This window comes from Halichoeres trimaculatus, unplaced genomic scaffold (assembly GCF_033239565.1).
Source record: "Halichoeres trimaculatus isolate MK-OKI-2021-1 unplaced genomic scaffold, fHalTri1.1 fHalTri1_scaffold_4, whole genome shotgun sequence".
NCBI lineage: Eukaryota > Metazoa > Chordata > Actinopteri > Labriformes > Labridae > Halichoeres > Halichoeres trimaculatus.
The window spans coordinates 25,439,911-25,584,089 of NW_027437182.1; the positions used below are offsets into that span (position 1 = coordinate 25,439,911).

The following is a 144,179-nucleotide window of genomic DNA, read 5'->3' on the forward strand; positions in this document are numbered from 1 at the left end:
GATCCATACATACTTTGACATTGATGGATTGCTGACCTGGATTGACGTCAGCGAGCAGCAAGAAGTTTTATGGAGAAGTTTCGTGAGGAACATTTTATGAGTTAGTGTGAGGGAGTTGGGGTTTCTTAGCCTCCAGCTGAGGAGCAAAGATGAGAGAGGGGTCAAAGTCCAGAGGCTCTGGTAAAATGAAACTCCACAGACTTGCCTATCAGTTACTTACTGTTGGAAAAAAGTTGTTGGACAAAAAGTTATAAATGAAAGCCTGATAGAAAATACTGGACTGAAACACTGGATAATTTCCTTTGCAGACGGTGGAAGAGAGGCGAATTAGATTTCTTTAGGAGGCTGTTTCTTAAGAATCTAAAAGCCATTCTCAGTCTGGAGCTGTTAATTTCATATGTTAATCACTTAAAGAATGTGTTATTTACATTTGGGTAGCATATCAGTTCAATTGGAACAAGAGGAATCTGAAATTTATGAATAATAAAGGCGGAGGCTGGAGGCTTTGACCTCCTCTAGAGAGAAGTAGCTTTTCTCATTACACTCGTGGCCTGATGTGACACATGTCAATTAATCTTTAACTTCGAGCAGAGGCATCACATGGACTGCTGGCGCCACGTCAAACGCTTTTATCTGAAAAACAAGGAGCGAGCTCCTCTTATCCATCGGAGTGTAAATGTTGCGCACTCTGCAGTGGATTGCTGGTCTTTGTTTTATCTCAAAGTCTAATGCAATCTTTTTGGGGAATTTGCGGTTCAGTGTTCAATATGAGCAACCCATGACATAGGGGCCAGTGACGTCAGATTGGCCCCAGACAGTGTGCGCGAGTGCGAGGATAGACCACGGGGGCGCGCACATGCGCACAGGCTCGGTCTCATTCTAACATGAGCGCGGGCACGTCAATATACACACAGAGAGCAGAGAAGCGCTTTGGGTATAGTAGAAGGTGCTCCACAGCGAGAGAAATCCAGGCAGGCTGCACCTTCACACGCCGAGCAGAGGTTTGTGGCGGCCAGGACCCGATCTTTTAAAACCATGCTGGATTGACTGCAGAGAGGCTACTACAATCAATGGCTTGGCTTTGAATCGTTGAAAATTTATTGGAAAGGAGTGTGAGACAGAGCGACAGTGAGAGAGGGAGAGCAGCGAGGGAGAGAGCGAGAGAGTGGTGAGAGGGGTGGAAATAAAGATCCTTTCAACGATGGAGCTTACAATGGAAAACATTGGAAATCTGCACGGTGTTTCTCACTCCCACCAAACGAGCGACTTAATGAACTCCCCGCACGCGCGCCAGTCGTCGGCGTCGCATCGGAACTTGGTGTCGCACGGGCGCTCAGCCATGGTGTCCAGCATGGCCTCGATACTGGAGGGAGCGGGGGACTACCGTACAGACCACGCGCTGTCTGGACCCCTGCATCCGGCCATGACCATGTCGTGCGACTCCGGGATGAGCCTGAGCAGCACCTACACCACGCTGACGCCGCTGCAGCACCTGCCCCCCATATCCACCGTGTCGGAGAAATTTCACCATCCGCACCCCCATGCTCACCATCATCCGGCGCACCAGCGACTCGCAGCCGGGAACGTCAGCGGCAGCTTCACCCTGATGAGGGACGACCGGAGTCTCGCCTCCATGGGTAACCTCTACGGCCACTACCCAAAAGACATGTCCGGCATGGGGCAGCCTCTGTCCCCCCTCTCCAACGGGCTGGGCTCTTTGCACAGCTCCCAGCAGACTCTCAGCGCCTATGGCCCCGGTGCTCACCTCTCCAACGACAAGATGATCTCCTCGGGGGGCTTTGAGTCCCATGCGGCAATGCTGTCCCGGGGCGAGGATCACTTGGCCCGGGGTCTCGGGGGCCATGGGGCCGGGCTCATGACCTCCTTGAACGGCATCCACCATCACAGCCATCCGCACTCTCAGGCAAACGGGTCCATGCTGTCTGAGCGGGACAGGCAGACGGTGGTGGGAGGCGGGCAGGGCGGCGGGTCGGGACAGGTAGAGGAAATAAACACCAAAGAGGTGGCACAGCGAATAACGGCAGAGCTCAAGCGCTACAGCATCCCACAGGCCATCTTTGCTCAGAGGATCTTGTGCCGGTCCCAGGGAACTCTGTCTGACCTGCTGAGGAATCCTAAACCGTGGAGTAAACTCAAGTCAGGCCGGGAGACGTTCAGAAGGATGTGGAAGTGGCTCCAGGAGCCCGAGTTCCAGCGGATGTCGGCGCTTCGGCTTGCAGGTGAGTGAGGAGACAGCTCCCAACCTGAGTGATGTGGAGGGATCAATTAGAAGTCAATGTGGCGAGACTGTCAATAGCTGCTCAAACAGACATTACTAGAAGTTATTAGTCGATTGTATCGAGTAAAACTTCATCATGACAGTTGGGGTGTTAAATGTTGGGGGAAATCTATATTTTGATTGATGCTACAATCCATGAGAGTATAAACAGACTCTGTACAACACTGAAGGTGTTGAAAACAAAGGAGAGGAAGTGACTTTTAAAAGCAGACAAGGTGTAAACTCAGTCTGCACAGACGTGTTTGCATTTTACGCACAGTTTACGCATGGACAGAACACAGGAACACACAGGCCTCTCTGTCTTTTACTCTGTCAGTCTCTCTCTGTGTCACACACACACACACACACACACACACACACACACACACACACACACACACACACACAGACACACACACACACACACACACACACACAGGAGACCAAACAAAGGAAATCAAAGCAGGATGTGACCAAAATTGATTGCATCTTTCTGCAATTACTTTAAAGGTAAAACAAATCTCCCCCCTGAGATCAGAGCAAACACCAAGTTTTACTTTGGACTCGTTGTATCACACACACACTTGATGTAATACTCGTCCTGTCAAATAAGGCGCAAACAAGAATCGTCTGAGGCCTGGCCAAAGAGTCTGGGAAGCATGACCTCCTATGGATCAATATTCCAGGTCCAGGCGTCCCCTTTCAGAGCAGCGCACTGATAAATGATCGATTTGGATGTGAAAGACAGAGACACAAACAGATGCGTCGTTCTCTGACCCAGGATGTGTCCTCTGCCCCCTCCAAAGTAAAATTGGAGCCTGTTTGGGGATTATGTTTATTGTATTTTGTAAAGGTACATGTGTGGCATTAAACATGCCAACAGATGACTGGGGTTCGTGAGGTCCAAATTGTGACACGAATCCTCACTTCCTCCCCATTTTGTTACCTGAAAGACACGTCTCTTCCATCCATCACTGTGAATTTTATTGTGTAAAGATCCCCACATTAACGGGGGATTTTAACCTACCCCTAAACCCTCTCACACCTGATTAACAGGACGCAAATGAAAACAGTAGACGCCACGGAGGGGTTAAAACAAAGATGTGAGTGAGAGGTCCCCTCTCATCGATGTTTGTGTAAAGGCCCCGTTTAGATGTGCAGCGCCTCCAAACGTCAATCAGCTCCTCTGTGTCGTATTTCAGAGAACAGTTCAATTAAGCAGATATAGTGGCATATTTTAGTTCCAGTCAATGCCCTATTGAAAAGCACTTAATGGCATGTAAATTGTTCCTTTGCGCATTTAGTGGGGTTCTGGTAAATAAAGATTTAAACACTCCACAATTGTCTCTTTAAGTGCCACTGCTGTTAAAGCTAATTGGGCTGTGGGGTTTTATATCTTCCGCACTCGGCACCAGGATAAACCCCCCAATACAATTGACATGTTGGAGTGGCACAGTCCTGTGCAGCGCACACCTTCTGCATATCCTGCGGTCAGGCCCAGGGCAGCCATGGCACTATGATTTGTGGTTGTAGTGTGGATATTAGAGCTTCACACGTGTGCGTTTTTTTTTATTTTGTCTATTTTGATCCAGTGGTTATAGATCATCTTTTTTATCATTCATATGAAAATCTACTAAATATGTTTTTTTTAATTAACAGATTTGCAGCGCCTTTTGTGCATTAACCTGCTGCCACAATGGGTCTGACAGAAAAATCACATTGGCTAAATGGCAAATGACTCGTATGCAAATGCACTGAGCTACATTTTACTTATTGCATTCAAAATCACCATTTTCCTCGGTGCGCATGTGGGCTGGGAGTGGGAGTTGGGGAGGGGGGGTGCTGAAAGTGAGGCTGGGCCATACTCGCTCGGCCACATCAATCAATAAATTCAAATTACTATTCCAAATTCATCACAGTCACACAAATCAATGCAGCTGCCCTGCTTAGCTAATGTGAAAATGCCAGTGTCTGCACACACACACACACACACACACACACACACACACACACACACACACACACACACACACACACACACACACACACACACACACACACACACACACACACACACACACACACACACACACGACAATCCAGCCCTGAAACGAAAAACAGAACAGAGATAGGCCCATTTAAGGGGGAGAGAGTGTGTGTGTATGTGTGTGTCCTTCACGCTCAACATCTCCCGATGCAACGAGGGCAAAGACCCACAGGCTTCCCCACCTATTGTGTTCTTCATATGCAGAGCCAGGCCCATGCAGCTAAAAGCTTTAACCTTTGAGTGCCTTTCTGAGCATCTTAAAGCACACGTACACAAACACCACTGTATAAATAAACAGGCAGCTTCATTGTAAAGCTGCACGAGTGAGACAGAGGCGCGCAAAGTGAGCTTTGCAAGGCATTTAAAGATCGCATTAACGATGAAAACAATTCGTCTTTGCATCTGTGTTGAATTCCACACTCCATCTCAATGTATTTGGTCGGGTCAATACGGCCCGGATCGATAAGGATAGCCAGTGCATCTATCAATTATCCCGCCTCAGCACTCTCTCCCATTGGTCTCTCCCCCGGAGCGGAGGGGGAGGCGGGGGCCGGAAAAGGGGGGAAATGGGACAGCTGTTATGAAAAAAAAAACCCTGCTATTGCAACACCTTTTTTTCTGTAATCATGTTCCATTGGTTGTATGTAATATACCCTCAATCACTTCCCCCGTGGGGATTGGACTACACAGAAATTTGGGCAATATCTATGAAAACACCAGGAAAAAATCTAACTTTATCTCCACCGCACCCTAAATTCCTAGTCTTTATTTTGCATCGACTAATATCTCTTAGATATGCCCCTGTTTACGCTTCGTTTCTTTCTAGTGACAGTGATGAGGTGCCATGGCATCCCTCACTAAAAAAAGCGCAGTTGGTTTATTACCATTTGAATAGCTGGAGCACGTGCCAGGGGGCGCAGGTCAGGACCCACAGGACACGCAGGGAAAACATTGTTCGGAATGAGAGTAAGAGGCCTCTATTCATGTTTCAATGGACTACACGCAGTTTACACAGGCCTAATCCCGGAGCAATACTCCTCCCAGCCCCGCCATCCACCATCACGCCCCATCTCTGCGCGTGCACTACTGCAATACCTTTAACGTCCCCCCATAGTACAGTTTTTTACTAATGTGACCAGTGCCTTCCTGATGGATAATCTCTATTTTTTAGACTGGTCTTGATTCGAAAGAATAAGTTTAAGGCTTTTATCCGTTTATCACATTGGGCTTGTTATAAGAAGAAAACATTTTAAGTTATGCAATACGTTTATCTGCACACGACCCACATTATATTTAAAAACCTGCTACCTACAGGGTGTTCAACCTGCTGTTTCAAGCATGCAAGTGCGTCAAAGCGCTGTCCAGGGTGCTGAAACGTTCTTGCATCCACATACCTCTGCAGCACCTTCTCTCAGTTTGGAGGACAGTTCAAGGTGGTGAACTGGAGTTTTACCAATACATAGTTAATAGCGTTCTTGTAGGCCCTAAACACCATTATTTCATCCTACAGCTCCCACCCATCGATCAATATTACAATCCACAGTCGCGTCAATCACACCACCCAGCACCCTACTTTCAAGTCCAACAGTGGTTTCCATTTAAATCTCATCTCACTCCCTCTGTTGGTTGCAGAAACACATGCTAGAGGTACTTTTTCTTATTTTAGGATGTTTTAAGAAATATCCAACTGCAACTAAAATAGTCCGGGGTGGCGCTCCTTTTGGGTCATGTGAGTCAGGGTAATGGGTTTAATTGGATGGGGCATTACTTTGTGATTGATGCAGGTTAATCTAAAACAGTTTTTTTTCTCATGAAGATGTGGCTTGATGTTAGCCTGCGAAATGATCGATTGGGACTTTAATAATTGATGTGTGAGGGGAAGATAGGGGGGGTAAACAGTGCAGCTGCGGTTTCAGAGGCTCGTTGTTCGTTAAGCACAGCATCGTGTGCTGTAAGTAGTGAGACACGCATGTACAAGCATCGCCTTTGAAATCCTCTGGTGGGAGAGCAACAGTCATTTTCTGGAGGTTATACCTCCAGGCTATTTAGGTTTAATCCCGGGTTCAGTGCGGCTCAGACCAGAAGAAATGACATCTCACGCCTTGCATCATTATCTGCAACCACGCAATAGGATGCTGTCTGTATGTTGGAGGGTAGCTGATTAATTCGGCGTGCAATTTGCATAAATCTTCTCCTTGCAGGCTGGTGGACACTCATGGAGTGCATCATGTAAGTTACATAAGGCTGTAGACTTTGGAGAAAACACACGTTCGCCATTACATATGATATTTACAGCCTCCTATGAGATTCTCGTTCACCACTGCATAACACGGGGGCATATCACAGCCTGCATACGTGTCGCCTCCCCTCTTCTTCTCTCCTGTGTGTATGTGATCGGGGTGTAGAGTGCGTCTGCGCCACATTGTTAAGGCCGATCTGGCGAGCCCTGAATCTGTATCGATTTCCATTCCCCGGCCTCTGCTTTCCATCTCTGGAGCTGCGCCATGCAGCCATGCAGCCCCCTCCATCTCCACCATGCAACACCATTTCTCCCATTAACAGCTCACCCTTCAAAACACACAACGTTGTGACTAATAAACTTAGCATGCTCCCCGGCTGTACTGCTGCACACATCGCCGCATGCCCTCTTCTCCAAACGGTCAAATGCTGACTTTTGAGATTTAAAGAGGTTTTGAGGCTGATCTCCATTTCTGTGATAACAGAGGATTAGAAGCACGAGGCGGCTTACAGTTCACAGACAGTTAACCTCGTTCTGCTCATTATACATCCCACCCACACGGTTCCGTCCTGCACGCACTCCTCTGACCAGCCGACCTTATTATTCCAAATAATGTAATTTTAATAGAAATCAGATCAGCGACAGAAGCGAGAGCCTGCACTGTCTCCTACATCTTCACCCATTTCTCTTTTTAGCAACGCACACACACCAACACACACCGTTTCCAATTCACACGGGGGGCGTGCTTAACAATTATAAATGCAGCAGAGGTCTGGACTCTGTACAGTCTCGAATACCGTCTCTTCTATTTTAGATGATCAATTCCTACGCTCCTCCGTCGCCCCCTCGCCAAACCGGATCGATAGGAGAGAATGACCTTTAAATCAAATTGCTGGCAGAGTCGACTGAATGCACGCGGCTAGCATCAAAGGGTTAACGGCGCTGCGTGCGTGCCCCATTTTAAGACAGGAACACAGAGGCCAAAAAAATTAACATCATCAAAATTAGACTTCATCATTCGTCCACACACTCTTTAGTAGATCAGCTAATTCAAGGAGTCTTTAATGCAAAATATGTGGTGAGCTCTCTGTCACTGTGTTGGCGTGTGAAGAAGCCTAAAAACAAATCATTCTGTGGCTTTTGACCCTCCACTATCTGCAGAGGTTTACACAAGTACAGAAGCAGGTGACGCGTCCAAAGAGCAGGCTTGTGCAATTAGAAGTGTTGACTAGAAAATATCAGCACTGCTGTTATGTAACATCGGGGTGCCCCTAAAAACTGGGGCTGATGCTTCAGGCGCCCTGCGTGCCTGAACGCATCACAAACATTCACCATTGTGTTCCTTGTAACTTAACTGTAAAAAGGAATTTAAGATAGCCTATATTATACTATCTTTTTTTTTTTTGTCAAACCGTTTTTAGCCACTTCATATGTCTTTACCTTACAGGGCATTACTTTCAGGCGTCAATCATTCATTTTTGAAACTAACGTCCCAGATGTTCTTCTTCCTCCAAAGTGAAGACTTTTACACCTTAACAAAAACAGTAAAAGATTACATTTTGGGGACACCGGTTATAAATCTGTGTGCTGCACACACGGGGTGCTTATCTGACGCCCTGACAGGCCATCGCTTATTAAAGGGCCGATAATGGCTTGTTTAATGCGAAGAAGGAGAACACAAAGCAAGGACAATGTCCGCGCAATTAAAGAGATGAGATGCACATGCGCAATTCAGCACTATCACGTCTTCTAATCTCGTGTTAGGTGTAAAACACCAGGTTCCTAAATGCTGGACACAAATAATTTCAAATATTTATAGACTTTTATTTATTTTTAAATGTTATCATTGTGCTCGAGGTGTGACAGTAAAGGTTAACTTGTTCCTCCCCAAAAAACGTTTGGAAATACACCTTTTTTTCTTTTTTTTTCTTTCTTTCCTTCTTTGTCTCTCTGTCTTTTTTTGTTGCAAATTTACTCAACCCTTAATATGATAAAGAATAGTTTCGAGAGATAATTTGGTATGAAACTATCCTTTTTTGTTCCGCAGTTGCAATGAAGTGTTGAAGTTCCTGTTTGGGTGAAATAGTCCGTTGAAAAAATAATGATGCACACACAAAAATGTTGGAACAAATCACGTCTCCACCTCTCCGGCCTTTTTGAAATGAGATCTTACAGATGGTTTGTACTGAACCTGTGCAAGTCTTTGTACTGGGTCGATCACAACAAAACCGCAATACACACACAGACACGCGCGCGCGCGCAACCCGAAACTCCGGTTGGGCAACCCCACACAGATCAACAAAGGAACAAAACGGCTGTGAAATCAATTGATGAATGAATCGATGGGAGCGCATACTGCCTGTACAAATCATGTTATTAAATATAACGAACTGGCTGCAGGTTACCCTCTTCAAATTATGAACATGTTTCTTTTGTTGCTTTACTGAGCCGATGTTTAAATTGCTGACGGTTGTAATCAGGATTTTTTAATTTTTAGAAAAACTCTGCGGGGTGTGCGAGTGTGTGTATCACAGTAATAATTGAGTATTTTAGTCCTTACAGTCAAATAATGCGTGTAGTGCGATTAAAAAGCATTTTTTTTACTTTCTATTTATATTTAATCTTATTATTTTTTTATTTATTTATTTCATTTTATAAATAATATGCCATCAATCTTCAGACCTGCTGGACAAAATTTTAATCAATAACATTGTTTAGGACTTTCTTATGTCAGTAATAGTTATGTATTATATGTACCTATAAAATAAAATGGCATAAATAAAACATCAGATAATTTTTCCCCCTTCCCTTTTTTATTTTCTGCGATTTTAATAAAAAATTAAAAATAGAGAAACATGTTACATACTTAACCTCCATTTAAATCACATCCTCAAATTAAAGAGACAAAGCTAATGAAAAATAAATTGTCCTCAATTTCACACTTGAATTCTTTGTTTAGTATTGGGGATATTCGAGCACATACCTGCAGTTAGACAGCGCAATGAAGGGCTAGTTGAGAAATATTTCTGTTGACTCCCTCCTCGTAATTGAGTGAGAACTGTATTGAACTGAATCTGTAAAATTCCTGCATATTGAAAAGCTGTCTGTCTCCCTGTGGAGGGTAAACAGAATCATCAGACTGCAGATCACTTTGATGATTCTCCCGCGACAAACAGCCTATGAAATGAGCAGAGCTATGACAGCGGGCATCTGATGAATGTTAAATCACTTTTGGTTATATTTGGTGCTACTTTTAAAACCTGTAGCCTGCTTCTACATTAAAGTAGACATATGGTAAGAAGGTAAGCAGTTAACTGACCTCTGACACTTGCTTCCTACTTTTAAGAGTGTGTTCTTCTAATCTTTGTTTCAGACTTCCTTTCTACAAATATTTCACTTTAAATTATAGGAGTATATGTCACTTACATCTGCCCGTTTTCTGTGTTTGATTTAGAAAAAAACTCGAGTGGGTCGTATCTCAATTACAGTAGAAAGAGAATGAGCTTAAAAGGGAGTTGACTCTCACATTCGCAGACGTGTTGGATTGTTTTGAGTTGTCATTTAAAGCAGTCATCACTGTATTTTGAACAATTTTACAGCTGACGTCGACGTATGTGCAAAATGAAACCCATTTTTTTTTATTAATTTCATTTCTTAATTTTGAGGTATAACTGGACACATAATAAATACGTATCTGCAAGAAAAATGTCGGCCCACACCTGTTGTTTTTCGGCCCTCCAGTCCTTTCAAAATAAAGCATCATGATCATTACCACCATCACGCATAACTGGTCAAAGCAATTATGAATGGAATCAATGATAATCGCAGATAAGAGTATCACTCCAACACTGGAGCCGCTTATTCAGATAAGTGGGACATGCATGAAGACCAAGGCTGCTATTAAACTGGCACCAAATGATGCAGGTTCAAATCCAGTCATTTCTACGCCTCTCTCAATGGCTCAGTGCGTTTAATTATCTAAAACCTCATAAGAAGCGTGATCATCACAGGCTACAGCCTTTGCTGGTCATTGATTTTTTTTTTTCACTTTGCAATTTCTTAGGTTTAACACTTGGTTGCTGAATAAAATTATAATCCCAAAATGCAGTTTGTGCATCTTAACTCGCAAACAGATAAATTCGTCTGATGTGCTTGTCAGAGCAACGCGTGAGATTCCACTGCATGATGCAGCGAATGTATGAGATAAAATTGAAATGTTTGCAGGCAGGCGAGCTGCAGAGGACTGAGGGTTTGATGTGGGCGAAGGTGTAACTGAGTTCAGGTTGAGTGTTATTGAAGTGCTGGAGAAGAAATGCCTCGCAGCCGAGTCGCAGGAGAAGGCAAACAAACAAATTGTGTCGCTTTATCAGTATATTAACACCAATTCTCACTCATTACATTAAGGAGTATTGAGCTGGAAGTGTTTTGGCCTCGTTCGAGGGAAGGAGGGGGAGAAAAGGGAGACTGGCATTGCCCTGCAGCCAAGTAGAAATAAATGCCACCGTGTACACACACACACACACACACACACACACACACACACACACACACACACACACACACACACACACACACACACACACACACACACACACAGCTATCAATCTTTAGGGCAACAGTCCATGTGAAGCAGCATAGACGTTACTTAATAAATAGAGTGGAGCTGAAACATCAAATTGCCCCATCATGCAACGGGAGAAGAGTGCAACTACAAGCTAACTGCATAGATTAGAACAGAAGACGGGATTGCTTTTTTAGTGTGTGTGTGTGTGTGTGTGTGTGTGTGTGTGTGTGTGTGTGTGTGTGTGTGTGTGTGTGTGTGTGTGTGTGTGTGTGTGTACGCACTGAACCGTGACCGGTAAACATGTTTATTGGTAAATTAATTAAATCAGCAGACGGTGACCTCTTGTGCTTTACAAACAGGGCTGTAGGAGTGGGAGGAAAGATTGGAACAAAACCGAAAGTTAAAAGAAGGAGCTTTAGGGACGAGTCCAGATGCGCAATGTTTAGGCCTAATCATGGTTTCATAAAACACTGCAGGCACAATATTAGGTCTTTTGACTATCTCATTATGAGCAGGAAGGGCAGCTATGATCAATAAATGATTAATGCTCAAGGTGGACGCACATCTTCAGGGACAGGGGAGGCCGGAGACAGCTGTGAGCGGGCGCTCACCTCACACACACTCACACACACACACGCCTCCAAACAGGTGATGATCAGATGCTTTTTCCCCTCCTCAATGATTTTTTTTAAAGTCCGCTAAGAAAACCCGGATCATCAGGCTTCCTTCCTCTCCACCCCTTCATGAATCTCCTCTCCAGGCCTCCTGCACTCCCCCTTCTTCCTCCTCCTCATCCACCACCACCTCCTCCTCCTCCGAGGCATAATTAATTGGACGAACTGAATTTCACACACGAATTATTCACGAATCTATCGATCGATATTGAACACCCAGGGCCTTTCTCTTAACCTCGCTTGGTTTGTCGTGAAGCAAAGAATATTAATGTCATCAGCGGAAGAGAGGAGGCCCGAGCTATACCTCCTTTACAACAGAGCAGAAGGGAGAGACTGAAGCATCGGTCGTTAATGAATTTTCAGAATTTAAGAGGAAAGATTGTCTGACCTGGAAGTCGATTTCGGGGGGCTTTGGATTTACAAAAAACTAGATTTGAGGATTTTTTTTCTAAAGGGAAATGAAACATGGAATGAAGCTACAGTAAAACATTGCAACAACAATATTTAAAAGTCAGTTTTTGTAAAACCAGAGGGATAAATTTAAAGTAGGTCAGCTCTTGCTCTCAGCTCCACATTGAGAGAAACAGAAATCGCATTTCTGTCTGCATGTGCAGTACGATCAGCAGGGTGTACACCTCAAGAAAAAAAAACACTCAACACCGAACCAGGGTTTCTGCTCCTGTCCGGTGGCTCTTTGTGCATGAGTTTCTGTCCGTCTCTCTGCTCGGTGCCTACTGTAGCTCTAAAAGCTGCAATGATCGATTTTTTTTTCTTTTCTACGCTGAGCTTGGTTCAGTAATCAGGGCCCCCTTCCTCACCGATCGATCGATATTGATTACTAAATCCAGCGCCTGTAGCAAATGCAGCGCACTATGGCACCCCGTGCGGCCCAGGCCACGGCGAGAGCGACACCTGCCGACCGAGAAGGCACAGAGCACAGGGTGGGTGAGGGTGGGGGTGAAGGACGTGACTGTACGGAGGATGGAGTGGGACTGTCTAAGCTTGTTGTGGAGGCACACACTCCTCCTGTCCTCCTACTTTATCTGCTTCACATATGCTTATGTGGATACAATTCATACTTTGTTTTTAAACTTTAAACATTGAGCATTTAAGGAGAACACAAATTCATGACCTCAGTTTTAACCTCTCTCAGATTAGTCTCCAGATTTATTCATAGACTTTTAATGATCTGTTTACAACGACCAATCAGGTCCACGCTGAATTTCCTTTCTGTAAAATCATAGAATGAATGAGAGGCTATTTGTGATAAATACACTGTTCTGCAATTGGAATAAAAAGACTAGAGGAATTAAATCAAACATCATGAGACATTTGTTAAAGTCAAACCTATATTCACCCTAGGAATGAGTGTGATAACGCCTCATTGGGAGAGCATGCCAAAGATTCAACAATTTACATTATAAGAAAAATCACTTGTGGTGTGTCTATGTTCATGTACCTGTGGGAGGTAGGGATGGGTACCTTTCACATTTGAAACAATACGGTACCAATTCCCGGTACGTGGCAATTAGTATCGGTATTCAACGGTACCAATTTTCGGTACTTTTGTGTGTTTATGTAATAAAAAATATCAATTTATTTACAGATAAAATTTTAATTCTTTTCAAGTTAACATTTTTATTCTTCAATATATAACCTTCCAATGCTGTGTTCATGTCCAGCATGGAAAATCACCTATTCTTCCATTCTCTCACAGCCACAAGGATGCATTTAGGTACCTAAACATGGTACCTTTTGATTTTACATGAATTAGTACCCGGTACTTTTGACAGCATTCAGTCGATACCTATAAAAGTACCTTTCGGTACCCATCCCTAGTGAGAGGGCACAAATCTGGAGAGTAACGGTGATGAGGCTACAGGAAGATGTTTGAAATAAATAGAAAGGCAGAGTGGACTTCAACATTGATATTATAATAAATCTGTATTGATAATATTAAATGTACTGTTCCAGAAAGAAAAACAGGAAGTGTCTCAAAGTGCAATGTTGCTGCCTTAGACATAAGACAATCCAAAGCTATTTGCAGTTGTGGTTGATTTAATCTTATTAACTTAGAAAAGACTACATGCAGAATTTAAAAGAAGTACCCGTAGAGTAGGAAATTACCCCTGGTTTTGGATATCAAAGTGTTCTCATGTAGTGGTCAATGTCTGCTTGTCAGCGCTACTCACTGCTGTTTGGCAGTCTTCACAGGCCTCTTCAGAGCTTCTCTGCATGTCCAGGATCTCCGTCCTGCTGAGAAACGAATCCTCTTCATGTGAGTCAAAGCAGGAGAGGACTGTACATCTCTCCTGAGCGGTGGTCAAAGCTTCTCCTCAGTCAGTGGGGAGCTGATGCAGAGTACACACGTTCGTTAAATCTGGTAATCTAATGTCAGACCTGGGAGTGCAACTAAATCATTAAAACTGTAAAGTGTAAACAAAAATCTTCCCTCAGTCTGAAATGATGGCATCAACTGCAAACGGGTAAATGTCAGATTTGCTCCAACAGGGCTGCACATTCCCACCAATTACATGACGACTTAGACAAACTGGAATATGTTTTTGCTTGCTTGATTCTGTTCCTTAAAGCAGATGTGGCTTTATTTTTGAGAGGTTTCAGCTTAATGTATGGGCTGTTATTAAATCATGTGCAGATCGTATGGGTACAAGTATCAAATCTGCAAAGTTTGTTCATGTTTCTGGAAAGATTTTTTTAGCTTCAGTTGGGTCACAGTCATTTACAGGTAGGCTTCACTGAAAAGCTTAAAACATTAAAACTAGGAATGTACTAATCAGATCACATGACTGAAGTCGGGGCCGATCAAGTCGTTACAGACTTGATTGGAATCAGACATTACTTCCTGATCAGGATCGTGAATAGGTGTGTGTATATATATTTATAAATATTCTCATTATAACAATAATACAATTTCAAAGTAAATGGGAAAAATAACAGCTTAGTATTTACTACTGTTATGTGGTGGTACAGAGTCAGACTGTCTCAACTCTACACAAAAACAACACAGGGCCTGACATCACAACAGTGACACTATTGGTTAAATAGTGTAGCTTCAAGCTGGGACTGTGATGTATCCCAGTAGAAATATCAGATCAGGACTCGGTATCAGTAGATACTCAAAATCAAATGACTGACTCGGAGGCAAAAAACCTGATCAGGACATCCCTAATCAAAACACTTCAAACTGTACATTGGAGCACCAAATTAAATAGGTAGTTCAATAGTTTTTTTAGTCAAGAGGTAGACAGATTGAGATCAGCATGATAAACTTCTTGAAGTAAACTAAAGATGATCATACTATTTCAAACACGTCACTACACAAATTAATGACCTCCAAACTTTTTTTTTTGTCAAATTTTCATCGTTAGTCTCACTCAGAGTATAACAAGAGCAACTCCGCAAGCTCAAAAAATGTCATTAACAGATGCAAAAAGTATACTACCAGTGAATGTATAAATCATGTAAGTCAGAGATTATATTGTTTAAGCTTTATTGGTCTGTCATGCTCCTTGTGTAGCATTTAACCTTTTAAGAATGTGAATCATTTTGGCTAAAATCCAAATTATAGAAAGAATTAATCATCCTCTGCCTTCGCCTCGTGGATACGACTACTTTTAACTGTAATAAATCAAAGCAGTTCATATGATGATATACATACTGTACATACAAGCTTTCATTTAGACAAATTTGTGTGTAGCATACTAGTGCGTGTGTGTTTGTGTGATATGTTTATATAGATAGGGAGAGAAAGAGGGAGAGAGCTGCAGTGTTGATGTGAAATATGAATATGATGGATGGGCCTGTGTGCAGGTTAGACATCTGTAGTAAACAGATTTGACTGCAATGGCTGATCAATGGGCTCTGTTCCACTGTAATTAGACACACAGCGCCACTGCTTGGCTCCAGCCACTTCAGCATAATCACAACCTTCCCCCTGAACACACACACACACACACACACACACACACACACACACACACACACACACACACACACACACACACACACACACACACACACAAACAGAACACGAGAGAAAGAAAATCTGTTCTTAAATGCATCAAGATCCTCACACACACACACACACACACACACACTCATACACTCATGCACGCACACACACAGCGTGGGAGTGAGACATTATTGAAGGCGAGTATGAAAGTATCAGACAATACCAACGGCAGCAGGTTGAGACCCCACAGGGATGGCATCTCTCCTTTTCTCTCTGTCCAATTTGCTCTCGTTCTGTGGAGACAGTAGGGAGGCTGAGAGGGACACACAGTCCGTTCTGGCAGGATTCGATCCTCAGTCAGCAGGGGAACGTGTGGCTGCAGAGGTGGAGTCTTAACCTTCCACACACAACTTCTACACTCACACAGTTCACGTTATCTGTGGACAACGTTCAAGCCTCTTACACCAAACCTGTCTGCGGCTTTCCACTCATCTCCCACAAATACTTTGACTTACAGCACACTTACCCACAATACAACACTCTATTAACTATTAATTTCTGTGTTCACTGGCTACAACCCCTCTCCAACCTCAGACCCCCTCCCCAACCTAAAAGAGTGTGCTCGGTGTGTTTTCTTTTGAAAATTACTCCGCGTATGGGAAGGTGCATGTAGCAGCCAGTGCATGCACCTCTTGAGTGTTTGTGTTTGGGGAGGGGGTGGGTGGGTTGAGTGGGTTATAAATACCCTCTCAGAGCTCAATAGAGTGGGCTCCAGTGGGCTCCGTTTGAAGTAGCAGACTGTAGACCTGCTGGGGGGGATTCTGACCTCAGTCCCTACAGAGAACCCCCCAATTCCTACAGCAAAGTCGGTCAATATCTCTTTCTCCTGCACTTGCCGCCCCTCCCTCCCCTTCTCCTCGTCTCCTCGCTTTGGCTCTCTCCCTCTTTCACACACACACACACACACACACACACACACACACTTCTCCACCTTTTCTGTTCTTGTTTCTCCAACCTTTTCTTTCTCAGTGTCGGCCCCTCCTCTATCTCTCATTTCCACACACACACACACACTCACACAAAATGCTTACTTTTGTGCAACAGTCACTCAGTCCCCCATTGCGACTCAAACTGCATTAATATTGAATCAAACAGCAGTGTCTCCAGCTAGCAGGCAACAGCCAGTCCCACCCCTCCCTCCTCACCCCATCTTTCTCTCACCGCAGGCTGGCTCCCTGTCTGCACTCTGCAGGATGGAAGGAATATTCCCACTGGGCAGGAGGCATGGATTAGCTTTAAATCAACTTTAATATGGCGATAGAGATGGAGCTGTAGAATCTCTGCTGCTGTATAAACTTGTTTTATGTGTTTAAGTATTGGCTAATGATAATTTAAGAACTTTAATTCCCTCCACCTTCTGTCTTTGTTATTTAACCGTGAAAAAAAGCACTTTCGTATATTTACCTGGCTTTGTGTTCTTTTTCCCCTCTTTGCCTCCCACTCTCATCCCCATCCCTCCCACCGCTGCCATCCACACCAAGCCTGCAAGCGCAAAGAACAGGAGCAACACAAGGACCGCAACACAGCGCCCAAGAAACAGCGTCTGGTCTTCACCGACCTGCAGCGCCGCACACTCATCGCCATCTTCAAGGAGAACAAGCGTCCATCCAAGGAAATGCAGATCACCATCTCCCAGCAGCTTGGCCTGGAGCTTAGCACCGTCAGCAACTTCTTCATGAACGCACGCCGCCGCTGCGTGGACCGCTGGCATGACGACCACGGTGCCAGCCCCGGGCAGCCAGGCACATCCGCCACCACCTTCTCCAAGGCCTGAGAGAAGGAGGGGACCTTCAGAGGGTCAGGGGCCAGGTTGGAACAACAGGCACCTGTCTCTAACAGCCCTACCTGGTCCTGGACTGTCTGAATGCGTCCTCTGCCTGAAAAATCCTTTGTGCCATGCAATCATCTTTTTTGTCAGTCAGAATTTCAAGCTCTCACCTGAAACAGGCGTAATCTAAAAGGTGAAATGTGAAGTCAGGTTCACTCTGCATCACTCACACAAGGACAATCATTAATTCTGTCTTCTTTGAAAGAAAATCACTCTTATGGCATCTGAGAAAGTAAAGAGACACCAAAGATTTGATGTTTTGTTGGAAGGTACCAGACATGCACCGGTCTCATCCACTACCAAAGTAGCCACTGGTTCTGCTTCTTCTCCCAACTCACCTCCTTTGTGTCTGCCTCTCTCGTCTCCTTCTCTCATCCTCTCTGCACGCCGGCACACGGAAGCAACAAGGGCGAAAAGAACGGCAATAAATCTGACAACAGAACAGCACATAGCCTTATTATCCGAGCCCCATCCTGCACACACACACACATACACACCCACACACACACAAGGCCGCCATAAAGAAAACAAACGCAGCCTCTGAAAAAATAAACAAGGCTTCCTTATTCTCCGCCTCTACCTCCCCCCCTCTCCTGTAGTCTCCTTCATTCCTCGGCCAAAGGTATTCCCTGATGGCCAGCCATTTCAGAGAGCAGCTCAGCCTGATCATACGGCAAACTAATGAATTGAAAAATGAATCGATGCAGACAGAGAGAGAGCGAGGCCTTGACCCCTCCTGAAGGTGAAACTCAAGACGCTTGGCAGTAGATACTCAGGTCTTCCAGGCCCAGGTCTATATTTTTTGCACAGATGTTGGAGGCCTGCAGGGAGACGTGTCATTGTTACTCCAAGGAGCCAAGAGTCTGTGTTTCTCTGACCAACAGGAGAGGCAGGGCGAGATGTCTGGACATGCTCTTTGTTCTGCTGGGAGCTCTTCCTCTGATCAATAACTGAGAACCAAGCGACAACAACACGATCGGGCACCCAGCCAACTACATTACAGCTGCATATGAAAAGCAGAATGTAAGAGGAGCACATGGAACCCACTGGAGATGGGGACACAAAGGCCTCATAACAGCAGCAGAAGCAGCAGCACACCTCTCCCTCCCCTGGCAGAGCAACAGTGCCCCCTGCTGGTGAGAGCAGAGACCTGAACCCGGTGGAGAAATGGGGGCTTGGAGGGGAGAGCCACTAGATGCTGAGGAGAAGTCATGGCACAACACATTCGGGCCCTCGCAGCTCTTTGAAGGCAGATCAATAGCTAACCATTATCCTATTGTTGTTCCTCATCCAACCAGCACTGGTGAAGCTGGGGGAGGGGGGGATGGTCAAAGTCAGCGCTGAAAACGCAGGGATTTAGCAAAGGCAGGGATTTATTAAGCCAATCCAAATCTTAAAGAATCCACAAAACACAAGTACCGAGAATACTCAGAGAGAGGGGATAGTGCAGAGGAGAAGGTACCAGTGCTGACATGGACACATTCGAGGTGCAGTGGAGGTTTGATTTACATTGTCCCGGGAGGCTTCGTATTCTGTCTTTCTTTCTTCATCCTTCCATCTCATCTGTTTGCAAAAAAGGATTCTCAGCAGATGTTATTCAAACCAAATCTCCTGGTTATTTCCACACAAGGGTTATCAGTAGCTAACCCAAAGCTAACCACTACACTCAGCTGTCAAAATGCTACAATGATTAGTGCCAATGCTTACTGCCTTAATGCGAATCAAGAATATGGTACTAGGGTTCACACACAGATACAGTGCGCCCCACTGATGACGGGCGGTGTGTGCCATAGCTACCAACAATCAGCTTTTAACCGAATGAAAGTATACTTTTGTAGTAAAAAATGAAAAAGAATCAGATTTTAAGGCATACGATAACCAAACCTCAAATGACAAAGATACAACACAGAGAGAGAGACACACACACACACACTCACACTCCCAGTATGTGTTATAAATACAAGGAAAATGTCTCTTCACATAATGGACACATTCTGAAGCAGAAGAAAAAATCTGTCATTCTATCTTTGGTTCTCTACCTCCTCTGTCCCTCTTACCCCCATTGCCCCCTCCTCTCTCTTTCTCTCTTCCTCTCTATATTAATGCGGGTATTTAATTAGTACCATAGACACAAAGTTTCTATTTCTTGTTACTATTGTGCTCTGTTGTGCATAAGTAAGGCACCTTGTTGATAAATCAAAAACAAAAAAGGAAGGACTTTTTAAAAGAAAAAAAAGAGGGATGCAAGGACCGAGGCCAATGAAGGATGTATTTTTTCTTTCTTTTTTTTGCATTCTATGTGAATAAAGACTCAGATGAGACATTTACCATGTGCAAGAGAGGAAAAAAAGAAAAACAGGGAGCTGCTGAAGAGAAGAAGAAACGATGGATGGACGCTCTCTCTTTTTGGCATCTCATGTCAGAACTGTAGTACTCTCAGCCCCCTTTAAACCCAGCCCCAAAGAAACGGGGTAAAACGGAGGGGGACAAAACACGACTTCCAGACGTCCAGGCTGATTCAGTGTGTTTTGTTGGAGGGTGGGTGGGGTTAAAGCTTGGGACTCAATAATTATCTGTACGGTCTTAAAAATGCAACTGTAGCATTTCCAACAATGTAGTCAGATTAGCAGTGCAGATTAGATACGCGGTGGTCATTGTAGAGGAGTCGACTGAGAGGTACTGACTAACTTCACATTGCTGTAAGCAGTGGGTTAACGTCGCCAAAGGATGATGAGCTTAAAATTGATTTGTGGTATACAGTTCAGTGAGCAAAGGTGAATAGCTAGAATCAGCGCTAGGTATTAGGCTGACAAAATGACATTTGTTTGTAGTGAGAACCAGTGTGGCTACCTCACTAAGCTGAGTGGTTTGTGAAACCGCCACTAATACCAAAGATACTGCAGCCTACCGGTCCCAAACTGCCTAGGGGGACACACAAACCAAAAAAAGGAAAAGTAAAAATAAATAAAAAGACAAAAAAAGCCCCCCCCCCCCTTTGCCCAAAAACATTACACACACACACACTGACAATATTACACACACACGTTTGTACTAACAGCGCAGTCAGACTGCATCGTGCCACATTGGAGGAGGTGGCTACCTTGCAGACAGAGTTGAGTGCCTTTTCCCTTCAACCACGGGTGGGACTGCACTGGACACACACATACACACACACACTAACACACACAGCAGTGCGGGTGCATGCATACTGCTGCACGCCCGTTTACATACATGCACTCACATCCAGACAATGCAACCATAATTGGATGGACAGAAAGGGGGGCCAAAGAGAGGGACACAGAGTGGGGGCTGTGTCAGCATTTTCTCCCATATTGACTTTCCATCTTGATACACTAGAATACAAGCACTTTATCATGTAGAAAGTCTATAAAACATTTTCTATACACTATTTATTTGAAACAAAATTATATGTTACTCCTTAATCTGTCAGTCTTTGTTACTGTATCGTTGATCTTCTAGTAGCTCACAGCTTTTTGTGCTTATCCTTTTTTCTCTCTCTTCGCCCAGTGCGCTCAGACTCTCAGCCACTTCACCTCTCTCGCAACAGAGATATTTTTGTGAAACAGAGAAAGAGGGGGGTAAAGAGGCCAAGGCTCTCAGCGCTTTGAGGGCTGTTAATGTAAATCTTAATACTAAATGTCTCTCTCTTATTATTATTTTTTAATCTCCACTGCGTGCAAGCACAGAGGCTGCACTGGAAAAGTGTGGAAGACTCACTGACAGCTTATAGACACAATTTCTCTCCTCCCTCCACCTTGTCTGTCCAGTCAACCTCTCCCCCTGGCTAGTGCTAAGACTCGGTAGGCGTGTGTTGACAATTAATTCTGAAATACCTCAAAAACCTTTCATGTAAACTTTATGTAATTTAAACTGAAAATAATACTGCTAATGATAACAATGATTATGAAACTATGATACTATGATAGTTAGTTTTGGAACTTGTGACTTGAAGCTTTATACTGTTAAATTCCTTTTATTTGTTTGCTCATTTTTCTCGTACGTTTCTCTTGTTTGTTTTTGCTACGGCATGTACTTACTGTTTTCATAAAGGAAAAGACATTGTGAATGTTTCTGTGGAGGGTTACATGAGAAAAGAAGAGACAGAAGAGAAGGCTAGAGTAAAGAGACAGAGAGGCAGGAGCTACTCACCTCAGATGTTTAGTTCAAAGCTCTCTCCGAGGCGGGTTCACTTTGAGGAAAAACAAGAAAAAAAAAAGAAACGAAAATATGATTTGGGCTGTATTCTAAACCAAAAATTTGATGTTATACCAAAGGAGGAAAACCTTTTATTCATTGTTAGCTTTCTTCTGCCTTTAAGTTGTCTTTTCTCTAAAAAAAAAAAACAATTTCACAGTTACTTTTGAAGGTTCCTGGGTGTGTTCAAGTGCTCCTGATGTTCTTAGAATACTAAAGACCAGCACCTCCTATTGAAAAGAAGGTGCGCTTTTTTTTTGTGCATGGATATTGTATAACTGTATAGAAACCAACAGGAATGACCTGTGATTTTGTGGGGAGAGGAGGAGAATGGAAACACTTGGGAATGGGTGGAGAAGGGGAGGGGGATATTTTGGTTATCAAAAAATAAAAAGGGGTGGGAGGATTTGGGTTTTAGGCGTTGGATGGGTCCTTGTTTTTAGAATTTCCGTCACTGTTGGATTCACTGGTTGTGTGCATGTGTTGTTGCAACCCTTCCCCCTTCCCCATGTTTCTTTGATGTATATAAATCCAGACAGTAGGGGGCAGTGTGTTCTGGGGGAGGTCAAACTCCTCTCCTCCCAATCAATAGCATTCAATCTTCATTCCTCAGCTTGTGGTCCTCACTCGGGTCCTGAAATGTGTGTCTTGCTTTTCCAAAGACGGGCTGTTTACTTGGAGTTAATCAGAGGGACACACACAGGCGCGAGTGGCCTTGAATATACCTGTATGTTTGTCTACATGCTTTTCTTCTATCCGTGTGTATGTGTTCATTTGTACCTATGTGGAAGACAAAGTGTTTCCTTTTTGTTCCTTTACTATGGGTTGCAATATTTGTCATGCGAAAATTAGAAACCATTTCTTACTGACTGACCGACCAACAAACCACAGTACCACGCAGCAACTGAGAAACCCAAGCAGAAATGTCGTCAGCTTTTACTGTCAAACAGCAAATGTGTGTGACATTTCAGCGTGGGATCGAAGGTTGTCAGTGGGACTGATGTAGACACCCCCAGTCACACTGTGCTCTCCCTCTTCTGTTACCTGTTAATCAATCAGAACCAAGTGTCTTTGTGATGGTAGAAGACAATCAGTTTCAAAACAAGAAAAAAGGTAGAGAGAGGGCAGGCCAGTGGGGAGGAGAAAGGGGAGGATGGAGGAACAAAATCAAGGGAAAAGAGGCTCTCTGAATAATGCTGAGCTGTAGTGCCAGGCCGCCAAACGACTGCCCAGCTACCCCGCTACAATCCATCTACCAACCCATCGCAGGCAAATCACTCTCCATGTAACTCAGTAACACACACTCCAAACTCATTGTGACATGTTCAATTCATCTACCCCTCATCCCACCCGTCTCTTTTCACCCTCTCGTACTCCCACTGCCACAATGTAGTGCACTGCAGGAGTAGAAAATGCGACCTGTGGTGCAGAGATCATATTTCCCATCACTCACCACAATTTCCTGCTAATCTAATGATGATGTAACCAGCCGCGAGGAATAAAAAATGGCTCCGGTTGGTGGCTTTTGCACACAGAACTATGCAAACACCTGACCCCCCCAATCTTAATCGTTGCTGCTGGGTCAGAGTGTACAACTCTTAACCTCCCCCTTTTATCCCCCCTCCTGCCCCCTCAACATTCAGACATCTCCACTCATGGTTTGACCCTGTTCCCTTACCCCTCACCACCACCTTGAGCCCAAAGCGGGCGGAGGAGCCCCCCAGTCACTCTGTGTACGGTAGGGAGTGACTGAGGGAGCAAAGAGCACTACAGCACCCCATGTTTCACCAGACTGATGTCATACAAGCTTTACATGAATGCCCCAAACTGCCATTGACATCAAAATGGAGTCCATGACGATGTTTGCAAGCCAGTCCTCCCCGCTCATGGCTCCATTGCTCTACAATGTTGGACTGTCTTTGTCCCCCAGCGCCAAGGAAGGGCCACAATCAATGCAAAGACACCTACATTGTACTAACTTAAGTTTACAAAGTCGTCTGGAGATGGTGGCTTATATTGCACTCGGACAGACAGACACACACACAAACAGACACAGGCACATGCTGGAGAGGGTGAGTCTGCCTTTTGAGAGTGTTTGCTGAAAACCAAAGATGAAATCAGAGGTATGACAATCTGGCTACCAAACCTGGAAGACAATGTTCAGCTCTCTGGGCTGCTCTACGGGTCCTGTGATTTACCGGCCATGTGGACATTCCACCAATTGCACTTAGACACACACACACGTGCACACACTCTGGTGTAAACTCACATACATAAACACACATCAAGGGATAAACCCACTCACAACGTCTGGTCAGAAAGCCTCTTTTCCCTCCTCCCACTGCAGAAGCCGGAGAGCCTGTGGAGGACTTTTAGTTTCACTCTAGTTGAGACTTTTGAGAAGGAAAAAAATCTGAGTAATAACTGTTACAGAAAAATAAAAACTTAAAAGGATAATATGGGTAAAATTGCGTGTTTTGAAATAAATTAACAAATAAAACAATTGTAAAACAAAGCGTTGCTGTCAGTTTATTGTGTTTGGTTTGATCTTCAAAGGAAATCCCCTGTGACCGTAGGAGATGGAAATTTGATTTTTTACCACAACAGTGTGAAACAACAAAGATCAGAGATATGCCTGCAGAGGTAAACTGTCTATATACAGACCATGAAAAAGATTTATCATGCAAAATGTGAAGATGAGTGCAGACACTACATTGAACATGTTTGAAGTGCGGTCATAGGATGCATCTTGTAATCAATTCTACACCGCGGTAACAATCTATATCCTCACATGTCGGAGCCTGAAGTCTATCAGAAAGTGTTCATGAGTTATTACAGATTGTCCGTCATGTGAATTTGGCTGTGAGAGTGGGTGGGGTTTTCATTTGCAGCCACCTTCTCATCCACTGTTGGCACTGTGCTGCGGATGCAGGTCCCTGAGGTGATGAGGCGTCCGGGCCCTGCCCCCTGAGAGAGGGCGTAGGAAGAACGGCGCAGAGATGCTTCTCTTCTCAACTTTGACCTCAGCTGCACTGGCTGCTCTGAGACACTGTGGACCTGCAGCACAGCCAGGTAAGAGTTAGTAAACCACTAAATATGCTTTATTGTGCTTTTAACAGAAATGATCGAGCCTGATGGACCTGGAATATTTTTTGATTTTTTAAAAAAAGGTCTGGACGTCAACTTTCTGACAGCTCAGCCAGAACAAGTTATGAGTGCTGAGTAAATGTGCATTTCTTCCTGATCCTTATATTGACTTTTAATTAGTATAAAGCAGCCTGCAACATTTAGCTTTCAGAGCCAGATGGGAAGCACACAACTAGAGAAATAACAGAGACAAATAACAACAATTTTAGGTTTCTGGTGAAACTTTCTAGAAAACACCTGAGTGAGGAAGAGGATGGCTGTTCGAACACATTTTACAGCAAAGTAAAAATCTTCCAGAGTTAAATTAAAGGCTGAGCTTGATATAAAGGATCAGAGGCTCTGTATTCTTTGATGGCTCAACCATGCCCTTTTTAAACCTTTATTTTTTTTAAATAACTTAAATACATTAACATCTTTCAGTTTACCAATACTAAATTTATTTTTTTTCTCTCTTTTGAATGTCTCACCTTGTGTTTGTCATGGACAGTCAGGATAACATTGAGGGCCAGTGCGGTCACTGAGGGCAGAACAGCTGTCCAGGCAGTGAGCAGAGCTGTGAGCCATACGACTGGATCAGTGAAGGCCTTATCAGCCGCACCTGAAAACACAAAAGTATAGAAATCCAACCTGTTCACAGGGATGATGACTATCAAGAACAAAGAGTTGTAGAAATTGATTATTTCTCTGTTTTGTCAGCACCCGAAACCCTTTGTTTTAACTTAAATCTAACCCAGCAGTTCTTGCAGAAATGGCCGTAAAAAGGTCAAAGCCTGGATCAACATCAATCAAGTGACAGAGCTGAGGAAAAGAGAGAAGATAAGACGAGTAGAAGTGTACCGAGAAAGTAATAGTCACGGGGTGACTGCTCAAAGAGGCGGCTGCTGTGGGTGATTTTCGTGCAGATGAAGAAAAGTACAACAGAGACACAGACGGCTGTTACATTTAACTTCGTCCAGTATCTGGTCAGCAGCACAATCTGAGGGACACACAGAGACAGGGTAAAGAGAAGTTAATCTGGGCGTACAGTAGCCATCTGTGAGGTGGAAGATAAATGGTTACAAGAAATAAGATAAAAGGTAAAATTTAACCAGATGATTTTTTTCATAAAAGTGAAGATAACGCTTGATATTTCTATGTAAGAACTGAGAAGCCCCTTCAGTCTCTTAGTTCTGAAAATAAAAAAAAATTAAAAATGTGCTCATCAATTACCGATATCAGAAAACATTTTGGCGTGTGTAAGTACATCTAAAAATTGTGTTTTTCTATATTTGGAATTTACAGAAGTGACGCCTCCTTTGTATTCTTTTAAACATTATTTTCCATTCCAGTGTGAGCGGTGTAATCCTGACCTCGATGTTCGCTGTAAACATAGCTGCCATGGCCACAGTAACAGCCATCGTCTGAAAGTCGAAGGCTGTGTTATAGAAGACTCCAAACGGGATAAAGAAGAGGACAAGCGATGCGTACACAGCGTACAGGAGCGATAGGAAGAGTTTGAGAGGGCTGGAGAGCTCCTGTCTCTGCCCAGACTTGTAGAGCTCTGGCCATTTTAGGCTGCTTTCTGCACTCACATCCTGTAACAAAACAAGACAGGAAGAGGCACAGAATGTAAATGTTTTGTGAGTACAAATGTTAGAAAATTAAAAAAATACAAATTTTGCATTTTTTTCAATATCAAAGAGTCTTCTGAGTTTTTCTATTCAGCTCTTTTAAAGGATCCGTGTCAGACAAATGAGAGCCTTTGTTTTTATTTCCACTGAACAGATGTAATGCAAGTGATAAATGACACTAAGATCAACACAAAGTGACTGTTCCTCAGCAGTCCCACCTGTTCAAAGAAGGCCACGCACAGGACTGGGGTTGCTGTGTAGAAGACAGTGTAAAAAGCGATGAACCATGTCTCGTACAAATTCTGCGTAATAAAAATAAACAGAAGAAATTAAGATTGTTTACTCCATGTCAGGGTTACTTATGTTGTTTGAACTTCATATGTCACCTGATCTGACCTACGCGTGTCTAACCTGAGCACTGAAGCCATTGAAGCAACCAAACCATACGTGCACCAGAGCGAAGCTACAAGTCTTGAATAGGAAGTATCGCAAGAAGGAGGCGATGCGCCTGTAGGACCAGCGGCCATGGACCAGCAGCAGCCTTTGAAGGAATCTGAACTGGGATAAAGCAAAGTCTGCGTTCTGCACTGCCTGGCCTCCCTCCACTCCCTCTATTCCCACACCAACATGGGCCGCTGTTGTTAGCGAAGGAAGCAGTAAGACAAGAAAAGAAACAAAACACACAACAGTTTACTTCACAGAGTAAAGAAATTGGTTTTTACAGTTCAGGACTACATTTAAAAAAGCATTTATTAAACTTCTAACTTACTCTTGATCATGTTAACATCGTTGGCGCCGTCCCCAATGGACATGGTGATCGAGCTGGTGTGTTTCCTGACCAATGTGACAATGTCCGCTTTCTGTCCAGGTGTTACACGACAACATAACACCGATTGACACTGTTCAGCTAGCCTCATAAATGTGGTCCCCCAGTCTGGTCTCTGGTCAAACTCTGCCTGCAGAATGACACCATCAAACAGCTCAGAGACTCATAAAAATGAAATAAATCTTTACCTTTATTATACTGGGCTGAAAGCTTCAACAGGGAAAAGTTTGTTTTAAGGCATTTATGGTCCTGATAGTTCTCTCAAGGCTCTTGTGCTGTTGTTTTTTAACTCTAGCTTTAGTTCAGATGTGTAATGTGAAGTGGAGCAGTTATAAAAACAAACCCAATGAATGAATCCCCAAAGACTGCAGCTCCTCTCAAACAGTGTCTCACCTTTCTTCTTTGTTTTGATGGTTTAGTTACTCAGCTGTTATTATTATTGTTGATTCACATACAGCTGACAGCTGTGCATAAGCTAAAAACTCTGAAAAAAAACACCATTCACCACCTGCTCAGCATCAAACATATAAGATAAGCAGCTAGTTGTTGGACAAAGAGAGGAAAAGCCAAAGATATGAAACTTTTTTCATATCTTTCATATCTTTCTTCATATCAAAAAACCGTGCACGAAATTAACAAATAGCTGCAAATGTGGCTCTAGAATTGTATCTTTTATAATCAAATGACCATAAAACTTAATAACTAAACAAAAAAACTTTCTACATTCAAAATGTAACTAACTGTGTGAAAACACAATTACAACTTGAACAGTTGTCAAAACTTTCATTTCCACGGCTCTATCCCAAACTAAACATAAACAACACGGTGGATCATGTTACAGGATCATTAGGAAGCTGAACAATATCAGCCACTCAGCCATTTAAATCTATAACAGTGACTTATTTCCTGTATGCCCGATGTTTACCAGCTCAGGTCCGGTGAGGACCACAGCAGTCTTCCCTCCTGTCGTCTGCGTGTCGTCTACAGCCCACAGCTCTGTCTGTCTGGCCTTAAAGAAACTGACCCCGGGGTCTGGGGACTGAAGTATCTGTCTACAGGGACAAACACACAAAGATCAATGAGACGGTTTGAGCTCATGCGAGTGCATATCTTTGTGTATTTCTGTCATTGCTAACCTCAGCTCTTGCCATTCCAGTAATCTGGTATCAGGATCCAGGAGTTTGCAAGAGTATCCAATGTTAACTGCAGTCTCTATGAGGAGGACAGGGGGAGGAGGAGGAGGAGGTGGGAAATAAAGAGAGAGTGGAGAACATTTAGTATCACAGCGAAACCTGAAACTACAGCAAAATATACAAAAGATGTACCACCTGTGTATTATAATACCTTTTTTGTCTCCAGTCAGCACCCATACTTTAATCCCTCCCTGTTGTAACAGAGCTATTGTTTCAGGAACACCGTCCTGGAGCCGGTCCTCTATTGCTGTCACCCCAAGAAGCTACAAAAAAAGTTTAATTTTTTTAAAAATAATACCAGTATTTTATGAGTAGTAACAAGACTATATCATAATGACAGGCAAGAACATCAGAGATGTTTGCGTGAGAACATGAGCGTGAAAATCACAGAATTTACCAAATGCTGTTAAAAGCTCAGGTTCTGTAGCTCTGCACATTGTGAAAATGATCCGCCGTACCAAAAGGAGGACAGCGTTCATTTCTAAACCACATTTAGCAGGATCCTACCTGCAGCTCTCTCTCCATCTGATCATATAGCTTTTCCAGCAATGCATCACAGTCACAGGTTGTCATGGTAGCAGACTCAGCCAGGGTTTTACTCCACTGCTCCCATAATGCCTCAGGGACAGATCGAACTGCAACACACAAGGTCCTCAGACAGGCCTGGGCAAACAACTAGCAGAAGAAAAGTTAACACACTATTTGACAGGCTGTACATGTTTTAACTGAGTGATGGTTTACAATTTGACAAAGACATACACAAGATAAACACCTGAGATATGACAGGTATCTCATCTAGCTTTATGGGACAAGTACATGAATACCAGAGGATGTGACCTTGATGTTTCACTGCTGAATGTATGTAAGTTGACAAGTGCATCTTAGAGTGGAAAAAAAATCTATATGAAAACAAGTGTATGTCTTGGTGTTACAGGGTGACTGCCTCTGTATAACTAGTGTTAACTGTTCATAAGAGTGGTGGCCTGCAGGGAATAAACTATTGTGTCGGGTTGTTTGGACAAATACTTTTCTGTAGCGCCTACCAGAGGAGCAAAGTTTGAATAAGTTGGGTCTATGTGATGACGGGTCAGGACTAAAGTTCCTACTAGTTTCCTGACTTGGGTCATGTGTAAGTCATGAATAGGCGGATGGTTCAAGCAGGTTATCTACTCTTACAAAGTCTGTTGATTGTTGATGAAGAATTAGTTTATGAATACCCAGAACTTTGCTTGATTCAGTGTGCAAAAGTTTGGGTGATTAGATAAACCTGCATTTGAAGCCATCAATTTTTTGTTAAGTGAGTATGGGGTGATAATAACGAGGTGTCGGTTCATGAGTTCACCAATTTTATCCAACAAAAATATCTCAACAATTGATAGAAGGACTGCTGTCTGATCTTCTTTGTTAAGAAACCCTGTTAACCAAAGACACCTCTCTACTTTTAATCCAATGTGGGAGCAATATTTGTGCACACTGCTGGGCTCAGTTCTTCAGTTCTTCCTGTCTTAAAGGGTATTCCCCAAGGCTCAACATTAGGCCCGGTATTGTTCACCATCGATGCTAATGATCTGTGTCAGGATATATCAATTTGTTAATATCACTTGTATGCTGATGACACAATTCTCTTTTGTGCATCTCGTTCCCTGACGCAAACCTTTGACTTTCTACAGTCTGCTTTTAAAAGGTTTCAGTCATGTTTAACTGACTTGAAAATCGTGTTAAATGCAGGTAAATCTAAATTGTTGGTCTTTTCTGGTGGCAAAGCATTACCTGCCAACCTTCCCAAAATCACCACAGCTCAAGGGTCAGAAATCGAAATTGTGACCTCATACAAGTATTTGGGTATCACCATTGATAATAACCTGTCATTTCATGCTCACATTGACAGTCTTATATCTAAGTGTAAACTTAAATTGGGATTCTTCTTTAGAAATAAGTCCTGTTTTTCACATCAGGTCAGAGACTATTTAATCTCCACAACCTTCTTACTGTTGTTTGACTATGGTGATTTGTTATTTATGAATGCATCTGAAAAATACTTGAAAAAAATGGATTCAGTGTATCATTGTGCTCTACGTTTTATTACTGGCTGTGGATATGGTGTTCATCACTGTCTGCTGTATGCTGCTGCAAACCGGCCCTCCCTGTCTGTCCGTAAACACTCTCACTTGCTACTCTTCATCTAAAAATCTGTTCTTGGGCTGCTTCTATCTTATTTGACCGCATATTTGATCAGGTCTAGGAACCATCACAGACCGCGCTCCCAAGATCTTATAAAACAGTTTGTTCCTCGAATCAGAACAGAACTGGGTAAGACAGCCTTTAAATATGCTGCCTGCTCTGCATGGAAAACTTCCTCGATGGATGTTAGACTAACAGAACTGGTCACTGTTGGTGAATTTAAGACTTTCTTAAGGGACCGGGAGAGAGCTAGCCTTGGATAATGTGACTGTTTTAATTCTTGACCGCTTCTCAGTTTGTTTTGAATTGGTGTTTCCAGAACGGCTTGGTTTCCATGTGCTGATGTCTGAATGTATTTGTTATTCTTATTGTGTCACTGTCTGCTGCTGTCATGCCAGGTCCCTCTTGAAAAAGAGATTTCAAATCTCAATGAAGCTTTTAGCTGGTTAAATAAAGGAAATAACAATAATAATAATAATAATAATAATGATAGTTATAATAATAATAATAATAATAACAAAAACATCTGTATTTGGCAGGAGCACCAGTCCAGGAAACATTGTGATGGTTTCAGACAGAATCTGAAGGTGAAATGCCCTGCAGAGGTCGTGCTTTCTCTTTGATTCCCTAAGTTTAAAACTGTCACAGTCACATTCCCAGTACACCCAACTTTTTGTGTTACCTTAAAAGTTAGCAGTGAAACACAGACTGTTTAAGTCTTGTGACATCAGCCATTTGTTTCTGATATTGAGTTTTTGAAGCCAATCGTAGCTCAGTACCGAACTCAACTACGTCTAGCTTTGTTTGAGTTTGGATGAGGTGTAGAGGTGGCTTTTTGACTACTCACAGATATTTACTGCCCATTAGTTGAGTCAGCTCTGGCCTTAAATCGGCAAAATATGAAAGTTCATATTCAATAACTTCAAAAAAGAAGATGTTATGATAAATTCCCCCCTGTACAGAGTGTACTGTAAGATCTTCTTACCAAAAGTTTTTTTTTAGATGAAACTGTTAAAACATGTCTTTTAAAGATCATCTTTTTGGCTTAGTGTGTATGTGGTTGCCTGCGTTTCTGCAGCCAGCCTCAAGAGGAGGCTTGGTAAACAACAGATTTAACATTTCTGCTTCATTTTCTGTAGGGTGCCACTCCTTGTGAACATAAAGAGAAATACATTTTCTTGGTGTCACTGTTTGCATTGTTTCTTCTGGCATGTTAGTACGATTAGTTTATTGGCAGAAGCACTTGTGTCTGGATTTCTGAAGTATCAGATGATTCTCAAATGGGAATCCAAAATATACCAACAACAAGAGAGAGTAATAGCAGGCTCAGTAACAACACATTGATTGTTCAGTAGAGCAACCATTCACCTCTAAAGCTCTTTCGCATCTTTCCTGATATGGACAATCCTTCCGCAATCTCTCCAAGATGACAATGTCAGCCCCTTTACAGTAGAGCTTTAACCCACCCTCTGGCTCCCGCACTGAAAGAAAAAATCCAAAAGTTCACTTGGTACAACTTGTCATGAGTGAATCTGTTACAAGAGATCGAAACATAGGCAAAATGTTGTGAGTGTTTCGTGGGGCTGTGCTCACCCAGTACAGACATGCGTCTCCTCTTACTGGTAAAATCCAGCAGTGCCAGCAACTGATACTGGCGTCTGACACCCAGCTCTGAGACAACAATCAGATCTCTTGTCCTGCAGAGAAAGACCCAGCCCAGCTCTCTGGCGGCACCAACAAGAGCCTCCTCGTCTGGGGATGCAGCCTGGTAAACCGGAGCCTCTGGAAGAATGCAGTCAGCACAAAAGGGTGAGGATAACAAGTTGCTTTCCTAAAATGTGCACTGTGTCAGCAGCAACTTTTTATGTGATGTTATATTACATATATTATATTCAGACATGTGATACAGGGGGGAAAAGACACAAAATGTTACAAAGCTTATTCATCTTTAGTTAGTATAAGAAAACATGTGTCTAAAATTACACCTACAGGTTATTTGACCTTTAATTAAAGCACCACATTCAGGGTGATCAGTGCGATACAAAAACACACTGATGAGAACAGATCCCATTGATCGGATCCACAATACAAACTGACACACTTAAGCACAACCTTCTTCTTTCCACTCTGCCATGACGGTGTGACACAAAGACAGCGCTGTAAGAAACTGTCTACTGTGCGCACACTGCTGTCCTCTGAGCTTCTCCACCAGGTCAGGAGCCGACATGTACAGACCACCGCAGGAATACGGATTCCAGCTCAAATCCATGGGCTGGACATGCAAAGAAAAAATAAGTACACAGAGTACATGTGACTGCTTATTCACACGTGATCAGAGTTCAAATTTGATGTCAACAGGATTTATGAAACAAAAACATGCACACACAGATGGCAGAAGATTCACACTGAAAACTGAGGCAGAGACATTAAAGCTCAAAAGCTCAAAGATGCAGATTTGAAAGCGGTTACATGATACCTTTGTATCCTCTGCCCTGAGAGATATATCACCTGTGAAAGGAGCAAAATCATTTCACTAAATGATGTTCACAAGCACTGAAATGTAGGTGTGATACAAAAACAAGGCGAATAGAGAGATAAACAGATATGAGGTTAGCTAGAGCTAGGCTGATGTGACTAAAGTAAATGACAGTTTGTTTTCCGTGGCTAAATTTGTAGAGAAATATTCAGTGAATGGACAAGCATCTGTTGTGTATGTGTACTCAGAGGTCTCAAATTGTAAAGTAATTTTTATATTCATATTGGAACAAAATTAAAAAAAAAGATTTTTCCTAACCTTTACTTTATAATAAAAGAAGTCAAAAATGTATTTACTCTCAACTTAATAAGTAACATATCTACTTATTCCTGATGCGTCTGCTGAGATGAAAAATTGTTGATAAGATATGTTAAATTCTTAATTTTTTTTACATTTAAGTTTTTATTCAATGCAAAATTAAAATGTGTTTTGCAGCTAGAAAAAGTTACATTCATTTTTCAGAAATAAGGAAAACCAGTAAGACTAGTGTGACGTTATTTTGGACTATTGTTATAAAATGTGGTAGTAATAAAAAAAATAAAAATAAATATATAAACTTTTCTGAAAGCAATTTAAAAGAAAAATAAAATAAATAGATAAATAAATGAAAAAAAAACTTTTGTATCAAAAGTCAGGGATAGTAACACAATAAGAAAATTGCACTTACATTTACATGCATGTCTATGCCACTTCCGACACAAAATGAAAGAATGAAGAGTGCAAACAAGTCCAAACCAAATATGTTTCTGTGTAGACATATATCCAAGTTTGTGGGTATCATCAAGTATACTGAAAACTGATCAATTAAAGTATAATTTTGGTAGGGAAAAATGAATAAATAGTAAAGAATACATTAATAAAATAAAATAAAATAAGATCATGATATAAGTAAAACACACAACAGCACAACAAAAAAAACCTTATTGTACTTTGGACCGTAAAGAAATTAGAGAGTTCATAACAGAAGGGAAAACCTGGAGGGTTGGGTGTTTAAGCCCAGCTGTTTGCATGTTATTTGATCAGAAAGACTTGTATTGACAAGAATAAACTATTTACAATTGAGTAGCTCAAAAGTTAACAACAAAACAAAAACTAGCAAAGTCTCAAGGGGAAGAGGGTCACTGTGTCCATATTTTGGATATAAGTTTAATGGAGATGCGTAAGTAGTCCAAGATTTCCAATAATGTTTAAACTTCTGTTGTTCAAGCCTTAAAGTAAAAGTGAGTTTCTCCATCATGTAAATATTGTGGATTAAACCAACCCAGTTTTCTACTGTGGGGGCATGTGTTGACAACCATTTTCTAGTGAGTGCTTTTTTGCTTGATATTAGCAGAACATTTAATATATATCTTTGGGAAGAGCCCTTGATGTTGTCTGGATGTAGACCTAGGTAGAAGGTTTCAAAATTAAATGGGATTGGTTCTCCGAGCACCTTTTCCCTAATATTTTTAACTTGAGTCCAGTAATTCTGGAGCACTTAAATTCTTAATTTGATGTAAATTATATCCTGGAAAAGGAGATCAATAGCTCTTATAGAAGAAGTTCAGGTTGATCAAAAGTTCTACTTGGTTTTACTTATTTCTAGCAAACCTGCAGCTATTGGTAAGGAAATGTTTCTTCTTTAAAAAATTTATCACAGAGCCTTTGGTCACAACCTTAATGCCGCATGTGCACAATGCACTGCTTGTAGAAAACTGATTCACAAGATGAAAAAGTATTATTTCAGTTTTATTACCATATATTTCTCCAGCAATGCAGCATTGTCTGAAGAGGAGACGGTTCTGGGTGAGTGTCCCAGTTTTGTCGCTCAGCAGGTATCCCACTTGTCCAAGCTCCTCATTCAGGGAGGTGTTCCTTGCCTGGGCTGGCCTGTTCCCCTGCTGCCAATACATCTCCATATCCCATCCAATAAACTTACTGTGGACTGTGTGGATCAACTCAAAGCTGTGGAAACACACACATTAAAAACACATTCACACTTAACAAAGGCGTACTTTCACCTTTCTATTTGAAGTATTGTACATGGAACTGACGTGATGTAGAGGGCTATTGGCATGGCCGGACTGAGCAGGATAATATAGCTCCAGAAGATGAGGAACGCTGTGTAGACAGGATCTCCATTTACCACCAGAGCAGACAAAACTTCAGACTGGCTCAGGACCCGGCTGTTGAACACTCCGCTGCCAATCGCGAGGAGCAGAGCTGTCAGCAGGATGGACAGGACAATCTAGAGGTCCAGAAAAGAAACATGAAAATCTGTATCAACTGCACAAGTCGCCTTCTTCTCATCCCGCCTGCCCTTTACTCACTCACCCCTAACACAACTTTGTTAAAAACTTTTTCCAATCGAGTCGTCTTCACTCTCAGCTTCCCGCAGTTCCTCAGGATCTTGGTGTCCACGCCTGGTACAAAACAGACAAATGTTACGGTCTTTCGTTCCAGCAGCTTGGCAGGGCGAGTTTGGAAATCATCGTGCGATCATATTGTGAAAGTTCAAGCCCTTGTGTAAGTAAGTATCTTCTGACGTGCCCTTGAGCAAGATGCTGAATCTCCACCAGTTCCGGGGGTGTCTGACCCTGCTGCCAAGAGGTCAGAGGGAAGAGAGTACTTCCCTTGCAGGGATCAATAAAGTATCACATTATGTTTTCCAGGGATGGTGTCTCAGTCTCTCATAGACTGCTGATAGCTTCATGTGTGAAAATGACAAATACTGAGGATGTGCCTGTATCTTCACTCTGTCCTAGGATAAAAACTCAATCTTTCTACAAACACAGCAGCAGAATGTAAGCAGGCACAGTTCCAAGTAGGCTGTGAATTTGGGTCAGCATGGTAACAGTCACAGTCAGACTGAACCAGAGTCACACCAGCAGACATCTGTGCTGAGAGGTTAAAAAAAACCATCAGTGGGTGAATTTGATGTATTGATTGGTTTTACCAGAACTGAGGTTCAGAGCAGTGACACCACTGCCTGGTACAGTAATATTCGATCAATGATCACTTAAGAGACAGCAGGAGGCTTTAATCTGCCCAGCGTTAACAGACACATATTTAGGAGTTAAGCAATATTCATAATTGGCAGTAAAATGTATTCCATATAATAAAATGTGTCACTGAAACAACCGTGGGCTTCAGTAAAAGGTGAAATGAGGATAAGTGGTGGCAGTGGTTTTATCTTTGCGACTGATTTGCCTCAACAGATATTTATCAGACCTCTTTGATGATGGATGGTACACATTTTGCGCAATAGGCAAATCATCATACTCCTCATTATTATGATTCCCAAGAAATACATATCCATATCTTGTTTCCTGAACTGAATAAATTCCTCTACATGTACCAGTGTATATAGTCAAGCCATAGGCAAACTCTGTATTGCGTAGGACTGTTCCCCTCAGGAGGATGTGCTCGTTCTCCAGCAGAAGACACTCTCCTCGCCAGTGCAGCTGGCCTCTGAAGGTGTACAGGCGATTGTTGGGCTCCTCACAGAGCGCCACACCTGTGAAATAAAACGTTTCTTATTTGCTGTAACTTTGAAAAAGTGTTTCATTCAGAAGAGAAAGAGAACTTGATTATCATTTTATTACTTACTGAATGAACGTGTTTCAATGCATGTTCATAACAGAATAAATGTATTCACCATCAAAGGCAGCGAGCATCTCCTCGGAGGGGTGAGAGGTCAGCTCGTTGTGTGTTGCACTCAGCGCCTGACGAAACTTGAGGTTAGTTTCTCTGTGAAAAGAAAGACCACGAGAGTTGTATGAACACAGAGCAGTCGATCCATTTGTAGAGAAGATAAAGCTGTGTGCAGTGTGTTCATTCATAGAGTTACGCAGGGAATTATCACATCTGTAACTGATTCTCACTGATAATAAAATAATGATATAATCTGCACACAAACCGAGACTGTTCCTAGTCATGTTTGTCAAATGAATTAATACTTTTGAGATTTTACAGCCCACTTTCTGACGGCTGTACTGTATCTGGCAGAGAGTAAACCATCACTACTTGCATATGAAGACTGAAAGATGTTTTACAATAAAAGTAATCTTAAATCTATTTAAGAGATTATTTTTATGAAGTAGGATTGTACAGAAGTGTATTGCATTCACTTGAAGAAAAAAATCAACTCAGGTTTTTCAGTGTAATTTATTTTTCAGTTTGTTTTTTGTGATAATAAATTTTGCTTTTCTGATTAATATTTTTTCTATTGGTTTGTTTTTTTGTTATAACTATTTCTGTTTTTATGAATAATTTTTTTTTCTGTTTTCAAATTACTTTTTTGCTGTTTTTCAGAGTAACTTTTTCCTGAAGTATAGAGATACTTAGAAATCCCACAAGAACCTCAACCTGCTGTTTTTCGTGGTAATTTTTTCCTCCTGTTCTTAGGAGTAATTTTTTTTCCTGAAGTATGGAGCTACTTCAAAATCCCGCGAGAACCTCCAACCTGCAGACGACTCCCGTGAATGTGTGGTGGCTCCTGTGTCCCGCACAGACCAGAGATCCTGCTCGGCACATATATGCCTTATCCTTAACTTTCTACCGGCTTTCCAATGTAGAGGCAATGCATTTTTTAATGCCACATCTTTGCCTATTCCTTAAGTATTACATTGAACAATAGGCTTATATAAAATATAAGGATAAAGTCGAAAACATAACAAGGATATCATACCCTGTGTATGGCTAATACCTTACCTTTATTGACCCGGTACAGACCGGTAGAATGCTATGGATAAGGCATATATGTGCCGAACAGGATCTCTGATCCATGCGGGACACAGGAGCCACCACACATCCACGGTAGTCATCTGCAGGTTGGAGGTTCTTACGGGATTTCAAAGTAGCTCCATACTTCAGGAAAAAAAAATTACTCCCAAAAACAGGAGGAAAAAATTACTACGAAAAAACAGCAGGTTGAAGTTCTTACGGGATTTCTAAGTATCTTGATACTTCAGGAAAAAATTACTCAGAAAAACAGCAAAAAAGTAATCTGAAAACAGAAAAAAAATACTCATAAAAACAGAAAGAATTTTGATAAAAAACAAACCAATTAAAAAAATATTAATCAGAAAAACAAAATTAATAACCACAAAAAACGAACCGAAGAATAAATTACTCTGAAAAACCTTTGTTGGTTTTTTTTTTCTTCAAGTGAATGCAATACACTTCCGTAGGATTTTAAAAGCCCTTGATAATAGTTGGAGTACGGTATCAGCTGATCTGTGCACTGCAAGCAGGAACATACACAGTAAGTGTCACATCCTAGAAGAGCCCAAAGTTGGACGGGCTTTCTGACAGCAAACTGACTGAGGGAAATTTCCCAAGCAGAAAATCCACTTTCACTCTAGTGTTTGAGTTTCAATAAGTAAAATAAATCATGTGGAAAACATGGCCCCATATGCTGCGTTGGTTCTCAGGTCGCATTCTTAATAAAGAGACCAAGCTGACCAGCATTCCCTGTGGGTAACACACTTCTGATTGACATCATGCTGTCCCATTTAGAAAAAAATGAACTGTTCCTTTAAACAGAGGGAACTGACTGTTTTTCTTACCCATCGATATCTGCTGTTTCCACATAACACAGACTGTGAGGCTCCGAACTACAGAGGAGGAGAAGGTCGGCCTGAAAAAAAAAACAGAAGACAGAGGGCTGAATGGAAAGTGTCAAAAATCCAAAAAGACATCTTGGACAAACAGAATTATCTCGATGGCATGCTGCTTTGCTGAAATTTTCCATTCATGACAATACTTGTTACAACCACATTTAGTTTTGCTTTTCTTGCACTTCATGGATCAAACAGACACACTGATTTCTTTGTTGGTGTTTTTGCAAGTTGAAAACTCACAGGGATGACTTGGTCTTTTTTTATCCGCAGTATATGTCCCACACACACATCCTTCCACTGTGCTGTGCTAAACCTAAGGATACGAAGAGAGTGAGAGAATTAAAAAAGTAGCCTCTGGCTTTTATTTGTGCAAACCTCAACAACCTGATTGCAAATCTCTTATGCAAAATACACGGAAATAAAAGTTTCCTACAAAATTCAAATGTTTTTCTAAAGAGTGCCTTTTTACTGCACAGCTTCACGTCACTAGAGCTGCATCCAAAAACTTTTCACCAAGTTGTCATAGTTCTTGCTGTGGAAAATGTTCTGTGTGTGTGTGTTTGGCCTGCTCCAATGCACAAAGGGACCATCCAGAGATTCACTCATTCACACTTCATTAGAGCTTCATTAGAGGGTTGTTTCAACCTGGAACTGTGCTAAGTCCCGGGAGCATAACCCACTGTCTTTGTCCTCACCTCTGAGAGATGAGTACGTCACAGGGTCGAGAGTTCACCTCAGAGTCACTGCGTCTTCTTGCCTGAATCCAAGATGGGGAGAATGGGTATGCAGAAAAAGAGAGTGAAAGAGATGGATTTTGATGCAGGACAAGACTGTGGAAAAAGAGTGATGGACAGGCAGTGTGCGAGAGAGAGTGAGGCCGGCCGTGAAAGGTTGAACTGGGGAGAGGAGAAAGGAGAAACACCATTACAGGGCTCCGCAGTGACACCAGCTGAGAGATTTACACCCTCCACTAAATGATTAGTCAATAGAGAGGGGTCAAGCAAGCGTTTCACCCAGAGCTGTTAACGACCGTAACTCAGCGATGCACTTAACCAGAGAATACTCCATGCAAAACATCACGCCTGCATTTAAGAGGAAAAGCTTTAATGATGGGGGAGAAAATTAATGCTACTGGGATGACTGGTTCTGTCAGTGAGGAAAGGACAAGGAGTCAATGAGGACAATGAAGGGGAGAAAAGATAGCGGAGATGCTTAAGTGCCAGGTGTATAAATGCATCCTGAGCCGATCGTATATTCATGTTTAAGATCATGCATTTGTGTCTAAGCGGGTGTATCCAGTGATGAGGGAAAATGACCCTCCCCAAGAAAAAGAGGGTGGGGGGTGCATGGTGAGTGGTTGTCTCACCATGTCGTTGGCAAGGTCTTTCAGGCCCCTCACAGTGAGTACAGTGAGCAGTGGGATGATGGTGATGTACCAGGGGATGGAGGAGATGGCGGGGACACACTGGAGACATACACAGAGGGAAAAGTAGACACAGGAGCATGTCTTATTGGGACCAAATAAGCACAAGGTGTTAAAAAAAACTAAATTTATTGAAGAATTAAAAATCTTAACAGCCCAGAAAAGAATCTGGTTCTGGTCTTTACACCAGGATACTACATTCCTAAAAACTGTTTAGGGTAAACCCTATACTCATCAGTTTTGACTAAATCAATGAAATTATTTTATAATGTAACGCATACTGGTCGCTAATCTGGTTGCTTATTAGAACATTTATTTTATTTTGGGGAAAAAAAAAGAAAAAGAAAAAAAAAAAATATATATATATATATATATATATATATATATATATATATATATATATATATATATATATATATATATATATAATTTTTTTTTTTCCCCAAATAAAATAAATGATTTAACAAAATGTATGGATATGGTTGTCTCACAGAACTCGTGTTTTTGCAGTTACATCATTATGAGACAAAAGACGAAGACAAAGCCTGAACCTTCTTTTCTTCTACTTGGCGACCATCCCTTACGCAAAAAAAAGAAAAAAAAAAATCCTTTTTTATAGCCCTTATCTTACAGACTTTGTAGCCTATAATTTGGTTATAGATGGCACACCCTGACTTTAAATGTATCTTATTAAAATCAATGTGTCAGTAGGTCACAGAAACAAAGAGTATAAAAATACCAGACAGCCTTCTGACTGTCCGCATGTTTAAGGACACTCATAATTTATTCCAAATTCCTCATTATGTAATCATCTGTTTCTATTTCTAAAACACAATATTTTGTTGAAAGCTGAGCCTTTAAAGGAAAGAAGAACAAACGATAACCAGCTTCAAAGTGTGAGGAAAATATCAGAGACCAATCTAACCTGCAACACCATCATGAGGAGGAAGTAGAGATTAGCGACTCGCTGGAACTGCTCGAACAGCGTCAGGGGAAGAAAAGTCAGGGGGGAGTACTTGTGGCTGCGCAGCACATTGTCCTGGCAACCAGAGAAAGATAACCAACGAGAGATTAACACAGTGGAGACATGTATATCAACACAGTCACCTGTCCCTCTTTGCATCAGCATGCCAACAGGTGCTTGGTCTCCATGTGAAGGGGACGAATTACACGTGTGACTGACTCACCGCGTATCGTCCCCAGTGGAAGCACAGGAAAGATTTCTTCTGCTTGTGTTTGTGGTGGTGCTGACTGTTTGCCCTCACCTCCCATGTGAGACCTGTGAGAAACACATTAGCGCTTTAATAACAATTACGACAAATTATTTGATGAACTGTTGGCAGAAAGTAGATGATTTTTTTTAAGCCAGCATATGTAGTGTAGTGCTAATAACCGGATCATAAAGACTGCATAATTAGATGCAAAATGTTACAAGCATGACACTTAAAGTTCAAGTTTAGAATTAGGTTATGTTACGTTAAGTTTTGAAATAAAAACATTCAACTTGAAAGATAGTGAGTAAAAAAGGCAGTTTTCAAAGAAGAAGGAAGAAGATAAAGAGACATACCAGAGTCAACACTTTCCTTTGCCATGGTGCTGATGGGACTCAGACGGCGATAAACTCTGGTAATGCTTCAGGAGAGAGGTGACAAAGTGAACTGAGGTATCCTTATATATAACTCTCTTACACATTTATCCATCTAGTAACTCATTCACTATGTCTCCATGCTTACCATAACTATAGCACAACAGACACGGTTATAAATCACTGCTGCAGATCTAAAGAAACTCCTCCACTCATTTTAGCTACAATATCCTGTATTAATCACAGGAACACAAAGAACGGCTAATAGGAAGAACTGAAAGCTACACAGGGCTAATTAACTATGATAAATAAATGTATACTGTGACAAGGCAGAGAGAAATATACCAACTCTTCTGGCTGAAGCTCTGTTTGAAGCTGCTTGAGAAATCCTAGTGGGAGAGGCCGGACGTCAAAACATTTGCATCAACATGGCAGGAACAATATGCAGAGTGACTTGGATGAGTGGAAATAATGAAATACTAAACCTTAGCTACATGCTTTTAAGTGATCAGTACCAACACAGTTCAGCTGCAGTTAAATGTAGCTCTTTTTGTTGAAATCAGAACCAAGTAGCTATTACAAATAAGTCATTCAAGGAAAAGTATTAGACGTACTTGCACTGAGTCCCTGTGCTGTCCTCTGGCTGCGTGCAGCTCCTGCAGCCAGGCGACATAGCTGAGCCATCAATCATACAGCCCTACTGACCACACGCAGAGGTACACACGGTTGTTTTTATACCCAGTCTTTTGCTGCTTTTCATAACTCACGTTTCATCCATCACCACCTCGCTCCCTTTTGTTTGTTCCTGGTGAGACCTGTACCGGGCCCCGCCCAGGTTCTTCCCAGGTGAAGGCTCAGGTGTCGCAGATTGTACTCCCCATACAGCTTCCCTGAGGAAAACAAGGGAAGGGTAAAAAAAGGTCTGTGGAGTGTTTAATAAATGTTTCTTCTGACTCGTAAAAAACATTTGCAACATTTAACCAGCCTCAATAATCATGGTTAGATAAGGGCTTTATTACTCTTTGTTAATACTGGTCTTAACGCATGCAACAGTGAGACTATTTCACAGTTTTACTGCTTTCACAGGTCTGTGAGAACAGTATAACTTTGCATTGGGGACAGGAAAGAATAGACAAACCACACTCCAGCCTTTTACTAATGTCTTTTTTTCCCTCTCACACAATCTCTCTTTGTACCCTCCTTTTCTTTGACTTCAATACAACCATCTTTTATTATAATGATATATTTTGTGCATGACAGACATTAGTTTGTATTCACAGCTATAGTGCAATTTATAAAATTCGCACTAAGAGTTGAAGTGGTCTGGCTTCTTGGTTATATTCTGACAAAACTTCAAAACGTGTCTTCAAAACACTTTTTATTCAAGTAAATGTAATTTAAGGTTGAAAAATACCATATTCCAGTAACCAGATCACCAACCATTCACTACAAACTGAACTGATGCTCTGTTGCCATCCTTTTTCTTTGTATTTGCATAGATTCTGCATTTTCCAGATTAGAGTGCGCTGCATTACGGAATGCAAAGCATCAGTCAAATAAAAACTACAATTGAGAAAAAGAGGTTACCAAAATCAGCTTTTGAATCTTTCTTTAAACCACCCTTACAAACAGGCTTTGGTGCTGATCATATTTTACTCTCCAACAACAAAACGAAAATACTTCATTTAAGTCTGATTGATCTTTGATTGATCTCTAAATGGTTCATGTTTATCTCTGAAGAGTTTTGTGTTTAAGCTGCCAGTTGTATCATTGGCTTGGTTTAATCTGTTTCACTGTTGTTTTACAAAAAGCTTTGTGAGAACTTATTTTTTTGAGTAAAAGAGTTAAAGTAATCATAAATATTATAACATTTTATCATAATGTATGTTATCAGATTTTGTACAATTTATATTTATAAATTTGTTGAAAAAAAAATCGTATAAATTTAAAAAAGGAATCCATTCTTTATTGTGTCTTTGGTTGTCTATCCTGCCATCTTTAAGAATCTCATGCCACCTGGTGGAAGTAAGCATCCACTGCAGCCTAAACATCAAGTAAAGGTCATAATAAGGTGAGTTTGACAGCAGTAGTTTTTTAAAAATACTGCTCACTGTCTTTAAGTTCATTCCATGACAGTTAAATGTACTGTTTGTGGTTTCACATCTCTTTGTCTCCTTCCTAAGTTAGTGAGGTTAACCCCACAAATGCCACATATCAACAGCTGAAGGTGTGTGCATCTTATGTCTTACATGTGTGTGTGTGTGTGTGTGTGTGTGTGTGTGTGTGTGTGTGTGTGTGTGTGTGTGTGTGTGTGTGTGTGTGTGTGTGTGTGAGTTCCTGCACATATCTGGGGCAATCTTTCCTATCTATTTTTACAGCCGGCTGTGCAGCAGAGAGGTTAGGGTAAGGTGTTGCTGGTATGGTGTATGGCCTCAAACAAACAATGACAGTCAATAGGAAAGACTTTTCCACCACAGATTAACCGTTGCCTATCAGAGCTGCAAAACATCACAACCATCAACAGCACACTGACCTCTTTGAACTTTGGTTTTTGTCCAAGCTTGGCCTGTGGTTTGTATTTAGACATAAATACATTTTTAAAAGCTAAAACCATGATTCTATCATCAAGATGTAGAAACTAAATCCAGAATCACCTCTGAATTTTACAAGCCCAAATGAGCATGATTTATGAAAATGAAAAACTTCACAAACTTTGCTTTCAACAAATATTCAATACTACAGTCAAACTTAAAAAAGTCAATTTATCCTTTAAATAAAATCTTGTGCCAAGTATACATTACACAGCACCTTTTTAGGTGATTTAATATGCTTTGGCAACATTAACTACTAAAGTCTGTCACTTGTTGACCTACTATTACACCAGCTGGTGCTAAAGGCAGCAACAAAGGCTGATAATTTCCACTTCCTGTTGTTGTTTTTTTTTATCAAAACAAGAAATACGAGCGTGGTTTACAGTGAAAAAAAAAATCATTATTGTGTTCTGAAATAATCAAGGAAATATTCTAGGGCTGGAAACCGCACCTGTACCACAACATATGGACTGTTCATACAGGCTGCATTCAACAGGGAAATATGTAAGGCCTTAAACTCTACCACATGTATCAGGTCAACTCACAGTAACATCTGTGCTCACATAGTAACTATAATTTGGCGCATATCAAGCCAGGCAGGAGAATGCAGTTCAGAAAAAACACCAGCCTTGACATGACCAAATTAGACCTGGCCACAGTGACAGTTTAGTTACAACACACTGTGTACCTCAGAGGCTGTAGGGCCTAAAAATAATCTTTTTTGGGGGAAAGAAGAACCTGAGTATTTTTAAATGTAGACATACAGGCAATGGAAATTCTAAATCTTTTGCATGTGCTTCATCCGATTATCTGATTTTTCATATACAAACGATTTAGATATACTAGGGTTAGGGTTAGCACTGAGGTCAGAAACACAAAATAACGGGCTGTGTGCCTTCTGAAAATGTTAATGTTCCTAAAAAAAGAGGACAATATACACTCACCAGCCACTTTCTTAGGTACACATTAATAGTACCGGGTTGGACCCCCTTTTGCCTTCAGAACTGCCTTAATCCTTTGTGGCATAGATTTAACAAGGTACTGGAAACATTCCCCAGAGAGTTTGGTCCATGTTGACATGATAGCATCACACAGTTGCTGCAGATTTGTTGGCTGAACATCCATGATGAGAATCTCCTGTTCCACCACATCCCAAAGGAGCTCTATTGGATTGAGATCTGGGGACTGTGGAGGTCATTTGAGTACAGTGAACTCATTGTCATGATCAAGAAACCAGTCTGAGATGATTCCAGCTTTATGACACGGAGCGTTATCCTGCTGGAAGTAGCCATTAGAAGATGGGTACACTGTGGTCATAAAGGGATGGACATGGTCAGCAACAATACTCAGGTAGGCTGTGGCCTTTAAACCATGCTCAGTTGGTACTAAGGGGTCCAAAGTGAGCCAAGAAAATATCCCCCACACCATTACACCAGCAGCAGCCTGAACCGTTGATACAAGGCAGGATGGATCCATGCTTTCACATTGTTGATGCCAAATTCTGACCCTACCATCTGAATGTGGAGCAGAAATCCAGACTCATCAGACCAGACAACGTTTTCCCAATCTTCTACTGTCCAATTTTGGTGTTGCTGTGTGAATTGTAGCCTCAGTTTTCTGTTCTTAGCTGACAGGAGGGTCACCCAGTGTGGTCTTCTGCTGCTGTAGCCCATCTGCCTCAAGGTTTGACGTGTTGTGTGTTCAGAGATGCTCTTCTGCAGACCTCGGTTGTAACCAGTGGTTATTTGAGTTACTGTTGTCTTTCTATCAGCTCCAACCAGTCTGTCCATTCTCCTCTGACCTCTGGCATCAACAAGGCATTTTGGCCCACAGAACTGCTGCTCACTGGATATTTTCTCTTTTTGGGACCATCCTCTGTAAACCCTCGAGATGGTTGTTAGGGATGGGTACCGAATTAGGTACTTTTAAAGGTACCAACCGAATTCTGTCAAAAGTACCGTGTATCGATTCATGTAAAACCAAATGGTACCATGTTTAGGTACCTAAATGCATCCTTGTGACTGTGAGGGAGTGGAAGAGTCGGTGATTTTCCATGCTGGACATGAACACAGCATTGTAAGGTTATATATACTGAAGAATAAATTTGTCAAATTGATTTTTTAAAATGTTTTATTATTAAACAAATTGATATCTTTTAACCACATTAACACAAAAAAGTACCGAAACTTGGTACCGTTGAGTACCGGTACCGATTGCCAGGTACCAGGCATCGGTACCGTATTGTTTCAGATGTGAAAGGTACCCATCTCTAATGGTTGTGCGTGAAGATCACAGTAGATCAGCAGTTTCTGAAATACTCAGACCAGCCCGCTTGGCACCAACAACCATGCCACATTCAAAGTCCCTTAGTTGCTGCTATGTGATTGGCTGGTCAGAAATTTGCGTTAATGAGCAGTTGGACAGGTTTACCTATTAAAGTGGCCGGTGAGTGTAAGTGCACTGTACCTCTCAAACTGTTTGCTTCACCTGGTATTTATACACCTACATCCTGAAATTGTTTTTTTTTTATTTGAAAAGCTTAACTTACATATAAATGGAGTTAGCCAAGAACTCCACCAGCTGATTTCACTGATTAGTCCCTGCTCTCTGCTTGAAGGTGAGGTAATCAGTGAAATCAGCTGGTGGAGTTCTTGGTTGGAAAGAAAACCTGCAGCCTCTTGGCCCTCCATGGCACAAGTTTGAGATCCCTGGACTAAAGCATATGATTTTATATCTGTAAGTATGTAAACAAAATTAGCCTCTTGTATTTATGCAAAGAGTAGGTCCCTCTCAAGTTAGACTGCCATGTTGTACAGGAGCACACAACTAGCCTGATATATTTTTTGGACAAGATCTTGCTGTAGGATGAACCACTGACTAACTAGTTGTGTACAAGAAGATACTGCACAGAGCTGCAGAAAACTGTGGTAGCCATTTTGGTTAAGGCTGCCTCTCACTCTGCTCAAGTAACTGACCCTGGATTCAGCAGAACAGCTCCAGACCATCACAGTTCCTCCTCCACAATGGATCGATGATGTCACACACTGAGGACGCATCCTTTCACCTACTCAACAGCATACAAAACACCCTGTGTGATGAACTGAAGCTTTCAAATTTTGATTCATCAGCCTCTTTTTCTCATTTAAACATCTTAGTGATGGCTAACCTGTCAAACCTGCATCTCAAAGTCTTCTCTTCACAGTTAAAACAGAGGCTGCTTACTGCGATCATTACAAGCTGTTGTCCTGTGAGCCACCAATCACACATGCTGTTAACTCTCAGACTCGCCTTTTGATACTGTTGTGGCTTTGGGGTCTGCCAGACCTCTTCCTTTCAGAGTTTCCCCTAGTCTCTGAGTGATGCTGAAGGAAACTGTACTCACTGACAACTTGACTTCCTTTACAATTTCTCTGTAGGAGAGACTGACATCTCCTAGCATTACAATAATCAGTCTCTCTTCCATTGTTAATTGACTTTTCCTGCCATCCTATGGCAACAGCCTACTTTCTGCAGTAAAACACTGTCAAATTAATGCTCATGAGGGTATGGTTCCACTGTGTTTTGGTGCTCTATGTTACTATACTTTTAGGCAGACAGAAGGGGCTCTTACCTTATTATTCTATTATATATACTTATTTCTGATTTCTGATCATGCTTGAGAGCTGGGCGGGGATGGAGGGTATGTAGGGTGTTATGTATATCTCATGAAGAGCAGTTTGTATGGCCTGTCTGTCTTGTATGTTTTTATTTTATGTTGTGTACTGTCGCTGTTATGTTGAAATATCTGTTTTGTGTTGGGACCCCCTTGAAAACGAGATGCTGCATTTCAAGGGGCTATCCTACATAAATTCAAACTCAAAATTCAAATGTACGGACACCTGTTGGACTTGGTATCACCACCTTTTAAGGCTTGATCAATCTCAGTTTCTGCATCGAAGCTTTAAGTGTCAACCCATTTCTTGTTCCCTGAAAAAGGCCTTTTAAAAAAAAAAAATTCCAGGGTTTGCTTTATTCTTAAGTTTTTCTTTTTTTATGTTTACGTCTGGAATTATATTTGTTTTATTGCTTCTTTTGCACTGTTGTTAGTTTATCTTTGTTAATTTAATGCTCTGTGTGTGCCTTCGAATTGCTTTGGGGACAAATAAGGTTTTTTTAAGTGAATTGAATTACATACTTTTCCACCATTTCAAGTTATTTATCAGACATATGCTGCTTTATTTTCAATTTTTAAAAAAACTAGAAGAAATTGTGGTGTTCTTAAAATTTTGACAGTAGTGTGCCAAACTTCTCCATTATAGTGAACTTGGATTTATCTGCTTTATTACAGCAGTTGGTAAACTGCCAGCCTGTTCACAACGACCTCCTGTGGCTTACCTTTCTTAAGGAGGGCGCTGATGATGGACTTCTGGACGTTTGAACAGACAACAGTCTTCCCCATCATTGAAGCTGCATGTTCTGAGCTGGACCAAGAGACACAGAATTTATTTCAGTAATAATGTGCTCAAACTCTTGAATGAGGTATTCTACTGTCTTGAGATATCATTTGTTTATTACCTATAGAAATCAAAAGAATTAGAGACACATGTAAAATTTCAGTTAACAGTAAAGTTTAGAGTATAAAAAATGTTACTTTTCAAATAACTAATGAACATTTTTTTGTAGGTGTAAAACAAGTAGCATCCAGGACATTACTCCCCTAACTGCACTTCTCTGATCATTTTAAATAAATCCTAAACTAAACAATAGTCAAAAATGACCCTAAAACAGAGCATTTTACTCTTTCCACGTTGTTTATCAAAACACAAGGAAAGCTTTTTCTCAATGTAAAATGCGAGCCTCTTTGTGCTCGTACTCTGTGTGTCACAGGATCTAACAAGGGCATGACCCTGGGAGCACGCTGACTTCACTACAGTGAGTGTGAGAAAGCCCTCTGCTGTGGGAAGCTTCACATTGTTCTTACTACGCACAGACCCGTATCACCTCTTTGGGTTTTCATGTGGCAGAGTAAAAAAGTCACACTGCAACTTAGAATGTAAAGGCAAAAACCTCCATGCGTGCTGAGGCACAACTTCCTGTAGAAAGTGGTAAACTGCGGTGAGTTTAAGTGCAGGAATCAGGCCACCAGACACAAACATTCACACAATAGGCCTCCTTTAAATGTTTGCAAAAGGGTTTGACATGACATACAAAGAGCTGTTAAATAGGTTAACATAAAGCCAAAGCAAAGCCGTGTTTCTTTCCAGTGAAGAGGACACTGTTATTGTGCAGCTGCTCTGTGAAAGTAAAATGTGGTGGGGTTTGGGTGGGAGTGTTTGTGTGTGTGTGTGTGTGTGTGTGTGTGTGTGTGTGTGTGTGTGTGTGTGTGTGTGTGTGTGTGTGTGTGTGTGTGTGTGTGTGTGTGTGTGTGTGTGTGTGTGTGTGTGTGTGTGTGTGTGTGTGTGAGGGGTTGGGGTGTCATAACAATATCAAAGCTTACTGGAACAAAGTGACAAGACTAACACATACAGATGAGTCAGCCAGACTAAGTGGCTCTCATCTTAACTAAGTGGAGTCACTGCTGAGTGAGAGTGTAGGTGCACTGAGACATGCCAGAGATGATGAAGTTGTGGTTAAGATGGTACTGTTGAGACTGTGTGGTCCTGTGAGGATCAAAGCTACATGCAACAAGGTGATGATTACAGGAAGAAATATAATTGAATGACTCAGTTCCCTTCAATAAAAGTCTCTGATCTAACTGGTAATTCTTATTATGGGACCAACAGGACTTCTACAGCTTATAAATCAATCATCTGCATACAGACAAATAGTTTGCAGCATGCAGTCAGGAAGTGGTAGTTGCCACACAATGAGAAAGGGTTGCAGGTAACAATAATGTTGGCCCACCATGACATACCACAAAGCTTTCTGAGTTGTTAACTTGCAGAGTGAGTCATCCTCATTGGGGCAGACTGAGTCAGGATGGTTCAGCCAAACCAATCAAAGCTCAAATCCTTCCAAGAAACTATTTCTGTAATAATTCCACTGTTGGCGTGAAAACTCAGTAATGGAAAAATCTAGTTCATGCAAGTCTGTGCTGCTTCTCTGTGTGTTGTTGGTGTGACCATGCACTTCCGTGGGAATCAATACAATTCAATTTATTAGTTGCTGCAAAATTCTAAAAATCTGGAGACAAACTAGAGAAAGGCTGTTTCCCAAAGCCCAGGTACCTTGCCTTGCCTTGGTCTGATGTGGGCGTGGGCAGGCATCCACATCATCCGATGCTGCCTAAGTGCTGTTCCAATGTTCATGTCCTCCGGAGGCAAATGTCCTCCGTTTGGTTAGCATGTGGCTAATTGACCAAGGAAACACAGGTGTATCCTTCATAGCCTTGCCACGGCTATAAATACCCAACATACAACGCGTGAATCTACGAAAAAGGAAAAAATGGAAGGAAAAAATGCACCAGGGAGAGACGCTCCAGTGGAGGCGTGCGATAAATTCCAATGTAAATGTAAGCTACAAAATACACCTCTGAGAATAACAACTTATACCATGTCCAACACTTGACTCTTTTGTGTGTCACTCACGTAACCATGAGAAGCTGCACCTTCAGAGTGTCAATGATGTGACAATAAAAAAGCAAAAAGCGTACAAAAGTGGCAAGCCATGACAATATTTGTAGCTGCTTGAGCATACGGTCTACTCCCACGTTTGTATTTAACTTTCCAAGAACTGTCCACAGTGCAACACATGTTATGTAAGACAATGTAACTCCAATTCCACAAAAATTTGTGAAAGGAATCTGATGGTAAAAAATGTGCCTTTGTAGGCTGTTCCATTAGCATTTCCTTTTGAGCAGAGGCAGGACACTTGCCTTGGATTGGAAGGAAGTGGCTTCGAAGGCACTGCCTTCCAAGGCAAGGCAAGGTACCTGGGCTTTGGGAAACAGCCAAAGACTGAACTGACTGTTGAATCATGGCTGGCTGTGGCCTCTGTGGTTAGTGTGAGTCAGAAAGAAAAATCTGTTGGAGTTTTCAAGAACTGATCTGATGGCTCTGAGGACATCCCCCTCCTCATCTGGACATCCCCCTCATGCAGCAAACCACCACAGCTATAATGTGCAAAGAGGTGTGGTTATTCATTTCAGTGACATTGTTTACTGCGGTTATTCTGTTTGGAACAGGTGTTAACATTGCCTTACATCAGCTCTCAATACTATGAGTAATATAGAAAAAAATATTACAAAGATCAGACAACATATCAAGATAGAATGTGATTTAAAATCAAAAGTTGTATTCGATCACATGCACACAGTGAAGATGAACGGCAATTTGAGTGCATCAAATTTAGGTGTATGGTACTTGGAGCAGAGTCAGCAGAAGCAGCAAAGTAAAAAGCAACACATGTCTGTTTGTTGAGTTAAATACAATATTTCATAATGTAGTAGTCTTATGAGGACCTTATGTTCACTAAACACAAAATCAAATCTTATGATAATTGAAAAACCAAGACTCCCACAGCCAGGAGAAAAAACAATGTGGCACCCTTTAGGCAACATCCAGTTCAGACAAACGGATGTGGAAGTGCCAAAAGTTGCTGTTGATCAAGAGTCTGCTTGAGGCTGGCTGAAGAAAGACCAGAAACCACCACTTACCGTATTTTCCGCACTACAAGGCGCTTAGGAGTATAGGGCGCACCTTCAATGAATGGCCTATTTGAAAACTGTTTTCATATATAGGGCGCACCGCATTATAAGGCGCATAGAGTAGAAGCTACAGTAGTGGCTGGGGTTGCGTTATGCATCCACTAGATAGAGCTGCGCTAAAGGGAATGTTCACAAAACAGTCAATAAGTCAGTCAAACTCAGGCTACATCCACATGGAGCCGCACATTTTCCTATCCAACTATTTTTTGTGCTGTTTATACAAAAAAGTGCGCTGTAAAGACGAAGCTGTTTCTGCCGTCCACAAAAGCAGTTTCCAGAGATCAGTTCAAATGCCAGACCTTTGGGGGCGCTGTATTGCTCTAACAATAAACAAGAGAAGAAACCCGGGCCAGCCTGTGGGCTAATGTTAGCACTTAGCAGAACTCCTTACTGCTTACCGCTGTTACTCCGGTGACACCCCCGAACTATGGTAGCCATGATTAATATATCCATATATAAGGCGCATCGGATTATAAGGCGCACTGTCGGCTTTTGAGAAAACTGAAGGTGCGCCTTGTAGTGCGGAAAATACGGTACACACCAAGTCAAAACGAAAAAACAAAAATAAAAGCAAAAAAAGGGACTTTTATAGCATTAAAAACATAAACAACGCTAATCGTGCTTTCAGCACACACTCTACGGGGGTGAATTATTTTTATTCAGCTGTTTATGTCGGACATTAGGATCACAAGTTTGTCCAATCAGTGATGCAGCTCAGCTCACATGACTCAAGGGCGCCCTATAGATGTTAGGAAGTAAGCTCATAGCCCGCATCATATCCAACATGGCCCCCGCCAACGAACGGCTTCATTACAGTGCATCAGGGACAGACAGGAGCAGTGACTAAGTCCATATTTTACACAGCATATGGTTGCTTCATGTTACACCTCTCTTATTAAGCTGGTAATCATGCTAACTGAATACCAGTGCCAAACTTTTCTGCATTAATTAACAAGCAGGAAGGTTTAGTTCAGTGATTCAAGCAGACATCCCAGATACAGAGGTTGTAATCCTCAACCCAGAAGCTATTTACTTCACCCCTAGCTTTGGCTCTTTGCTGCACCCTCTTCTAACTTCCCCTCCACATTTTTTCTCTTTTTTTGTTGCATGCACCACAAAATGAAGACAAAATGGCCTGAAACTAACTTTCAAATGAGCATGTGTAACATTCCAACATTAACTTGCACCTGCTGGCGTTACTGTTAGTGTATGTGCTGCAGCCAGTGATTGTTGAGGGAACGGAATATTTTCATTTCAGCCTGTTTCAAGATGTGAAGTTAAATCACAATTATAAACTAATGAGCAACAAGTCTGTAACATGTCTCCGAAGGAATCCCAGTCCATTTTTCTTCTACAGATTTGATGGTCTCTGGCATCAACCCTGGTCTTCGGTTCACCCCACACATTTTCAAAAGGATTCAGGTCAGAGCTTAGTTTTTTAACCCTGGTACTTTAGTTTTCTGGAGGTAGTTCTTCACCAACAACATATGTTTAAGGTCATTGTCGTGTTGGAAGACAAAGCCACAACTCATACCCACTTTTGCAGCTGATTTTCTTTCAAAATCTTCAGCTTCTTCTTTCTCCATGATTCTTTTAACCTTGACAAGATTCCCAGTTTCAGACGCACTAAAGCATGATACTCCCACCATGTGCTCGGTTCTATGCCTCTCTTTTCTTTCTCTAAACATACGCAAGTCTCTGTGCCTAAAAAGCTCTAGATGGTCTCATCTGTTAAAACAGACATTCCAGTATGCATATATACTCTTTTTCCAGATTGTCCTTAGCATACTTCAATCTAGCTTGAAGGTGTCTCTCCTGTAAAAGTGGATTTTTTTTTTGGTCTTGCATCCCCAACAGTCCATTTTTGTGCAGCGCTCTAATGACTGTCTTCAACACAACAACTCTTGACTTGGTTAACTCGTGTAGATTGGTAGTTGCTACAGGGTTTGTAAAAACATCTCTCAGTAGTTTTCCTTCAAGGGTTATTGAAAACTTTGACGTCCTACCTCTGCCAGACTTGTTTGGTACTGTGTGACTCTCATTGAATTACTTGACGATACTTCTAACTCCACTTTTTAATGCCTGGAAACGCTGTGATAACTTTGTCAATCCTTCTCCTGCTTTGTAAGAAACAACATCTCTTTTTCAAGTCTAATCTGGTTTCTTTTGTTTTTAGTATGCTAACTCCACTAACAGCTCAAACCCTTATTGTGGTTTTTACACTGCGCGTAAAGACCCCCCCCCCATACACACACACACACACACACACACACACACACACACACACACACACACACACACACACACACACACACACACACACACACACACACACACACACACACACACACACAAACACTTTGAACTTTATTGATTATAAGGTTTGAGCATTACAGAGTTTAAGCACCTAATAGCACAACAGTGGTTTGTGTTTTGACCCAATAAAAAGGTCAGTTCTTATGGGGGGCTAAAAATTCTGACCCTCGTAATTTCTGTTTATTGTGAAATAACTTGGGTTCTGTGTGTAAAGTTAAATAGTACATAACACCAAAATAAAGCTAGGATGACTGAGAAAGTTTGTTAAAGATTTACTTGTGTGTTCAAATGCACTTTGGAAATTTGGGGAAAATAAATAAATAAACAAACAAACAAACTTATAAATAAATAATTTTTAGGAGGCTTATGATTTTGACCTCAGCTGTATTTGTTAAGCCCTCTTTTTATTTAGTCGTAATATTTAAAATGTCTGATGACCCACAAAAATATGTTTTCCTGTCATTCTGCACATTAATCATCACTTGCGTCTATTTCACACTTGGGTTAAGGTTTTAAGTCCGCTGCTGATCATCAGCGCATTCCTCTCTAGTCTGTGTTGACGATCACGCAGATCGCTGCGCAGTCAACTAACTCAAAATGCACAAGTAGGGCAGCTGATGACAGGTGATTCATTTCATTAACATCTGCCGGTTTCCTGGTGACCACGCTGTAATATTGGACTTCCGCTCTCCAAGTGAAGTCGCCCAAACAGTTTCCACAGCATCAAAGTATCACGAGTGAAGCGCGATTGGCTGCGTGCACACAGTGTTTCCGTGCGCCCCACCGATTTGCTCTCTTCAGCACCGCAGATAATGATTGACAAGCTCACAAACTCAGCAAATAACCAATTAAATCAAAAGCTGAACGCTGGGGTGTGTGGTGCAGAATTAAACTTGTCAAAGTTTATTTGCTCTTTTGAAGCCTTCAGCAGGTGCCATCTTTGTGCTCAGGTCAGTGCGTAAAGTTTAATAATGTTTCATGGTTCGATCACAAAAATTAAGGGGAAAACCACGAGTTATGTTAAATAAACCGCTCATTTGTTTGACTTTTTGTTTTGTTTTATCGAGTCTTTGGTGCACATATCAACTGCTGCCTTTGATGATACACGAACAAATAATGTTTTAATTAGTCAAGAGTGGAGCCGTTTTAACAATCCTTATACTCTGCGTTTCAGAGTAACTGTCCAAAGGTAGCATCACTTTGATTTGTACTGATGAAATATTATTCGTACTTCCCTGTCTGTAGCATGTCGCTTTATTTGTTTCGCACAGGGTGTAGTTATAATACTTTTTTTAGGTAAATAAAATTTCAATCTCTCCATGCAGTCAGCTCTGCATGAAGAAAAATCTGAACATTAATAGGAAAATGCTGGAACCAAAAGTGAAAGGTTTCTATAACTCAATTCTAAAAGTTGCCTTTTTGACGTATAAAAAGTTTTTGTTTTTTTTGACTGAAACTGCTGCGTAAATCCCTGCAGACGAACCATGTCGACCGTTAGAAGCCCCAAGGGTCCTGGGTCTGCTTCTCCAAGCCTGTCCTCCTCCTCCTCCTCCTCCTCCTCCTCATTGGGAAGCAGCGGCTACTCGGAGACCGAATCGGACCCTGGCCTCCTCTACCCAGCAACTCGGTACTCCCTGCTGACCAGACGTCTCCTGCGCTTACGGGCCTGCAGCAGCCCCATTACGCGCCGCAAAAGGGAGATGATTCCGGCTGATAAGAAGGACGCCACGTACTGGGACAAACGCCAAAGGAACAACGAGGCGGCCAAGCGGTCCAGGGAGAAGAAGAGGCTGCAGGACCTGATGATGGAGGGTCAGCTTTTGGCTCTGAGCGATGAGAACGCACAGTTGCGCTCTCAGGTGCTCAGCTTGCAGTATCACGGCAGCCTGAACGGGGAGAAAAGTAACCCCCATGCAGCGTGTGCAACACCAGACTGTGCGCTGTCCCTTCCACCTAGACCTCCCTACCCATACCCCGGACTTTTCCAGGCAGGACTCTGGAGCAACAGCAGGAACAACCAAGTCTCTACGCTGGGTGTGAAGCATCATGAAGCAGCGTTGCATCCGTTTGAGGCAAAGATCCCCTGTTTCAGCTCCACTTTAGAAACTTATCCCACTGGCGTACAGCCAGATATCCCCGGGCCGCGTTTCTTTCCTCCTACTGCAGTTTCTGGGGTTGGCAGGTCAGTGGAGGTCGAGATGGATCCAAAGCGTCAGGTATCCCACATCGCTGACATCCCTGGATCCAGCCATCCCCCTCCCTCTATCCGAGCATTTCCTGACAAATTTCCCCGAGCCTCGATCCAGACGTGGATGGTGCCCGGTGTCCATCACCCCGCAGGGCCAAATAGTTGTCTGCTGCCTTGGCGCTCCACTTACCTGTCCCCATCGTCGGTCTACCCCGGCTCGTATATGCAGGACAGAGCGGGACAGGGGCAGAGTCTGGAGGCAGACACTCAGAGAGGATTCAGGAGCCGGGTCAGCAGTACACCTGCAGGTCTAATCCAACCCGGGATGCACCTCAGCCCTTACAGACGCTAACTGACCACCTGACGCAGCGTTTGTTTCACACGCGTTATTAACAGTCACAGTAGTGGTTTTTTCCTAAAGCTGTTAAAAAAAGCTTTGAATTGTGTCTTGATACTACCTTCCATTTTATTATTTTGCTGTGCATATCTTTCCCAAAAAAAATCGATGTATCAGATTATCCCATACATCACTGACTCGGGTCACTGTCTTTTGAATGTTCACCTGCTGAAGCAAAGGGCGGGATGAAAATGAGCCCTGACTCTTTGGATCACTTAAAACGTCTCCAAAACAACAATGCATTTAACATCAAAGTCAGTTTTTTTATTGTTTTTATCTAGAAACAAACTAAAGAACTCAGGTGAAGTTTTTCTGTTCGTGTCTTTTTTTTTCCAAGGGAGTTGTGGTGGAAAAATATGCGCGGCCAAATTAGTAAATCTGGGTATTTGTTGGGTTGGTATTCCCCTCGATTCCCTCCCCTATGCGTAATTTCCCAGCACACACTGACTGCAGGACAGCCAGACGGTGAACTGTTAGTTTGTAAGCCTGCGGCTCGATGAGACATCATCCTCCACTCAAAACAGACAGTGGAGCTTAGTTCATAGACAGAAATATTAATACATCTACCAAAATTGTCCACAACCTCTCAAACAAAAAAGTGAAAAAGTCCTCACAGCTCTCTGATAAATGTTTCTGCTGCAACGTTGTGTAAAATAACATTGCTCTTATTCTGAAAAAAGTAAAATACATATTTTTTAAAAAGGGGTAGAAAGGGGAAAAAGTAGTCTTGCTATCCTTTGTATTCGGATGCTCGTACGGCAAAATCTATCAACGAGTGAAGCTAGAAAAACTTTAATTCTGCACCCGAGGTTTTTACAGTTTTATCTCCGTCGTTGTCAAATATATTTCAAATAGACAAGTCATCATGAAACCGCTCAAGAAGCTTTTTAGCATAGAAGTCTAGAGAAGGGTCCACACACCTTCTACCTGACTCTGCCAGCCCGTCCACTAAGGCCACCAGCAGAGGGCGCTGTGACACAGTAATCTTCCTTGTCTGGACGCTGTCAGCAATAACTCTTTAAGATTAATGTCCACTTCCCTCCTCCTCTTTCGTCTTAATCAATTATAATTTAAATATGGTCAATAATAATGAAAATAATAATAATAATAATAATAATAATAATAATAATAATAATAATAATAATAATAATAATAATAAAATTATAATAATAACCCAAAAATATATTGATAATATACGTCCAATTATATTACTGTTTTATCATGTGCTACATGCAATGTGATGCTTGATGTTTACATGGGATAAAAATGTAATTCATTTATCTGGCCCTGAAATAATATAACTATCCTTTCATAAAATGGATATACTAAAAAAACAAAATAATTTTTAAAAACCATATATTTAACTGCCCAATTATTTATCATAAACACACCTCTAATTGTCAACATGTCAAAGCATATTCAAAATTTACTCTTTGCCCTTAAAACTTAACAATAGGAATCAAGAATTGAAAAAATGGTTAATTTCCAGAATTAAATGAAATACGTAAATGTATGATTTGAAAGTTTTTTTCAACTGTTTAAATTTTGCATGATGCTTGGACAACAGTTTTTTTTGCACAGCAAAAGCACAGCTAGCAGTTAGCCTGAGGGAAACTCAAAACCAAAACTGATAAACTGCACTGAAAAAAAGTCTTGTGTACTTTTGGCTCAGACTCTGCTTCTTGGTTGTGTGACTACAACAAAGTGTTTTCTGTCACATTACAAGCTTTGTAGGAGCTAAACAGCAGGAAGCAAAATTACTTACCAGGTTACATGCGACTGTGTCTAAACATAGAAATGAGAGTAAAAGTTGATTTCACAAAAGTAAGCGATGTGATCCAGTATTGTTACTGAAAAAGTCTACTGTCCATTCAAATAACGCATGCCACTGAATAGCTCTAATTGCTCTAATGCGGCAGCAAAAAATAAAACAGCAAAAACAAAAGCACGGCACTGACAAACCAAATGGCATCAGTGCTTAAAACCATCGCAGTGGCAGTAATGATGTAACATTACCATGTACTCTGAAACGCTCAGCCTTGAGCATGAAACATGACAAACTTATCACTACGATATTGAGAGCTGCACCATACAGGAAAGACCCCTGCGTGGGTAAGCCCACAGATACCATAAACCCTGAACATCAGACACTTAATGTGACATCAGAGGTGGACATTAAAAGACACAAAAAGGAGGAGGGAGGTGAGAGGGTAGATAAAGCGACATGACACTTTAGCGCCGTAGTCTCAGAGGAGGGTGCTCATCTCATAGTTGTTTATTTGTGCCGTGTGGGGGCAAGATATCTGTGATTAAGGTTGTTGGCACTGGACTTTCCGCACACAGCAGTTGAAGGTAAGGCGTCGCACTCATTTTAGATTTTAAATGTTTTAAATGACGTTTGCAGCAGCATTTGTATTCAGGGGGGTGAAACACTTCAGGTGTTAAAAGCCAAAGGCCTGGACAGTTTTTTAGAATACACCACCACATGCTTGATCTCATCACCGAACAAAGGAATGATTTCTTAGCTGCAAAAAGAAAAAGAAAAAGAAAGAAAGAGAGGCTTAGTTTATATGAGGAATGGAGGTTTTCTGTTTTCTCTCTTTTTATGTTTCATTTATACCAAACTATACCAAAACAAAATCTGATATTCTGAATAAAGAACTTAAAAATTGTTTTCCTGTTATTTGTTTAAAATTGCTTGAAGAAAAGGAAGTGTTACGACCGTGTTATACGCATAAGATATAAAACATAATTTTTCTATCCTACAAATCTTACTGTTGAATAAAGATCATATTCAGGTCCACACTGGAATGGAATCAACAAAACAGTCTTTTAAAAAAAATTGAATCTACAGCTTTATTAAGTCTTTTATGGTACTAGAATAGAGATGCATGGAGTTTTTTTTTCTTTTAACACTGCAGGTTAAGTTATCATTCTGTCTTGTTGTCTTTTTCTCCATTTTTGATAAATTATGTATATTTCAAAGGTCAACTGAGACAGAGGCATTGCAAATTAACTCGAGCTGCAGTTGCTGTCGTTTGCAGCGGCAAACTCCATATCTCTACAAATACAAAGAATAAAAAAGCCCACACTTTGCTTGTTCTGAAATATTGCTGCCATTATTATTGTTATAATAATAATTATTATAGTTTTATGTTTTAGTGCTTGTTGGATCTGAAACTTAAAAATCTGTCCAAAGTCTACTAAAAGAGAGTGAGTGATGAAAAAAGCATCACCTGGGTTAGATTGATACAACATTGCAACACTCAGAGAAATAAAAGAACACCAACCTTCACCAAATCAACATTTTATCACGGAAAATTAACGCATCATGTCTTTTTGTTCTCTTTCATGTAGTCGATCTCTGCTTAAGGGGACTAAATAAAAGTTGCTCTATCCATTAAAAATAAGACATTACTGCTTCAACCCTTGCGAGACTGTAAGAATCGTACATTTATTTGCTCAATTTTTTAATGATGCTGTAAATACTTAGGTTGCAAAGTTAATTCCAAAGCAGTTGACTGGCACATAAATGTTTTTATGAAAGTCCTCTGTGAAGTACAGCAATCGTAGAGGAAAAAAAATCATGTAATAGTGCCACACTTCAAGGAATTCATGGGTTAACAGACAATTCAAGACAAGAATGGCGATAAATTCTTTTATTCCCCAGAGAGCATTTATTCACTTATTTTCATAACGGCAGTTAACAGGAGAATACCGAGGTAAAATGCCACTAAGAAAGGACTGACCGACTCTTTCTCCAATGGATGGTTATTTTAAAAGCAAAGAACTCTGCAACACAACAGCAGGTGGTAGAGTATAAGAAAACGGATAGACCCTAAAAGAAGAAGTTTGAGAGTTCCTTACTAAAAAGCAGCCTGGATATAAATAGTCGGTATGAAACAGGTGCAAATGTGCAGAGCAGTATGGTGAGCAGGCCTCAAGAGATTTCACTCAGGAACCCTTGCTTTTTATTTTCTCTCTCTGCCTCTCTGATTATTGTTTTCTCTCTTCCTGCTGCTTTTTTTCAAGGCTTGCTTTAGCGCAGTGTAAAACGCCTGGTCTTTGTGTGTCGCCTCACACAAGTCTGCAGGTGTGCATGTTAAGAAGGACACACACACACACACACACACACACACACACATTCACACACACACTCACATGCAGGGTGCAGGTCTACTCCCTTGCTGGGCACAGGCCTGAATATTTTTAACCTGTTGTGCTATCACCATCGTTCAGGATGCGAGGCGTCTTTGAACCTTTTGTTTTGAGGCTTGTGATTCAGTCTGGCTGGCACGTCAAAAATAAGACCATGTGAATGTAAGATGTTGCACCAAGTGTGGATAACAGAAATAAAAATGAGAACTTGCAGCTAAACGGGACACTGCATTATAATTTTTGAGGTTACAGACTGTTAAGTGGTTTGTGCATGAGAGAGTTCCTCTTGTGTGAAATCCAGACAGTTTCTTTCACAACTCTTTGAAAAGGTGTCACATGTAACATGTGACATGAACATGATATCCTATGTGTTGTTTGTAAAAAAAAAAGCAAAAAAAAGGTGTGAGGAAAGCATCAATGAGATAAAAGGCATAACTAATAGCTCAATGTGTGTGCGCGTGTGTGTTTCGGGGTATGGTTGCATGCAAAAGGAGGTGGCTGTGGTTTCAGCACAATGTTCATCCTCTCTGCACAGCTTCCCATGAAACTGCCCCAAACCCACACAAATGAAAGAGACTGTATCAACAGCTTTTTCTCTGACTAATTCTTTGAAACATTGCATTTACTTTCCAAAACAAATGGACAAACTCTCACAGGAGGACAGAAGGAAGTCAATAAAAGATACAGTGACAAGTGAAGCCCTGTTGATCAGATAGACCAGACTCTGGATTATGAAGCAAGCTTCTGGCCACAGAAAACCTTCCTCTATTAAATTATCATATATCTTTTGTAAAGTGATACTCATGGATGGAACAAGTTGGGTCCTATCACAAGGTTTAGGGCAGAAATTACTCCTACAGCAGTGTTTTAGTGCAGCAGAAGCCCAGGGCGCTCGCACCAAACACCCCCTCCCTGCTCGTCAGCCAGTTTCCTCTGCACTCAGACGGGGCCATTTTTACTTGACCAAAAACACAAATAAACAGACTATCACCGAAAAATATGATATCGGCCTGCACTCACACTTTATTTAGAGAATTTTCAGTGCGTTACTTTCACACAAAAACACCGCTAAATAAGGCTCTAGATCTCATCGTGTCTCTTCGTCCTGGCAGACTACCTGCGTTTGTTTATATCTGGCACGCCTTGCGCGCGGACTGATACACTAAGCAGCGAGCGCCTCGTAGCCAGCTGTGGCTCTGCAGCGGAGGTAGCGCCGTTTTATGACACGATGAGAACTAGAGCCTTATTTAGCAGTGTTTTTGTGTGAAAGTAACGCGCTGAAAATTCTCTAAATAAAGCGTAAATGCAGACTGATATCAGATTTCTTCGGCTGGAGTCCGTTTATTTGTGTTTTTGGTCAAGTAAAAATTGGCCCCGTCTGAGCAGGGAGGGGGTGTTTGGTGTGAGCGCTCTGGGCTTCTGCTGCACAAAAACACTGCTGTAGGGGTAATTTCTGCCCTAAACCTTGTGATAGGACCCAACTTGTTCCATCCTGGAGTATAAATTTAAGTGCTAATTTTCACTATGTTAAGGAATTGCACTGTTTTGTCAGGGAGCTGGTTGGCCTGACAGATTATGGCAACTAATCCCGACATTACCAACCTCAGTTCAGCGGTCTTATCTAACAAAGACAGAAATGCCACAAAAATAGCATAAGAAAAAAAACAGGTTACACTGCTCTTCTTTATTTTAGTTATGTATAAAGAGAAGTGCAGGTCAAATTGATTATTATAATCTGAAGAGGATGTGTTACTGAAGTGCAAGAGATAATCTTTGTTGTTCCTTATTTCAGGTTTTGTTGTTTCTCATTTCCATCCACCATGGAGCTTCTGTCATTGTCTTTACATGGAGGCCATGACAGCCATGTTTTACATGCAGACAGTGAGCTGGTGCGCAAAGGGCCCCGTCGCAAACGAGAGTTCATACCTGAGGAGAAGAAGGACGACCTCTACTGGGAGAAGCGTCGCAAGAACAACGAGGCAGCCAAGCGATCCAGAGAGAAGCGGAGGAGGAATGACTACGTGATGGAGGCTCATCTCATGGCCCTGAAAGAAGAAAATACAAGACTCAGTGCTGAATTATTGGCAATGAAGCTGCACTATGGCCTGGTCCATCCTGCAGTCTACACCGGCCACCAAAGTAACCAACTGCAACACGATGTTCACCGCAGCAACGAGCCGATCATTAACACGCACCACCCACCCCTACACAGAGACTTCTACAGGGTTGGCAGAGACTCTTCTGTTATCACCAGCCACCAGTCACCACCGCCTTTTTTCTTTCCTTCATACACTCTCCAAACACTGAGAGGCTTTCCATATTTAAACCCATCTGGTACAGCTGGCTCTGGTCTCCTTGCTCCCTTTGTCCTTCCTCAAAATGTTCTTCCCACCTACTCATCCTGTCCTGCACCCCCTCTACTGAAGCCCATTCCTACCAGAGGAGCCTCAGATGAGGAGAAGGAGCAGCAGGTCCCGGGGTTGCTGTCCCTGTGCCGCTCTACTCCACCTCGCAAAGTTTCATCTCGTGGAAACAGACACAACTCCCCACCAAGACATTTCATGTCCCACTAATGGTCAACCATTCAGGTTGTTTTAATGTGAGTTATCTTTGTACAATGCCAAAACCCCAGCACACACAATGACTTTGCTGTTAAAATAAGTCAGTGAGCATTTGAATAGAATCCCCTTATGTACAAATACACAATACACGGTGCTCAGTCATAAATAGAGCACTGAGGCGACTTTAGCCTCTCTCTGTGTGAACCTGTTTCAGCCGTTAAAGCGCAGTAAAGGTTCAATTGTGCATATTTTCATTTTACAGGTCAACTGTGACAGAAATAGAAACATCCATGTCTGTGTTATGTTGATGGATGGAAATAACTTGTGTCTCTACTTTTATACAGTAGGTACAACAAATACAAGAAGGTTTATCCTTTATTGAGTAAAAAAGAACCCAGCAGATTATGAAAAAAGCCTCATGATGCTTGACATCGCTCTTGGCAATAGTCTCTCACTGACAACAAAAACACTGAAGTATAACAATGTCAATTTCTTTTTATTGTTGTTTTTCTGTACGTTTTAATAAATGACCTTGTAATTGTCTAAAAATATTAAAGCAGTCAAATTGGAGGAATGTGAACAAGTTATAGAATTGTTGTGTTTCTCATTTTTTTTATATTAATGTGAAAAAATTACAGTCCTATTCTACATAATCCTGAAACTGATGACTGAACCATTAAGCTGCTGACTTTCTTAACATTGATGTGGGCTTATTCAGAGACTAAAGCCTAGAATTGAACCCTTTGGGCAACTGTTTACAAAGTAAAAGCAATCTTAATCATAGACCAAAGCTAATTTTTTGCTTTTTTTTAGGTCACAGACAGAGTAGCTAACAACTCCTTTTTTTGTGCTAGCGTTTGTTGTGTTTTACAGTGATTCAGTAGCAGGGCTCCAGACAACAGCAGGTTGTTGGCTCTTTGCCTGAAAGTACTGATGGCAACTTGGCAACATTGCTGCTGTCCAGGCAAACAGCCAGCCCTACTGGTTCAAAGGCAAACTCAAAGAAACAGCCAGTGCTTACTCAAGAACATGACAGCAGCTGACTGCTCACTTATGCCGCTTTCACACTGAAAAGCTTTTTAATATAACTTTTTATTCAGGCTGAGAAAAGCTTTAATCACAAGTAATATTTGTGACAATTAAACCTGACTATTTATGTTGTTAAAAGTTAAAGAAGTGCAAATGTTTCACTGCATCTGAGACAGAGTAATCATAAAAAGCCTACTTTTCATGAAACAGTGTTTTGGCCCAAACTGAACCTCATCCAATAACTTGGCTGTAAAAATACAGTTTCAGGGTCAGGCAATTTGAGAGATTAGCTGGTTGGGGGGAAAAACGTTTTGTTTTGTTCAATTTCTAATTTTTCAGCTTAAGGTACTCAATCAACAGGTTTATCACAAAACAAGACAAAAAAATGCGTTGATAATAAGGTTGCCTTCTTCCTTCTGGTAAGTAACCAAGCCGCAACCATGTTGGTTGATAGCTGTGAATCGTTTTGCTAACAGGTGCTGATTTATATACATTGAAAGCACGAAATAAGAATAACGTAGATGTTTCGTTCATTGTTTTTGCCCTATTTCAAACTTCAACCCTTCTTTTTCCCGAATGTTCAGTTAGAAAACTCAAAACTGGATTGCTGGTAAAACGGATAGCATTGAGTACTCCATGGTGCTAAGTGTTAGCTTGCTAACACTAAATCAGAGTGTGGCGTAGTTTATACAAAACCTGTTGTTAATGTAACGACGTTGAAGTGGGGTACTCACAACTTGAGGGACAGGGGTGATATAGTATCTGGACATGTCAGTCTCACTGTCCACGGTAAAAGGGGAAAATCCGGGTAGAGTGTGCCCTCTGAATGCTTTACCCTCTGGGCACTGAGCACTTAGGCGTCGTTGGCTTGTTCAGGCCTTTAGGCCTTGTTTTACCTGTATCACGTGACCTCGTTTTCGGCCGTTGTTCATAACGTTTTATACAGTCTATGAACGTCCCTCGCCGGTTTCCTGCACACCACACAACATTGGACTGTACACTAATAAAAATGAGTGAAATAGTACGACCACGAATAATTTAAAAAAAAAAACAGCCAGAGCGCATCTAACACAGCGTGTCTTCAAATTATACATTCATGGTTTAAAACAGAGAATAAGCAAATTCAAGTGTATTATTTCCCTGAAGAGTGGACCCAGCTGGGCATGCAATAAATGTAATTTGGAAGTGTGTACACATAGTTTAACAGGATATTGTTTTCACATACATAAACCCCAGAAAAAATTGATCAGTTAATTTTTAAAATACTATCTTCTCAGACATTATGTAACAAAATTGAGATAGCTCTTCACAACCTCAGCTATCACTCCACAAGAGGTACAATAACACCAAAAGCAATGAGCCTTTGGAATAATATTCTTTATTACATAGAATTACAATGGGACACAAGGCCCTTGATTCATTTTTCTTGTTACAAGAAAATAACATTCTAAGTGCTGACATAAATATTAGAAATCCTCTAAGGGTCCGCCTTAGCTAGAGCAGTACATAGCTGCAGCTGATGACTGCTTCTGATGCTAAATGATTACTTTTTACAAGCTGCGACAGATCTGAAATATTTGTTGAACTAATGAAATTCAGTGTTAATAACATTGTGATCTGAATGACAGTTTCATTACCTCTGACATGTTCAAGCGTTACAGCAAGAAAAATTAGTCTGGATACTAATTTTTTAATATTTGTTCTCCTCCTGTTATTGTATGTTTCATAATTTGTTTGCAATACCTCTATACAATTTGGTAAACCCAGAGATAACAAGCCAAAACATCACAGCTGATCACAAACAAAAAATTCAAAAACCAAAGCTAGATTACCACTCTGTTTTGCTAGACTGCAATAAATTATGTGACATACACATCATTTTGAAAGGGACACCTGGGGCCTCCTCTGGTATCAAGTTTCAGTTGATGTAACATTGACCTTTAAGTATAAAATGAGTCATATGAGGTAGAAGTTTTCATCACTGTAATCAAGAAGCAGATCAAAAATAAAACATAGACCATCTTTGTATGACATTATTGATGTATACAAAAAGGAAAAAAATGACCAAAGAGAATCTGCAGTCGATGAGCTGACCTGCGCACAGATCACATAGGAATGGAAACACCCTTCTAACGAGTCAGTTGTTCAGTAACTGCAAAAAACAATGGTGTGTAGACTACCGCCTAAAACTCCACTGTAACACTGAATTTGTAATTATACCCCATACACTGAAATCTTGAACACAGACAGAGGCTTGAGGCACACTCTATGTAACGTCACCTCTATCACCCATCCGTGTTTCCATTTTAGGGCTGGAAATAACTTGAAGGAGCAGAAGTTAAGTATCTCTGTGTTAAAGTGTATCCTGACATCATTTCCTGTCAGTGAGCATGATCAAGGGGCCGAAGAGAAATGGTTTTACATCCTCATGATACTAAGAAATCATCTTATACAACAACAAGGCATAGCTGCCTTAGTTGTGTACAGTAATTTAACAGCCTATTGTCAGTGTCTGATTCTTGGTCGATGACTCAATGTTCAGTGATGACATAAGTGAGGTTCTTGTCAGAGATCACACCACCCCAAGCGTGTGTGAAGAGGAAATGGTTTCAGGTGTTTAAATTTGCAATTGAACGACTGAAAATCTCATGACTCCAATTGATTGACATTTTTGAAAGATATCATCTTTGTTTTTAGTTTTTGCCTTTAAATTTGATGTTTCCATCATCTTGCAGATTTGTGCACAAGTCTACCACTCTCACATTATGGTTTTTGTACACTTATAGTATGATAGTGTTGTTCACAGTATGTTTTAACCTCTTAAGACCTGAGTCTTTGTCTGGTGTGTGATTTTTAATTCACCTTGCTGTTTTGGATAAGTAAGACCTAATGAGTATGAAAATTTAACTTGGTCATTGACTGGGAAGTTTGATTATTTGTGTTATGAGTTCTCTATTAGTTGTTTGTTAGTAGTGTTATTGTACTTGAATATGTTGTTGGTTTCACTAAAATGGGTGTAATGTTGTGATTTAACCAAAATATGGCATGGGCAGTGTCCTTAAATGTGCCTAATAGGTCAAAGTTTTATAAAATAAAGGGTCATGAATCTGAAAGGCAGAAATGCAATGTGCACATATGTGGATACTTGGTCTTAAGAGGTTAAATATTTAATTTTTTTATTGTTATATTTTCCTAAAACCATATTCTATATTTATTCCCTGACAGTAGTACACTAATTTATTGTTTACTCCACTTAACAAGGAAAAATAAGCTCATGTATATGTAAAATAACTTGAAGTAAACGGTTTCTTATGATTCTACATTTAATTAGATCTTGTTTAGATCTTAATCCAAGTCCAGTGTTAATACAAATTATAGGATAAAATACTAACATGATGCAATATGCACATAACTAGAGTTCTGTATACCTTCTAACAATTATATTGATGGTTTTTTGTTTGTTTGTTTTCTTAAAAGAACTTAGAGAAAATTAAAAATAACAACCTGCCTTAATCAAGCTTCTTAAATCATTGACCGTGATGAGTCATGACACTCCAGATGATGAGCTGAAACTTATTGCTATCAACAAAGGGGGGAAGAGCTTGGTTGCTTGATGAGGAGAATGATACTGATAGTAATTCAATTAGTTTGCTAACATCCTGCTAGCATGTTCACATTTTAAACAGACTTTGATGTTGGTTCAAATTGACAAAACTTAAAGTCAGATTGACACATTTGGCTAATTGGACATGCCAACAACTGCAGACACTCATTAGTAGTATGTGACATAGGTTTAAGACTCAGATGAGTCAGTTTTGACATGTGGGTGGGGGTGGGAGCGTGGTGAACACCTAGCAGTTAGCTCAGCTTAATCCACAGAGGAGGCCCTGTGACACTGGGGGTGGGGGGTGGGGGTGTTTCCTGGTATGGTCACTTTTTTGTGAGGGGGAGAGCAGAGTGTCTGAAAATCATTAGCAAGTCACACTGAGTCACTATCATCACAATCATACAATGAAACAACTCTGACCTGCTGAGAGTGGTCTGATTGAAGGTGATAACATCACCATGTAAGGACACAAGCTGTCGCTGAATGATGCTGTATGTCTCTCAAACTTTGGCCTTTGTAGAAACCAAAACTGAACCTTAAATGAAGATGTTGGATGAACTCAATAAACATTTATCACCCAAATTTGAATAAGGTGACTGCCCTGAAAAAGATTCTGAGTTTTGCTTGACGTACTCTAACGAAATCATGAGTAAAAGTTTGTGGATCTAGGTAACCTTCCATTCACCTTGGTGAAACAGAGAAACATTTCAAGCGTTGACTGGTCATGTTTAAAACTTTTTTCATGCTCCACTCAGACTTAATACTGTCAGATAGTTCAGCTTCATTGTTTTGGATTCTAAATTTGTGTTCATTTCACCTTGATTGGTACATCCAAAATGTAGATCGATAAATACCAGATGTCACCTCTTGCCATATCACTGAAAAGTTACCCACTTGAAAAATGACCCTAACATTACATATTTGATCATCATGATAGAGTTCTAATATCTCAAACTTTGACTTCAGGAAGAGCACAGGGAAACTTTCTTCTGCTATACCAAATTTCTGTTGTTATTGTGAAGAATATTAAAATCTCACTCTAACTACAGAAGAACTATACAACTTCTTCCTCCAACACAACACACACTAACACCCACACATACACACACTCCTCACTATGTTTGTCTGGTCACTGAAGTATATCAACAGCATGTTCCATTAAATCACTTCAAATCATACGGCAGAAAACACCATTTGTTTTCACTTTGGATTGTTAATGCAGCCAAGCCGTTTAAGGAAAGAGCTCACTGTTAACTACATAATAATGACATCAAACCTTGAACTACTGTCACCAGCAACTTTGGATTGAACAGGAACCATGCAAAAACACAGTAAAACCTCAGTGCATCAACTAAAAGGATATGAAAACAGTGCTCATCGTATTATTTGTGAAGGAGCAGCCTGAAAGTTCCTCTTTAGTAAACAAACTCTTAAGCATTGCTTCCATACCCTAGTCTAACAGAGGAGCTCGCATTGCCACATTATATCTTACTCTCACACATCACTAGGAAGCACAGCATTAACTGGTACCTCTGCAGATTAGAGTCTTTTTTAGGAGGCCCTAAGAGACACAAAGCTGATTACCTAAGTTAGCAAAGAAGTTCAAATATGCTGGAGTGAATAAAGAGAGTTCTGTGTGTGTGATTTTTTTTTTTTTTTTTTTTCACCATTATTATTGAAAGTGTTTCAGAGTGTCAGTATGTGAGGAGAGAAATGGCCTTGAGACACAGGATTCCATCTTTCTCATTCATCCATCTCAGCATGAGGGGTCCACTGAGAATTGAGTCTTTTAAAGGTAGATTTTTATTAACTTAAAACAACTTGGGATCTAACATCTTCCTCTCCACTTGATCCTCAAATCGTGAGCAAGTCAGGATAAAGATGGCCTAGGTTGGACAAATCACGTATGAAAGTGTAAACAAAGCTTATTTTCACCTTCCCACAAAACATGTATTTTTTGAGTATCTTGTGTTATAATGAATACAACAAAAAGGAACAAGATCAACACTCTTCTTAGTTTTTGTAGCACACATTGACATTGAAGTACCTAGATCTGAGTTGAAAAAACAATGAAGGAAACATTGTAAGAGGTCAAATTAAAAAAAAAAAAAAGCAACACAAAATTTCACAGTGACGGGGTCACAGGTTTATTGTAGACTTTTGATCAACTTCTCAGACTGCCACCGTCAAGCTCCAGTGACCAGATGACTGCTATAAAAAAATGGGACAAGAGACAACAAGACATCATCAGCAAAGATAATACAGCATGCTTTATAAACAGTGTGCTTCATTTTTTATAAAACAATACTATACAAAACATTCTAACCCAATTAATGGCTTTTATATTTACAGGATTGGATTTAGCAAAGTTCAAAGAAAACACCATCATCCGTTGGTTTGCATTTCTGAACTGAAGAAAGGGAGTTTCACTGATACACATCAGTCGGTTAACATATCTGCAGTTAAATATCAGAAACCTTTCATTGTTCATGGTTAATCAAATGTAAAAACTGTTGTGCAGTGTACATTTGGATGAGCATGAACACCACATTAGGTAATATGGGACTCATATTGACCCTGGGCATGGGAAGGCTGATAGACTGCAGCACCATCTGTAGCCAACAGAGGGCAGCAGAGTTATGCTTTTGGAGGAGCAGTGGTTGAAGTGAGACAGAAGTGGATAATTTTGAGCTGGTGTAGTTGGTTTTGAAAAGCTTCAGCCTACAAATTAAGGGACATAGATGAGAAACGTTAAATAATTTAATCTGTTTTAATGCTTCCTATTGTTTTGTTTAAAGTAATGAGAGAAACAGGTTTCTGGTTTTACTGAAACATGCTGCTCATGGCCCAAAACTGGCAATTTTGCGCTGTTTGCAGTGGCTGCAACTGCACATTAATTCTTAAGTTACAATATTTCATTACACTCCCTGTTGTAGAAGCTGTTTGCGTTAATACACAAAAAAATGTTTTTGCTTCTACATTAATGCTGTATGAAAATACCTCTTGCAATTTCTGAGCATGGCCTTTTTTCACATTTGACTTTATTCACATATGAAAGCCAAGTTTTTTAAATAAAAACCTGTAGTAAGCAGCTCTTTTAGAACTGTCACATAATTTTATACAGCTGTCTTGTGGGTCGTGTACAGTATGTTACTAAATTTTAGCCTCAGTGTCCCTCTATGATATATGGACTCCCTGTTCTCTGACTTGGTTTCATTCTGACCTTTGTTTCAGTGCGCAAGGTCTTTATCACATTAGCATTTCTCCCTGCGTGTGTCAAACACATCCATGTCCTGATAAGAACCCACTTAACTCCTTCCCCCTGCTGGTCAGCCAAACCTTCCCACTGTCACTCACAGCCAAAAATAGTCAAGTGAACTGAAACCTGACATAAATGCCTTTCATGATTTAGTATGTAAGCTCAGGGAGCAAGCAGACAGGTCTCAGTGCAATTTCTATCTGATGACATTTTGAGGTGAGTGAAAGACTCTGGGCTCTGCATCAAAAGGAAGAATTCAAGAGAAGTATAGAAGAACTCACATAACAGTTTTATAAACAACAACAAGGGTTTTCTGTCACTATTTACAAAATATATAACACATCTTATACATTTCAAGGATTATTTTTATATTATAAGCAGATCAAATTTGGAATGAATTCACCCTGAAAAAAATTTGATTGGGAATTTATACACATTAAAGCCACTATGTTCCTGTTTTATGATTCCACTTTTGAGATCCCAGACAAACAAAGATGAGATTTTGTTCATTATATACAAAGACAATGACAGAAAAAAAGGTGCTGCAAGAATCATACAAAAAGAGACACAGCACAACAGCTCTCCAAAAATGAAGCCAAAACACTTAAGAGTCAAATTTCAGTGACTTGTATCGCTCATAAAGCCTGCCTCCGCCATATGAACAGATGTGAGATTGGTCAAATCTTGAAATCAGAATACAGAGCAGAAAATCTGAGATATTAATTTTTATTGGTTATTGGATGCACTCAAAAGGGCGATGTAAGGCCATGACTGACAATGCTGTGTACACCCGATTAGCAGAATTGAGGTTGAACTACAAAAGGAAACACAACACACTAACACAAGTCATTGAACTTTGAACATTGGCAGCACTATGGTCCAAGAAACTGTTATGCTGTGTACTTTGCTGACCTGAGGGTTCAATTTGTGTCTGTGTGTTAGTTATCATGAGGGGCAGGTAAATACTACAGCTCCACGGGCTAATCCTTGCAGCCAAAACTCGGGCTCACACTGTAAAATGTGTCACAACAAATCTACACAAGGTTAATTTTGGCTTCACTTGTGTAGAATGGGAGGAGGTGGGGCCATGTTGTCTATCTTTATGTACAGTCAATGAGTCTGCCACTGCAGAGTGCATCCTGGGTAGCTTATCATGAAGAGTTCCCTATAGAGTTTTAAAAAATTTGACCATCTTGAGGTGGTTTCCTGTATGAATGGCATTGCATTGATATCACATGGTGCTTTTCAGTCAGATTGGCAGTGTTGCAGAGAGAAGACTCTTGGTATCTAATGTATTCTTTACAAATCTAGCATCAGCAAAAAAGCAGAGCCTCTTCAGTTATGTCATAGGAGTGCTTTAAGTCTTGACTGTGGTAAAGTCTAAATTGCAGTATACAGCTGGAACTATTCAAATACTTATTGGCAAGTCCTTGGCATTCACTGAGCACCACCCATGTATAATGTATTCATGAGTCTGGATACAGAGGGCTTGGATGGAGCAGAGAGGTGAAGACCTTTCAACATGGAGAGGACAGAGTTCCTTGTCTGGAGGGAGGACGGAGTTGGCAAGTGCTTTGTTGAGGTTAAAGACTTCTCGGACTCTGAGTGCTTTTGTTGATTGGTCCTTGAACAGTCTGTTCAACAGTTTACATCTTCAGCTATAATCCAGATTTCCTCTGCACAACATTACACACTCAACAAAGCAATATAAATATATCAAACCCATACAGACTTTCTTTTCTATATATATATATATATACACAGTAGATTTATAAACAAAAGGCAGTCCTCTTATAGTGTCCTAGAAATGGTTGTATGTAGTGTTTTGCATGAAAAAGTCTATTTCGTAGTCTTTTCCCTACATGCCCTGGCTTGAGTCTGCTTTAAAAAGCTTCAGGAACATACACTATTAAAACAAAAAAATCCTGATGATCAAATCATTTTCATGTTGAACTTGCGTGCCCCACCCTGTCCTCCGCTAGCAGCGGGCCCATCCACCTTCCTGAAGGAGTACTCCACAGAGAAATTGTTCTTGTGTTGCCCCCTTCCCCGACTCCACACAAACAGCAGGATGAAGCAGAAGAGCACCACCCCCAGGAACATGATACACCCCATGGCTGTGGATATGAGGATGGTTTTGAGGTCCAGAGTGAACTTCAAGAACACTCTGGTGTCATTTAGATTCGTGTCATTAAGGTCCCCAGCATAGTACGTGCGGTTGGCCATGAGGGCTGCATCTAACGGCAGCCCGCTGACTGTAAGTGTGGCAAAATATGTGTCATTTCCACCTGCATTGCTGGCTATGCATATGTAAGTTCCACTATCTGTCACTTGTGCATACCGTATTTCTAAAGTACCTTCTGGTAACACAGTCAGGCGGCCACTGCTCTTTGTGGTTATGCGGCGGCGTTGAGGAGAGATCCAGAATATCACTGGTGTTGGCTCACCTTCTGCTCTGCAAATAAACGACACCACCTGCCCTTCGCGTGCAGATATCTGCTGCAGCTTCCGGTTGCGGATTTTAGGCTTCTGGCAGGTAAAGTGATCAAAAAGAGCAGAGTCAGAAAAAGCATTAAGCGCCCGTCCCTGCACTTCCACGGGTGTTGTGCACACTGGGGCGGCACCATCAAAATTGAGGGTCTTCCTGCGTTGAAGGATCCACAGCAGGCGGCAGTCACAGGCCAGAGGGTTTGCGTCCAAACGCAGCGTTTCCAGTGTGTTCACAGACTGGAAGGCCCCCTCCTCCAGGGTTACCAGGCTGTTAGTGGAGAGATTCAGAAGGCGGATTTGCCTGAGACCACCCAGTGCGTATGGCTGCACCACTGCCAGGTTAGTATTGACAAGGAGCAGCTCTTTCAGTCTGACGAGGTCCCTCAGAGCCCAGGACTCCAGCACAGAAATGGGGTTGTGGGAAAGGTTGAGGCTAGTGAGGTGAGCAAGGCTGCGTAGGGCGGAGGTGGGCACAGAGGTGATGTTGGTGTGTGTGATAGACAGCCAGGATAAATTCAAACCCTGCAGGCTGTGAGGGGAAATGTACTCTAAAAAGGGCCAGTGATCAATCTCCAGGCCCCTCAGGTTTCCCAGCTTACGGAAGTTCTGGTCCTCTAAGGTGGAGATGCTGAGGTAGCGAAGCCGTAGGGTCACCAGGTTATGCAGGTAAGACAGAGACTGACTGGACACTGAAGTCAGGTTGCACCTCTCAATGGTCAGCTCCCTCAGTCCCACGAGACCCAAAAAAGCCTTGTAGGAAATATAAACCAAATCATTGTCTCCAACTTCCAGGTTTTTTAGACTTCTTAGGTCTTGGAAAGTAAAATCTAGAAGAATTACAATCTTATTCCCACTTAAGTCCAGAGAAGTTAGATTAGAGAGACGAGAGAAAGCCGCCATCGGGACGAGCTTCAGCTGGTTCCCCCTCAGGGAGAGCGTCTGCAGATTCTGGAGGCTTGAGAAAGCATTCGGCTCCAGTACACTGATCATGTTTTCACTCAAGTCCAGCTTTTCCAGACGCTGATATGGGAGCAAGTCACCATGCTCGACCCACCGAAGTTTGTTCCCGCTGAGGTCCAGGCTTTTGGTGTCCGGGGGGATGCCGTCTGGCATTGTAGACAAGCGTTTACCATTGCAGGACACAGTTTTGAGTTTTGTGGCGCACTCACAGCGCTGAGGACATCCCTGACCCTGTGTGGGTGATACAGTGATCATAAGCAGCCAGAACAGGGACTGCAGGAGCCAGCCTACATCCTGGCCGAGGTGCATTCCCATGGCCATTCTTCTTCCTTCTGCTTCGCCCTGTCTGGGGTTCAATCACTGGGCCATGCACCTGAGGAGAAGGATAGGAGGGAAACGCAGGGGAGAGAAGAGGAAAGAATGAAAGAGGGAAGAAAAGAGAAAGACAGTAAGACAAATTAATTAAGCTCAATTCCCCTTCAACAGCAGTGATTAAACACTCTAAATGAGTGAAATTACAATTACAAACTCTAATTGACCCAGGACAGCAGTGAAATTAGAGCCAGAGCTCAGCGATAATCCTCAAAGGACCGGGTCTGCATTCAGCTGAAACCGGTCGATTCACAATGGTCAGCGGTGCCTTGTAAGCAGTCTGCTTTTAAAATCATACACTTGTACGCACATAAATGCATCCCTAAAGAGCTATGAGTCAGTTTTATATCTGGTGATTGTTTTGCTCTCAAGCCATTTCATGCATTGTAAATGAAAACAGGAAAATTGAAAATCTTCCCCATTCATGAGACTTCATGTGAAACATCTTAAAATGCATGAAAAGAGAAAACAATTGCAGCCTCTCAACAGCCTTTGAGGCCAAAATGCCTCACAAAATGCACTTAAATGGTGCATTTATGCAGTCAGAGGAAGCAGAATACCAACAAATAAAATTACAGCACTGAAGAGAAAAATAGGCAAATTTAAACAGTCTGAGTATCCAGCCGATGGTGACTTATGTAAATATGGGACGAGTTCAGTCAGAATAGGAGAGGGCAACCACTCTGTGCATCACAATAACTCAGTCTGTCACACAGCGTGTCTCTGCATCATGACCTGCCTGTGGCTTTCATATGACACATACATTCACCTTTCTGGCCCCATCTCAAACCAGTCCCTCCTCACTTCTGCTACTAGAAGGAGCACGCTTTATTGAAGTGACACCCCGCATCACAGATGAAAGAAAATAATGCTATTCAGAAGACTGGAAACGATAATCAGATCCTGAACATAAAATAAACGTTTGGGTGTTTACACATTCACGGTTGAGCTATTCTTACCTTGATAAAAGCAGCTGAGGTCCGTTCTGGTTCACAATGCATAGCTTTGATTTATGGAGCGTCTACCGTGACAAACCATGAGCAGCTTTATCAGCAAGTCAGCATCAGAGCAGACTCGCTGTGGATCTCATGTCTCACTCCCACTCAGGGGTCTTGAATGGCTCTCAATTTGGCAGACACTCCATGAGAGGGAGAAGGGTGTAGTTACAGTTTTAGAAAGGCTCTCTCTTGCTCTTCCCCTTCTGTCTACAGGCGGATGTTTGGCAGCGGAGTGATAATCTCTCTCTAAATCCATAATGGAGTACCAACCAGTGGGATGGAAAGTAGCTCCAGCAGACATATTCCATGACAGCATGATAATTGAGTGGTGAGGGGGACTGACAGAGTGCTAAAACATACTGAAAGGTCACTGGTTCAAGGGGTCCCCAGCCCACCACATGTGCTTGTAATGTCACAAAAATAGCCTTGGCAGTTTTCTCTGAGAATAAAAAAATCTACTGCCCATCATTTTTAAGTTTTACAAAGATGCATTTGACTTATTTGAATGATTAACTAATGTACTAACATTGGATACTAGTTTTTAAAGTCAGGGGAAGACCGAAGTCACTGACGTAAAGGCTCCCATACATATATGTACCAAATCCCCCAAATCAATGGGACAAGACACAAGTCCTTCATTATTTGGAGGAGCTCTAGCTGTGTTGACAGAGTTTTAAATTCCCCCTTCCTGCCGCTGAAGACGATTTAATAACTCCTGTAATGTCTCTCACCTCTGCAAATGTTCTAATTTACATTTTTCTCTGGCCCACAGACGACTATTTCCATTAGCCAACCTGCCATTGAGTGAAATTAACAGTCCGGACGCGTGAACAGAACCGACTTCTAGCAGATGGGCCTAAAATGAACAGAACACTGTTAAAAATCACTCAGGACAAAAATCTAGACTTCTGAAAATCCATTAGCAGTCTGAAAAAAAAACAGATGCTTGAGTAGACAGCAATGCATGTTGTCAGCACTGCATTACGACTGGCAAACAAACAATAGTCAGAAATTTCAGACCTTCCTTTCAGAGTCCACGCTAATGTGCCACTCACAGGTCGAGTAAGATTCATCAGAAAGAGAAAGCACTCTTTCTGCTACAAAGGCAGAAAAAACCCAAATCCATTAATGAAGCATAAACCCATAAAAAAATAAAAAAAAATGAAAGAACTTATTGTTTATCCCAGGGGGTAACAAAATTCTTTTCAGTGAATCAGGGTGAAAGGTCACGGCCCGAAACTTAACATTCGTGTTGCGGTGTATGATACTGAATATGCCCATTACATAATTGTGCAAAATAAATACTCATACAAGTAATTTTAAAAATGAAAACATGTTTCTTTACATGTTTCACAGCATGAAACTAATGAACATCCATATGGCACAAATACTGGGCCTATATCTTCAGAGACATTTAGTGCAAAATAACCTAAAAAACATGGGACACAGCACGCTCCTTTAAAACCAAAATAGTGCATTTTCCATTCTTTTAAAATGAGGAATAGTAATAAAAATGAACACCTGCTTTAACTTATTGCCCTATAAATGACTACTGTATTTACATTAATTTACAAAGATTATACCCTTTTAAAACAGCGACTGTCTGCCTACATACTAGGCATACTGCTGTGGACTTAATTTCTGTGAAAAAGTACTCATGTTCCCAACTATTTTTTAACTTCCTCTTGTCAGAGTGCACACTCCATCCCAGCCATGACTCTGCATCCTTTTATTCTCTGGTCATAGACTTCTAGATTTGAGCTGACGGGACAATCACCACCCTACTCGCAATGTATCACAGCGTTAACTTGTGGTCAGGACAGGAAGTGCAACAATACGTAATGAATAATGAATGAGAAATTCAGGCGGTTTGCAGTGGGAAAATAATAATGATAAACAAAAAAATGTGAATATATACTTTAAAAACTCAAACATTGGCAGCGGGCTGGAAAAAAAAACTTTGGCCCACAGGCCCCAAACTGAACAGCCCTGGTCTATCCAGTTTGAACAAGTTTTAAAATCAGTGCTGCAGGATCTAAGAGTACAAACAGAGATCTAGCAGTTTGTTTGGAGATTAGGTTGTTAAGGTTATACTTGCATTAACAAGCACGCTGCTTGTTGTAATGTGGACGTGTCGTCAGCTTTCTTTGCAGACACTGTTTAAAAAAAAAAAAAATTGGCTCAAACTAACTTGCTCATCCACCATAGAGGAATTTCACTGCTTTCTGTCTACCCCAAAATCCATGTCATTCCTGTCTTAGAGATACTTTTCATCCACATTGACTTTTATCCCTTAACTGAACTAATATCTGCATGTGTGGATGTCTCACCCTCTCTTGGAAATCCAACCTGCTTCTGCAGAGTTTATCATTTTTTTATTTCAATGAACAGCTGATGCACAGAGACTGAAACAGAAAACCACGAGCGACCTCCCCCAACCCCCACCCCACATTTTAAGTGGCAGTCACATGATCAGTTGTCCAAAGTCGTATCTGGTAGCAGTCACTCTGTAACAGCCGAGGGGCCCCACAGGTCAACAGCAGGTGGACAGAGGGCCGTGTGCACTCTCCTGTGTACTGTATGATTCCTCCCTGTGGGCTCTGGCTGCACACAGAGCTGCTCTCTGACAGGCTACTATTACCTGCTCGTGAGCTAGAGTCCAAAATAACCATTGTAGTTTTTGTTTACACAGCAGAAGTACAGTACAGCTCTTCCCTGCTGACCTTCAACTGGGGCAAGTGACAGAAGGTAAAGTATAAAGCAGAGGCCACCAGTGCGGTGCCCATGGGCATGTTCCAAAAAAAGAGTACGGGTCACAATGGAGCAACTGCCAGAAATATTCCCTGCCATTACTGCTGTGTAAACCATTAATAAGAATTGTAGATAATTAACACTGACATGTGAGCAGTCTATCCACATAGTATTACTTCTACTACTATTATTATTGTTATAAAAAAGTGATCTGTGCAATTTTCTTCAGGAAGTTTGTTATCAGACAAGTAGCCCTTTGTAACACTCATTCCCTTTGAGGCAGCCCTCGGTCTCAAAAAGGTTAGTGACCCCTGGTATAAAGGCTGCTAAAGGAGCTGTTTGTCCCAGCACAGGACAGAATCACAAACACTATCGATCAGAGTTTCTCTTTTAGTGTCCCTGGTTTTAAAAAGGGAGGAAATCCTGCTTTTAAAACCCAACTGAAGTCATTTTGAACAAGAAATAATACAACCTGATACACAGATGGGAAAATGAGAATACTAAAACTGCCCCGACACTTCAAAACCATTACAGCAGCCTTTGTTTAAATATAAGAGTGCATAAATTAAACAAATGAATTATAGTTATATTTCCAGGCAGAGAAATATGCAGTGGAGCTGGGTTATGTTAAAACTGAAGTCAGAGTATGTGAGGAGGCATACTAAAGTACACCAGCTACAGATTGTCTCCCAGGCAGAATCCATATCCAGCTCTGCTATAAGCTGCAGTGCTCGAGTCTGCTCCCAAAGAACAATACAGTAGGAGTCTAATGTTGTCATGGAGACCCCCACTCCAAGCTCCCCTTTTAGTCTCATTTTCTTTTCCACACTCAGCTGAAACACATCTGTACCCTAGACACACTCAGTGAATTTCCATGCTCTTACTTTGATAATGCTTTTGCTCATGACAAAATATGTATTTATCTTAAAAATATTCAGTAAAAAAGTTCACATGTATGTTCCTTTTACTCCATTTGCAAATTTTTAATTATTATAAGCAAGTAAGCCTTACTTTTGGCTTATAATATCTTAAAAACATATATTTATCTGAGCTTCTGCCATACATTTTTTAATATGTCTATTGAGACATCTTCAATCAGAATAAGACAGTGGATGATTTTTATGAGCTACAAGCCACAATCTTTAAATCTTATACATAAACTGGCTTTAAACACTTCACTTCATATCTAGTTATATAGTTGAGAGGTTTCATCTTTGATAAGTTCTTTAGTGCTTAAAAAAGGTGTAACACCATAGTTGGCAACTCTGTTCACAAATGTAGCTCAAATGGGAAGGAGGTAGGGCTGAACGATTTTGGAAAATAATCCAATTGCAATTTTTTTAGACCAATATTGCAATTTCAATTTGCATACCATTTTTGGGTGGGGATGTTTATCTTCTGTATTGTTCATTTAACACAAGTTTTGAGTCATTTTATAGTATGAACAACACGAAAAAAGATACTGTTTCGCGTTTCAAACAAGTCTTTTTTGCGTTTCTTAATTGAAAAGAAAAAGGAACACTGAAACTTAACTGAACACCAGTTTTCAGTTAGAGTAACAAACCATACAGAATAAAGTGATCAAGGGGTATGGCTCTACGATCTACTGGATGGATCTTTGTAGCACACTGGGTTTTTTTGCCAGAAAAAAAAAATCTGCATTTTGACTTTTGCTGGTTTTAAGGGATAACAAGTAAAAGTTACTTTATTTTCCCCAGGTCTGTGATATGAAACTTTTTTTTTTTAATTGCAGCCTTTGCAATTTGAAAATTGCATTCTATTACATTGCCATGTTGGTTTAAAATCGATTAATTGTTCAGCCCTAGAAGGAGGTGAAGCTGACTGCACTGAATGTTCTAAGTAGAGAAGAAACAGACAAGAAAACCCGCCAAAAACATTATCTGAAGTCAGAACTTTCCACCAATGCAAGTCTTCTTCAGATTAAAACAAGACTCAGGTACACTTTGGTCTGTGTCAACCTGAGGATTGCTTGTTTTTATGTTTTGATGTCAACTGTGTGTGGTTGGATGGGGCAGGATATCAATATCATTCCACTCATTAATTCCTACCAGGTCAACTAGTTACAGTTGTTATCAACATTAAAATATGTCGGCATCTGTCATCGGGACTAAAACAAGAGGACCTGGAGATGAACCCTCCATCATGTATGATTCAGTTTTTTTTTACTTTACCCTTTTGGTCTCCAGGTAACATTGAATTAACCAGCACTTTATATCAGAGATAGTCTTTACAGCCAGAGGTGGTGTTCTATTCTGGAAATGCTTCAATATCAGTAAGAAGAGAGGTGATTTGAGGCATCTACTTTATGATTTCAGGAAAAACTGTTCAGCTGTTAGTAACAGCAGCTTTATGTTTGGGCTTCTCAGCTGTGAACAGACTGTAAAATGGTTTATGTAATGACTTTGTAGGGCCAAAGGGCTTAAAGAGACACCACCAGCATCATTAGTAAGTTTACTGTGGCCTTTAAATTCATGAGTTGAACAGATTTCCTACTTGAAAGGCTCAGAGTCAGACATATTGCGCATCAATAGGGGGAAAGTAGACCTTATTCACAGCAGACACTTTGCCTCAACTTGTAAGAAATGCTCATGAGTACATAAGAAACGGCTTCACCCCGATGAAGAGGGAGGCATATAATCTTAGGACTGAAAAACAGACGCAGCTAGATAAAATTCAGATCATTTAATCATGCGTTTGTATTACAAAGCCTTTTTGCAAAGGTGTTTTCCTTTATATATTCACTGCAAACCAATCAAAATGCTAAACTCTGAAGAGGGTGTCATCTGAAGAGAAGTGCACTGTGGTACGTTTGATCTGTTAGTTGCTAGACACTTAATTACACAGAATAGAAGAGCCAAAAACAAAATAACAACAGCCTGCTTGTGCATAGCCAACACATGGCAGGATATTAAAAACTCATTATGTGTTTTTTGTCCCCGTGGAGGTAAAATCCAACCAAAGTCCTTCACTCAGTACTACAGCAAGAGATTCAAGCTGTGCTGCTGTGACACTTAAAGACCAAATGAAAGCACAAATCAAAGACAAAGGCTTCACGCTGTTGTCTGCTGCTCTTGAGATGCTCAAAACTGCTGCTGACACTCACACTGTGACACAAATCCAACAAGTTTGCCAGAAGAAACACATTCTTTCTGCCTGAAGCATTGAAATACTAACAGAGAGATGTTTTTGGCATATCAAAGACAAAGCACAGATTACTCAAAGACTTCCCAAAAGTTTCCAAAAACATAAAGTGAAAACTAGCACATAATGAGGAACACTGAAAGAACATCAGAGATCATCTGGTTTCATAACTTTTTTTTTCTTCTGTGCAGATCAATCATCTTCAGTCTCATAAAACAGCCAGGATAAAATATTCAGCCCATGTAGGATAAATGACAGTTGCGTGCAGTGATTGCTATGGTTTCAATCGTCAGAGGTCTTTATTGAGGAGCTGAAGGAAACCACCAGGTGACAGACGTGATTAAACTTTCATTACAAAGACTTCAGAAGAAGAGCTGTTATTGACGCCTGTTTTCATCATGTGTTCAGCACACTGTTGATGCACACAGAAGTAACAGACTCCATCTTTATTGTTTCACATGTCTCAATTTTGGGATGATCTTGCCCTTGAATGTCCTGTGTTGTCTGGATTATAATGTATTAGATCCAAAAGTGAGAGCTCTGACACTGTGAGCATGTTAGCGTGCTGATGATTTGCCTTGAGCAATAATTTAAAAGCAACCCAGTTCCCAAATACAGCCTCAAAGAGCTACAAGAAAGGCTGCAAACTGAGCCTGCACGACAAGACAAACCTGCAGTGACATTGTTGTATGCAATGACGATACAAAGACTTATCTTAAAATCAAAATTTGAATTACTAGGCTTGACTGACATGTGGGTTCATTGGCCACACAACCAAAAGCCCATTTTAGCTCCACATTTTCCTGTTTCTCAGCTGTCATCGTTTCCATATGACGTCCACCATCATTCCAATTTAAAATATCTCTTACTAATGGGATGTCACAGAGCAGGGGTGCCCAAATTCTTTATTTCTTTATTTCTTAATTCTTTATTGGTCTCGGGCCAAAACTAAACATTCATGTTGCAGTGCATGATATTGAATATGCCTACAGCATAATTATACAAAATAAATATTCATGCAAGTAATTTTGAAAATGAAAACATGTTTCTCTACTGTAATCACCATAGACTGTATAAATAGAGTGGACAGTGTGGCTCCACCGTTCACCATTGTACCGTTTTGAAGCCAAAAATCCCCCGTCACAGGCGCAGCCATTGGCAGCAATTGCAGTCAGAGTCTGTGCAGTAGAGATGATGATGGATTCTGGGAGAATCTGAGTGGAGCCAGGTGACAGAAATAATATTTTTTTTTCTTTCGAGAGTCTAATCACTTCTTGACTCTACCTCCCAACATATTATACAATCCCGGAAAAAAATACAAGAGAATGGCAGCTATCAATCATCGTTAAACATAATGCAAAGCCTCATTTTTAACCTCGAATAACTAATGAAAATGAAACTTTTCAGAAAAAAAGAGGACTTGAATACAAGACAGCCAAATGCTATCTTCAAATCACCGCAACAATCGGACGTGAGAAACATTTCTACGAGGTGTATTACTTTTTTAAAGTTCAACCACAGCCCATCTGTAATGACTGGAGAGCTGGATTTTTTTAACCTGTACTGCAGCCAGCCACCAGGGGGAGCAGTTTTTGTGGAGACCTCACTTCGAGCTGAGCAAGATGACGTCCATTTTTTTTACAGTCTATGGTAATCACAGCATGAAATTACTGAACATCCATTTGGTACAAATACTGGGTCTATGTCTTCAGAGACATTTCGTGCAATACAACCTGAAAAACATGGGACACAGCATGCTCCTATAAAAACAAAAAAGTGCATTTTCTATCCTTTTAAAATAAGGAATAGTAATAAAAATGGACACCTGCTTTAACTTATTTCCCTATAAATGACTACTGTATTTGCATTAGTTTAAGAAGATTATACTCTTTTAAAACAGCAACTTTCTGCCTTCGTATTAGGCATACTGCTGTGGACTTAATTTCTGTGAAAAAGTGCTCATGTTCCCAACTATTTTAAAAATTTCTCTTGTCAGAGTGCCACTGCCTCATATGCTCCATCCCAGCCATGATCCTGCATCCCGAGTGTATTTATGTTTTACACAGTCTATGATATCAAAGTAAATTCATTAGCTTGATTAAAAGTTTTAAGTACTTTGTTTCCTGCTTTCAAGGCTTCATGTGATTGGCCAAAGGGTCTGAATGCAAGGTCGCATTATCCAGGAGTCGATCTGACTGGTTAGAGTTTGCATGCTGCTGGCATAAAAACGCTTTTCTATCGTCGTTATCCAGGAAGTCTGGTGTTTGATTCAGTGTATACAACAAATCTTCTTAACTTACTTGCTTTCAGTTCTTTGATTAATTTCTGACCATCTTAATTTAATTCTGCAGCCTCAGGGAAAACAAGCCCATCAGAGAGACAGTAAATTACTGTATTAGAGTCATTATATGTGACTTACATCTCTGCCAAAAGATAAGTCTTAGAGTCAATAAACAGCTCGCTGCTTCAATAACTGTTTTGCAACCTTTCCATTTATAAATGAAGAAGACATAACTTTCATAATTTTAAAACAGGATAAGCAGAGAGATAACTTTTCCTGCTTGTCAACTGGGGGTGCCAAAATCAACACAACCCAGAATAATCGTTATTGATGGTTTCAGTATTGATAATTAATCCTTTAAGAAAGACTCTTAAAACCATTACGGTCATCTTTCATCATTTCCCTCAGTTTGCCACGTGTCCCCTCTCTGCAGCTACAGTCAGCATGAGTCCTCCAAGTTCAGAGTCTGTAAAGTGCAGATGGTAGACGAGGTGACCCATAATTCATTTGCTCTCCGACTGCGGCCCAATTACCATCCATACACTCTGAGCACCTAGTGAGCCAGGGCGGGTGTAGAAGAAGTGTGGCTTTCAAGAGAGCGGAAAAAAAAAGCCAAGTGCAGGTTAGATAGCAACAGAGCCTGATTTAGACAGCAGAGTGGGCTGTGAAAGCTGCAGGGGCAGGGGGCTCGATGTGATGCTCTGCCACCTCTCACCACCTTTTCCTGCACACACAGTTACATCATTTATTTCGGAGACTATCTGAAAACCTGCCTCACCTCTTCTTCAGCCTCTTTTTGTATAAACAGAAGCCATCAGGGCTTGAAAGACACCAAATTAGGCTAATGACCCTTCTGCAAACGGCGTCCTTCTCCCGGCTTTCCAGAATAATTGATAGTGAGGCCTCCACATGTTTGAACATGAGCACATTAGGATGGGATCAGATAGAGGGCACGGCTGATGTCCGTCCCAAACTTAAACATAAAGCACGCACACAGCCCATTAATGTATGCATAATGCTCCTCTAATAAGCCAAAATGTGTGTGTGTGAAAAGAGAATTAATGCAGCCCGGCGGCTAGCAGACTGGGGATGTTTATGCAAATGCAAAGCCGCGTGCAAGTGTCTTAGATTGTATTTGCTAAGATGTGAAATGTTTATAGTTCATCTTGCTTTATAATTTAGTTATTTGAGAAAAAATCCCCCCCAAGAAACAAAATGTACTACACGCACTCAGTTTTGCCCTGTGTTTAGGTTTGTTGACACTCAGGTTTAAAATGTTGACTGTTAAAGCCATTTAAGGGATGTAAATTTAAACATATTCATTTTTATCAACGATTACCAGAGAAAGGAGCAGGAAGTGCACCTGTGGTGTCTTTTTCCGAACCATTGTGTGGCTTCAGGAAGCAGGATGTGTATGTGGGAAGTGCATGTATAAAAAATAGAGCTCTATGGAATAAAAAAGAGGGCCAAAGGCTTGAGGCACACACATATAGGTCTTGGTTGGTTTTTGCCGGATTTCATGACAAGAACAAATACATTAACGTCACCAGGCCTGTCCTTTAACACCAGGGAAAGCAGCTCTAACACTTCACTGTGATGTAGAGTTTGTTCCCAAGCATCTCCATCCCTGTGCAGCTCCGTCTAAGAGCCGTCAGATGGAAGCATGCACTGTATGTATCTAAATATATCCCAAGGAGATTGTACTCTATAGCTCTATAGCTGTACTCCGTAGAAAAAAAAAGTCTGCAAAACGAATCAACAGCAGTAGAACTAAGACTGCAAGAGCAATAATCATGCTGCAGGTGTAGCATACAGCTGACAAATGAGCAGGGAGAATGTTCAAGAGTGTGTGGGTGTAGCTGAGCGCTCTCCAGAAAGGCACACAGGCCGAGGCATAACATCCACAAAAAGCTCCTCAAATGGCTGCACTCATTGCTACCATGCCCACTCACTGTGTTTTACATAAGCACACACTCTGAGAGCGTGTGTGTCTGTATGTGTGGTATGTGTGCCCACCAGAGAAAACACATTGCTCATCCCCTCTCCGCCGAGGGAAGCCATCGTCACTGTCCATCAATCCGTGTAGAGAGACCCTGAAGCTGTCGGCAGTGCACGGTCCAGGAAACACACAAACACAGTCACACAGGCCATTACACACGCACACAGTCACTCTCACACACACACACACACACACACACACACACACACACACACACACACACACACACACACACACAGACACACACACACACACACTCACCTGGTGAGAGAGAAAGGCTGATACAGAGAAAGAATAGAGTTTTATGACCCTAGCTCCCACCTTCTGGTCCGGTGATGGATTGTTGGTGCGAGTTGGGCCATGATTCCCACAGCCAAGGACACCCAGACCCCGGAGAGGTACAGAAACCTTGGAGTACACACAGCTGCTATGTGTGTCTATGCAAGTGTGTCCATTGTGAGAAAAGACAGAAATTAGTGTGCATTTGCATGAGCACAGACGTGTTGGTACTGGACCACACAGCATCTGTAGACACTGCAGTGACAGCAGGAGTCAGCAAAAGATGGATGAGGGGCATCGTGTGCTAACAGTCCACCTTCTTAGTGTGGCACTGTCCTCTGGCCCTGCATAATAAAAACTGCCGCAGTGGGCTGATCAGATAAGAAGAAACTATCCATGACATCCCTATACTGTCTGCAGATTGATATGAAATACCAGTCACAGGGTGCCAAATGGGATTTTAATTATAATAATGGATTACAGCGAGATTCTTAAATTGCACTTGAGTCCTATGCAAAGCCTGAGCAGTGAAACCGAAGGACACAAAGGAGTGATTAAGAATGTGTCTTGCCATGTGCAATGAATCTTTAATAAGTGAGAACTGTTACTGGGCTTATGGATGTAAAGGCTTCAGCGAACAGGAGCTAAATTATTGACAAGGTAATACTGCATGGTCATGTCCCACTGACATGGAGACTTTGACCTTACCTGGAGCTGAATAGCCTCCTATTCAAAGGCATAGAGGAGCTAACACATGATACTTATTATACCCCAGCCAACAGCATAGCTAAACAACATGGACAGATATGTATGATGGCTGGGTTTCAACTTTGTTTGTCATTCTGTTACTGAGTTAGTCACTTTGCAAAGTTAGTGAAATGTTTCAGCCACAGCCTGAGAAATACAATCATTCTTCTCAAAGTGGATAAAAAGCTGGTCCCTACATTTGAAGGGACTAATTTATATTTTCATGTGAATTTTCAATATTCTACCTTTGAGATGCACAGTCTGAAAACAACATTCACTGTTTGGTTCAGTGGTCACATTTCAACAATGGTATGAAGTCTGCAAATAGCTGAAGATAAGCAAGAGTGTATTTGATGCAGTTCCCTCCATCTCTCTGCTGTTTCTCATGTTTTAAACTACACCTGTAACTGTAGCATGTCCATCCTGATTCCAGCACAAACCTAAGAAAACACTAAAGATCATTGACTGACAGTGGGGTTAAGCTGTGGCAAAGCATGTCTTTCATATCAGGGCTTCTACGTGTGTGCATAGAGAGAGAGGAAGTGTTTCACCAACATGTTTTGGGGTTCTCAGTTTAATGATAATCTCTCTCTGAGAGCGCAGATTGTTTTAATTCTGAGGGATTTGTGTGAAAAAGTATTATTTTTCCAAATTCAACATACAACAATAATAAATTGTACAAATGCAGCATAAGTTAGCGACTTACATGAAATCAAATACCCTCCTGTTAGCCAAACTGCCAGACATATGTAAGGTCCAAGTCACTACAGTTACATTGTATGATACGAATCAGGTGTACCTCTCATATTTTGTCAATCCATTATTTTAAAACTATTCAGGTCAAAAGCGTAGAAGTCTCCAGCTTCTTTTGTAAAGAATAAATAAATAAAATGAATAAAAACAACCCTGGTTGGTCCTTAAATAAATATGGGGTAGTCCTATTATGAAAAAAATATGTAATTCTTCCGTCATTGTGAAAGAAAAACTTAAGAGTCTTTGATGACAAAAAAAACATAAACTGGAACAAACAGGTTTGAACTCTGACATGAAGTTTGTCTTCATGGTATTGTTTTACCTTCAACATATCCTCTGACATTTAGGTTACCACCTCACCTACACCTGTTTCTTTATTTTATTTTCTCAATGTGCCACGTAAGTTTTCTTTGTGGGTAAATATTAGGGGTTCACCGATCTTTAAAAAGCCTGACCTGCCGATACCGATTTGGGCAGATACCGATTTTTACTTTTTATTTTTTGTAACTGACAGCATATGCCTTTGATGTTCCACTTTTATTTTATTAAAAATCATCGACCAATACCTGTGAAACAATAAAATTTTTATGTTTTAACTTGAACAACCAATAAAGTGTCCTGAGTTTTGGGTCTCAGAGCACAAAGCATTAGTGGCTGGCTGTCAGACCTTCCCCGAGGTAGATTATAAGATCATATGTACGGATGTGCCAATCACCAATCCCCCAAAATTAAGGAAATCGGCACAGATTGACTGGTGCATGTCTAGTAAATATCAATAAATAATACAAATTCATGTATGAACTAATTGCCTTTTCACACAAAAATATTCCTATTATTAGGGATAAATTCAGCCTTTTGCTGACATTTCCACCTTGCAGTTGTAACAGCTATAAAGACATGTTTTTGTTAAAGGCAACAATAATCTGAAAAAGTACCATTTTGGTAACCTCATAATCAGTGACTGGGTGAGACCCAAAGACTTAGTGCTGTTTGTCTTTGTTTCTTTCTTCAAATCTATTTTATCACATGGATTATCATAAGACTTTGTTTCATATAAAGGTTAAACACTCAGGAAATTGCTTCTGGCTCTTAACACCACAGACTAAATGAGATCTGTGATGTTTGATACCCATGCCATTTACAAAATATTAGTAAAGGTGCCACATCATATCAAGACAGATCATACACCAAATTACACAGTTTTTCAGGTTTTAGGTCCCCAGTGACTAAACAGACCATGTTGTTAAACCCAATACGAGGTACCAAGACCCTCAAACCACAATCATCTTTACAAAAAAGTGTGTTCTGACAAACAAGACCCTGACATCACATATGCTCTTTATTAATGACTTCACTGAAATCACTGATAATCAAAGAGCTGTATTATTCACTACTCCATAGGACAACTTTTTTTATCTACTGATCTGTGGCTTAAGAGCTAAAAGCTGAACAAAATATTTTGGGCTCGCATAATTAGTCTTCAAACCTCTGAATCAATCTATGCACAGTTACTTTGAGATGACACAAAGGGATCTGTGACCAAAAGAACACTAAGTCGATGCCAGTCTTTGAGTGGTCACAGGCTGTGACTGTAATGCAGGCTGACGTGTCTTCTTCATGTCACACATACACTCGTCTGTGACAGCCGGGGCTCAGAGTTCCCTCTGCTGTGTTGTCTTATCAACATACGAGTTAACACAATTTATTTTCATCATTATGCAACAGTAATTTATAACTGTGCACCATCAATTTAGGCCTATTACATGGATGGCTGACTTATCTATCCAGAGCTTATTTATTTCAAGGCCTTGTGAGACTGGAGCGCTCAGGATGAATAGACTGCTGATGATTTCAAAAATCCAATTACATTTTTTAACGGTTCACCTCAAATATTTGATGATTTAGGCATGAATACTTTTCATTAGGTCAACAATCCCCCCCTTCAAGACAAGAAGGGAAACATGCCTGAAAGAGTTTGGGAAATTGAGCACGTATTCATTAATCCACTTCATAAAAATGTAGTTTTTCACACAGCTAACTGTAAGCAATGGTTCGTACTGCTCCAGATGACTTTAATTGTACTCCCAAGCCAGTACAGTCAGTAAATATCAAGCCTTTGCCTTAAGATGCATCAAAAGACTTGATCTCTGTGAGATCTTAGATTTTCCTGAGACTGCTGTCACCATAAAACAAATGTAAAAACTAAACAGGTATTAATGTTTCCATTGTTAACAAGCTTACAGTTACCAAGCAAACAAACAGAAGACTTTTTATTTGAAGATAGACACAACATGAAGCTGTGCCACAGCCTCCAACTGTACAATGTCACCTCTCTTAAAGGGACGTACAGACAATCATTTTGTAAATTAATAAAACCAGTGCAATGTTGAAAACAAGTGGTGACAAAGGTAGACATCTTAGTATAACTCAACAGGATTACAGGTGCTGGTTGGTACTTTTTCCCCAGCTCCACGGTACAACACAGGCTAACTGTTTTCTGATGCTAGATCTGAACACTATGAGCGGACTGAAATCAATTTCCTCACTCTTGACAAGATCATAAGAAGTAAGCTGTGCTGCAGAACAAATGAAGCAAATTATTGCTATGTTAAGCAAGTTTTCAGACCCTCATGATTCCTTCTCAAAACACAAAGTGAGTTACAATGATTACACCAATCAGTTTTTTTTAAGTCAAATATGTTAAAATTTATGGATCTCGTAAAACTAAAAAATGTTCAGATTGTTTACAAAGCTAAATATAAATTACTACCTGGTAACTTAAATAAATGGTTCATGGAAAGGGAGGGAGGGTATGAATTAAGGGGGGGTACAATTTTAAGCAACCGATTGTCCGCTCTATGTGCATTTCTGTCTGTGGGGTGAAATTATGGGATGGTCTGGATGAACAAAATGAAATCAGTAAAAATGTCTTATTGAAAAGTACAGAATTATGGAAACAGAGTCAAGTAATTTTTAAAGGCTGTTGATTAATCCTTAAGTGAATGGCTCATTCTTTTCATGACTGTTAAATTATGCATAATATAGTCAAGTTTGTGTATTTGTGTATGTTTGTGTCTGTGTTAATGGGTATAATGTGTATGCTGACCTGTATATGTGCCAATGAATGTGGTTTGTTTTGGAAGTAGAACTTCTGGGAAGCAAGAAGTTCACCACACCTCTGAATGAATGGACGGGTGTGTGAGTGAGGGGGGGTTTGGAGTACAGAACAATTTGGGTTAATAATAAGGGAGAATAAGTGAGGGTAAGACATGAAAATCTTTTGCTTCTTCCTACTCCTTTTCAGACAAATTGAATGCTTTATTTAGTATTTATGAGCAATTGTGGTATGATGTACCCTTAAATTGACTATTTTTAACTTTCATAACTGTTTTCTTTGTCCGAAATGAACTGAACTGAACTGAAAGGAACTGAAAAAAAGCAGCCAGTATCAAATACAGCGACTTTTTCGGGAGTTTGGAGACTCTATTGTGAAAACGTGCTGCTGCGGGCCTCTCCCTCGTACAAACCATAGGAAGTCAAATCCTCCTTACTCGTGCAGCTGCACCTATATCATACACTATATGAGCAAGAGCAGGTGACTGCATGCAAAATGAATCGACTTGTCTCTTGGGTCACTTCCGGCAATCCCAAGCCCAGATAAAAAAGGAGGTTTGTTATTTTTATGTAAAAATAAAAAAACAAGAATCAACAGAATAAGGTTCATTTATAGTTTTAAACATATCAAAAGAGTTTTTTACTCACTTTTGTCTCTTCCATGACACTACTCCACTCCTCTACAGCATCCATGACAATCACATGCAAATTGCCAATTGTGCAAATTAGGTGATGGCGTCATTTAGTGTCTTTCAGCGACTTCTAACATAGCCAATAGCTACTTTCCCTACTGAGGAGTTGTCACCGCTGTCAGTAAGAGTATCCTCTCCAAAAATAATCACTAAAAAATAACTGCCTTTAGTCCTTGAATTTAATGACAGTGATTAAATACATTTTATGATTAGCATTTCCTTATTTCAAAAAGAGTCTTTTTTTTCAATGGTCTCCATGTCTTTTTGGCAAACATTTCAGTACTTAGAATCAATATGGATATTTCTGGAACACTTTTCTCATAAAAATGACGACGTGGGTGGAACACTGGAGAGACGACAGTGGTCAAACACCCGTCTGTCTTTTCAGAAAGCTCACCATGTGGACAGGCTGCCACTGGCAGGAAGCCTATCAAATGGCCATCCTCTCTTTAAGTTGTAGCGATCAGAGTGTGTCAGTCAGGCAGCAGCCCGTTCCCCCGACAGCCAACCCGACTAACACCACCTCTGAGGGGATGAGAAGTGACAGACCACCAGGAGAGAGGGCACATAAATGAGGAGAAGGAAACTACAAAGGGATTGTTTGTGCTTAGTGAAAATATCGAATGCTCTTTTCTTTTTCCAAATCTTTAGGGACAGTCTTTTTTAAAAGGAGGGTTACATAATAGAAATTCCTCACGAGGCTGATGTCTCGATTATGTCTGGCAATTTCTAAGTGGGTAGAATACACAATAAAGTTTAAAGGCATTGGGGGCCATTTACTTACATGATTTGTGTCCTTGAAGCACCCTGATCAAATATTAAAAGTAATGACACAGAGACATTCATTACTTTGTGACAATCGTAACTTTAGGAGAAATTGCTGGTTGTCAGCTCCTCTGCCACTATTATCTTTAGTATGCATGGCACCTGTTCAGCCTATAACTGTGTAATACTCTCTTTTATTTCCCTCATGCTGCTAAAATAGAGAGCTGGGAGCAATTCATTGCAGATGAATTCTTTTTTGTATTTTCTCCTTACCACTGGGATCAGACGCAGCAGACGCAGATGTTTGTAACTTTGTACAAATAAAAGGAGTATAATCCTGTCTTCTTGCCTATGATAAATAGGGATAGGAATTGATAAAATTTTGTCAATACAGATGCCCTTATCAATTCTGCTTATCGATCTGATTCTTTATAGATTCCCTTATCAATTCCTGTTGTGAAATTTCTTGGTACAAAAAGTAGCTTTACAGGTTTTCTGTGTCAACAACATTTAATTGAGTTTATACTGTAAGTGAATAAAATGTAATTGGTCCCTGAGTCTGGATATTTCTGGGCATAATTATACAGAAACAGGTAAAAATTGCACACAATGTGATGTTGATGTACTGTGTCGTAATATATTAATAATTCAAGTAGGCCATCTAGTGTCTCAAAGTGGTTATAGCAATGGTTTAAGTTGTTTGGAACCTTTCCGTAGTTATGAAGTCAGCCATGAGCCTTTCAACTGTCTGTTAGCTTTTGACATTTGAAATTCTCAGTATTTTTTACAAAGAGTTGATGTGATATGTTTCTGTGATGAAAGTTGAAATTCTATTCTGAAGCTGAAGTTATACTGATGTATGCTAACTGCTAGCATATCAATGCAGTTTCCCATAAACGTCAGCATCAAGCTGGCGCTATTTTCTAATTTTGGTAAATAAGGTGATTGTTTGTACTGAATATGAATCTCCTGAGAGAGAGTGATGTACATTTCTTCATGAATCAGGTCTTCAGTAAAACTTCAAGCTGAAAATCCTGAATCAGAGTTTTCTTGGGAAATGTTATCTAACTGCTAAGCTAAGATAGCTGCAGCAGACTAGGCGACGTAAGGCCCGGCGGCTGCAGCACAATGTAAAGAATTGATAAGGGAATCGTTAAGCACAAAGGCTGACAATATCGATGGATAAAAACATTTCTTATCGATTCTCAACAGGAACCGGTTTTTGATCCCCATCCCTAATGATAAAGTAGACATATACAGTGGGATGACTTCAAGAGCTTAAGATAAAGATTCTCTTAAAGAATGAATTATCATCTAAGCAGAAAATCAACCCTAAGCCAAAGGTTAATAAGATTTATTTCATAAATCTGAATGACCCTTTGCTTCTTTCATTTCCAACACACTGAATATTATAGCAAGAAAGACAAAGTCAACATGAGGTGGAGGTGAGTGCGATCAGTACATCTCCTGGAATCTATTTCCTGCCCAGCCAGCCCGTCTGCTGTGTCACCAGCCATCACTTCAGCTGGAGCTCTTTCCATGCCAGTTGGCTCGACTCTCCGTTGCTCTCACACTCCCTGCCATATCCAGGGAGGCAGAGTCGGGACATATTAGGCCAGCATCCACATCGCACGCCTCACATCATCACACACTCACCCACGCAGAGTTACATGTCCTAACTTACACAAGAAAACGCATGAATGCATCCAGATATACAGCTGATGGACCGTGTATTCCCACACAAGGAAATAAAAACACACTGTCCTCAGCCTGCAGATGAATGTATGTGAGTTGTATGGTAAAAGGTTATTGTCTTGAGATGTAACCTTCACTAAAGGTCTTTGTTTGCTGACAACTCCGAATGGAGTGCAGCTAAAGATCAAAGTGAAACAGAGGAGAAATCCCGCACAGTGTAAAAGATGTAAACCCTAGTTTTACATTCTGACCCCCGCTCTTTCCTTGTCCTTTTTCCGGCCCTCAAGGTTGATAGGCTGGTGGCTCTATCGTAAGCCTAAATCTGCTGGAGCCTGCTCTAATCCTTCTTGAAGCCTGCGGGCGCTCCGTGTCCTTCTCATTGGCTTCATTAAACTGATCCCTGTCCTCTCTACTTCCCTTTCACTGCCTGCTGCCTGCTCATCAACCAGGCCAATTACAACCAGTTATCTGCAGTCACACATGCCCTTCGCCTTCGTCTCTCTTCCCAAGGAAAGTGAGAAATGTTATCTACGGGTGAGGAGTAATGCCACTCATGTAGGAGTCAAATAGAGGGGCCGCAACTCGAGTACTTGTGTAACTGTATACAGTGCATTGTGCATCCATAGAGATTCATTCCTCAAACTTTTTACATGATTGGCAGGGGTTAGAGTTTCAGGCAGCAATCTAATACTGCCCTCAAAGTCCCTGGAGAAAGAAGTCTGACGAGCGGTGCGAGCCAGTGAGGGAGCAAGGGAAGCGGTGTGCAAATTGAAAGTAATCCTCAGGCCTGGCCAGCGGTGCTGCTGGAACCACATCTATTCATAATTCAACACTCGACAGCAGCGAGGTGGAGAAAGTTCTGTCCGAGTAATAAACCAGGAAGAGACATTTTCGAAAGGCACGAGCAGAATCAGGCAGATCAGCCTCTTTACCCCTGAAGGTCCCAGGTGAGAACAGCACTTGTTATAAGTAGAAAGACAGATGGAGCGGGAAGCTGGCAGTCTGTGTGTTTCACATCATATTAGCTCCTACAGCTGTCCATCCACGGTGTTCAAAGGAAGATTAGCTGACTGAGCCACTGTCAGGCCGCTCTGAACTGTCAGAGGTCAAATGGAGAGGCGTCCACGCATCACTGGCAAAGACTTCAGTGACTGACACACGTTTTTTCCTTCAAATTTTAGCCATTTAAGCTTTCACCCGAATGGCCACAAGAGAGTCCATCTGTCCAGAACCTCCAGCGAGTTCATTTATCAGACGACTGATGGACCCTGGGAGCCAGTGAAGCTTAAACTTCTGATAAATTGGGCCCTCGGCAGCAGTGGGAAAAAAGCTGTGGACACAAACTTAGCATACAAGATTATCACCTCTTAAGTTGACCTGGCTAACTTGTTGGTGAACAGATGCTTTTTTATTCCACATCGAGCAGACATGGAGTCATGTTAACACACTTTTCAAATCCCTGTAAAAAAAGGAACACTACATAGGGATTTCACTTCTATTCATCTTAATTGTAATTCAGGTAGTGTTTGGCTTGATGGAGCATCCAGCAGGGAGAGAAGTCTTCTATAAAAGTGACTTTAACTCCACAATCATTTAAACATGTATAAGTATATTTCTACCCCACAAATGCTACAGCTGAAAACATTATGCAGGCAACTAAGGGAAGGAGAGAATGACTATGGCTTTGAAGAAACTTTTATCTATGAGGGGCTGGCAGAAAAAAAGACATATTTGATTAAAGCTGAAAAAAAGATGTTTGATTAAAACTTGGGTCAACTGGTGCCGTTTTTGTGTTTTTTAACACCTCACCTGAACCAGGAGTCCGTTTTGCTCTGTTTTGTAAAAAATGCTACGAGTAGCTAAAAGACTCTTAAAAACTTGGTCACGCTGTGTGAAACTTAAGAGTCAGATAAAATTATTGAAGGCTTTTTTTAAAGTTATTGAATATAAACTATTTCATGATTTTACTGACAATTTTTCAAGCATGATCACAGCTCATGCTGAAAAAATGCCCCTTTAAGCTTTATTTATACTCTGCGTTGAATTTGCAGAGATTTATTTGAACAGTTTTTTTGCACAATTTCAGCAAACTTGCAGATATGCAAGTGCAACCAAAAGCCAGGAGAACAGTGTAGCCAATAGTTTAATATCTTCATTGTTATCATGTTATCATAGACTTCAGATTCTTCTTCTTTTTTTTTTGTAGTAACTTCTGACTCTGAGCAGTGCCCTTTATTGCTTGTGTTAATAAATTGTTTATAATAATAATAATTATTATTGTAATTATTATTATTATTGTTGTCATTTTTATTATTATTGTTGTCATTTTTATTATTATTATCTTTATTATATTTAGTATTATTTTTAGCACTATTGTTTTATTTTTTTCCCATTCTAATCCATTCCAGTGCAAATGCAACATGGAAAAATGAGGGTTGCAATGTTTTCACAGTTTTAAATGTATGGATCTGGATATGGAGAAGCTTCGGTGCGCCATAAACAAGCCCTTATATGGGATTCGTGCTTCAAGTGGGCAGGTACACTTCCAAGCTGAACCCCTTAGCTACTGGGACTTGGTTGGTTTGCCAGAATTTCTTTCAGATGACAGTATCCTTCATGTCCTTTCCATATTACGTTTCCTTTTGGGGATTCATGACAGCACTTAAAATACAGTACATAGTATGTAGCACTCACTTCCTTCCAGGAGTTACATGACACTCATGTGTCTGCTATGACTTGTGAATAATGTCAACAGGCACTGTCCTCCTCTTTCCATGCTTTGCTGTGAATAGAACGGTAGTGGAGTTTTTAATATTCAATATTTTCATGTGGTATTTTTTTAAGAAACAAGAAATTAAGATCATTTTAACTATGATTTAGATTTACACAGGCCACACCACGCATGCCAGCAAGGGAGTAGGAGGACTACTTTGTCCCACCAAAAGCTCTCCTTTCTCAAATTTGATTAGGATGACACCCACAGTCATTCAAGATAATTGATGCTAAGAGACAAGAGGAAAGAAAGGACAGCTTTCAGATCACACTCACAAAGCTCAGCTTGATTGACACAGACAGCATTATGAAAACAGCCTTGTCTGAAATTTAAAATAGATTCACACAAAAGCAGAAAAACTCACAGACCAAGAGAGGCCACGTTTCATTGTTTCATTAAGTCTTCAGTGTTGTTTCACCTTCTCAGAACATGTTCACAAGTCTGGGAGAATAAATGTCTGTGCAGAGACACTCACAGCTTGCCAAATGACAACACGAACACTGAACACTGTGGAGGTGACTTTGGTTGTCTGGGTTGTTGGCTCATCCTCAAACATATTGGCCTCACATAGTTATGACACCAGAGTGACCTGAAGGTGAGGAGGGAACTGTGAAGGTGAAGCAGGTGGAGGCAAGGGATGTACTAAAGAAAGAGACGAGAGAGGATTAAATAAGCTGTTACAGAGCACAGCACAAGTTAAGGTGGTGGAGATAAAAGAATAGCCTGCCAAACTGGTAAACATGAAGCCTCTACTACACAATCAAGGCTGACCTGGGAGAGGTGTTATCTAAATTGTGGAATCACTCCTAAAATGACCCCAAAAGTCAATCTTCATACAAAAATTTGAACTTACAGATTTTAGACTGTCACAGATGTGAAGGGAGTAATCCAATCAAAGTGTGAGACTCACTTTGATAAGAAACAAGATTAAATGTCTAGATGCCATATGTTGTCCCCAGAGAATACTCACTGCTATATCTGCCCCATAAATTCCTTATAGGGAGGCTGATTGCATCTGTTGTAACTGATTTGTGCATCTGAAAAAACATTGTGTGAAAAATGGCTTGAAAGCTCATTTGAAGGATCCTTTTGAAACTGGAAGCCTTCCATCCTGTGCTCCTCTGCTGTAACATGATGCCTGCTGGCATGTCTGACCTCTTCTTAGCCCCCCTCTCATCTTCATCTGTCTTCACTCATGGTAGATTGCACGGCTGATCGTTTTTACTGAGACGCAAAGCATCATCAGGCTTTTTTTGATTTTACCAAACATGTCATTTCCTGTAGTTAATCTCATTAAATTCTTCTGCATCATTTAAGGTCTGAAAAGACAGTCACTATCCATCTCTCAGATGTTCAAACCTAACAATTGCTTTAAAAAGGGTGTTTACAATCCATCAGGTTCACTCCAAACTGCACTTCAACCAAGTCCAGTTATGTTTGAATTCAGTCTTTCTGACATTGTTCAGTTATTCACTCCTTTAAAGGTCCCATATTAAGCTCCTTTTCTGCAGTTTAATATGGATCATTGATGTCTTCATGAAATGGTAGTAACATGTTTTGGTCTAAAAAGCCAATAAATCCAGCACAGCAGCATTGTTTCCAGGCTCTCATAGCCCCTCTGTTCAGAACGCTCTGATTTAGTGGGCGTGGCCTTCATACGTAAACGCTCTTCCGCGTCCCTGAGAGCGGCGCTGCGTGCTCCAAGTGCACAATGTTTAAAAAACAGCAAAGCTCTTTAACCATAACATTACAGACTGAAACAACAGGCTAACCGCAGCTAAAGTTAGCATCCTGAAGCTAACTCAGAGATAGGGGGGACACTGAGGAAAAGCTCTTACATCTGCTCCACAGCACACAGCATTTGAAATACTCACATGCACCTGGATTCAGGACCAGTCTATTCGTTTGCCCTCTGTTGTACTGTCCAAAGTTGGAAAAGCAGTCGACCGTGAAGTGACTAGCACACACGCACACAGTTTTACTGAGTGTAGCTGACACATTTCCTTGATAAATGAACTCTAGCCACTTAGTCTTGACTTCTTCAGAGATGGGAAGCTTGTGCATGGAACTATGTGGCTGTATACAGCCAAAAACAGAGCAGTGATGGCTGCTTGGAGCAGCAGCGGGGAGAGGAGTGGGCGGGAAGGGGGTTCGGGGGTATCTGCTCCGGTGGACCAATCAGGTCAAACTTGCTCCTGATTGGTCAAAAAAGGGAATCCCTGACATCAGCAAATCCCCAAAATCCAAACAGCTCATTTTAGGTCAGGATTTTACTTTCACAAGCACTACTAAGTACAGGTTTTGTCATTAAATATCACATTTTGTGGGCTGGGAGGAAAGCCAAAGACCGAAAAATTTCACTAAAAGACTTAATAAAGTGATTTTTGCATAATATGGGACCTTTAACTCAGATGTTTAGCTAAAACACCTCATCAAATTTTCTTTTCCATTGACAAACTTCACAAAATTGACAAAGTATCACACTAAACCCTCATTACCATAAAGAGCCGACCCTCTTTTGGCTTTCACTCAACTTTTTAACAAATACAAACATCAGAAACTGAAGTTAAAACTAGAATGTTTGGTGGCAACAGGTTTTATGTTTCTATTCTTGACTTGTTCTTTGCCTTTCTCATCTAAAATGGGAAAAGTAAAAACCAAACTGGGTTTTTTTTTGAAGCACAAATATTTCACAAAGCAATCCTGCCCCACAAAATTCAATACCAAATAAAAATCTAGGGCATGCCCGAGTCAAAGTTTTCTAATACAGCATCAAGGTGAAACAGTAATATCCACAAGTGTCCCTGAGCAATAACTCACCCTGTCTGACACACATGCAGCCGCCAGCATGGCCAGCCTGGGATTACAGCGTAATGACATGCTGATGAAATGCACTGGGCCATCCATTTCGGCCTGTGTTATGGTCTACTGTTCATGTTTTTAGCTCAGCCTGTTTGTATGGCCTACTTCATTGTACCGCCCTCTAATCCTGTGCCAGTGGGAGCTGCCACACTACCCTGTCCACTTCCAGTCTTCTCCCCATTCAACCCAAATCTTGAAGCGGTCAAGATCCTGAATCTGGGACGACTGATTGATGAAAAAACAACCATGTTTGTAATGTGACCCCATTTGTAGGTAAGGAAAAACCAGTCGGACAAACAGAAATATTGAAGTGAAATCTGTGTATTATGCGCAGAACTGCACACTTTAAATAAAAAGAGTAGTAAATAGTGGAGGATTGTGATGTATGCCCTGACAGACCATGTGTTTGCATGTTTTCCTTCCTGCCGCTCCAAGCCTAATAATGTGAGAATAGCAAGGTCTGGGATTCTGGCGTAATTAACCCAGAGTGTTAATTACAGGAAGAAATCAAGGCAATTATAAGATCTCAAGCAACAACACTGGCAATGAATCGGCTCTCACAGCACGGAGACACAGAGTCTCACGGCACATCACGCCTGCTAATTGTTGAATTATCTGCAAACATCACGATCACATTCGGGGGTTTGCATTCACAGAAACAGATGCACAGAATCTATAGTGATAATGGCTTATTTGTTTAACCTAAATTTCTTTGTTTCTTATTTTTCCTCCTTTGATGCAGGTGAACTGAGAAAGAGCGTTTGTGGTCTGTGAGCTAAATTAAAAGAAAATACGATCCAGTATCTGTGCCATGTCTTCTGAGAGATTAACAAATACAATGAGCTCCTTGTTAAATGGCAGCAAGAAGTCAAGCGTCGGAAGAAGAAAGAAAAGAAAACGTGGCTGAGAAGTAAAGCACATGAAGCTGCTGAGCCTGAGCGGGAGAAAAAAAAAACAAAAAGAGAAAAGAAAAAAGAGATAATGCCTCAAATCTCTATCACAAGCTCTGAAAACAGGTGACCATGCAAGAAGAAAATCAGAAATATGGATGATATAAAAGAAGACATGAAAAGAGTTTTATTTTTTTTACAAGATGACAGATGAAAACAGAAAGCGGAGATGTGAGCTGCACGGCTTAGGCAAGGTGATGAGGGATTATACATTTTGACAGAGCCACAGAAGAATGAGAGCCTTGGAAATGTTTTTGACAAAAGTGAGTCACTTTAGAGGAACACAGACTGTACCCATGCACGTGTGTAAGCCTGTGAGTGTGTGTGAGCGTGTGTGTGTGTCCTTAGATGGTTAGTTGACAGCCGCACTCTCTTTTCTTTCTGGCGTAAATCTCAACTCAAGAGAGATTTCATCAGCGACTCTGCTGCTGCTGTCCGATGTTACAGCTCTGACTAATAGGACGATATGAGCGCTGACAGTAAAAATCACAAGTATGCAGAGATAAATTCAACTAAAAATCCACATACACACTGTCAACTGAGGCTCTGCAGGGACTTAAAAAGTGAACCTTGGCAGGTGACACCAGGTTGTCAGCTCCTGTGACAAAGGCTTAGGGAGAGGAAACAGAAGGCAGGGGGAGAAGGAAGGAGGAGCAGGAGCACATCGAGGATGAAGACGAGGAGATGGTGACTCAGCTGCTCTCCCTGAAGGCCTCGGGGAGGGAAGGAAAAGAAGAGAGGGATAAAGTGGCATCATGCTCCCTGTGCTCTGAAGAAGTCATCCTAGATTCCCACTCTGAAATAAAAGACAGGAGACTTATAAAACTCTTCAGGGGAATTTACCCCGAGGAGAACAACAAACTCCAGAGTAAGAGATGAGCAATCAGTGTCCTTAAAGGGGATCACTGTGCCACGCCATCTCACCAACCGTGTCTGGGAGCGGTTACAACATCACCGTCTGTAATCTGGCATGCGAGGGGGGCTTTCTCAAGTCTCTAGGTACAGCTACAGGCATTGAGTAATTGGGCCTTGCCTTCACATTAAACATAGATCCGTCCTGACATCACACAGGAACTCAGCACTGGGTGTGCCGGGATAAAACAGAATACAAGATGGAGTTGGAAAAACACACTCTGCACCACACCACAAGAGAAAAAAATAGAAAGATAACGGAACTCGTCCATGCAAACAGAAACAACCGCAGCTACATCCTGACATAGAAATTATTCACAGGCTCTCTTGAATCTATTTACTTGCCATCCTCTCTACACCAGGAGATCCAATGAAAGTGGTTCTGATGAGAGAAGACAGAAGCAAGAAGGAGCAGGAGTGAAAAAAGAAAAATCTCCTCACGACAGTTATGGCCGTTCACAATGCGGGACGTAGTGAAAGAGGAGCACACAGGGTCGGCTTTGAAGGAGATGATTTGGTTTTTTGACAGGGTGCTGTCATGAAGAAGCCGATCCTCGATTCTGTGATCAATGTTTTTCTAAGAAAAAATAAAAAATGATGAATAATTCATCTCTAACCAATGACAGGCTTTTTGAAGACAGAGCGTCCTCTTCAGCGCCCTCTCCGCTCGCTGCCGGAGCCTTTGATGTTTCCATGACGTGCCCATGATGTCCAGAAGCGGGTTGGCCTCTTCACCTCAAAGTGTGCAATCAGCACAGATCAGGAACATGGGCTGTGCAAAGGACACAGACTTTGTTTGAACCAAAAATTTAGGTCATTGAAAGAATTTTCTTGCTAACAGTCTTCATCCAGTTGGGGGTGCCTCTACTTATTAACACAAAGGGAGTCTCTGAAGCCCCTTTTCCTACAAACAGTCTGGTTTGGATCAGTACAATTTGGTAAAGCCTGATCATGATTGTGTTTTCACAGCCAGCCGTGCCTCCTCTTGGAAGCAGCGCGTAAGCCGGATAGCTGCATCAGTTATGTAATAGCCTGATGCCATAGCAGCGCAACACAGCATACCATGCTAATAAATCCAACAAAGAAGAAAAACACTACACAGTAAACAATGAGCAATGATGGACGACATCCAGCAATTCTTCTTCTTTGTGATTTCCATGTGGCTCTTTGTTAGAAAATGTAATCAAGCTTTGTTTCAGAGAAGGTTGTGTGCTGCCAGGAGAAATACAGTTGTTGCACAGTAAGTGACGATTCTTTCGACCAATCAACTGTCTGCAGTGTTGTAGCTCCACCTTCTGGGGTCGGTTTCGTCTGCCTAACAGAAGAGTCAGAGGATGGTACAGTTCTTTTCTTTGTGAATCTGTCCAATTAGTCAGTCAGTGAACTGCTTGGTAGAAATAGGACTTGAGATATCAGTACCACCTCCAATATGTATGTTTAGTGTTCCCCTGCAGTAAACTAAATATATCTTTATCCAAGTCTTCACAATTAAAAAACAAGGTTTAATTTTTTTTTCTCAGGTTGCCCTCAAAGAGAAGGGCGTGGTTTCCTTCTCTTTGGCTAGCTTCTACTTGGCAATCGAAAGCTAACATGTAGTGGTGTGTGACTAACAGGCTGTTTAAAGCATTGAACAGAATCTTCTTAGAGCACCCCCTGGTGACTGGCAGAAGTACAGGTTTTCAAACAAATGAAAAATGAGTGAAAGTAAAATTAAAACACATCAGACAAAGAGTTTCAGACATGCTGTCTATGGTAGCAGTTGGTTCAAATCATGCTGATTTATGTTTGAAGTGTTTGCTTGCTGGATAATTTGATATTTAAAAGAGGGGATCTGACATCATGATTGACAGCTCTGTTAATGAGCGCAGCCCCTGCAGCGTTCTCCACTAGATGGGCCAGCGGGGGGAGGGATTGGGACAGGAGCAAGTGAACCCAAAGAAGAGTCATTTCACTCTAAGGCCCTGTTTGCACGACAACGTTTCATCTAAAAACTCTAAAACGCAGTGGAAAAAATCTGCATTTACACGGAAACGCAGAGGGACTGAAAACGCTGTAGTAAGCATGCCAAGCCTGTAGGTGGTGCTATAGTGTCTTGTCCAGAAGCCGCTTTTGGGAGATCTCCACCGAAGTAGAATTGAGCTGAACATCTGGAATACAGAGGAATACTGAGTTAAAAAGTGGAGCAACAGATGCATTTTTTGTTGAAAGACAGTCAGCAGATTTAGCAGATACAGCAGCACAAGCACAACACGGTAGTTTGCGACGATTGCAACAACGGTACTGTTGTCCTGTTATATGCGCTTGCGTGAAGGGGAGTGTGACGTCAGCGTTTCCACAGAAAACGCCGGCTTACTGTTGACACGGCAACGGTGTCGGCAGCGTTTCAGAAAAATCCCTATCTGGAGGCTGTTTTCATAAGTTTGTGTTTGAGGTCAGCTGAAACGCTGTTTCCCGTGTGAACGCGAGGCTGAAATGCAACAAAACTTTTGCGTTTCACCCTAAAACTGTTGTTGTATAAACGGCCCCTAAACGAGCACTGGTCTAGGGTATCTGTGACACAGTACGAGTTTATCAAATGTGTTTGGGTTAACAGAGGGTATGATGTCAGATCTGCAGCTTCTTCTCAGACCTTTTGCTCTGCTGGAAGTGATACTTTGGCTTTACTTCCTACAGTAGGTGAAGAAAGAGGTGCTGTCCATATGAATTTAAAGTCAGTAGTCCACCCTCTTGTTCAAACCGTAGACTGTATATAAAGTGGACAGCATGGCTCCGCCATTTACCATTGTACAGTTTTGAAGCCAGAATACCCCTGTCACAGACGCAGCCATTAGCAGCAGTTGTGCAGCCAGAGTCTGCAGCATAAAGACGATGAGGGATTCTGGGAGAACCTGAGTAAAGCCAGGTGACAAAAATAATTATTTGGGTTTTTTTTTTTTTGAGAATTTAATCACTTCTTGACTCCCCCTCCCAACATATTTTACAATCCCTGAAAAAAAGACACAAGAATGGCAGCTGTCAATCATCGTTAAACATGAAATAAAGCCTCATTTTTAACTTTTTAAAACTAATGAAAACTCAACTTTTCAGAAAAAAAGAGGACTTGAACACAAGACAGGCAAATAATATCTTCAAATCACCACAACAATTGGACGTGAGAAACATTTCTACGAGGTGTATTAATTTTTTAAAGTTTGACCACAGCCCATCTGGAATGACTGGAGAGACAGATTTTTTGACATATACTGCAGCCAGCCACCAGGGGGAGCAGTTTTTGTGACGACCTCACTTCAAGCTGAGCAAGATGACGTCCATTTTTTAACAGTCAATGGTTAAAACAGTGCTTCAAGAACTCAAGGTACTGACAACCAAGACGCCAAACTTGACTCTCAGAAAGTACATCTGTTATTAAGAAGCACTGGAAAGTATCTATTCACAGCAGCAAGCACACGTAATATTCATAGGCACTCCAATAAACACATTAACATAACCTTTTGCTTTTCAGGAGCAGCAAGCAGCCCGCCTCCATGTATAAAAACAGACCCACTTCACAGAGTGTTCAGTCTTTTTCAAGAGTGAAGCATCTATGAAGCTCCACACAAAAGAATAGAAACTCGCCACAGCAGAGAGTTAGCTCAAAGCTGAGATTCTCAACAGACAACTCCTGATCAAACACTTCTGACAGGCAGGCGGGATCCTTCTGCTCGCAAAAACAGAGAAAGAGAGGAAGAGGAAGGGAGGAAGGCGATGGAGGAAGAGGAACCACAGTCTGTTGAGCACAATCTCATCACACCCATCTGTCACAGTTACGCATGGACACATACAGCTGCAGATCTATTAGTTCAAATGATGCTGAAAGAAAGCAGACGAGAGATTTTCTTTCTTTTAGGCTTCACATTCTGTTTCAAACAACAACGAAAAGACTGAAAGATGTCGCCATCTCTCTGAGGTCGGATGTAAAGAGTGACTCACTATGTACATGAATAAAAACAATGCCCCTGTTATCAAGTATCAAAAAAAAATGCATGTCAAGATTTTATAACCAGCTGACATTATGTCACTCCAGTACTCTGAAGTGTCTATTAGAAATGGACTACTTTAAAATGAGGTACGCTCTCTATTTCACATTATTTACAGATCATCTTAGAATTGAATAAGTCTTGAAAGCTACAATGTCACACAAAGTAAAATATCCAGGGTGAAAAAACCTCTCGTGTTCAAGCTAAAGGTCACCTGAAAATAGCCGTGCAGCACCAATTAACAGAGCAATAATGAAGTTATGTGTTACGTTTTTGGCAGCAGGCAGATGGTCGAAACACCTCCCAGCTACGAGCTCTAAAACGCTAATGAACACAGGAAGTACAAGAAGACATAACCGACCTCAGTGGGACCTCGACATTATTGAGATGTATGAAATAAGGAGGAATGCAATCGAATCCCTCAGGGCCTGAGAATCTTAATGACGATACAAATTATCTCTTCCATGCCTCGCAGCGCTTAACGAGTGAGGCATCCTCAGATCACACACACCTCTGGGAATAATGTTCGTCTTTTGGCCGTATGGATGTTATCAGGCTTTGGTAATAAATAGCTCAGAGCTGAGACTTCCTTTTCTTCTTGTTACCGTGCATTTTTTTTTTCACAATCCACTTAAAAGTTCTTCCACCACAATATGTCTGGAGAATATAATCATTCTGTCATGTCTTGTGTCTTGACATATCCAGAAGTAGGGATGAGTACCTTTCACATTTGAAACGATACGGTACCGATGTGCGGTACCTGGCAATCCGTATCAATACTCGATGGTCCTAATCTTCTGTTATTTTGTGTGTGTTTATGTGGTAATAAATATTAATTTGTATGGTAATAAAATCTCAAAGTTTGTCAATTAAACATATTTATTCTCAATATGTACACTTACAATGCTGTGCTTAGGTCCAGCATGGAAAATGGAGGCTTAACTTAGTATGAACCCAAAAGTAGTATTGTTGTGATTTACTTGTAAGAATGCAAACTTAAGCTGCGTTTCTGCGTTTTTTTTACCAAATGTCTGTTTTGTAGCAAATGTTGAAATTTATCTCGAACAGGTTATGAGCTGCACTTGCATGCAGGTAACTCTTTGCAGTGATAAATAAATCATCAAGTTAACCCCCAAAGGGAGCAAGAATCCATTACGGCAGATTGCGTCATGCTATCACCTAAAACCTGGAAGTAAATGATCAATTCCAGTTGGATGGAAACTGCTCTACAGACACCAAAGCACTTCCTAAAAACCAATCAAATACAGATTCATTGATATGAAGAATCTGAAAAAATTACCCCATTACACTGCAGTCAGTAGTTTAGTTAGTTAGTTGTTAATGTTTACATGTTGGGCAGAGGCTGGGTACCTTTTTTTCTAAACCTGTTTCCAGTCTTAGCTTAATTCCAACTACAGAGCAATGGTACTGATGTTGATCTTATCCAGCTCTCTAAAAATGAGCATAAGCTCATTTTTTTAAGTGAAAATAGGAAGAAACACTTAATGAATGATACATCTGAAAGGTTTAAACCCCAGCCTTGTTTCATTCCTTTCTACTTCTAAGAAGCATACAAGCTACAAAGCACACATGAAAGCTTTCAAAGGATTCAAGCAAGGAATACATTTAAAAAGAAAAAAAAGGCGAAACGGGAAGTTAAATCAAGCAGAGACAAACAGAGAGAACTGCTTCACGCTGCAGTTCACTCTCATCCCTCAGTTCTACTGATCTCCACTTCAGGAAGATTGATTTGATCAAGTGATTATCTGATTTATGTTCAGCGGCTGAAAAGGAGATAAAAGTCAGCTTTAGCTCTGGCGGTGTGATCAACAGAGCAGAGAGAGGGGGGAGCATTTGGGGTTAATGACTGATATGAAGACGCAAAGAGGCATGAATCTTTAATCTTCATTTATACTGACGGCTCTCTGGGATATTTAAAATAGGTTCACAAGGTTCAGGGAACAATTTCTTAATGAGGATGAGAGAGAGAGACGCAGACAACACCTGAGAGAGCTCCCTAAACACAAACACAGACGTGAATCTCATGTGCAGTAGGAGTATTTATTTTTGTACAACTAATCACATTAATCTTGACCAAAATGCATCATCGTCTGACTGAAAGCCCCAGAACTCAAAAATAGCGGGTGGATTAATTATTATGGGGCTGAAAAGGCCTGCATGGAGTAGCACACAGGTGACTAATGCATGTATTGTTCTCACAGAGTCTCATACGCAGGGTAGAAGAGATATCAATCACAAATATAACACCACTTTTGATTGCCAAACCAATTACAAAGGACTGGTGTGTGTGCATATAAGTGTGTGTACACTGAGGTGCAGCTACAGGCATCCGAATTTAATTAGCAATTTCAATCTAATCACAGGATGTTTTTCTCTAAATCCCACAAAAGTGTGTGAAGCTTCAGGGCTGACGGGAAAAAGAAAAATGAAATTGATAAACGTCTGCGCTTGGGCTGAGACTTCAGAGTCAGTGAGGAGAAAACACACAGCATGTCATGTGTTAATCCAATTTCATTCATAATTACATAATTGAAGAGAGCTGATTAAAGAGCTATTTTGTGTGCAGGGCCCATGGAGAGATGGTTTGAAAGATGTGTGTAACTTGAGTCAACCCGCAGGACACAGCTGGCTCTTCCCAGATACAGTCAGCCATGTCTGCACGCCTCAGCTGCTACAAATGTGCTCCATAACAAACTGATACCCTTCAAGGATGCAAGTAATGACATTTCTGGATTCTACCAGCTGGCTTAAATCACTAACATAAATTGTAAAGGGATTAAGAGTAATAATCCAGTATTTAGAAGAAATGTGGCATCAGTTTTGCAAATGTGTTTTTGGAAAAATAATATTAATGCAGCTGGTGTCAGAACTACAAAGAGAATTTACTTAAGTTTTCCAGACAACTCTTCCAGAAAGCTGTCTTGATATCTTTACCCTCTCTCTTAAAATTTGATAACTTTTATACTTAGAGCAGCAAAACATTTCAAAGGATATTTGGGTAAAAAACAAATAGATCTGAGGATTTCAAAGTGAGGGTGAAAACAAAAAGATGTCCTTCAGTGCTCAGCGTCTGAGGTTAAAATTCACACCTTCAATCAATCACATTATACGGACATGCTGATGTAGCTGCAGGGCTCTGACAGAGGACCTCTTGGTTATAGACAGGGTGTTGTTTTGATGTTTTTTCACTTTGTGAAGACTGCGCTTGAGGGTGCAGGGATCCCATAATCTGATAAGGATACACTGCAGTACGAATGCCCTTTACTCTGTTTATCTGCCGCCGCTGGCTCTCAGCTCATTAGGTGTTCACTGCAAGCATCGCTGCTATGTGAATACTGTCTGTATCATAGAGGCAAAAGGACGGTTCAGGACAATACAGAGTGCCAGTGAGGACATAACTCTGTAGGTTTCTTCAGTTCAATGAGTCACGAAGATGACTTTTAAGAAAACATTTTCAGTGGTTTTCAGGAGAATGGAGCAGCATCACAAAAGGTGTGTTTTAAACTCTGACTGTATATAAGAGAAGAAGAAGATGTGCCTCTATTTCTGACCGTACAGAGATATAAAGCCTAAATATCGTCTTCTTAGACATGAGCAGAGGTGATGTGGCTGGTGGAGCCACAGGGGTAAGATCAAACCTCTTCCATAGAGACGTGCGACTCCAGGCTCTTTTTATCTATAAAATGCTGAAGATCTCTCAGGTCAAAACAGTTTACATCATATACAGGTTTCTGCGCTGACTGCTATGGCAAGTCTAATTACTCTTATATGAGCATTCATTTTGTTTTCCCTAGCGACTGTTTGTATGTTTTTCTGTTGCTAAGCACCGCCCTGTTGACTATGGCTGCCTTTTGCAGCAGCTCTCTCTTTTTTGTCCATTTCTTGTAATTTTTTCATCTCCTTTTCGTAATCTTTGTATTTGGAGTGGATCATTACTTTGTATGGCCCATTTGTTGGTCATGGACACCAAACTTTTTGTGTCTTCAGTGATATTTTTACTACTTTTCCTCCTGTGTTTGTCTGGAGATCCTACATGTAACCATGGCTGCATTGTTTACATGTGAACTCAGCTGTTAGCAGCCTGTAGCATGTCAATGCTAACTGGTGTAAGGCCTGATGTCTTCCCACAAGGTGAGGAGAAGGAGCTAAGTGTGAGCTAAGAAGTGACAACATGGACCTGTCCTTCCATCCATCGTTATTGGGAACGTAAGATCTGTCTCCAACAAGATGGACGAGCTAGCTGTGCTAACCCAGCAACAGAGGGAATACCAGAGGGCAGAGTAGCATCATGCTATTCACAGACATGGCCAACAGAGCTAACATCAGACACCAACGCCACATGGAAGAGCTTCACCTGCTGTGAGCAGACAGGATCCAGGAGACAGAGCCTGAAGAAGCTCAGTCCTGGACCCTGTGGAGGTGGAGGCTGGCTGAACTGGAGAATGATGGACAAGCTGTCATCATCTATTTTCTTATGGACCTTTTTGCACTTTCTATACACTTTCTTACTTTTGATTTCTTGATTGCTGCCGTGACTTCAATTTCATTGTTCTTGTTGCAATGACAATAAAGTTCTATTCTATTCTATTCTATTCTATTCTATTCTATTCTATTCTATTCTATTAATACATGGACATAGTCTTTGTGACGTCAGCTGTTTGAAGGGCAGAGTTTTGAAGTCTATTGTTGTGAATCAAATTCAATGTATTTAAAATGCTGAACTCAACCCAACTTTCAGTCAACCTAGAAAGAGGAAGGAAAGTGGCATAAAGCCAGGCCTCGTGCCTCCAGTTGTGCAAAAAAGATATGGAAAAAAATCACTCTCTGTATGGTGTGGCCATTAGAGGAAAATCTAATGAACTTGTAGCATGAACCGTCTTTCAGATAAAGCCAGCTTTGTTGAAAACAGATACAGCATCATGCTTTGGTATTTTTTAGCAAAGCTACTTTTTGAGTGCCTTTGCATAATTTAAGTGTTGCAAAATTTATAAGGAAATGGTTTATCTGTTCCAGCTGACAGCTGCTGTATTTGTATTGCATGATTTAACTCTTAAAATGTCCTTCAAAATCAAATGACTTTTGTATTTGCAATAACAACCATGATGAGTGCAACAAGTCCTAACAACAAGCATGTCAGTGATGATTTTGATGATGATGATGTTGATGATGATGGTAATTGACTGTTCCAGTGGGTTGGCGTTGATTGAAGAAGATAATTCTGCAGAAGCTGTTGCCCAAACTTCAGTCAAAATCAATCACAATCATTCATCATCCACTTCTGTCGGCACCAGCTCTGAATGTAACCTCAGCGTTTTGTTTAAAAACAGGTCTTATGATAGTGAGGATGACTCTCTCCTGAGCATCAGGAGCCTTCAGTTCTATTTTCTGCAGCAATCTCAGTCATGACGCTCGATCCATAGCGGAGAATATTGTTTTATGGCTGGCCAGTCTCAGCGCTTCAAGCTGCCAGCAGCAATAGAAATACATAAAATGAAATGAGGCGGAGCGAGGGACAAGTATATAAACTCCTCAAATACCTTGCTCTTCATCCCATACAGGAGTCAGGAATGAGGCACTTGGTCTCCTTTTCACTCAAAGACAAACACCTGAAATTTCTCTCAAACCACTGAGTGAAGGGATATCGAAACAGTATTTCTTATATGAAGACAAAAAGGACTCTTTGTTGCTTCGTCAAAAGCCAAATGAAAATAGCTCTACGTTATAAAAGTCATGTGGAGTACTTTCTAAAATCTTTCCTACTGTAAGTGTAAGTGCACTGCCTACATACACTCATGAGATTCCTTGGCTCTGCACTTATGTAATCCTACGGCCATCTCATCTCGTATTCTCTTATCCAGAGACCTCAGCAGACATGAAATATGCAGCATCTAAAAGCTGTTTTTCTCACCCCTCCACTTCCTCCCTGTATCCCGCCCTGTGAGGCTCCAGTCCTCCCGAGCAGTTCTGGTGAAGTTAGACAGAACTTTTCTGTTTAAATAGGCCAAATGTGATTCGTGAAGACTTTGGAGAAAAATACTGAGAGAGCACAAACTTCAGCAAGGCATCCAGATAAGCAAGGAACAGATTAGAGAAGAGTTAGACAGCTACTCTGGTATTTCGTCGGATGCTTTGGTGCTGTGACGGTGTGTACACTGCTACACAATTTATGAAAAGGTTGTGCACCGACAAATCACTGTAACCTAATAAAATTTGAAATTATAGATGAGGAAATTTCTGAGTGGGTACTTGGGTTAATTGCATCACCTTCAGACAGAAGAAATACATCCAGCAAAGGTACATTTTCTCCTCACCATCAGAGCACTGCTGGTTTCTGCTTTACTCCTGCGCTGATGTTTTTCTTTAGCTTTGATCTGTTGGTTTTAAAGAACAGAACAAAAGCTCTGCAGCTGCTAATGGCTACCCATATAGTTCCTAAAAAAGCACTTCATACAACATACGGGCACATACAGTTTCAGCGAACAAACGGCACTCATCACTGTCATACTCGTGTATAGGGAGCCTCAGCCTATTTTAGGCACTGGTTAAAAGCATGGTTTGAAAAAAAACCTTTTTGTGAAGCTTAAAGCAAAGAAAAATATATCTGGGTCTGAATCAGCTCTGTAATACTGAATGTCTTTAACAGATTGCAGCTCATTTTAATCACAGACTGCTGATACTTCCCCCTTCAAACCATGTGTCCACTACAGGTGCCAGGTGGGGAAAGAGTGAGGTATCTCAGCTACTTTGAATTAACAGAGGTTAAAATGTTATTTAAAGGCAAAGATGTATATTTTTTAACTGATTGTCCTTATAGATAAACTCCATACAGCCAGACAACTGACAGACAGTAATGAGCTAAAATTGTTAATAGTTAGATTAAGAGGAGGCTAATCTTAAATTGCAGTAGAACGACACTAGAGGAGGCTTCGTCAGTATCTGTCAGCCATTGTCAGGGTGTACTGAAGAGGAAGAGTGGGTGGCCGATCAGACACTGCAACAGCATGGTTTAAAAAAAAATGCAAATGTGTTTGAAAGGGTTAATACTGGGATGTACAGTAAAGTGCCTTGATTGATCACAAGTGGTGATCAAGGGTGGTGCTTTATAAGTGCAGTCCATTAACCCTTTAGCTTTAATTGGTTTAAAGAGCAAGCTACTGAAGCAGAAGTGGTGGTGACATAAATGTAAACTCAACCCAACTGCAGACACTAATACAGATATATAAAGAATAGTATATATCTCCAGACATAATTTGTATATTCTTAATTCAAAGTTGAACCATTTCAAATGAAAACATTGAAAAAATAAGAAGTGGTAAGGGTTGTTGTCTCAGTTCATCCAGCGAGCTTGCATTTCCCATTTTGTTAAAGACCAGAGGTCACTGCTCTGAGGTTACCAGGTCATCCATCCTCCATTGTCACACATGTTAAAAGAAGCAGCCATGTTTGCAAACAGCAGACTTGTAAAGGCCCAGATGCTCTCTTGGCTATTTGTGAGCTTAATCTTAATGTCTGTAACAGCATTACAGCAGCCAGAAAGCAGGAGGATGGCAAACACACGCTGGCCTGTGATCATTCCAGCTGGACATCCTAACAGAGACAGCTGACATGTCAGTGTGTCTGCAGGTATCTGGCTTCCTCTCTCCTCATCCTCCTTCTCTCTCTCCACCACTTAATACCTCCTTCTTAACTCCACACTGCCCTCACCACATGAGCAGCAGTGCCCTCATCTTGCTGACAACAGATGCATCTCTGCTTTTACTGCCCTCGTAAATACTCCACAGTTGAAAAAACAATGAGGCTGACCGCTGGCAGAGTTGAACTGAGGTAGTGTCACTATTGAGCACAGCTGACAGCTTTACGTGCAACAGAAAAGATCAAAAAGTGTAGGTGTAGTAATGGACAAGACTAACTGATTCAACAAAGCGCTCAGAGGACCACATAGACCTGTCAGCACACTTTTCATTACTGACACATAAATCTGACAAATAGGGATGCTAAGTGGCACCTCGGGTACCATTAAGTGCTGTCGTATAATTGCCTCCTCCTCCGTGCTTGTTTTTTCTCTTGATTTTTTAGACAGTAAAAGCTGCTGCGACTCTCATCAAGCAGGCTGCAATCTCGCACTCTGATGACGTGCTGCACAGTCATGTTCATTCAAAGCCATGCTGATTATAAAATTGATTAAAACAGAAAACAGAATGAAAAAGGATGTTTTCTCCTCACAGATTATGGCCTAGCGGGCCAACACAAATGCTGTGGCACTAACATCCGTCTTGGGTGACGCAGTCACATTAGAACAGTACTTAAGTACAAGCATTTGAATTTTGCATTTACATTTGTCTCCAAATGCACTTCGTTTCTTTACTGACCATCTTCCTTCATCAATAAAAGACCCTCCATATGAATAGATTAAATGCAGTCCGTTGCAAAATGGGAATTGAATATTCTGCATTTCTGCAAACATCTGGCTCAAAAGCATAGGGGACCTCGTATGTTGGAATAACATGAGAGATTGAAGAATAAATATTTATAGGAAATAAAGTGGAGAAAAACTTAATCAATCATATATGAGGAGGAGCACTCAGCCCCTCCATGTAATCATTGCTGTGGATACCGAGAGGGTGGGCGGTCCTTATGGTGGCCCAAGATGCACGAGTGTCCACACTGCCGACTAATGTGGATAAATGTGGTCCAAGATGGCTTCCATGAGTGGCCTGAGTGATCTCATCTATATCCATCAAGACCCCTTGAGGAGTGTTTGGACCTGTAGTTAACACTGTCCACTTGTGATCAGGGCCTGTGGGATATACGAATTCAAGGACATTTCAAAGGACTAAATGGAGCTGGGTTTCCAGCAAACAACCCTTAAATAAGTGAATGACTAGATCTAGATCCAGTCTCCTTCAGGGAATCTACTTCCTAATTCTTGAGTGCACTCTGTGTACCCTTCTGCCTGAGTAACTTGTTATTTCTCAGATTCACAGCCTGAGATGTTCAATGTTTGTGGTGCAGCACAAACCTGGATATGCCTCAGTCACACACAGTACCCAAAAGTAACAGCTTGGTTTTAATTGGAGATATGAACCTACAACACAAAAATGATGCACGATTGAGCAGGTGTGTGAAGTTCTGCATCTGCATAATTGAAATTACAACGATCAATCAGTTGAGGACTTTTTGCCAAAAGTGAAAATCTCTCTATGGTAAAAGTAAGTGTAGAATTAGTGCCTGAGGGGTAGACTGGTACCCTTACGGCTAGTTCAAGTCCAGTCAGGCACCTTTCAGCTCTTATTGCTTTCATTTCCCTCCACATCAGCTCCATAAATTAAACCATAATCCAACTTCAATTTAAAACATTATTTGAAGACAATTTCTGTGTCTGCTGGAATCGCTGGTAGAGCTGAAAAGCGAAGTCCCCGGTAGTCCAGGAACAAGATTAAAGTCAAACAGTAGTGAGACCTTTAACATAAAACCAGCTTAATTCTCACTGCGCTAAGCACTGAACAGATCCACACAAAGGCAGGAGCAGAGCTGGGAGAGGGTCTGAGCAAACACAGGCAGGGGCTTAGATATGTCACACCGACGACAGGCACAGAGCCTCTCACACTGAGATGACTGCAGGGATCGATCAAAGGCTGCCTTCCCCTCTCCAGCCCACGTTTAGATCATTAAAACCTAATTGAGAAGTGGTGAGAATCATACACACACACAGAGAGGGGAGAGAGACAGAGTGGATGTGCTTGCATGGATACACAATCTCAAGGATGACAATAGGAAAGCACAGGCAGCGTGATAAAATTAGAAAGATGTCCATGTGAGTTAGAGAGTGAATCGATCAGCTGGGACTGCACCATCACAGGGAGAGGAAAGGACTCAGGGATAAATTAGTGTCAGGGTGATCAGAGGGTGAGAGTCACACTGGTCATCTGTTAAAGCGGACTCTAACAGAGCAAACTGGATCAAAGGGGGGACACAAGCAAGGGGCAGCAAGTAAAAACACATCAGATCAAGTGAAGAGACAGATAAGTGTGTGTGCATGTGTGGAGGAAAAGAAGTGTGAAGTTGGCTCACCCAGGACTAGAACTTCCACTGTGCTCCATCCACATCTGTAAGCCTGGAGGAGGTGCTGAGATCACTGCTTGTCTGCTTCAGCTGGGTCTTTGCAGGATGGTGTTGCACCTCCAGCTTCTCCAGACACTGAGCGTCCTCCACCTCTTCCTCCTCTTCCAGCAGCAGCAGCAGCAGCAGCAACAGTGACTGGACTGGACTGCATTCACTCACCTTCCCTCCTCTTTCTTTTCTCCACCCAGAGCTGCTGCTGAATTATCTACCGCCTCCTAAATGAGCTCCCTGGCTCTCCGCTCTCCTCCTCTGTGCTGTGAAGGCAGCAGGAGCTCCTCTCCCGGCGGGCTCCCGGCTCTGTGTGTCGGAGAGGCGGTGAGGGCTGCCACCAGCGGCAGAAGGCAGCTCGGACTGACAGAGCTCTCGTTAGTAGATTGCATGTGTATGAGTGTGTTGGCATTTGGTGTGAGAGTGTGTGTATGGGATGTGTAGCGTCGCGCGCGCTACAGTGTGTGTGCGCGCGCCTCAGTGTGTTGATAGAAGACCTGGCTGCTATTCACTGGGGCTCATCTGTGCTGCTGCTGCCGCGCTCTCCCTCTCTGTCGTACTCGGACTGCTTTGTGCTGCATTCACGTCCTGTGGGGGAAACGGAAAAACAGACTTTCTGAATTTAGCTGCCTTTTATAAGGTGGATATTTTCCTCAGGGATAAACTAAGCCTATAGATAAAAGTCCAAGAGGAAAAAAGTAAAACTAGACAACAACAGAGTGAGGAAAAATGTATAGCCTATGTAAATACGTGGAAAAGAAATGTGCAAAGATCAGTGTTGAGAAAATTATTTGTAGTGCAATTAGTTGTAGTCATTTGTTACTTTTCCAGAAAAGAAGTTAAACTAGTTATGGAAATACTCATTCATCATTATTAATTAGTGACTAGGAAAAGCAATTTTAGCGATACGTTAAAAAAAAAAAACCTTTGGTTTTGCAAAAGAAGTCCGTTTTTGAGCAGGTTTTGCTCTGGGACATATATTTTGAATGTATGTTATGACGTTAATGTGGTGTTAAGTTGGTGAGCAGGCTAGTTTTATTCAAATTTGCATTCACCAGAATGAAGTTGAAATTTTACAAATATAGCCCAAAGCATTGCATATATATATATATATATATATATATATATATATATATATATATATACAGATTGTGTTGTGAATACAAAAGAATGAAGTCCAGTCAGAAACTAATTTAGATAGATAGATAGATAGATAGATAGATAGATAGATAGATAGATAGATAGATAGATAGATAGATAGATAGATAGATAGATAGATAGATAGTCATTCTTTGTTGTTCAAATGTTACTCTGAGTGAAATTAATTTGAATCTTTAATCTGTTTGCAAACAGACAGCAGCTTTAAAAAATTTGTTTAATAAAATATTTGACACTGCTTCAATTTTTTGAGACATGAGAGGTAGATGTAGGGGCAGGCTGAGCAACACAAGGCTCCCGACTGACTTCATCCTGTTGATTCAGTCAGTATGTATCACTGACATGTAGCTAAGGGGGAGGAAGAGTTGAAAAATGAACTGCTCTTGCCAAGGGATTTTGTTCAGTTAGTTCACCCAGATGATTTGTTCATTTTGAATTAATCACTCACAAACAATACATCACTTTTGTTGTTACTCCAGGGTATTTTTGATTTGTTGAACTTATATTGGCACAGACACAACCCTCACATTACACCATCTTGTGAAGTCGCCCATTGAATGCATGTTAGCAGTTCCTTTTATACGAGATGGACACCTGACAGATACAAATGAAGAGTAACCGAGTGCTATGCTGTGTTTTTGGTCTTCTTTTCTTTGTGGTCATCTGTGGAACAAACATTTCTTGCAGCTGACTGTAAACCCTTTTGTATTTTTCAGGTTGGGGCTGTGACTGTCCTTATTTAACCTTTGTTCACTGACAGCAGCTGCCTGTTGCAGCACAAGTGAAACAAAACAATGAGCTGGAAGAAGCTAGCTGTTCCACTGAGTTTGGAAACAACTGTTTTATATTTTGTTTAAAAATCTTTACATCTTGGCTGGCTCTGAAGAACTGTACGTTAAATAGATATCAGTGATGTTTTAGTGTTGAAACATGGCTGTGATATGTGCTGACTACAGTGGACCCTTTAAAGCACACAAGCAAGATCTGCTGAATATGTGCGTTGTTACATTAACAAACCATTGTTCTACATATTCACATAATGATGATATTTTATGTATTTTTATAAATGTCATTTTGACATGCAGTGGAAAAATACAGACCAAATGAAATACAGTAATTATGAAAACCTTTCTTTCGTTTTGTTTTTTTAGTTGTGCAGCTCTCCCACTGTTACTGCTCTTTCCAATGTATGACTGAGAGAAATAGTCAGTCAACCAGTTGTCCAGTCAGTCCATCCAATCCATCAGTTAAATCACCCTCTTTTAAGCGCAAAGCCATGAAATGTTTCCTTAAGACACCAACAAGAATAGCAGGCATAGACTCAGTTATATTTGCAGACCTAGCACTGACTTTTATGAGCTAAGCACTTAGCAACATTTAGAAGGTAGCCTGTTGCCCGCATGTCGTTCCCCACTCTCACCCCCTGTCCTACTCTATCCACTGTCCACTCCTCTATCATTAAAGGCATGAAAAGCCCAAAAAAACAGCTTAAGAAAGAAAGTAACACTGGGAAGCAGAACCCTTCCTTTGACAAACTCCAGCTGAACCACTGATAGAGCTCCCTGCTGTGACTGTGTTGGGCTTAGAAAGTTGAATAGAAGGAGTTTAGGAGATTGAGGCAGTCACTGACTGAACAGAGCAACAGCTATAGCTCATACAAATTTAAGGCTTAAGTTCCAATAACCATTTTAAAAGTATGTAAACTGCCATTATATCAGACTAATCACGATATCAAAAACAGTACAAGTTAACAGGTCAATTAGCAATGACATTTTGAGTCTTAATTATATTACCATGTACATCTGTTCTTCTACAGGACAGCTTCATGAAGACATCAAGAAACTTTGATTGAATTTAGGGGGAAAAAATTAAAGAAAAGCTTGCTGGACGCCAGCACACCTTCCTCCCCACCACCTGGTGTTCTTATGATGATTTGGGTTGTGGCAGTCAACATGAACACCTCATAAAACAATTTTCTTCTCAACCTGCACAGTTCAACTCAGTTCCCACAGTCCCTGATATTACATTATACTTTCTGGCAGACTTTTTTGAATCTGCACTATGCCAGCTCTCAGGGAGCAATTTGGTATTTCTCCAGCACATTAAAGAGGAGTTTTGAATCAGACCGCAAACTCTGTAGCCAGCTTCGGACCTACTGAAGCAATAGCTGCCCTCGCTGCAGAGTTGAGGCTGAAAAGCTGGATTGCATTTCAGTTCATGGGAAGTGAAGAAAGACACTCCTGATCTGTGAACCTCACTGGGGCTGATTCAAATAGATGATATTTGCTGCTGATATAACATATCTCTGGAGCCACCAAACAAAACCAGGGCTGATGTAGCTGCACTAAAAAATATCACGCCATATGTTGGGGTACAGCGAGTGTAAAACAGATAAAATAAACATGCATCAAACCTGCTTGTTTTGCTGAAGAGCTTAATCTTGACTGAATCTTTACATTTTTAGATCTATGTAAGGCATTCCAAATGTTTTCTCAACCTCTACATTAGCTGTGCCCTCTGTAATGCATTGTTAGTATCAGAATTTTTGTAACATTAATCAAGCAATCAAACAATCTTTATTTATGTAGCGCTAAATCCCAACAAATGTTATCCTAAGATGCTTTCCAAAATTATTAGCAGGACTAGACCTGCTAATATTATATAACTCAAAGAGCCAACATCAAGACACAATGAGGAGTCCTCTTTGACTGTAACCCACCATGACTAGAAAACTTTGCAGCATTTAGCATTCACAATAGCAAGAGTAAAACTGCTAATTACCAGCCAGAAACCTTGATCAGAACCAGACTCGTTTTAGCCACACACCTCATCTGCTAGCTAGAGAGAGGGATAGGGTTCTGAAATTAACATTGGTGTTGTAGCAGTGTAGATGATGAATGATGGAATAGCTGTAGCAGCTGAAGTCTGGCAGATGTACAGTGGCAGGCTGAGGGACTGAAAATGTTGAAGTAAGGAAGCCAGGCCTGTAGTTGGCGCTATAACTTGTCTTGTCTAGAAGTGGCTTTTGGCAGATCTCCACTGAAGTAGGGTTGGGCCGACCATCTGATGTATTGGCGAATGCTAAGGGCAGAAGTGGTGCAACAGGTGCAAATTTTGTCGAAAGACAGGCTATTTTCCAAACCGTCTACTACATACTACGTGTGAATGTAGTATGTAGTATGCACTGCAGACTACCTACTGCTTTTGCATGTAGTATGTAGTGTGACAGTTCTGTTGGGTTTGTTTCGTGGTATACTACTCCAGATTTCAGTTTTGGAAAGCGGAGCTACGGCTGATGATTTTCTTTTTTCTTTTTTTTTTACCTTTGTTAAAAATGTACAAAACAAACTATGGATAGATCGTGACATTTCGGTTATTTTGTTAATCATATCACAACAGAATCATCATATTTGATTTATAATCTTACACCAAAAGTTATATTGTTTATATAAAAAATTCTGGAAGGGATTGCCTTTTTCTTTTTACAGCTGATGGAAAAACCACTTCCATATAATCTACGTATGGTTTAAAAAAAGGAAATTATTGGTACTTCACTTCTATTTCGTATAATGTTAATGTTGTTGTGATGTAGTTATAGTGCTGGCTCCTTCCAACAGATGGTGGTAATTTACCGAAACCTGCAACCTGCAATGACAAACAGTGACAGTGCCGTGCATTGTGGGAAACAGTATGCCAGGTAGACTTGTCTGTTGTATACTAAGATTTTTTTCTGGATCAGTAGGACATCCAGGGATTTTTGGCATACTGCAGATTTTGTAAGTTTTCACATACTGGCTACAACATACTTTTTACAAGGCAACAGTGGCAGCAACATTTCAGAAAAAATCCACTCTGGGGGCCATTTTCAAAAGTTTGCGTTTTAGGTTGGCTAATGCTGTTTCTGTGTAAACGAGCAGCTAAAATGCAACAATACGTTTGTGTTTCACCCTTAAACCACTGTTGTGTAAATGGCCCCTAAAGCGTGGACTAGATTTCAGAGCATCGCTCTGAGTCAGGATGCACCTAATCTTTTGATATTGCAAATGTGAAATAAAGGCTGTGCTTGAAATTTGTTGGCTTGTAGGATTTGAAGGACAAATTTTGAACAAACTAGCAAGAAGGAATTTCTGTTTTTTTTTTTTTTATGTCTTTAAGACAATTGGTTTCTTTGTGCTTCATTTATAGATACAACTAAGTGTCATCAGCGTACCAGTGAAAATTTGTGAAGTGTTTTCTCATGATACTATCTAGAGGAAGCACCTATAAAAAAAAATGGGTCCAGGCACTTGAGGGACTTCATAAATATTCCTGGTGCGATGATGATGAATGGTAATGTGGAATTAAGGTCAAAAAACATTAGTCCAGAGAGGAGACCACTGCCTGAAGCTTTCAGTAGACCATTAGTGACGTTCAGCAGAACAGTGTCAGTGCTATGGGCTTCAAACCCTGACAGATAATCCTCATATAAACAATCGGTGAGTAGTTAGAAAAAGTGCTTGAATCAAGATTAGGCTTTTAAAGTGGAGGCTTAATTACCTCAGCTTGACATAATTAGCTCACATGACCTGTCAGCAAAGACACATTAGTCATACCGGATAAAGAGGAGCCAGCTGAGTGACAGACTTCCTCAGCAGCTGAGTTGGGATGTGATGATGTGATGTAAAAACAGGTTGATGGTTTAGCTGAAGTGACTGCTGAAACCAGCTCTGGAAGGTCAACATGTTTTTGGCCTCAACGCTGCTTCAGTGATTTCACAGTTGGTCACAGGTTCTACATCTTTTAAAGGCAAGAGGTTACTAATTTTATAACTTCTTAGATTTCGGCATAAAAGAAGCACAGAAAGCCATCGCTGCTGAGGGCTAAATGAATAAATGGCTCAGTGGAGCCATGGCTATCAGTCAACCTAGATACAGTGCTGAGAAAGATCCTATAGTTGTTTTTATTTTCTCCTACTTGAATGGAGTAAGAAGCAGCATGTCGCAGAGAACTTCCAATATTTATTAAGGCTATTTTGCCAAAGTACACAGGTTTCGTTTGTTCTTGGGGAATGTCACATTCTTTCTAATTGCTGGTGCTAACTTAAGAGCTTTTGGCCAACGTTGGGCCAAATACTGAATTCATGGCAGGTGGACCTGCTTCCTCAAAACTGGATACAGCTCTATCAGCCAAGCTACATTTAGCACATTTGTATTTCCTGGAGTAAAGTCTGATACAGAGAAACCAAGAGCTGCTAAGAGGTGATCTGTTAGGGAGGGATACTGTGGGAGGACTGCAAAGTTTCCTGTTAACTGGCCATATGCCAGATCAAGATGGAGGGTGTCACTGAAACAGTGAGAAGGTTTGTTTACACCCTGCATGAAGCCAAATTAATCGAATAGATACAAAAAAGCAACTGTGAGATGATAACTGAATAAAATTCATTGACACTAATGCAGAATTCTTCAGGTTAAGGAAAGAAAACAGAAACATTTTGCACTGACCTTATGCACTCAGGTTTATTTCTCAGCATACAAGAGTCAGTAGTATCATTTTACCCGTAGGAAGTAGGTCTGACTGTTCTTAACAAATGTGGACACAGTTAAAGTTTCAGGCAGACTGGGCACTTTTCCCACTCCATTCATTCTTGACTCCAGTGCGAGGAGTCCCATTTTACTCTTTAATGCCAACAAGGAGGGAGAGACTTCCACTCTTCCTCCAGGCGTCCTTACACATCTTTTACATTTCACTTGCCGCTTTTTAACAGAGCATAAATCGGAGCCTGAGGCGGTGCAGGAGTGTCACATCCAGGTGAAAATGGAGGCTGTGCCACTTATCCACCTATCTGCAGTCAGTGCTGCCGTCCTCAGAAGACACAATGGAGCTCTCCTGTGCTGGTTTTATCTGCAGTGCATGGTGGTTTCTAAATGCTACTGTGTCAGTCTCCCCTCTGCAAAGAGACAAAATCAAAAAAGAGAAAATAAGAATTTAAATTTGCATGATTTAACTGGAGTATTTCCAGCGGTTACTGCAATTTACACCCCAAACTGCTGCTCTGCAACTGCCTGTAGTACACTGACCTTCATGAATGTCATTTTCTCCCCCCGACCATTTCCTTGCTTGGCTCTAAGAGAAAAGCTCTGATGTGAGGTGGAGGATATGGTGTCACTTGGCTGAAGTCTCTGCAGCAGCTCCACAATAATACCACACAGCATAACAATAATCACCATCCCTCTCCTCTGTGCCTTATACCTGGGGCAGGGCTGAAACCACATCCTCTCTGGGTCCCAGCAGCTCTTCTAGCGAGATATTTCTAAGGTTTTTGAGGGTGTGGGTGTTGATAAATATGTTATACATAAAACATGAAGGCGGTGTACCTGCCTGCTGTGCAGGTTGAAAAGGCTCTATATCAACTCTAGGACTCTCTGGTCGTTTGTCAAACTGAAAGCGCAGCTTACTCTCTGTGTGGGTGTAAGGGGCTGAGCTAAAAAGTGAAATCATAGTCATGGTCCTGGGATCAAAATGCTAGGGTACAGAGGAAGCAGGGCAGAACAATTATATAAGAACATTAGGTCATTAACTACAGTTCAGGAGAACTGGCCTTTACTTGGTGAGATTTACTGGAGGGAGTTAAAGTGACGAAGCCAAAACATCCTGCTGACCACTGGTTTGATGAATAATGTGCACTCCTCAGACCTTGGATGAATAAAGTCAAGCAGTGTAAGCTCCACTATAATAAATCTCATTTGATAAACTTGCCAACCAAAGTGTTATTGCAATACCTGGAAAGAACTACTCTATGAAAAACAACCAGATCTTTAAGTCTCTTTATTTCAACCTACCCTGGGTTTTTACAACAGATTACAGTCGTGATATGATTTTGATTTTGTTCCGTTTTTAATTCAGGGGGGTAAAAAAGAGAGAGAAAATGCACAAACTGAGGCATTGACCTAAAACAGAATTTAGTTTACAAGGTTACAGCTAAAATTTGAATGCTGTAAATGTAATGGGGTCGAAATTATTACTATTCCAATTTAGTCTTCATAGTGGGCTGTGAGGGGATATGCTCCTCATCAGAGAGTTAAAAAAAATCCTCCAAATTCTTAAAGGTCCCATATTTTGCAAAAATCACTCTATTAAGCCTTTTAGTGAAATTTGTGGGTCTTTGGTTTTCCTCCCAGTCCACAAAATGTGATATTTGATAACAAACCTGTACTTAGTAGTGCTTGTGAATGTTAAATCCTGACCTAAAACGAGCTGTTTGGATTTGGGGGATTTGCCGACATCAGCGATTCCCTTTTTTGACCAATCAGGAGCAAGTCTAACCTGATTGGTCCACCGGAGCAGATACCCCCGAACCCCGCCCCGCCCGCTACCCTACCCGTAGCTGCTCCAGCAGCCATCACTGCACTGATTTTGGCTGTAAACAGCCACATTTCCATGCTCAAACTTTCCATCTCTGAAGAAAACAAGATTAAGTAGCTAGAGTTCATTTATCAAGGAAATGTTCCAGCTACACTCAGTAAAACTGTGCATGTGTGTGCTAGTCACTTCATGGCCGACTGCTTTTCCAACTGTGGACAGTACAACAGAGGGCTAGCGAATAGACTGGTCTTGAATCCAGGCGCATTACCAACCATCCACCAACAAACCTTGGACCCTGGAAATGTGAGTATTTTAAATGCTGTGTGCTGTGGAGCAGATGTAAGAGTTTTTCCTCAGTGTCCCCCCTGTCTCTGTGTTAGCTTCAGGATGCTAACTTTAGCTGCGATTAGCCTGTTGTTTTAGCCTGTAATGTTACGGTAATCGAGCTTCGCTGTTTTCTAAACATTGTGCACTCGGAGCTCGTGGCGCCGCTCTCAGTGACGCGGAAGAGCGGGACGGTATCAGCGGTGGCTCATTTACATATGAAGGTCACGCCCACTAAATCAGAGCGTTCTGAACAGAGGGGCTATGAGAGCCTGGAAACAATGCTGCTGTGCTTGATTTATTGGCTTTTTGGACCAAAACATGTTACTACCATTTCATAAAGACATCAATGATCCATATTAAAGTGCAGAAAAGGAGCTCTAAATGTAATGAGCCTCATCAGAAGCCTGTTAATGCTGAGGAAAAATACAGCAGCGCTATTAGAAAACGTGATTTTGTGTGTTTCCAAATCTCTCCTCATAAACAGGGATTTATATTCCATACCCAAACATTATGAGTCAATACAGGTCTGGACAAAGAATCACAGTATTTACTACAAGCCCTGCTGAAACACATTGCTATCCCAATAAAGTGTAGTCCATGGCAGCTTGTAGTGTAAGTATCTCTGCTAACAGCAACATAAATCATGCAGGGTTTGCAACTGGTGCAGCACTTTAGGCAGCAACAGCAGTTAATCACAATAACAAGGGCTGCTGTTAAAGTGACTCATCTAAAGATAAATACCAATCGGCCGTAAAGTATGTGTCAGCTTTAACAAAGAAGTGACTTTATGCTTTGAAGTTACTTTTGGAAAGAAAAACTGCATCAGCAAGAGGGAAGAACTGCCACACTTAAGACTCCCATCGAGACATTTAGCAAGATATTCCTCTCACAACATCACAAATTATCATCAAGCTGTATTAACACTTTATCACTGTCAACACAGCCCGATCAGGAAGAAATAAACATTAGAGTCCCACAAAGCAGTTATTTACGACTTCACACTGGCTTTAACCATCTCTAAGCACCACTCACCTTGACAGAGGGCCGTTAGCAAAGCTTCACACACCCTTCTGACAGTATTACATCTTCAACACTCACCCACTCACACAGAAAAACAAAAACACAAAGGCCTTGGGCTACTTAAAGCGGTTCTGCCCATTAATGCACGCCCACTCTCTCAAAACAAAACACAAACAACAAAGAAGAAAGGTGCAGCTTCCAGTGAATGGAGGACAAAGACAGGCACAGCAGCTGGATGAAGCACATGCCTACTTTGCTTTTCTTGAAAAGTGATTATGCCAGAATTCAAAGAGTAAAGAAAACAGGGTAGGAATATATGAATTCCATTAAGCTGTAGAGTTTATATGATTCTTTTTTATATTTGGTCTTAATTTTTGTGAAAGAAATGAAAAAAATGTGACTGTTGGGAAGAGTTGTTCTCAAACTTTTGCCGCTGACCTTTCAAGGAATAATTGTCTCTGCACATTTTCAGTGGTCATAAGAAGTTCAAGCAAAAGGGAACATTCCCTACTTAATATTTTATATTTCAACAGTTTTGAAGTTTGTGAAGATGGTTAAATAAAAGTAACAGTGAAAGATATATTAGGAGCTCTGTGGGATTTAAAAATGGTTTCTATAGCTACAAAAATTAACATGTTCACAGTTTCAATGCAAATATTTACCAGTTGTGTGAGTAATTTTTGCTTGTTTTAGCTTCAAGTGCCGAGTGAAAGGCTTATGATAATATGTGTGATTGTTATCAGTGTTATGTCAGTCAAGACTTGTACATACTAAAAATCTGACTTTGTGGAGGCACAAAGGAGCAACAAAGGCAGTTATCAACATGTTACAATTTATTCTGATAGCTTAGAATAAACCTGAAACTACTTCACCTTTTGTGCCACTGCCATGCCATTGTCGCCAACGTACCTTCTCTCATACCGGCCAATCAAAAGCAAGAACAGGACAGGGCTCCCAGTGTCAACTTTGTCAACAACAACAACAATTTCCAGGTGCAGAGCTGCTGCTGCTAATGATATGACTTCTAACTGTTGTTTTTGTGCTCCCTTAGCCAAATGCTCCCACATGAAATTAGATGTGGAATAAACAGAACATTTTAAAACAAAATTAACTTGTTCGAGAACAGCAAGTGCAACACTTGTAAGTGAGCAACACTAAATGATGACAGGACATGCTCTCAAACTGAGGTTCTGAGAGCTGCCAGTGTCCAAATGGACACTAAGCTTCAGAAAGATAAAAGCAAAGATTGAACAAATGTAGAAAAGTATATACATGACCATCACTTGTGGTGAAGGATTTAGTCCCAGTCTTGAAAGTTCATGGAGTGTCTGCTTAAGGCTGGCTGCAGAAAGACTGGAAACCACATAAACCCCAAGACAAAAAAAAACAGACTTTTGCTGCATTAGAAAACAAACATTAAAAAACAGCCCGGTTCAAGAATCTGCCAGTGTCTGAGTAGCTCATTTCACTTTAAGTATACACTGTATGGAGGTGAATTTTTTTTCTAACTCAGCAGATATTTAGGTCACAAGCTTGTCCAATCAGAGGTGCGGCTCACATGACTGACAGGTCTGACACCCTGTAGCTGTTAGTGAGGAAGCTCAAAGCCCAGCTATTCAGTCAGCTAATCGAGTATGGCCTCTGCTGATGAAAGGCTTCATTTCTCTGCATCAGGAACAGAAGGGTGACATCACGGAGACTACTTCCATATGTTATACAGTCAATGGCTTTCATGTGTGAACTCTGAACGTTAAGGTCCTGAAGATGTCCAGACTTGCCTTATTACACATGTAGCAAACAGAGGAAGATTGCATGTATTGAAAAGGGGAAAGGAAGAGCCTCAAAGAGCACATGCCTGCGCAAAGCATATTGTGATTGTCACACAACACTTAGGTCCTACTTTAATGTTATACTCCCTTTCAGCAGACTGTCTGCTACGATTTGGTGTTAGCTGCAGGTTTGTACCATAATTTGTTACCTGACAGTGTTTAAAATTAAGATGACCCAGTACATATTTCATATTCTGGATCTTAGTATCCAGAATATTGTCACGATCTGGATCGTAGTTTTACACCTGTCAGAAATTATGGTGACCTTGTCTTGTATTGTTTTGCAAAGCAATCTGACTATTTATGGTGGAGTTATATACACATATGGTGAAAACGGCCCTATCTCACAATAATAAAGAATCCTTAAAAAAAATCCAGGATCCAGACAGTGATCCGGATCACCTCCAAAATTTAATCACTTCTCCCTTATCCCATTTCGAACATTTCCTGAAATTTTCATGAAGATCTGTTTGTTACTTTTTGAGTTATGTTGTTCACAGAAAAACAAACAGACAGACAGACAAAAACATAACCTCCTTGGCGGAGGTAAATACCAGCCAAAATGGAGCGATTCCTAAAATTTTGATTCAGTTTGATCCAATAAATCATATAACTCTGGAAAACAATGTGTCTGCGGCTCTTTGCACACCTAATGTATAAGTATGTGCCCAAAAAATTGCTTGAGTGGAGAACTTAGTAACGATTGTGAGCAGTAAGGGTGTACAGCAGCTAAAGCCAATGAGCTGTCATTGATACATGTCTTCTCACAAACCATTATAGTAACATGTTGCTTACAAACATGAGCATCCTTTAATATTTAAAGGACTTCAGGGACCATCAGAGAAAGATTTGTGTTTATGGGTTTGTGAAGACGGACATTTGCATTCTCTTATGCAGCCTCAGGGATAGTGTCTGGATATGTTTTTAAGTGCATTTCATGTATAAAACGAGATGTGGTAAAAAAGAAAACAAACACAGGAAAGCACGCTTTCATAAACAGTCAGGAGGTGTGCATGAAGCATCATGTTTTTGTGCATTCACGTGTAATACACCTGCTTTGCATGCACACCAGTGAGTGTTCAGGAGTTTGTCCTGCAGCCAAACAGTGACTTCCGTGCTGAGCCCATCTGGCCTTTGGCTGCTGTTGAAACCAGCCAAACAGAGAGCAGAGCCCCCCCTCTGATGCAGCCAGAAGAGCAACCAAGAGTGTGACACGAGTGTGTGCTCATGTGTGGGTGCATTCATGTTACTGCTACAGAAATGCGAGCAGAGTGTTGGATCTTCAGCCGTGAAAAAGCTGCGTGAGTAATCGTTGCTGTTCAACTGCGTCGGACTCCTTGCGGCTGAGGCGTGCTCAGAGGTGGCACATTTTCTTCACCAACAGGGCAGACATATTCAGGAAATGAGTACATTCATCACACTGCAAGTGTGAATGTACACAAACACACACACACACGCATAATGACACTCAGGCGGTATGAGTCTCTGCTGGTGTGAGCTGATGAGTTCTCTTCTGTGGTGCAATTAGAAGGACAAACTGTACGCTGGGAGGACAGAGATTAAGTGACAATGCTGCATTTGTAACACCTAACACTCAGGATCTAACTGAACAGAGGGATGTAACACAAGGAGGAAAAGTGATATAATGGCTTTGCTGCCCTGGCTGGCGATGAACACGTTTCACAAAAGGCTCTGCTAAATTTAACTTTCATCTTTGCCCTGTAGAAGTGTTGTCCTCATCCTGATAACTGCAATGTCTCCTCAATTACATGCCCTCTGATGCGTGTGAACATGCTCCTATTTCAGAGTTTCCTCTTAATATGATGTGATGACTTGAAGTGAGGATTTCCAAGCTGCAGCCAGGCAGAGGCAGGATGAGTAATAAGCTGGTGCTTCTGCATTTGCGTGACATGTGATTGTGTGTTAATGTGTGTATCTGAGTGAGTGTAGGCTGGACCGTCCCACACCCGCAGGCTTGGACAAAGGTTGTTGACTCACCAGAGCTCAGCTGAAGGAAGCAAGAAGAAAAACAAAGTGATACAGAGAAGGCATGGGACTGGATTAGTGAAGATTTGCATTAGAGAAGAGAAGAGATGAGTGAGGGTGAGGGTGAAAATGGAAGGATAGCAGTCTTCTGGGTGACCAGATACCCAAGGGAAGAGGAGAGGGAGAAGATGGAGGCAAAAAGAGACATATTTCATGGCAGAATGGGGAGTGAGGGAAGGATGGAGCAAATAAAAAAGAGAGAGACCAAAAGAGGAGGCTCAGCTGCACCCACAGGGACTCTGAGTGAGGCAGCAGGGAGGAAGAGAGGAGACAGCTTGAAAAATCTCTTGAGACACACACACACTCGCAATTTTTTTCTGGATGTGGGCAGGAGACCATATTTGCTCGAGTAAATACTGGGGAGGGGGGGCCGTGTGTGTGTGTGTTTGCACAATTACAAACTTTCTTTTCTTCCAGCAGTGTTTACATAAACAGAGCCAGAGAAAGCAGCGACCGTGGGCTTCGAGCCGCTTCTGACTCCTTACATCAAGTCAAACTGCTGTGCGGCGTACTGCAGCCAGAACTGAGAAGGTGCTTAACTTAAGTGAGTCCATGAGGACAAACACAGTGATTAAACAGACGGACTGAATCTTCCCTTTTTTTCCCCTCGTCTTTTTCTGCCGAGCAGCATTTTAAAGGCCCCCTGCAGAGTTTTGACCTCCAGCATAGCTTTTCTGTAAAAAGGAGATTTGATGAGTGGATCTCTGCGGAAAAAAAGTACATTTCAACATGTGGGCGGTTATAATTTAGAAAAATAATGAGACGAGAGAGCAGAGGCGAGTTTAAAACATGAAGAAAAGACACTCATGACTGTTAAAACTTACTTCCATATTGACTATGTGAAAGGTTCAATTTGGCCCCCTGGCTGTTATGATTTACATCTTATCACGAGAGCACTGTAAAGCATTCATCTTCATTAAAAACTTTCTCAAAGCTTTTGGGAACCCAAATCCACTGAAAAACTTTTGTCTATTATATTAATGGTCATATGCACATGCTATTCAATTCTTTAAAACATTAGAACTGGACTTAAATAATTTTTTGTATATAATCCATTAAGTTTTGAAAAATGTTCTAACCCTGGGTGATCAGGGAGTTAGTTTAACTTGAAAATATACGTATATACACATACATACATATAGCTGTTCAATTAATAAAAAACAGATACAAGACTGCACTCACAAAGATTCTTTGTGCAACTTAAGCTGATTTTCTGTGGACTGATTTCACAAAGGTTTAAAGCAGCCCATGATAAAACTTTTTTTGTGTAGGATTATATACTCAGAGCACCTCACCTCTTGAAAGTGAAGTCAGTGATCTTCTAATCTGCACATTTCTTCTCTCCATCCACAAGATATCATCACTGACAGCATGTTGAAAAAAAGTCTGTTTTCAATACACTGCCTTGGCTCTGAATTTCAGCAGGTTAATACTGTGGCTCGGACCAAGCCACCAAAAATAGGGTACACCCTCACACCCAGGGGGCGGATCATACTCATGCGCTAATCAGACAGAGGGGGGAGGGGGAGTAGAATGTTGCGTAGCGTGCGCAGTTAGCGTAAGAAAGCAGTGCGATACCAACAGTAGCAATGGCCGAAAAACAGCCCAAAAGAAAAATGACAGAAGAGCATAAAATGAAAAAGAAGGTCTATGACCACAATAGAGGGAAGACCCAGGTCAACATTGGTGTGGCTTTCCGACGGTGGAGGGAACTCCATGATTTAACAGACGCAGATGTCGCCGTCTTTCTGCTGGACATGTGAGCAAGATTAGCTTTGTGGTGCTTCACATGACAGTAACAGCCGTCAGGCTTTCATCTTATTGTTTAATCTGCCAAAATGTCCTGTTGTTGTGATGTTATCAATTATGGCAGTCGAGTTGTGGCTACTGTTGTCTGTCGAGTCAGGGTTACTTAACTTTGCAGCTTAGCAGTGTGCTAACCCAGAGTCGGCGTCAGACAAAATTAAACAGGGGGGCATCATGACAGGTGCAGGGGGGCACAGATTCTTGTTCATTACTGGATTTATAACCATTGTGTAAAGTTCTAATCCACAAATACAAGGCGCTGTACCACAACGAAAGCCACGTCCCTCCCTCTCTTTTCTCTCCCTCCAATGCGCACATAGCCGTGCACCTTTAGCGCACCAAGATTAGAGTGAACATCAAACGCCATTCAACAATCAAAGAACCATAAAACCCAAACAATAGTAGCGAGCTAAAGATAGAAATACCTTTAAAACAGCTGGAGCCAGCCAGTGTTGCAGCTAAATCTCCAGAGGACAGCGTCCTCCCACTCCGTCGTACATCTGTGGGTCAAGTCTCTTTGGAAGGCAACTCAACAACCTGGGCCTTTCTATCGTGGAGCATCACACGTCTTTGATCGGAAAATATTTATATATCTAAATATTATAATATCTTTACTACTACTAAAACTCGTCACACTACTACTACTATTTTTAAAGCAATAAATACGGCTTCACGTGTTAAAGCGAACTGACCCTCGAGCGTTTCGGCCTCCAACATGTTGGTCAGCTACGCAGTTTCTACGGTCATTTCTGTGACGATGCACATCCATCATGTTTCAGGAGTGGAGCCAGGGGTGGGGTATGAAGGGAGAGGCGGGTCTAAATTCTCCACTCGTTGTCTCGCAGACTGCTGACTCCACCTTTAAACCACTGTCCTGAGAAATGTCCGGCTTTATCCCAGCAGCCTGGATGTGTGAACATGAGTTTTTCACCCTGACTTTGTCTTTACTGTTCTTCACACTGACTGATATGTGAACACAGTGTGTATCATTCAACTATCACCAGCAGGGAGTGGGTGAGGCTATAGCATCATTACCTTTAATGTAGCTTATGCTGTTGCCTCATTGCAAGAAGATTCCTGGTTTGAATCCCCATCTGGGTGGATGCCTCTCTGAGTGGAGTTAACATGGTGCCTGCGTGGGCTCTTTTCAGGTACTTTGGCGGGCTTATACAGTTCAGAAATGCATATCAAGAAGAGTGGTGACTCTTAACTGCCTGTTGGTTGTGATTGGTTGTTTGTCTCTACATGTTAGCTCTGTGATGTGTTCAGGATGTACCCTGAGAGAGAGTAATTAGGAGCTGGGATAGATCCCTTTGGAGCCAAGACATGCACAGCTACAGCTGGTGGCTACACCAGGAAACTGCACAATCATAAAATAAGGGGGGGTGAATTTTCCTCTGTCAGTTTGCCGTTGATGGCTTCACTCTTGAGCTCTAATGCGTGCCTAGAAAGGGGGCATGGATTTCTGTCTAACCCAATTTCTTTCTGTCATTCTGTCTCTTATAACACACGTCACAGTCAGTGTCAAGCCAGCAGGGATGGAGAATAAAAATGTCCAAGCCCTGCCTACATGTTTTACTAGCACTCACATGCACATAACATCAAATTGACTGTGTGTTTCTAGGTCATTGTCAGCACTGTTAGAGGGAGAGGTTGGCACTGCTCTAGAGAGTCAGTCCCAGCCTTTAATGTTGAGGGTCAACGCCTCCCAAGAGGGACATGGAATATCTCCCCTAACGCTCCCTGCACACATCACTGCGTCAGAGGAAAAAGAAGCCCCAGCAGCCTCTTTCCAATGTCAGAGAGAAACACCCAGAGCGACAGCAGGGACAGGAACCAAGAGAGACACATTCGTGACAAGTCTGTGATTAAACACAGACGTACAAATATAGTTTTTAATTCTCTCTCGTTTAACTCTGGGAGGCTGTCAACGGGACGGTGAGCTGAGCCCGTCAGATCCAGAGCCATGCAGGCTGCTTCAATGAAATGTGTAAATAATTGATCGTTGCCTGGCAATAAGAAAGTACCAAGTGTGAGTGTGTGTGTGTGTGTGTGTGTGTGTGTGTGTGTGTGTGTGTGTGTGTGTGTGTGTGTGTGTGTGTGTGTGTGTGTGTGTGTGTGTGTGTGTGTGTGTGTGTGTGTGAAAGCAGTTCATAGTATATGACTCTGGCTCAGGCAGAGTATGAATTCATTAATTAAGTCAAGGCTTCAGGACCAAAGCAAGCCCCGTAGATGAGAGTAAACTCCCCTGCTAGGTTGGCTAATTAAATCACAGCAATTATTTATAACGCAGCCATAAAGTTAAATTAATGTTTAATTTTCAAGCAAACGCAGGCAGGGCTGTGTATATCCAAAGTGAAAGGAGAAATATAGCGTAGGGAAACACTGGGATGATCGTTTGTTCCATGTGGCAGACAAAACAAGGCTGTACTTTGGAGGGTGACAGAGACATAAATGAAATAAAATGGTACACATAAAGCACGGCCGCAGCTCATGGATAATACACAACAGCTGAGATGATCCATCATGTAAAGCTTTTAGCCCGGAACGAGCTGAGGCAGCAAATGAAGGTGCAGGTGGAAATCAGTCACAGATTTGTGCCTCAATAAAGCTGAGGTCGGCAGAGCTGAGAGGGGATACAGGCAGCTGGAGAGGAGGAAGAGGAAGCAGTGCTTGGTCAGCAGGAGGAATGTTAAGATCATGGAGTGATAGAGTAAACAGCTTCAGATTAAAACACATATTAATCCGGTGACTCAAACAAACTTTTTGCTCAGGGCTTAAGAGACTAAAAACTGCGAGTCAAACCTGTTTTTGTGTCTCACGCTGCCTTTCTCGTACAGATTTCACAGACAGCCGAGGCCTTTGTGTGTATCACAAATGTTCCTGTGAAATACTGAAAAACAAAAAACGCCATTCTGTTATTTCTCCTCTCTACAGCAGAGCTACATGTTGGTTTCCAACACACCTGACATCATGAATAACATTTGGCTGAAAAGGTGAAGAGTTTATTTGACTCTCAGGGACTCAGAGCTCCCTGGTCCATAAAGCATGTCTGAACAGAGGGAGGATGGCACATCGTTTATTCACAGAGGGAATGACAACAGAACGCTTATTAGTTTTAAATGAGGTACCGGGAGCAGCCTGTAATAGCTTCTTTTTTTATTTGACATGCACATTATGCATGTATATGGATGACACGATGGTTATTTTGCCCATAGCAACTCAAGCCTCTGTCATTATTAAAGCTACAAGGCTGACATTCTGCTAAATGGGACATTTAGCGGCACAGTTGTTTCTTGTTCCTGTGCACAATGAATGATTTTTAAAGTTTGCAGGGGAATACAGCCTTTCTAAGAGATGCAAATTAAGTGTTAGTCATAGATTCATCTTTTCCCACATGGCCAGTGCTTCCTTGTGTGTGACTGGTGGGCATCTGCATTGTGTTGTGTTGTCTGCAGGCCATTGTTCCAGAAAAGGGCAGGCAACACAGAACATGAAATGACTTAAAATATGGAAAAATGAATTTGAATATTCAGAAAATGTAAACCTCAGAGAATCTTTATGTAAATTTAACAAAGCCTGTTCCTACTTCTAGTTAATATAAATATACTGGTTCATGACAGTAAGCTAAATATAAACCAGCTTGGCTCTCTATATGTCAAGCTAACTGCAATCAGTATTAAAATATTTCTTTTACAGGGCACTGGTTGACCTGGGGGTTTGTTACATACCTAATGTGCAGGTCTATGGCTCCAAGACTGGGGGAGAAAGGGGGTCAGTTGTCACACTTTTTACTCAAGTATAAATTGTTGATAATGGAAACATCTTTCACTAGTCATTCCTTCATTAATTTGAAGCTTAAAGAGTTGGCTTTAGAGTTGTGTCCCTCTCATTTTCCAACTCATTGTATCAAAAAGATAAGTAACTATCAAAGACACCGACACATTGTCATAAGCACTCATCACATTGTTTGTTACAATGTTATTCTAATGAAAATATCTTTGGAAAAGGCAAGAGGGCACAACGTCGACACATAGATAACTTCATGCATTTCAATACAGAAAGAGCAATGAACAGAAAACACATCTTTAGGCCAGCTTAGTGTTTATAACATACACATATATACTGTATATGTGATTAAAAAAACAACAACAAAAAACCTTGACTGGAATTTCTTGCTAGCATCAAAGGCTAACAACCATGTAAAAACCAGAAATCTAATTACAGCTTTTCCTTCACATTTTCAAGGCTTACTGTTGTTTGGTTTCAAACCCATTGTGTAAAAACCTTTGAGGAAAAAACTGCTGGGCTTAATATTTACATGAAAAACCCAAAAAGTCCTCTAACATCACTTCAACATCTCCTCCAGAGAAGACAATGTAGGTGAGCTCTGATAGAAATTCAATAAATTTTCATGACACGATTTGAGAGACAGCACCCTCTGGAATCCAGATATAATGAATGTGACAACCAACCCTATTCTCTCCTGTCTGCTGCATGTCATTCTCCACCCTCTGCCAGTGTCAATAATAATAACAATAACAATAATAAACCATCATTATCATTATGTCATTGATATGTCATAATATAACAGTGATAAAAGACACTACAACATAGTGGAAAATGAAAATACACAAAAATAAGACAAATACACAAAAATAAGACAAATACAATAACACAGGAATTGTGCAAAAGTGAAGGGGAGGGGCTAAACAAATATAGATAGACTGACATGAAGTATTACAATACACAGTCAAAGGGACCGGTCAAGGTTACTTTGTAGGGATCAGAAACTTTAAGATGCTCGCTTGTTGTTTCCTGGACTTAAGGCCAGGGCCTGTTCAGATGCTCGTCATGCACGTTCAGTCATTAAACAAATGGGACCATAAGTCCTAATGGTCTGTTATGGAACGGCCTGTTTGGCTGCAGCGTTAGCCTCATGCAGGACTGCAAATAATTGTCCAGTTAACTAATTACACCATGACAGCAGCACAGGTGCAGATTACGTCATAATTAAGGGGAACCTCCTGGAAAACCCCAACAAACAAATTCAAACTGTACATGTCTACCATTTTAACAGCAATAAACCTGGGGACCATATAACGGTGTGACCAAGAGAAGATCAAGAAAAACACTTTCAGCCGGAGAAATGGAGGTTTTATTACAAGAATACAGATGGACAAACAGCTGTAATCTGTGAGTCAATCAGGTAAAAAAGAGAAAGAGAAAGAGAAAGTTTGGCGATCTTGAACAGACTAAATGTGTGTTTTGTTTCTGAGCTCCAACAGAAGACCTCAATAATAAAATTAGTAACATGAAAGCTGCTTTGCCAGTACCTCGATGAATAACTTTTTTAAGCAGTTTATGAACTCCAACATTTCCCCATACTCATCTTGGAAGGACCCAGACGTAAAAAAGCAAAGAACGAATCAAACTTATAAAACTGATGCAGTGAGCCTTGCCAGTTTGAGACTTCGATTGCCTTCCTTATCTCATCTGTGCACTGAAAAAATGTGGTGTCTCCTGAATCTAAATCAGCTGTATGGCTACAAATTGCCACCTTTCCAAAGGATTGTCCACTGTCTTTGCATATTTGGTCTCAAACGGTAACGCATTGCACGATGTCCGCCTTTAAACAGCCAAACAGGCACTGTAATCCTGCCGTTAGCGCCCGCAATGGTGGGGTATACCTCAATCTAACACTCTGTTGGCCCGTTAACCAGGCTCATGCAAACCGCTAATTGTTTTTTTATTTTTGCTGTTAGTACAAACGGTCCGTTTTCCCCACTAATGGCTTGCCATGCCTACAGGCCCAGGCCCTTACTTTACTTTTCTCCCCATCAGAGAGGTGGGGACAATGTAGTTTTCAGGCAGGTCCCACAACTATTCCCAGACTCTCAAGACCAGCCTTATTTGGAAACTACCTCTATTTTTGACACAGTGTCAACAGGTGGAGGTGAAATTTGTCGTACTCCTCTCTACAGATTGATTCAGTATGACATGAGTTTAATGCCATGTTGTTTTTGCTATTGAGAACCATCTATTATGTGGTTTGAGCAGAAAACCCATGAAGTGACCTCAGGTGATCCTGTCCTCTGACCCTGTTACGTATAATAATCCTCCACACCTGGCTCAGTGTCCTCACAGGGTTTTCACAGATATGAAATTCAAACAAGTCATTGCTGCATTGTTGTGTGCACCACCTGCTCATAATGACAAGACATGAGATGAACATTCAATCTCTTAAGTTAACCCTAAAAACCAGCTGAGAAAAACAACTTGATGTTTACTAACTCCATACTTTAATATTTTGATTTAAATTAGCCAAAGGGAAGTTCCTGCTTAAAGGTAAAGGTAAATTATGTGACAAATACTAACTCTCTTGTTTACCATCCCTTCTCGTGTCTTTTGGGCACATTTTGTTTCTTCTTTATCTTGTTTTTTCTCTGGATTTTGACCCTACAGTTTATAGAGAGCACATGTGCTGGTGAGTAATCACGCTGTTGATTCCTGCCTGAGCTCTGGTTCACTTGTTCCTCTGTATGTGATGGCCAGGGTCCCACTGAGGCAGCTAATGAACGATGTGCAGTCCAGCCAAGCGCTCGATCAGCTTCCCCACAACATCATGCTAGAGCAAGTCTGGGAACAGAGCCAGGACTCGTACAAAGTTCCTGGCTGTCGCAGGCACCCCTGTGTTTGTGTGTGCTGCGGCTGCCGGCTTTAGGTGGGCTCTCTCTCTCATCCCTACAAGCAGTGATGTGGATGGACGTCCATGACCTTTGGGATGTGTGTGAGTTGGAGCTTGTATGTGTGTGTTTAGAGTGTACAGAGACAATTTGTAGAGCATTTAAGGATAAGTAAACAATGGGTAGGGAGACATTTATTACTTTTAGTTCACTTTTGGATCTAGGTGTTAGCGCCCTTTATGTGTGTGTCCATGCTTTCAGACAGAGCCATCTGTTCCCGTCTATAATTTTAACACATAAACCTCCCTGTACTGCCAACACATGAGTTTTAAATTAACAGGATTCAACTTGAAAGGTTGGACTAAGAGTGTATTTATAGATTTTTATCTTGTTTTCTCTTCGACATTGACTCTGAAAATCTGCTCAGCTTTTTCCTACAGGAATTCTCAGATAAATCTTCAACGCTTTAAGTAAAAACAAGGCCATTTCAGAGAGGGAGAGGGTTCAGACAAACAGCCTATATTTACTCGCCAGGCAGGAGCCTTTACTCCAATCTTATCAGACGGTAATGACAAAACTGTCTGTAGCTGTCAACCAGAGCACACACTCGCCTTGATTAATCTACCTCTACCCCTTCTCTGTTCTCCTAATCCAATCTCAAATCCACTCCGTCTTTTTTTCTGCTTCAATCTTAACAAATGGACTGTCCAACCCACAGAGAGAAAGAGAGACTGGAGAAAACACAAACAACGTCAGGGTCAACTATTGATGAATCCCTGAAGGCAGTGTGAAGAAGACCGGGCTGCAGAGAGACAGGAGGAAAGAGAGATATCAGCAGGGAGAGAGAGGGCCAAAAAAAAAAAAACAGGGTAAGAAAAAACTGGCTTTACTGTTTAGAGTTGGTCGACTCTCGAAGTGAGCACGGCTGAGAAACAGTGTGGAAAATGTGATCACAGTTTCAATTTGAAGCTGTCAGGAGTAAATAAGTAGTATGTGGCTGGGAGGCATAGAGGGCAGGATTACTGAGCCCTGCTCTGCTGCAGCTCATTTCCACCTTTACTACAAACCCCCTCAGAGTAAGAAATTTCAACTGCTTAATGCAGGCCGAGTTAAGGATAAGCCAACAAAAATGTATGGATCTTCTTCAGAAATGTCTAAATCCATAACGACAAAATCTTGCCGGATAAAAGAGATGACAATGAAGAGAGTCATACATCTTTTCAGGCTTGTGCATCTGCGTCCTCATTCAGACAATCAGCTGCAGATATGGTGTGATGTCACTCTCTGCAACCTCTCCGCCTAGACAAAAATAACTTTCACTCAGATGTAAAAAATGCATCAACTGGGATGTGTCAGAGGGGATTATGGGAGCAGGGTCATGGTGATATAGAACATGAAGTTATAGGCCACCACAGTGCTTCTGTGATAGGGGGTGAAACATCCAGAAGTTGAAAAGAAAACTGTCATAACTTCAGATTCTTGTCTAATCATTTTTGTGTCCGACAGTTCATTCATATCTGAGGTGCAGTTTGACAGAAAAATGCAAATACAAAATCTGGCGTTGACGTAGAATGCCATCTTTTTCTAGAGATTCTACAAAAAATCAAGGCTTTTTATGCTCGGATTAGTTTTTACATAAGGATTGTTGCAAACGTCATCAGCCGTATGAAACCCTCAGTTCTCATCACTGTAATCTGAAAAACATTAAGGGCCTCTTTCCACATGCAGCTTTTTAGAGCTACCAGAGCGTGCAACCACTGTTCCTGAATACTTCTGATATGGCGGCACATCTCTGCCTAATTTCACAAGAACTCATAAGATTCACATCCAAGCCAGCGAGATTGAAGAAGATGTTGAAGACCTGTGCACATCCACAATCTCTGAAGTGCTTTCACAGGTGGAACCTCTCACTGAGTGAAAACTTGTTAGTTTGTCACCTACAGCCATGAGATGGAGCTCTTCCTCCAGTTCGATTGAGGCAGAATGAAAAGACACTCATGTAAACCTTTTCACTTAAATATTAAGTATGACTCGTCTGGTTCACTAACGGCAAAGTGATGCTTGAAAAAAACGTTAAAAGATTCCATCTTGTGATCAGAGGTGTCATAATCCAACATCACATCACTTTTTTATGTGTGTTTTATACAGTGTTTGACGTTTGTAATGAAAAGAATACAAGACAAGGTCACCATAATTTCTGACAGATGCAGAAGTATGATCCAGATCCTGACAATATTTTGGGTACTGGGTCATCATAATTTTCAACACTGTCAGGAATCAAATTATCGTATAAACCTGGAACTAACACCAAATTGTAACAGACAGTCTGCTGAAAGGGAGTATTTCATTAAAGTGATACTCCGGGATGGAACAAGTTGGGTCCTATCACAAGGTTTAGGGCAGGAATTACCCCTACAGCAGTGTTTTTGTGCAGCAGAAGCCCAGGGCGCTCGCACCAAACACCCCCTCCCTGCTCCTCTGCCGGTTTCCTCTGCATTCAGCCGGGACCAATTTCTGATATCAATCTGCATTCACACTTTATTTAGAGAATTTTCAGCGCGTTACTTTCACACAATAACACCGCTAAATAAGGCTCTAGTTCTCATCATGTCCCTTCGTCCTGGCAGACTACCTGCGTTTGTTTATATCTGGCACGCCACGAGCGGACTGATACACTAAGCGGCGAGCGCCAGCTGTGGCTCTGCAGCAGAGGTAGCAACGTTTTACGACACAATGAGAACTAGAGCCTTATTTAGCGGTGTTTTTGTGTGAAAGTAACGCGCTGAAAATTCTCTAAATAAAGCGTGAATGCAGACCCATATCAGATTTTTTCGGTGGGAGTCCGTTTATTTGTGTTTTTGGTCAAGTAAAAAATGGCCCCGTCTGAGTGCAGAGGAAACCGGCAGAGGAGCAGGGAGGGGTTGTTTGGTGCGAGCGCCCTGGGCTTCTGCTGCACAAAAACACTGCTGTAGGGGTAATTTCTGCCTTAAACCTTGTGATAGGACCCAACTTGTTCCACTTGTTCCACTTTAAAGTTGGACTAAAGAGTTGGTGACAATCACAATATGCATGGTAGAGGCCTGTGTTCTCTGAGTGTTTTTCTAGTTTGATTCTGTTTCAGAAGAAGTGCTGATAACTTTTGACTTGTCAACCAGACTGTCGGGGTTGTTTATAATTGAGCATGAGCCACAGTAAAAAGAAGACAAAAGAAGCATGTGATATAAAATAAACTGAATACACTTTGATTTGGGAGGTTAATCAGGTTAATCAATGTGTTTACATGACAGCCCAAGTAAAAAAAAACACGTAGTTTAAATAAAAATTCATCTTTGCTCTTTAACTCAGGCCTTGATTACTGTTCTGGTACCTATGTTAAATGAAAGTGGAGTGTGTGTGTGTGTGTGTGTGTGTGTGTGTGTGTGTGTGTGTGTGTGTGTGTGTGTGTGTGTGTGTGTGTGTGTGTGTGTGTGTGTGTGTGTGTGTGTGTTTTGCACATATTTAATGAGGCATGAGATCAGTGAGTTCACACAATAGCCTCCCACGTCGTATGCAGATGGAGGCAGAGCGGAGGATGGTGGGTGGATTAGAAAGCTCTGGGGTTATGTTTCTTTTTCTCTGTGGTTTCCGTCCGATTTCGACTGCTCAGACAAGAGAAAACCAAATCACTGCAGATGATACAAGCGAATGGAGCAGGGCGGATACAATAAAAACCAATTAGACGGACATAAAGGGAGACATTTTTCATGCTCAGGCTTAACTGGAGCTAAAAAAAATATGCTATCAGTAAGTGTAGATTTCAGAAATTGGATTTTTAAAAACTACTTGGAGGAGGCGGGGGATCACGTTCTCCCCTTGGCCTCTGATGTTCTCCTCATAACTTATAAAACATACTGCTGCTGCTGATAAGTGCAGCTATATTTGCAGCACATATTTGTACAGAAAGCATTTGGAAACACAATTAAGAAAATGATCTTTCTCATTTGCATACCCTGCTTGTATAACAGCCACCGTGGTCGACCCCAGGGTGGAAACGACTGTGAGTGGTGGATGTTTCTTGCTGACCATCACTATGTTTTGCTTTAAGCTTGTTAAAGCTCAGGCCCATGGAGCAGATTAGGAGGGGTGGCCATGAGTTAAGCCGAGTGCTGCAATGCACACGGTTCGTATAAACATCGCTGCAGATGTCAGGAAGCGGGAGCGGTGAAGAGAAAGCAAGCAGGGGTTGTGGTGAGATTACAGAGTGGAAAAAGATGGAGAGTCCACTTCTATAAATCAAAAGTTATGCAATCACTAAGGTACAAAACAGCAGGGTGCTGTGATAAACTAAACCCAGTCTGATGAGTCAACCGTGGCTGGTTTGGGCTGAGATTATTTCCAGCACAAAAGGCGACTGCTTATTTTTAGAGCTGTCGAATGGTCTCTGCTGCGGTGCCTCCTGGTATCAGAGGAGCACTCGCTGCCCGGCAGTTCATCATCCTGCTCGCATGCCGCTGGCGACTCTCTTCATGCTTTTTATGTTATGCAAGGAGGCTGGATCCAAGCAGCACATCTACAGTTGCCAGGTTCTGTCACTGTTTCTGATGCTACAAAGCTACTCTGACGCTGCTCTCCATCGCCACATCTCCCTCGCTCTGTGAGTCAGACTTGAAAAAGCACACACTCACCCCCAACAAGTCTCTGCTAGCTCGGGATGCTTTTGTCCTTTTGTGTGTCATACCTCACTTCTGTCCTCATTTTAAATTCAAATGATAAACACCGAGGCTCTTTCTAGAGCTCCATCAGTGTGGGAGCACAGGCAATGAAGAGGCCAAATGTGCTTTTGCCCTTCATAGCCTCTCACAGTTGAATCAATCGCACAGCTGAAAAACCTTTTGAAGAATCTGCCATATAAACTCACAGCAGCCAGACAGCCGGGGCGTGGAGAGATTAAAACTTCAATACTGAGGTCTCCAGACAGCAGTGTTCCCAAAGAAATAAGTCACAAAAACAGCAAGTCAGTGTGGAAATGTTATTTTCTGTGGCCCCGGGGCCCTTTGGGTTGTCCAACCTTGAAGTGCAGTTGAGGCTGTGAGGGGTTACACTCTGGTTTAATTTCCTGTTGGCTCACCAATCACAGACATCATCAACACTGACAGGAGCCTGAGGAGCTCTGAGGGGAGCATTAATACATCACTTAAATCGATACCACACAAACACACGTGAGAACACATTCGTGTCCATCCGTCACTTTCAATCTTTTCAACTCAAAATCGTAGCTGTCCCGTTTCACCGTGAATGTTGCTGCACAGCCACAAGGGAACCTCATGTTTGAAATGAGCTGAATCACTGAGAGGAAGTCGTCCAAAAAATTATCATACACCTATACCTCGAGTGTGTGAGCACAAAGATGAATACACACACACACACAGGCACACACACACAGAACAAAGGCTGTGGTTATTCCCTCTAAAAAGATGACAAATCTCATTAGCGCCAGTGGGCACATCAAAGAC

At 41.3% G+C, this 144,179-nt stretch overlaps 3 protein-coding genes across 5 annotated transcripts; 1 reads left to right on the forward strand and 2 right to left on the reverse strand.

Annotated features, from left to right (window-relative positions):
* Positions 1-897: 897 nt before the first annotated feature.
* On the forward strand, positions 898-24,383 carry onecut3a (one cut homeobox 3a). Its single transcript, XM_074667604.1, has 2 exons — positions 898-2,240; positions 17,317-24,383. The coding sequence occupies exons 1-2, from the start codon at positions 1,202-1,204 to the stop codon at positions 17,607-17,609; spliced, it is 1,332 nt and encodes a 443-aa protein (XP_074523705.1). The 5' UTR covers positions 898-1,201; the 3' UTR covers positions 17,610-24,383.
* atp8b3 (ATPase phospholipid transporting 8B3) lies at positions 24,360-65,805 on the reverse strand. Of its 3 annotated transcripts, XM_074667601.1 has the most exons (33): positions 65,641-65,805; positions 63,243-63,361; positions 48,948-49,033; positions 42,750-42,872; positions 42,597-42,638; positions 42,332-42,371; positions 41,965-42,029; positions 41,585-41,676; positions 41,323-41,436; positions 40,341-40,439; positions 39,670-39,731; positions 39,215-39,287; positions 38,921-38,991; positions 37,009-37,100; positions 36,709-36,867; positions 35,685-35,773; positions 35,405-35,598; positions 35,107-35,315; positions 33,312-33,343; positions 32,948-33,107; positions 32,429-32,617; positions 32,204-32,316; positions 29,162-29,329; positions 28,806-28,917; positions 28,598-28,673; positions 28,387-28,513; positions 27,405-27,591; positions 27,047-27,270; positions 26,854-26,937; positions 26,375-26,599; positions 25,863-26,001; positions 25,493-25,623; positions 24,360-24,935 (listed from the first exon to the last, which is right to left on the reverse strand). In XM_074667601.1, the coding sequence occupies exons 4-33, from the start codon at positions 42,754-42,756 to the stop codon at positions 24,711-24,713; spliced, it is 3,600 nt and encodes a 1,199-aa protein (XP_074523702.1). In that variant the 5' UTR covers positions 42,757-42,872; positions 48,948-49,033; positions 63,243-63,361; positions 65,641-65,805; the 3' UTR covers positions 24,360-24,710. The 3 variants fall into 3 exon arrangements, with proteins under 3 accessions (XP_074523702.1, XP_074523703.1, XP_074523704.1); XM_074667602.1 differs by lacking the exon at positions 48,948-49,033; XM_074667603.1 differs by lacking the exons at positions 42,750-42,872; positions 48,948-49,033; positions 63,243-63,361; positions 65,641-65,805 and having other exon boundaries at positions 24,361-24,935; positions 42,328-42,371; positions 42,597-42,627.
* Positions 65,806-70,228: 4,423 nt separating this feature from the next.
* lingo3a (leucine rich repeat and Ig domain containing 3a) lies at positions 70,229-117,049 on the reverse strand. Its single transcript, XM_074668472.1, has 2 exons — positions 116,436-117,049; positions 70,229-75,595 (listed from the first exon to the last, which is right to left on the reverse strand). The coding sequence occupies exon 2, from the start codon at positions 75,541-75,543 to the stop codon at positions 73,705-73,707; it is 1,839 nt and encodes a 612-aa protein (XP_074524573.1). The 5' UTR covers positions 75,544-75,595; positions 116,436-117,049; the 3' UTR covers positions 70,229-73,704.
* Positions 117,050-144,179: the final 27,130 nt, after the last annotated feature.

Coding starts and splice junctions, on each gene's coding strand:
- onecut3a (XM_074667604.1), top strand. CDS start 1,202: ATGGAGCTTACAATGGAAAACATTGGAAATCTGCACGGTGTTTCTCAC. Junction 2,241..17,316: donor GTCGGCGCTTCGGCTTGCAG/GTGAGTGAGGAG, acceptor ATCCACACCAAG/CCTGCAAGCGCAAAGAACAG.
- atp8b3 (XM_074667602.1), bottom strand. Junction 32,317..32,428: donor GAGACGCATGTCTGTACTGG/GTGAGCACAGCC, acceptor TTTTTCTTTCAG/TGCGGGAGCCAGAGGGTGGG. Junction 24,936..25,492: donor CTGTCCATGACAAACACAAG/GTGAGACATTCA, acceptor GCTGTGCTGCAG/GTCCACAGTGTCTCAGAGCA.
- lingo3a (XM_074668472.1), bottom strand. CDS start 75,543: ATGGCCATGGGAATGCACCTCGGCCAGGATGTAGGCTGGCTCCTGCAG.